We start from the raw sequence: 121,896 nt of genomic DNA, 5'->3' as shown, positions 1-121,896 counted from the left end.
TGGAGCTGCGTGAATGTTATTACAACTTTTCGCCACGATATGACAGTTTAAGTCCGCTTGATACTGTAAGGCGTAAGCCATTGGTTTCCCAAGGAGATTTTATTTGTGTCGCCAGCATAGCCTATTGACAATTTATGTTGTAAATAGGCCTACGTTATAATCCTACCTGTAGCTTATGGAAGCTAACAGCTTTCTATTAGGATCTAGTTTGTTAGTTACCGTTTTGTCATAACTCCCTGATGCATTTTTGCATTTAGAATAGCCAGAGCGTGTATATCTCAATCGGAAAATTAAACAATATCGGGTGCCTATGGACTAGGCTGGGTGAAGCCAGCGTGATCTGCCCGCTATTTATTTTTTGATTTCTTAAAAGATTGAGCTTGGTCTGATGAAAGCCAGACTAGCCATGGACCTCAGTTAAACAATGCAAGGGAACATGAATCAGCCTATATTTGCACGAACAATAACGGACAAAAGCTCTTCAACTTTGGTCCGTTAAAATGTGTATGAACAGTCTAGCGACGCATTTCATCAAGGCCCATTTGGACATGTCAGTTATTTGCACCACTGGTTAGATGTAAAACAGCATTTCGTTTCAGACTAGGCTACTGTTACTTAATTTGTGCATTAACAATAACGTTTCAGACTACTGTTACTTAATTTGTGCATTGACAATAAAGTATTACATGAACTAAAGATGACTAAAATCTTATGTAGAAGAAGAAACATTCACAAAAAATCCATCCATCCAAAAATGACCTTTGTTTTTGATAGCTGTTGAAAACGGCATGGAACTGACAGAGATGTTTTTGTTTATAAATACATTAAAAAAATAAAAATAAATACATAACATTATGCTGATACCTTTTGCTTTTCCCAAATACAATGTAGCCTACAGGTGTAAGTGACCTTTCATCAATCCAGTTGCAATGGATGAACTGTGATGAACTGCCCTACTTGTGATTGTTTAGAGATTTTAAAGGTTTTATAACAATGCTACATCTTCTTTGGCTATTCTACAATCTATTCACCTTTTCAGCACCAGTAGGCTACTTTCTGTGCAGCCGCACACACACACTCAGGCATGCCAAACAAGCATACACAAAAGTTTCAAGAGTGGGGGATGGAGTAAAATATGGAGACAAATTGAAGTGTGATTTATTTTCGCGGAACGGATGTACAGGACTGAGCGGCGGTCATATTTTGTACCGCTATGCGGTACATCTAGTTTTAGCAAATGGGAGTCTGAGCAAGGAACCTGATGGTAGAAACTGAAACTGTTGATGCAGAGGATGAGACCAGTCAGACAAGATGAGTTTGCTTTCTTAAATAGCTGTTTGATGTAGAGATCCTGTTAAGTTTCTTGTCCAAACCCAATAATAAGGAGGACAAGCTTGATGTTTTGGTTCCAGTGCTATATTTTTCAGCGTCATTATTTCATTATTGAAAGAATGCACATCAAATCTGGAGTGAAATTTGTTTAGCTCTTGTGTCAGAACCACATCTGAGGTGAACCCATCTAGTGAGACCCTTTCCTTCACATTGTCAGTCAGGCCGACCATAGACCTAATACTGTCCCATGCTGAACCCATATTATTGTTGCTAAGCTTGTCTTCTAGTTTTCTTTTATAGGATAATTTAGCTCTCCAAATTTCCCGTTTGATTTCCTTATGTACACACATTAACTCAGCAGAATTTCCCTGTTTAAAAGCCTGATTCTTTTTATTTTATTTAAGGTATCTGCACACCCAAGGTTAAAGGCAGAGGCCAAACTGTTTCTGTCTTGTAGGTCCAGGTCACATGAAACGATTTTTGATGGACCCAACAGTCCTGGCAGCATTCAAAGAGGCCTGTGGCCAACAGCCGACAAACTTGGCACCACGAGGTAAAGAAACCTGTTTAACTTCATGAGATTCATTGGACCATGTTTTTTAAATTGTTTCTGTGATATAGATGCAAGTAGTTTTTGAAAACGGCTCAAAATTGTTGTGCAGGACAAACCAGAGAAAATGCAGAGAGTGAGGATGGCACTCTGAATCTACAGGGGATGGATCCTGAGGCCATACCTTACCATGGCCTTAAAAGCATAATTTCCTCACTTGCAAAAGGTAATTTAACTAATTTCCTGATTATGTCATATCTTTTGGCTTACATCCCACACAGCGTTACAATTACAAATAACCCAACATAAATTAAAATTCAAATTAAATTTGTATCCTCATCTGTTACAGGTACAAGGTATTTCTGGAAGGATGAAAACCGCCTGCCCTGGTGGCCAGACAACTTGCCCTTTATCTCACCTAGCCAAAAACGTAAGAGTATTCAATGTTGAAAAAGTTATGTCTTTTAATTGTGTATTTCAGGTATTATCAATAAAATTGCAGTTCTGTTGTTTTGATCGAGTAAAGATAAGTCAAACAACAACACCAAATAACAGTCCTACTGAAATTAATGGAGGGAAAAATCTTCATATATTTTGGCATGTTTTCAAATTTGATTTTAACATATTGCGTTTTATCTTTCCAGATTTGTTTGTTGGGACTGGGAGACAGCGCAAGTTGTCACACCAAGAACTTTTAATAATTATGCGTGCATATCAACAGCATCTCAGCAGTGAACAATAAAAGCCTGTTTGTTCAGTCTATCCTGCTAGCTTCCTGTTTAATAAACATTCCTACAGCAGTACTGAATGTAAGTCAGGTAGTAAATAAGGCAAGATAATGTGGATCTTCTGGAGTTTCTTATGCAGGGGCTGTGGCAACACTCTCATTAAGGTGACCGTGGGTCTGCTTCAGTGATGACAAATCAAAAAGTTGACAACCTGGAAAGTCAGAATCAGAAAGAATCAGAAATAATCAGCTGTAAAATGCGTTTCTCGAATTACATTATGGGCCTATGTACGCCTTATGATGCACCAAAGTCAGTAGGAAGGTGGTTTAGGTGGTCAATTCAGCTGTCCCTTAATAGTATAGCCCAAGATGTGTCAGCTGTACAATGCGTTTCTCGATCTACATTATGGGCCTATGCACGCCTTATGATGCACCAAAGTCAGTAGGAAGGTGGGGCATGTCTTAATGTATATTAATTGACATCTAGAGGCTATAGGCTTTCAGAAAATATATGGTTTAGGTGGTCAATTCAGCTGTCCCTTAATAGTATAGCCCAAGATGTGTCAGCTGTACAATGCGTTTCTCGATCTACATTATGGGCCTATGTACGCATTATGATGCACCAAAGTCAGTAGGAAGGTGGGGCATGTCTTAATGTATACTAATTGACATCTAGAGGCTATAGGCTTTCAGAAAATATATGGTTTAGGTGGTCAATTCAGCTGTCCCTTAATAGTATAGCCCAAGATGTGTCAGCTGTACAATGCGTTTCTCGATCTACATTATGGGCCTATGTACGCCTTATGATGCACCAAAGTCAGTAGGAAGGTGGGGCATGTCTTAATGTATATTAATTGAGATATTAATTGAATCTAGAGGCTATAGGCTTTCAGAAAATATATGAAAGCCATAACCATAAACATAAACAAAGCGACAACCATATCTAGCAAAATCACAGTAAAAGTAATGTAAAAGTGACGTAAAATACCTGTCAACTGTCCTCTGTATCCACCGCTGCAATAGACCATGATGTGAGGATGCACTCCATAACACAGCTGTTAATGGAAGCAAGGACTGAGGTGTCAAGGCCAGCATGCTTCAGCCTCTTCAGGAAGTAGACAAATGAGTAGCCAAACAAGGACAATCAAGGCCTTGCTTGCATGCTGGCTGTCTTGTAGTTTGACACCACTCTCCTTTCTGTGAATTTTCTGCTGGAGTCATATAATGAAATACAACCCATACATCAGGATATCAGGAGCAAGGATCTGTGAAAACATAAGTAGGGGGGGGGGGCATAAAGATATGTCGAGAAAACATTGCAGGACCATCCCTAAACAACACATCAGGACACCTTTCTTTCCTTTTTCATTTGATCACTACTGCAATTCATAGACATATGTTGTATACAGGTGAGACAAGGGTAAAACTGATGTGGGTATTTATTCTATTATAGAATAGGCTACTAAAATATAACTCCACAACTTCAAGTGTCAACACTGTAGTTTTGGAGGAGTATTTGTAGTTCTTATGCAGGAAAATCAGTATCTACTTTGGACATTAAAAGCTGCATGCACTACGTAGTACACACATGCGTACAATGCATTATTTTGGAGATAGAAATGTTGTTGTACTTCTTTGTTTTGCCTATAACAGAATTTTTTGTCACATGAATTACCCAGACCAAAGAAACCAAGCTTATTACGTGAAACTGACCTGCTTATAATTTAATGTCAAACACCATCTCAACTAATTGAAAAGCAGGATTGTATCACCATCGCACACATTTCGATAATTTAACCATAACGTGTCGTGAACAATGATTTATTTGGCTAATTATTACGCATTTGTCCACGTCTTTTACCATTATAAGACATTGAATTGTACTAAGAAATTGCTCATTTCAATTACCCAGAGCCAAAGAAACAAATAGCTTATTACGTGAAACTGACCTCATTGATTGTATCACCATTGCATTCATTTTGATACTTTAACCATAACGTGTCGTTAACAATGATTTATTTAGCTAATTATCACGTATTTGTCCGTCTTTTACCCTTATAAGACATTGACTAAGAAATTGCACTAATTTCGCGTGATTCTAGTTGTTTTACAGCATGAAGGAGTTTTAGTCAGGATAAGTATCCCTATATTTTGTTCGAAACAACAACAAAAAAACAACATTATTATTTACTAAATTTACGTAGTTTAACTTACCTTACCCTTACTCCACACAGCCAGCTACGATGCGTTTCCGCTTTCTTGTGGTGGCGTGTGTCACATGACAGCAACCAGCCTATCACACTGGGGCTCTTCGGCGTTTTTCGAGCGTTTACATACCTCACCATGGGACCTATCTTTCAAAAAAAATTTAACAGCAGTCTATGGTGAAAAATACATTATTTTCTGGTCCCGGTTGACTTGTGCCTTGAATTACCCATATGATTTTTTTTTTCAATTTTAAAGACAATTTTTCATGTAAAGACATTTGCAGTTTGTTTTGTAACTATTGAATTACAACATTGTGAAAGATCGTAATTTCAACGACTACAAACCCATCAGTCGCACTAGCCCATTCACAGCCACACCGGATTGTTCAAGCATATAACGATAACTATAACCATAACGATAAAAGCGTTCACACTGAACAGCGATAAGCAAAGTCTCTCCTTGTGTTAATGAATGTGACGGTTAAAATTTGATGGGTTCTGATTGGCTGTTAGCTTTTTATCGTTCTGAAAATCGCTCTGAAAGTGATCCCCAACTATATTGTTCTTCATGTCGTTATCGTTATAGTTTATGTGTGAATGTCGTCATTCATATTAACGAGAACGATATTTATTTATAGTTATCGTTCTTGGTGTGAATGGGCCTTTACTCGGGCTTCCCTTGCCGATGAAAATACCATGAGTCAGAGGATTAGACACATCAGGTAAGTTGTATTCGTCCATAGAGTGTACATAAACTACTGTTAAGTGACAGAGCTGGTAGCAAGATCCATCAACCATCAAGAACCATCAACTAACATAACAGCTAGTTGTATAGGGAGGGAAAGTAATCTCATCGCCACCTACTGGTTGCGTTCCTAGAGTTTAGCGGAGTAGATGGGATTTTTTTTTTTAGAAAAAATATATCTCGGTGCACATTAGGATCTTAATTGAATGCCATCCATATGTTAGGCACTGGGGTCACGTCTATTGCGTCTAGTGATCATACCTTATTTTTAGGATCAGTTGAATTGTTTTGAGTTTTTGTCTTAACGTGGTGATAACGAACTACAGTTGCATGTGACGTCACAGGTTTGGGCACTTAATCTCTAACTGATCAATACGGCAATTTGCTTAACCGGCTTAACATAGTTTTGTAATAACGGAGCGTGATGTAAACCGCGTGGTGATTACCTTTATGTCTGGATAACTGGTGTTGTGCTTCGACACATGAAGAGCTGGCATTAAGTGTCAATGCTAACCAGGCTAATAAACAAACCATGCTACTGTGAGTAACGTTGAAGGGTAAAGTCACGTGACTTCTTTTGTAGTCTGTTTATGAAACAAAAGGAGCAATTTCGATTTTTTAAAATAAGGCATAATAGGGCCTGACATTTTCACAGTTATAAGATTATTACTCTATACACACTGAAAAATATTTTTGGTGGATAACTTTGCTGATTTGGCTTCACAATATTTTTTTTTAAAAATAGGTCTATGGGACTTATTTTTTACAGTCTATGGACTTAACATTGGAGCTGCTCTTCGATAGGAACGCAACCACTTGGGGCGCTGGTTTTCACTTTCCCGAGAGATGTAGTCCACTGAGCGAATTCACACGAAACCAACATAACTTTTAAAGTCTATCAAACAGTACTTTCTTGACGTGAAAAAATATCTTTTAAATTCACACACATATGTGAAATTCATGGCGCAATTCAAACGGGACCAACAAATAATTGTTATCTCTCCATTGACTCCCGTTCATATTTTTTTTGAAAGATAGGTCCCATAGACCAGAAGTAGAAGGGTGTGACTTCGGCTCTCTATGGTGTCTGGCTGCTCAGCCAAATTGATTAATCCGGGACCAAGGGGCCTTGTTCAGACAGGTAACCAAGGACCCAATGGGATTGAGATCCAGAGTTCCTTTGAGAAGATGAGAGAAGTGTAAAGAAGGACAATCATCAGCCAAATGTGAAATTGTTGAAATGTGAAATGTACCTGCACCCTTTATAAGTTAGAAAACAAAATATAAATATATCTAACCCAAATAAAACCAACAGACACTTAACTAATATCAGTGCCGCACTGAGAATGGACAACCTGACAAACACAGGACGTCCCCTAGACTTTGGGGAAGTTGTATTCGTCCATAGTGGCCTACTTGGTCAGCGCTTCGGACATGTAACCGGAGGGTTGCCGGTTCGAACCCCGACCAGTAGGCACGGCTGAAGTGCCCTTGAGCAAGGCACCTAACCCCTCACTGCTCCCCAAGCGCCGCTGTTGTTGCAGGCAGCTCACTGCGTCGGGATTAGTGTGTGCTTCACCTCACTGTGTGTTCACTGTGTGCTGAGTGTGTTTCACTAATTCACAGATTGGGATAAATGCAGAGACCAAATTTCCCTCACGGGATCAAAAGAGTATATATCCTTATACTTATACTTTAAGTGGACATTCACAACGTCCCCAATGCTCTCTAGCGGACGTCACCAGGACGTTATTTACGTCCGGAGCAAGTTCTCCTATGTCAGGGGTGGCTAACCAGTCCATCATGAAGAGCCAAAAAAAAAATTCCACACAACTCAAAAGAGCCGCACAACAAAAAAAAAATGCCCACACTACAACAGCGACTTAGGCCTACAAAAATAGATTTTCTCTTTTAATTTAAAGTGAGACACTTGGCAGATGCTACAAATTATCGTTTTCAGGAATGAGTAGCAAGCAACAAAGATATCTGACACACATCACAAATTCCCCCTCACTGAATGACTTATTAGCATGATAAATGCTCCAATGTAACAACTGATTGTGGTAGTGGGAGCTGAACTGGAGTGCATCACTTTAATATCTGACAAGAGGACCCTAAACAAACTGATCAACATCTTGGACAATGAATGTCATCCGCTCTACAGCACTATCAAAAACCAAAAGAGCTTGATCAGCTGGAGACTTTGCTCACTGCCATGCACAACTGAAAGGCTGAGGAAGTCATTTGTTCCTAGGACCATGGAACTGTTCAATGCCTCACTAAAGGGAAGAGGAGAGATAGACTTCTCTGCTTAGTCTGTCTGCCTCTCCACCCTCTCCATGTCCATGTTTTTTGAGTACTGACTGCCCACTACTGCTTACTACTGTTTTACTATTGTACACAGCCTAATGTTTTTCACTACTGTTTTACTGCTACACTGTTACCTCAACCTGTTCTTGCACTGAAATAGTTTTTTTATTTTACCTTGTCTACATTACACTTTACTCTCCTATTTGTCTATATTATTTATGCTGGTCTCTAGACCTTACTGTTGCACTGTTGGACTAATGTTGGACTACTTTTTGCACCTTCACCATGACACCCACTCTCTTGAGCACCTTGCCAGGCACACACAACTAAGGACTATGGTTGGACTACTTTTTGCACCTTCACCATGACACTCACTCCCTTTAGCACCAGTTCTGGCCTTGACACTACAAGCGTCTTATGCTTGATCACCCTCAAGCACATTGGACTTTCTTAATTTAACTTATATAGTGCATTTAGTATTGTTAGTTTCTTATCTTATCTTCTACTGTCTTTATTGTACAGTGGAGTTTAGTTATATGTTTATACTATACTAATGTTTACCATTTCTGTTGTAAGTGCATGTTGTGTGTTATGTCTGTATGCTACTGAGACCCTTGAATTTCCCCTTGAGGATCAATAAAGTATCTATCTATCTATCTATCTATCTATCTGATATGCTGCCAATGTGACCGTCAAATGTTCCGTCTACTGTTCAGTACATTTTAAACTAAGGTAAACTATGCAGTATTGGCATATTCCTTACTGTTTTCTCGGTTTTTGCTTCTTTTTCGCTGGCTCTGTCATGACGAATGTCTGAGAAACTCCATCGCTACCTTTTTCTAGCCGGTAAAGCAATTCGTTACACTCCTTATACTTCCTAACACTGAGGCCGTCGGCCCGCCGGCCCACAGTTGCAAGGGTGTTTTTTCCGCTCACAGGCGCTGCAGGGGAAGCGAGACGGCCACCATTTAACCCGAAAAAAGTCATATAACCATTCCAATGACTCTGAAGCTGTTAAATTAAGGTAAATTAAGCTAAAAAACTTGCACATTAAGTTAAAAAAACTGCATAGTGTGCCTTTAAAAGAAAATACACAAAAAGAAAACGAGTCTGATTCTCTGACTGACGTCTGGCCTACCTTTACCTTGTACTTGCAAAGGTCAGTGCCTTTGGGAAATGTTCAGGTTGGAAGCTTTATGCATCAGTTAAGTCTGGCATACTAAGTACCAAACTAACGTGTAGAACACGTTTTTTTAATGGTGTTATTTAGGTTACGTTGACTCCACTGCTTGGTTGAATTTCCCATGTGATATTGACCTAAAGTGTATTGAAACATGATACCGAGTGTGAACGTATGTCTCATAGCCCATCTCGGCTTGTCCCCTGCACTCCAAAATCTGGCGCTAGTTAGCCGATGCTACCAACAGCTTTTTCAATAGTGGTGCTTCGGCATCGGGCTAGCCATGCAAATAAATCACTGTTTTACACCCATTTACGAGGCTCAATGTACAGTATCTCCACACTTCATTGGTAGACTTCCGAGGGCCCTGACATTTAAAACGAGACATTGAGAACTTTGAAAAAGCACTGGTAGTTTACTTACAAGACGATTTATACAGACAGTATCTTCATGAAGTTTAGCGTTTGCAGCCATCTTGAATTTCAGAACATGGCAACAGTGTAGCATATGACGGAGGTGGCTTTTAGCTAGATGGATGACAGCAGGCTAAGTAAAATAGCGATGTTTCAAAGCTAAAGTTCATCAGAATCTTGGGATACGCCCGCTTGACAACGGGAGAGATAGAACTAACGACTGGCCGTAGCAACCATCCATTTAGAACTAGTAACGGCAGTTTGTCCTGCAAGTTGAGGAATTAGTTGATGTGTCGGAAGAAATTAGTTCTACAAACAAGACCGTTTTAGCGATTAAAACGTTTAAATTGTAACAGGAAATGAACACAACGCAAGTGGCAACAGTCTAATAAGCAGGATAATGGACTCCACAGTGGTCTGTTCACAGCAATTAATGCACTTACGAGGTTTCGCGTTGGGGCCGTTTTACAACCTCGACTGTGCATTAACTTCTGTGAACAGACCACCGTGTCATCCATTAGCCCTTACATATTAACTCATTGAGTGCCAAAAACGTAATTCCCATGCGTTGAGTGGCAAAAACGTAATATTACGTTTTTAGCTTCTTTTTTTTTTAATTACGAAACTAGACACTCTAACACACCTTATATGTGATTTTGGGAACTCTGTGATGAATGGAAATGAAATATATGACTATCGAAAACTCATGAAAAAGCACAATCTGGACATTTTATCTGGACATTTTATCATAACTCGCTTTGGGTCGAATCAGTGACGCATGCACGTCAGGTCAAAACCAGGCCATTTCCGTGGGTCTATCACTAGGTGGCAGTCTCGCCAGGTCTCGCTGATCACTATGGCGGATCTGAGGCTAAATAGTAGACCAGTTCACCTAGCCATCCCCATTGAACCCCATTACATTTTGGCGCCACTTTGACATCAAATAACATTACAGCTGAAGTGTTTTAAGCCTTTATATTAACTTTTTTTTATTTTCGGAGTAATACAACATTGTGTGATTGGCGTCATAACCTCGTAACTGACTTACCGGCTGAGTAATAAACTTTTTTCCGAAATCAATGCTATAGTGACGTAATAAGCATACAACCAAAGCGGGTGAAAGCGTCGCACAGGAGCAAAATAACCGTATTCTCTGGATAAGAACGAAAACATCGGAGCACAACATTTCAGCGAAGTTTTGATGGATTGACAGTAGCCTAGGCTATGAATGTGACGAGTGCTGTTTATATTAAATCACATTTATCTACGAACAACTAGGACATTTAGAACAGTAATGTAGACATGGTGGTAACGAAGTGAGTGGCTACATACCCCAGGGTTCTTGCAGGTTTCAGTATGTCAAATTTAAGACCTTTTTAAGACATTTTAAGACCATAAAGATTGAAATTTAAGACCTACACAACGCATTACCAAAAAATATTAAAAAGAAATTCTGAAAAAAATCATTGAAAAGTCGTTGAAAAAGCATTCATTTAATTTACAGATAAAGCAATCAAACTAGTAACCTTCCACACCCAACATCTACAACCCAACTGATTTTTAATTTGCTCACTTGTAGTATACTCAAGGAAAAATATCCGTGTCACGTACCAAATGCCCTAAACCTTAAGCCCAAAATGAAAATAATCTAAAACAAACTAGCCCTCAAATAGAATAGATTTCATCAAGAAAGTCAAAAATGAGACTGGAGTTGAAACTGGGTGTGAAAGTGTGTTTTGGGTGGACACTCTGCACTTGTGTGCGTGTGTTTGTGTGTTTGCATGAGAATGTGTGTGGGTGGGGTATGTGTATGAGCCTTGTCAAGGACGTCGTTAGGCTTACAGTATTTTGGGAGAGCTGAAACCACCCAAAGATGATCAAAAGCCTTCCTAAAAATATATAGTATTAATATGCGTCCAAATTCACTTCCATTATTCTCTGTTGAATTGCTCACAGAGTACTTATCTCCACAAGTCGCACAGACGTCACTTGAAAGAGCGAAACCGGAGCTTTCGAATGATGTTAGCGGCTAGTGCTAATAAACAGTTTGCATTTTGCGGCTATAGCTTATGTTTCTCTGCATGCTCTGGCTTGTGACCCCAGCGCCTTCACACCCAGAGTCCCTAATTGAATATTTTTTATGCAAAGTTTGCAGCGAGCCTCGTACCCGGAGCTGGGTACCACTTGTAACCAACAGCAGACATCGCTGTGATCTAGCCAGTGTTGCCACAGTTACCTTGAAAAAGTAATCTGATTACTCCTTTATAAAGTAACTTAGTTACTTTTAAAGGCACACTATGCAGGTTTTTTAGCTTAATATGCAATTTCTTTAGCTTAATTTACCTTAATTTAACAGCTTCAGAGTCATTGGAATGGTTATATGACTTTTTTCGGGTTGAATGGTGGCCGTCTCGCTTCCCCCTAGCGCCTGTGAGCGAAAAAAAACACATTTGCAAATGTGGGCCGGCGGGCCGACGGTCTCAGTGTCAGAAAGTATAACGAGTGTAACAAATTGCTTTACTGCATTCAAATACACATACACGCCAGGCACCAGCTAGAAAAAGGTAGCGATGGAGTTTCTCAGACATTCGTCATGACAGAGCCAGCGAAAAAGAAGCAAAAACCGAGAAAACAGTTAGGAAATTGCCAATACTGCATAGTTTACCTTTAAAATCAAGTAATCAGTAAAGCAACTGAGTTGGATTACAAGTTACTTTATTAGTTACTTTCAGCAGCTGCCGACAACACCCCCCGCCGCCTCAACATAAAAATGACAACCGGTTTTGCCAATACTTACTTTATTTGAAATGCATTTTAACAGTAATGTCAACAATGTAGGCTATAGCAGACATCCCAACCCAAATAATATCTAGTCAGATAGAAATTGTGATGATAAAATATGTAGATTTTGGTTTGGGCTTTTCATTTTCAAAAAGAGAACAAACGGGAGAGCGTGGTGTTTGCAAAGAAAAGGCTTTTCATGTAGCCTTGGCAACTAGCCATCTAGTATAGGCCTGAATAATAGCAAATTAAATGACACTTGTTAAACTCACCTCAACAAGTCTTTTGCAGCCATGGGCAATGCTACAAACAGTGCAGTGTGCAAGACTATCATTATGTTTTACTCTTATGAGACAAGGGTACACTTTTGTGTAGTCTGATGTGAAATGGGTCTTAAATGTTCCTTTTTGGGGGCCACTGACTGCCATGACGCTCCTGTTCCTAGATACACTGAACTGATTAATTTAGTTTGGGAGAAAAAAGATAAAAGCCCACCTACACTGAAAATTGATTGGTTGATTTAGCAAAACAGGCCAGGGTGCTCTCTGTCTTGGTTGCGCTTTAGGCACACACGCACCACTCCTCTCTCTCTCCCTCTCCGTCGTGTGCGCGCTAAACTCAGATGCACACGCACATTTGAGTTCCCGGTCTGGCTTGCGCACTCTTGTTCGTTCTAGATTCCGGGAGATTTTATCTAATTTGCGGGAGTCAGGAAGCCGCTATCAGGAGACTCCCAGAACTTCGGGAGACTTGGGATGTCTAGCTAGACAGCACTTTGTCACCAGCACAGAGTGTACAACGTACCTTAATGTTATCATGTTTAGCGGACACAAACTCAAAATAATGACTGTATAGCTAAAATGCGCATCTCTCTCCTCCCTCTATTGTTGTTTATGTTTGTGTTGCTGCGTGGTATTACACGTGAGTCATCATGCTGAAAACGTGAGCGTTAATCCCCGAGACAAGAAAAAAGCAAAGAATATACATTTTCCTAAGGTAAATGACAAAGATAGTAGGCCTAACGCACAGTGACTAGGATAATTAACTTTAATCTGATTGCTAGAAATAGTAGCGTGTTAGACTCGTTCAGGAAAAAAGTGGTCAAAATAGAGTAACGCGTTACTGGCATCACTTGATCTACAGTAGCCATGTCTCGTTGAAAGTAGGCCTACACTTTCCCATTTTCCACACGTAGCCGAACTTTAACAAATTCTGAGGAGACGCAGACGTATTTTGCAGGCAGGTATTGCATTTATCACCGGATTTGTAGATTTATCACTGCGTAGGCTACGTACCAACACCAATATCCCCCAGAAAGAACTACAACACACTGAACCAATGTTCTGAGCATTCTGCTGGTTTTGTTACAATGGTAGCAAAGACGCTAGAGCTCTGCTTTGCAAGCTACGACTCAATACCTTTTTGCTACTTTGTAATAACTTTATGCAGCCAGCGTTTCTGGAAATGAACGATGGTAAAATATTTTTTAGACCTGACTAAATTAATTTTAAGACCTCGGAATGAAAATCTGGCCGTTTTTAAGACGTTTTAAGGCCTTAAATTTAAAGTTCTGAATTTTAGGCTTTTTAAGACTTTTTAAGACCCCGCGGGAACCCTGATACCCAATCTCTCAGTGCAGCTATCACAAGAGTTACACGAGTCAGACTACGTGCCTACGTAACTTACATTTACGTTCCCTGAGCCTGTGCAGAAAGCCTCGTCGACCAACAGGAAACGGTTGAAATTTGCTTCACCCGCCTCAATTGACGTCTACGTAATGACTCTGTCCATATCTTTTACTGTCTATGGCAACACTTTATATTTCATGAAAGACGCTTTATCTCCATTTCTAGAAAAAAAAACAGCGATTTTGATGAAAACTAGCCACTGTTTAGCTTGGGATTTCTCATGAACAGAGGCGTGCATAAATACACGGTTTGCACCCACTGAGAGCTTAAAGTCTCACCTTTTAAACGAGTCATTGTATGTGTTCATAGCTATAACACAGAATATGCTGTGGCTGTACAAAAATCATCAACAATGGTCTAGATTGCTGGCACTCTAGGACAAAGCTTCCGAAAACAGCTTGGCATTCAATGAGTTAACCAGAAAGGCTATGCTAGCCTACAAAAATATGAATCCTCCTTTTGAATGTCTGTGTTCCTCTTTCTATTTACGCTTAGCGTCAGGGTTTTCCTAATTGCAACAGTATTATTACACCTGGCTAAAGAAACAAAGTCTGCTTCTTTTTGGGCTAGATTCCTATCCATAACATGACGGTAACATTATTTTAATTTAAACATTGCAGCCTAACTATTGGCAGTACTATCAACTTATGAAAAGCATTTTCATTTACCAGAAATAATAGGCTATTTATAAAAAACACTCTAAATTCAAGGAGAAGTGAGAACATCAGTTGAGCAGCCGCGAGCCGCACGAGAGGAGGCAAAGAGGTTCGCCACCCCTGTCCTATGTGATGTCCAGTGTCGGACCTTTTGGGGACGTTTCCGTGAAGTCCCTCGGTGTCGTCTGCATTGGGTCATTTCAAAAACATCCCAAGGACGTCCTTGTGAGGGCCCGACAATAATGTTATACCGGGGACATCAAGGGGACGTTTGATTGCTAAGTGCACGCAAGGCCGTGGGAAAGCGCTCTGGCTGCAGCCTGCAGGAAGGAGACATCCACATCCATGTGCGACTTCACATCTTACACGTCATTACGTAGCAACATTGAGTTCAGCTCAGGTTCAGCTACACAGCATTCAGACAAAGTACACCATTGGTGACCACTGATGAAAGTAACACGTTTGGCTGTGTATGTAGCTGATGAAGTTTTCAATAACTGAATAAAAAGTTGTCAAATGTTAATGTATAAACGTTCTGTAATTTTCCTCTGGGGATGAATAAAGTATCTACTGTATCTACCTAACGTAGCAATTATGCTAGCTCACCTTTAGCAGGTTAGCAGCTAGCTTCTAACCTTTAGCAGGTTATTTAATGAGCTAACCTCTAGCAGGTTAGCAGCTCATTAGCCTACCTTAGTCTACAGCAACCCAGTTTATGAAGTTGTGTGTATATGGACAAAGTAGGTTCACTGCAGATATGTGAATTATGTAGCACTTACATTTTGAGTTTAACGTTAATGTATACAAACTAGGGAATGGATTTTATCAAATCCATGTTAGCTGATGCGATGCTTGGTGTAGCTTACAATGTGCATTTCTTCCGATAACATTACGTGATGCATGTAACATGCTCTAAATAGGCAGTGGTTTATCTAACCAAGTCATTATCTGTTTTATTTTCAGAACCACACACACGGCCGAATTGGGGCAGAACCGAGGACTTTAGATGTCCCAAAAAATGTCTGCGGGAACCCAATGTCGAGGAGGGGACGTCGTCCGGACTTTATTTTGTTTGCTGGGAATGCACCTAACAAGGCTAACAGTTACCTTACACCACATGTTTGCTACAAATGTTAGCTACCAGCAAAACATTTATAACCCGAATTAAAAGCAAATAGTGTTCAATTCAATAAAACATCAATTAGTCGACAGTAGGGCTGTCAAAATAACTGATTAATTTAGATGAATTAATTTGAGAAAAAAGCCGTTCTAGTCAGTAACCATTAGACTGTAAAATGAAGGAGAGAGAAGAAAATGTGCTGCCTAGATCATTGATTGGAACATTTACTTCTAAAAAAACAGCCTGATTGTGTTGATAAAAATAAAGTGTTGATTAAAATAAAGTCATCTGCAATGTCTGCAGCAAGAAATTTGCATATCACCTGAGTTCGTCAACTCTAAAGTCGCACATCAAATTCAATGCAAAGAAATAGTGTTGACATTGAGGGGAGTGTTAATCTATTTTCATTGTGTCCGCTAGGTTTTATCTGTCGCCTGAAATGCCTTGTATGTGAAAAAAAAAAATTGTGGCCATTATTTGAACAGTGAAAATAACAGACTACTTTAATTGGTCAGTCTGTCAACAGATTATTTAATGCCAGACAAATATTTGGCACCACACTAGATCACTTATAGCAGTGGAGTCCTGGCTAACTAATGTTAACCAGCTATGTTAGCTATTCCCTCAGTGGGTATTTTCTAATTTGTTACAGAAAGATTAAGACATGGTCGATTTCCAATATTATAATAATGTCAGTTTAGATTGTACTATTTAAGTGAAATATACTGCACTGATCATGTTAAGCAGAGACAACGATAAATGTTATGTTTTTGCAAGGCAGAGGAGGAGGGGTCTAATAAAAATTCTGCCCATCAACCGTTCCTCCTGCTTCTCAGTCCACACAGACACATGACTCCATGACCATGTGTCTTGCTGCTGTGACAACGGGCTCTGCTACTACATTAAATGGTAGGTGAACTTTCTGATTAACTTGTTGAAAAATGTAAATTCTGATAACCGAAAATTATGTTCAGTTCGACCAATAGTTAGCTAAATGTTTGTTTACGTGATTAACAACCTGAGAAAACTAAGGTAACATTAGCTTCGTTGTTAGCATGCTAGGAGTCTTCCGGACAGTTAGCTGATGGTAGCTACCTTCCAATGGGTGTGTATGGCAGATTATAACAATGTCACATATGTTTTCGTGTAAATATACTTGTCTTGGTGCTACTTAGTTTAATTCAGACTTTATCATTGAAATTGGTGGTTCTGTCTGTAGACAGTTTTAGCTAACAATAGCAGCACATGTTGGTTAGCTTTTGGCTAATGTTAGCCGATGTCCATTCACTTATTACTTATTTGTTGCATTCATAGGTGATATTCACCTTATTCAGCCCCGCCCATTTTTTTTTTAAATTTCACGTTGTCTTTAAACTTCCAGTCGGCTAGCTACGTCTAGTTAGCTTCATTGGGATAACACGGCAGAAGAGGATAGAGAGGCTAACTTACAGAACAGCCGCTCCAAAGTCAGTTTTTTCCTAACTTCAGATAGGAAAGCTGTATAACAGAAATGTCTTCAGTCACCAAAATCCTAAATAAACGTTCCTAACTTTAGGATGACCCATAATATATGATGCCAGTAATCTCGATAGAGCTCTGCTATCTCAATGTATCGCAATGGATGTTTGGTCAATCGGAAGTTTGGAGACAATGTGGGCAAAGCTAGCGCCCCCATGTTTGTGCGCGGAATAAGGTGAATAGCAAACTTTTATTCCAACTAAGTAAATGAACTAGCCTAGAAATCTAGACGCGCCCCTAGCGGGCTAGTCTAGCAACTCTCCGTTGGCTTGTGAACTCCAGAAATCGAAACTTAATCAGGCCAATGAAATCGTTTATAGAGTCGTTAGGTGGGCTTAACATAATGATTGATGGCAGAGTTGCAACGGTTTGGCTTGAATTCCCTGCTACTTGAAAACAAATAAGATGGATGTTGCTGTTGGCGAACAGTGTGACACGAGTTAAGCTTTTATTAAGTTGGCAAACATTTGAACTAGCCAACTAGCTCCGCTGGTGGGAAACGCATGGGACTCATAGCGCTGCCGCTGTCCTATTGCGTGCGGAGGGAATTTGAAAGACAACTGATTATCCCGCCCCTCGGACTGAGCACTGCGAACGGTTGAGTGCCTAGACCCTACATTTTAATGTGGGTCTGGCTCGTCAGGCTATAAATGAACATGAACTAAAAGTTTGTTTTCTTATGTTTTTATTTATAGGTTCTTCATCTACAGTGGATGTGGAATATTTATAAGTTTAAATCTTGTTTGTTCATGTTTTATCAATAATAAAAGGCATTCCTATACATTGTGATGAATTTCTCTTAAATTTTTAATAAAACAGTTAAATTAATACAGTAGCCTAATCTTAAAATAAAAAAAAAAAACAATAGGCCTATCTACAGAACTTCATATTTTATATTTTAATGAGCTTTTTAACATGCATTTTAACCTAGGCCTATACTAGTTATTTTATACAACTGCAACTTCTGAAACAATAATTTAAGTGAACTAAAGATTTTGAGTAAAGACTACTAATGTAAGCTTAATTTGTCTACAGCATCAACATAAGGTTGTTAGTTGACACAACTAAACCTGTTTAGTTTTATGTTTGTAAAAACTAAAATGGTTTAAGGCAATCGGTTTCCACACAATTTTCTAGTAATGACAACTAGTTCGGGTTTGGAGTGTAACGTCACCAATATTTCCTAGTAGGTAAAACACGGTGTGAAAAACAAAAATACCTGGGATGTTACATTATTTAATTTAAAGACTGCATTATATTCAAAACTCTGCAGCCAGGCTCCTCACCCATACCAGACGATCAGCACACATCACCCCCATTTTCCATCAACTCCATTGGCTACCAGTTCTGTCCCGGATCAAATGCAAAGTACTCACCTTCAAAGCCCTCCACAACCTTGCTCCCCCCTACATCTGCGACCTCCTGACCCCTTGACACTCCTTCCCGCTCACTCAGATCCTCTGACCAAAACCTCTTGGCTATCCCCCGCTCCAGACTGTCCAGGTCCTTCAGCAGGTCCTTCAGTGCCTTGGCCCCAAAACTCTGGAACTCCCTCCCCCAACCTCTTCGTGCCTGTCCTTCTCTTCCTTTCTTCAAAGCACATCTCAAGACCTTTCTGTTTAATGATCACTTCTCCTTCACACCCAATACCTCCATACAGATAACTTGTCTTTGTTGTATTGTTTTGTTTGTTTGTTATTGTGTTTCCCTGCCTTTGTCTCTGTTGTATTGTTTTGTTTGTTTGTTATTGTGTTTCCCTGCCTTCCTACTATGTAAAGCGATCTTGGGTTTGAGAAAGGTGCTATATAAAATAAACGTATTATTATTATTTAAACATTGTGTAGACAAACTTTGAGGAAAATCAGAGTCGTAGCTGCAACCATTTTCCTGGATTTTGTCTGAGTTGACACGGAATGACGGATGTGTTGCAGGCAAAAGCATGATTTAAATGGCATGTAACATAGCTAACGTCAAACCCCGGTCTGGGAACTACACATTCATTTTCTCATATTTGAAACGTGGTTTACAAATGCCCACAGCTATTTATTGGGCCTACGAATGTCTATCAGATGCGTCTGTACGTAGCTCATAACGGCTTCGGTGTGTCGTCATCGTCTTGCTGTCCCGCCTCCGTTCTGTGATTGTTTCCACCTCAATGAAGGAACCAAAGTCCATGGAATCCAGGCTGCCTAGCAGCGTGAATAAAATCGTAACCTGATTCAAAGCGCTAACCTACACACTGGACCTACGTGGTGTACAGACGTGGAAGTAAGACCATACATTCTCAAATTAATTAATCAAAATTAATCAGTTATTTTGACAGCCCTATTTTTTTTTTATTATTATTATTATTCACGGGGAGCATGCTCCTGGTCCCCAATAGCTTAATTGTGGGGGCATTTTTGTGTACAGTATGTGCCCATGGCCCCAGTGGCTCATAATCCACTAAAGCGTTTCAAAATCATTTTGGTAATACACTGACTTAGAATACGGATAATGGCATTTGTGACGACCCTGGTGGGTCTCTTTGGCCCCAGCCACTTCTGTGCCTGTGCTCTGTCTCCCTCTCTCTGTGGCAGGTGACTAGGGCCCAGGTGTGTGAGATCACCCTTGATTTGTGTGTGGATAAGAAGCCTGCTCTCCCCATGCTGAGGGCTCTCTTCTCCCGATGTTGGCTTTTGTTTTCTGTTTCGCTGTACATACCCCCTAGACGCTGACTGGCACTACAGTTTTATTTTACACTCTATTATACTGACTTTCTTACTCTTCGCTACAATATTCTTTAATAAATATACTTTATTTACTTATCATCTGCGTGTGGCCTTCTATGTATCATGCTTGAGCCGGCATGTTACACATTTCTGACTTTGTCGATGTGAGCCCAGAAAGCTTGCTATTGCACCATGTAACATTGTTGTCACAGGTAAAGGTATGACCTTTTTATCAGTTTTAGATGATTAAGGTGACATCGAATGAGAATATTCACTTTATTTACGAACAACAGGCTCTGCAGCAAAAAATGTATCATACTAAACGTTTTGTAAGACTGCAATGCTAGGCTACATGTGCACAACCATAGACTGTATATATAGAACTGGACAGTGTGCCGTCTGTTAAGAGTGATGCGAGCGTTAGTCCAGAGCCCCCTGGTGGCTGGCTGCAGTACAATGTGTAACTCCGCCCATCCCCATGTATTTCAATGGCCAAGTAGCCAACTTTCCGTGTCACTTTTCTCACCTAAAACTATTTTTGTATCAACAACTTTTTATTCGAAAAAATAGTTTTCAAGATGCTTCAATACACACAATTTTTCTTTTCTCGCTGAAATTATTTTTTTTTAATGTTATATTAACAAATCTAAAAAGGGCGTGTTTACACCTATGATTGACAGCTGGCTGGCTGCAGACACGACGCTTTGTCCATTATGTTTTACCCATAGACTGGGTTTTACCGTCTAGGCTGCAGACACTACCACGTCATCGCTCACTTGTTTTAACGACACCTGATTTCGACACATAATCTAACCTAAATAAGTGTTGCTGTTATTATCATTAGGCTATATCTTATTACAGTCTGACTAAATACATATTGATAGTCATACATTGTGTAGTTGTTTGTAAGAGACATCGTTGTTAGTTGTGACAGATTCTTTGTGAAAAAAGATATGTGCTGTTCTTTCGTAGATGCTAAAAGTATAGAAGTATATTAGCTCATAGCATGCTAAATCATGCTAGGACCTAGCATTAGCCAGTTGATAGGTAAAGTAAAAGGGCTCTGATATTGATCCGAAGTGACGTTAGCCATAGTCACCATCATTTACAGTCCTACTTGTTTCAAATGGTTTAACGTAACCAGTGATTGCCGCCATCACCATTGCAACTTAATTTGAATACACTTAAGTCACTGGAGAAGGCGATGTTAAGTTTCATTAACGTTAACTCTTGCTTAGTTTTGCGAATGGCAATAAACGCCACCTAGCCTGCTAGGTCGACAACCTCGGTATGCCCATTTATGAATCAGCCCGACAAATAACGTTACTTGTGTTTTAGTGAACACATATTGGACCATAGCTTAACGTGAGGAGGGATTCAAAGTTACAAATGGCCAATTTGCTTAGTATGTTCAGAACAGCGGTATCTGCAAATGTGTTAAGGTATCGTTGTTACCTGCGATTGCACTGCTGGAGAAGCATTTTGCATTCGTATGATTTGATCAGGTCTTGCCAGTGATGTGTAAATCCTCCCGTAGACGTACATCATTTCAAAATAATATGTCTAAATTGAAAACTGTGACAACTTATTGATAGGCTCTCTCAATATGTCTGTAATCGTATGCCTCTACCACAGGCTTGCTAGTCTTTCACCAGAGAGGGTGCTCCATTATAAATCAGAAATGTAATATTGCAGCCTTCATGTCAGCTGTAAAAATATGAGAACATGGACCTACTACATCAGGATACTCTGTAAACATTTCACACATAATCAGGAAGCTACTTTGCTGTTCAGTGTGTGATGTGTTTAAAGTGGTACTACATTTAAAGAAAAAAATGTATTCTTTGTTTCAAGTGCATAAGAAAATACCACATTATGATGATTGTTTTGTATTTGTTAAGGGTAACCATAACCATATAATACTGGGATCAATCCTAATGCCTAGCCTAATGAAATAAACAATGAAAATGAGGGGAGAAAGCAATAATAAATAATAATGCCCATTCAATCAATAATATAATAACAATAACATGATAAGACTACATTAAGGAGAATATCAATAATAAACAATGTCAAATTAATCAACAGCCTATAATGAAAATAAAACAGTACTACTGCATACAAACCATAATGTATAAGAAGTGCTTAAAAGACCAAAAACTATCACAAGAACGAAGAGCACTGGGCAACTCATTCCACCAACATGGAACCACTGAGGAAAAGTGTCTTGAATTTGACAGAATAAGACTGGTTGACACAACAGACGCTCATCAGAAGATCGCAGTGGGCGGTTGGGGATGTATATCTTGATCATTGAATTAAAATAACAAGGAGCAGATCCTGTTAGTGTCCTATAGGCCAAAGTGAGAGATTTAAATTTAATTCTGGCTACTGTAGGGAGCCAATGGAGAGTAACTAGGAGAGGAGTTACGATGTGTCCTCTTTGGCTGATTGAAGACCAGTCATGTTACAGCATTCTGAATGATATATCACACAAAAGAAATAAAAAAAAACATTCAATATTGATTTAGTATCAACCAATAATTATTCTGATATTAATATTCTTGTAACGTCTACATCTTTGTGTAGGCTACAGTTAAATACTAAGCAATGGCCTCTGACTTAAATACCAAGGCAGTTAAATGACCGTGGTATGGTATAGTCTACGTGATACACAGGACTACACAGTAAACCCATTTAAAAAGCATCATCTCAGTATACCCATTTAAAATAGGCAAGGATACGTATTTAATAACATTTGGGGTTGCTCACAGTATACCCACCACTACAACTAACTAACTAGACTACACCACTGGTTAAATGGCGCATTGCAATTTGCAATTTGTGTGAGTTCAGGGGCATACAGAAAGTTGAAGTTTGGGTGACATCAATAAAGAAAATAGAAACAAAGGGATGTGTACAGCCTCAAGTATGAATGATGTCACATTAACAGAAGGTTCAGAGCAGCGGCAGACCTTTCTTGGTGCCACGCAAGTTATTGAAAGTCATGTGTTTTCAGAACGTAGTGGTGCTGTGCCATGTCCCATGTATAAGGGGCTTCAGGTTGATCCAGTGACGGTGGGTGATGATGTCAGGGAGATGGATGTCAGGGGACTTGGAGAAAGGGAGAGGACATGCAACCTCAGACCACTCCAGCCAAACCACTTCACGTAGACATTCCCTTGCTTGCAGACTAATGTAGACCATGGAGACCACCTTGCCGCCACCTCCAGCACATTCAGCCATCACCCATATCGTACCTGCAAAAAGGAAAGTTACAATAAAGTTAGTCAGACAATTTTACAACATTACAAAGCATCTAATCAGGCACTCAACACCACTAGTAATACCAATTAATTAAATATATGTGTGCAATAAACTTCACAGCCTACCTAATGTTAACTACACATTTAAACTTGCGTCAGCTTGAAAAATAACGTTATCAGTACGACTGATCATGGACGTTAGATGACAAACTAAGGTCTTTCTCAAATGTTCACCGATATCCCTGGGAAGTGACTGGTTCTTGGCGTAGTGTTTAATGCAGGCGTTTCATTTATCGATCATTCACTTATGCGGTCTACAACTACCGATCTATTTTTTACAGTCTATGCTACCGACCTACCAGCACAGAAGTAGCAGGAAGGTGTCTGTCGTTAACGGGACGGGTTGATGAGGTCCATGCTTCACACTACGTTAACTTGCGTTGCTTTATCACATCATATACTGTACTGACTGTCTAGTGTTATTAACCCCCATGTACAGTCAATGGTTACTACATGTTGAGATGGCATACATTAAAATTGAGATATTTGAAAACGGCAACAACTAATAAAACCAAGTATATCATGCATCGACTGTTACGGGAGCTGTGTGCTAATCTTCACTTCAACGACTAACAGCCTCCCGTTAACGGTAACGTTAATGTAGCTGCTAACGTTAGCATCTAATTCGCTGTCCTTATTTCTGTTGTTAGCTCATTAGTATTCACCATACTAAATTGTCACAGTCTATAATCAACATAATAAGCTCTCTTAGACGTATTTAAGAACACCAATAGACAAAAAACACTTTTCAGTTGATACGCAACACTTACCAGACAAGAACAAACCGATTGTTGTTTGTACTGCTTAGCTAACTCACAGCCGCAAAATTCATCCAGCCACCTAGCCTTCTGCGCCGAGTCGACCTGCGTTGTGGAAAGGAGAAGGGGGCGGGTTTCACTTGACAAGGGGCGTGTTTAACTCGCTGAGTGGACGTGCCTGATCGCGACTCCTCTTCACTGCGCATGCTTCAACTTTTGCTGCGCAGCCGCACTTCAAATTGGCTCCAAATTTTCCAAGATGGCGTCGCCTCGGCGGCTTCAATTCCATAGAACACTGTAGAATGCAGCCACACTGTCCAGTTATATATATACAGTCTATGTGCACAACAGCACACCAGTGGCACAGTTTATTATTTGCGATGTTGAGCCAAATGAGTCAGAAAAAGGCACTAATCTTTCCCCTCTTTATTTTCAACTTGTTTCAGAAAAAGGAAACTGAAAGATGTGAAAAAGAAACAATATACAAATTGTGTAAAAATAGATGTTGGAATGCTGTAGCTGGTTGGGGGCTGTAGAGCTGCTTGAGAGTGAATGAGAGCAACAAGGTGATTGAAAAGCACATTTTTCAAAATCATCAGTACCACAGAGAACCAATAAACTTCTGAAGTAAGTCTGAAGTAAAGGCTCATCAGGGTTCTTTGGTCCCCTCACCTGAGTCCTGTGTTGATGAGGGCGTTCATGCTGCGAGAGGGGTGACGTTGAGCACCATGTACCCCAGTGCCAGCTCCATGTCCTCCCTGATGAAGCCGCTGGCCTCTCCAGCTTTCGGCAGCAGTGTTTGGGCTGTGCCCTCGGCCTCCGTGTCCATGCCTCGCCCCAAGTGAGCGTGCAGGTGGGCCAGCGTCACCATGGCAGCACGGGAAACCATCGAGCGCAGGTTCTTCACCTGGGTGTGTTGAGAAAGGTAGAATGACAAAATGTTACAAACTGTGATGCATAGAACACAAAGAATGTTTGTAACGGTGCTCTCATACTGTCTACAAAAGTGAGTCCAGGCCCAACATGATCATACATAGTAGTGGCACCAAGACGAGTAAGCTTATTGAAACTGTGCAGCATAACTAAGTCTTTTGAATACACATTCTCTATCTGGTCTGGAACAGAACAAATGCAACATGAACTCTAGCTTGTTTTCCAGCAGAGAGCCTCTGACCTCGTGGTAGACGGCCAGACACACATCATGCAGCCTGGGCAGCAGCACCTCAGCGTGGTGCTGGGACAGAGACCCGATGGAGATCAGGGCCTCAATCTTCTGCTCCCTGCAGAAACAGCACACACACAACTCAGAGGAGCATATACTTGACTTTCTCCAGCTTAGCTCTAAAGTGTAAAGACCTTGTATAGGGTAGACTGTCTTCTATAAAAGACACTCTTTCAACACAAATATGTCATTGTTTCAGACTGTATCTTAGCTAAAAACCTTTATTTTGTCTCAAGTAAATATGTTAAAGTAGCCTATCATAGCTATATCTTATAATTTGCATAGATTTAATGTGTTAGCCTAGCCTATTTTGGCTATACTCCCACCAGTCATCGTCTCTGAGCAGCCTGAAGGCCTGCAGGAAGGCCTCCTCGGGCCAGGACACGGGGCAGTTTGGCCAGCTCAGGGAGCTCCCTGATCTGCTGGGTGTTGCTTGTTTGCTTCTCCACTATCACTCTCTTCTTCACCTCCTTACACTCCCTCACTTCCTCCTTCCCTGCCAGACACTCCACAGCTCTGGGAGGTCAAAGGTCAAATCTGTTTGTCTCTCTACACTGCCATGGTAAATTATGCTATGGACTGATGTTTGAGTAATGTTAAGTTGTCACGACTGTATGAGATGGTCTGGATGTGCTCCTTGGGCCTGCACTCATGCGTAATTAAGTTTGATTTGTAGATCCTATTCTTGTGTTGCAACCAAAACTATATCATACAATACGATCAGTGTCTGTGAGTAAATGTGTATGTGTAAGAGGGGGTTAGGGATATGTATCTAACTTTACTGACCTCACTGCTCACCTGTCACAGCAGTGGCCACACTAAGTGAAGCTGTCTTCTTGAGGCGTGGCAGTCTACTGACGAACCGTCTCTGATTGGTTGCCTGGTGTTTGGCTGTCTCTGGAGGGACAGGGACAGCAGAGGCAATGGGTGGAGTGGGGGTGTTGAGGAAGGGCAGAGCGTGCAGTGCGGACGGGGTCCTCAGGTCCACAGGGCTGAGGCTGCTCGTAGAACTGCCTACGCGGTCTGAAGCACTGGCATTGCCACTGAGGACACTGTTACAGCGGAGACTGGTGAGTCTGATCTCCTCAGCAACATGCAGGGCCTCCAGAGGTTCTCAGGGATCTGGTAGATGTTTAGGGGTTCCAGCACACACCCCATATCCTGCTCCTGCTTTGACTGCATTGTATGCTTTAGTCAAGTCAAGTCAAGTCAAGTCAAGTTTATTTATATAGCACATTTCATACACAGAGGTCATTCAATGTGCTTTACATAAACAAAACCAAACGATAATAACAAATAAAAGCATAGAAGGGCAATATAGTCAAAGAATAGTTAAAAGATAAAGATCATAATAAAAACAAAACATAAAACACAAGGTAAAATCATTTAAAAATAAAGAATAATTAGTAAGCAAAAACAAAGGCAAAAGTAGTAAAAAAAGTAATAAAAGACAAAGTAGAATAATTATCGAGGCAGATTCAGAATTTGTAACTCGGCACAGTTAGCAGAAAGCGTCTGAGAACAGTTTGGTCTTAAGTCTAGATTTAAAACTGGCTACAGTTGGGGCCTTTTTAATGTCATCCGAAAGTTGGTTCCACAGCTGAGCCGCATAGCAGCTAAAAGCTGCTTCACCATGTTTAGTTCTAACTGTAGGTTTTACTAGCAGGTTTTTCACCTGGGACCTGAGAGGACGAGAAGGTGTGTACTGCTGAAGCATGTCTGACAAGTATTTAGGTCCTGCTCCATTTACTGATTTATAAACAAGCAATAGTGCTTTAAAGTCAATTCTGTGACTTACTGGAAGCCAGTGCAAGGACTTAAGAATTGGAGTAATGTGGTCAGTTCTTTTAGTTTTTGTTAGAGTCCTAGCTGCTGCATTTTGTATCACCTGAAGCTGTTTAATAGTCTTTTTAGGAAGGCCTGTGAACAGTCCATTGCAGTAATCAACCCTGCTGGAGATAAATGCATGAATGAGTTTTTCTAAGTCATGTTTTGACATCAGCCCTCTGAGTTTGACAATATTTTTGAGGTGGTAAAAAGCTGATTTAGTTATCGCTTTCATGTGGCTGTTGAAATTTAGATCACTGTCAATTAATACACCAAGGTTTTTAACAGTATCCTTTGCCTTCAACCCTTTTGTGTCAAGGAGAGTGGCAACCCTAAGTCTTTCCTCATTTTTACCAAATATAATTACTTCAGTTTTTTCTTTGTTCAGCTGAAGAAAATTTTGAGACATCCAGGTGTTGATTTGTTCTATACACTGACACATAGATTCAAGAGGACCATAGTTGTTTGGTGATAGAGCTAAGTAAATTTGTGTGTCATCTGCATAGCTATGATATGAAATCAAATTATTTTGAATGATTTGTCCAAGTGGGAGCATATAGAGGTTGAATAATAGTGGCCCCAAGATCGACCCCTGGGGAACACCACAGGTCAAGGACGTTGGTGTTGAGGTACAGTTTCCGATGGCAACAAAGAAGCTCCTTTCTTGTAGATATGATTTTAGCCAGCTGATAACTATGCCTGTAAATCCAACCCAGTGTTCTAGTCTGTGTAGTAAAATATTGTGATCAACAGTGTCAAATGCTGCACTAAGGTCCAGTAGCACTAGGACTGATGTTTTACCTGAATCTGTGTTGAGGCGTATGTCATTGGAAACTTTAATGAGAGCTGTTTCAGTGCTGTGATTTGCCCGAAAACCAGACTGAAAGTAATCAAAATACCCATTTGATGTTAGGAAGGTGGTTAATTGATTAAAGACTACTTTTTCAATAATTTTGCCAATAAAAGGTAGATTGGATATGGGCCTGTAATTGTTTAGCATGGAGGCATCCAGGTTATTCTTCTTGAGAAGTGGCTTTACAACAGCTGTTTTCAGTGACTTAGGAAAAGTGCCAGACAGCAATGATACATTTACAATTTGAAGGACATCCGCCGCTATGAGGTGAAAAACAGTTTTGAAGAAATTGGTAGGCAGAGTGTCTAAGACACATGTGGAAGGGCTGAGATTCTGTACCGTTTTTTCAAGTGTTTCGTAGTCTATCAAGCTGAACTCTGACATCAAGTTTAGTTTCCCTCTGTTTGTTGCTGGAAGTTCAGGTTGTTGAATTTGTAATTGAGCAGATATGTTGAGTCTGATTTTGTCAATTTTACCTTTAAAAAAAGATGAAAACTCATTGCATTTATTAGTTGAGAGAAGTTCAGGCGCTAATTGTGAGGGGGGATTTGTTAACTTATCAACAGTTGAAAATAGAATACGAGTGTTATTTGAACTTCTATTGATAATGTTAGAAAAGAAAGACTGTCTTGCTTTGCATATTTCAGAGTTATATGTGCGGAGCATCTCTTTATGGATTTCATAGTGGATCTGAAGTTTGTATTTACGCCATTTTCTTTCAGTCTTCCTACACTCTCTTTTTAGAAGTTTAACTGCTGGATTTTGCCTCCATGGTGCTTTCTGTTTGTCCTTAACTTTCTTGAATTGTAATGGAGCAATGTCATCCATAATGTTTGCCATTTTTGCATTAAAGTGATCAAATAAGTCTTCAGAGTCTGACAGTTGACTTGACTTTAGTGAAAGTGAGAGCTCAAAGAGAGCACTTGTCTGATCATTTATGATTCTCCTTTTTACCATCATAGCTGTGTTTTGAGTGTGTGGGGACATAGACACATCAAAGAACACGCAAAAATGATCAGATAAGGCCAGGTCTTTAACAGCTGTAGAGACATCGAGACCCTTTGTGATAACAAGGTCGAGGGTATGGCCGAGAGAGTGTGTTGGCCCCTGTACATGCTGTGTTAGGGAGAAAGTATCGATTAGTGCAATGAATTCCTTGGCATAATTGTTTTCAGGCTTTACCTGGGGTTGACAACCGTTGTCATGGTTTTGGCCACTGTTTATGTTGTCCTGTTGACTGCTGGTTTTCAGGCCAACATCTTGAACAGTTTTAATACAGCACCTGGTCTTGATCTTCTTCGGCTCGTTGTTATGACTTTTGCCCGTTGCCTTGGTGATGACAGGTGGAGTAGGTGCCATGCTGCCATTGGCAACGCCACTCGGGGCTCTATTGTGATGGAGTGGCATCAGTGGGTGAGCGTGATCAAGGCCTGTCAAATTCTTCCTGCTTAGGGAATGCGGAGCACCTCCTTGCGGAATTGCAGAGAGCCGTCTGTCACCTAGCAACAGCTGGACCGGGGCCTGGCCCTGGGCAAGCGCAGGCAAGGAGGGGAATGAGCCAGAAGACTGCTGCTGCTGGGCGTGTGCAGGGGTGATAGGGGGCAACAGCTCATGCTGATCAGACACTACTCCGGCTCTGTGCGGCTGCAGAGAGCCGCAGAGCATTGTGGGATTGTGGTCTGGCAGTGTCACAGGCACAAGATGAGGATGGAGATGTGGGTGAAGCAGCTGATGATGACACTGTAAACAGGGAGGAGGAAACATGTCAAACATGGCCACCACCTGCACCCATCACCACAAATTCCCACAAATACACACACACAGTTCAGTATATGAACCTAACACGAAAGTTACTATAAGTAGCCCATGGTATGATTTCTATAATTGATTAACAGCTAGATTGAGCCAAAGCCGTTTTGGTATTGGCCCCAGGGAATATGGCCTATTAAATTTACATACCGGTAGTAGCTTAGGCTATATTGTACTACTACTAGATTTTATAGGGAACTCACACATGCTGGGAAACAGGTCCTGGAGCCGGTGTACTGCATCCGCTCCAAGTTTTCCCTCAGGAGTTGCTGCATTATGTGTTTCATCTCCTGGTTTTGGGCATGGAGTCGAGTTCCATAAGCCTAGAGGTCACAAACTGCCTTTGTCTATAATTACAAGACATAAACTAACCAATAAACATCAGTAAATGCAACCTTATGTAGTCTTCATCCGTAGATGCCGCATTGAACTCCAAAACGCATGTAAACGGCGCCGCCATATTGCTTTGCTAATGGCAACAATCGAGCGATAAATCAATGGAGGAACAGGTGTCTCTGAGTGGAAATTATCGGAAAACAGACCCTGTGGGGTTCGCTGCGCCTTCTCGATATATGGGGATAGCCTTGTACGTAAAATCGCACGTTTATGTTTTTTTTTTTTTTTTTTGTTAAGACAGTATTAGGCTTGAGAACAAGTTTGGAGTTGGCTAGCAGTGACTAGTGTGTCAAGGCTAATTTCACGTCAGTTAACCATGGTTTCGTTGTAAATTGCAATTAATAATGACAAATTCAGAAACGTAACGCTACGCTACTCACGTAGTCACTTTATTATAATAGTATTGATACAATATTAACCTGTTTAATGTTTGAAGGTAAGTTAGCCTACCTGTTATCTCGTTGCTGCCATATCCATAGCTGCTACCATAACGAGTGAATGAACAAAGCAGCCAGGGCACGATAATTTCAGGCAGTGTCAATTTATTTGCCCAATTGAATTGTTAAACATGTCATTTTCTGGAGTTATGTAAAGACGAAGGTTTCCACTTGTCTAACGATATCTGTATTATCTGTCTAAATGCAGTCATTTGAATATGGGTTGTCAGAAAACCTGCCATAGTGAATTATCGCAGTTAAATTGTGCCAGCTTCTAACGTTCGAAGTGGCAAAATTACGCGCGCGCTAGAATCTTTGATCATAACTGATCTCCCAACAAGTAAGGGATAATGTATAGAACGCCGGTCATTATGGGGAAAATAAGTCCCGACAGCGCCAGCGGAGGGGTCTTGTTTCGCCCTGAAGGGACTTATTTTCCCATAATGACCGGCGTTCTATACATTATCCCGCTTATTATACGGCTACTTGCCAAAACGAAAAAATAAACTCCATCATATGTCTCTTTACACTTATTTGTTACCGTTTCGTCGTGGCTTTTGCTGAGAAACAAATAGTTCGCAACACACGCTGAACTTGAATCAAACATTCTTTAGAACACAGCTGATCAACCGTCTGCTTTCACTTTTGAATGAAATTCCAAGCGCAAGCTCCGTTGCCATTGACAGCGGTCATTCTTGTTTTCAGAGGTCCTTTCCCAAGAAATAATGACCGCTAGAACTTTCGGAAATCCCATTCAAGTCAATGGAGCATTCTACTTGCATTGCACTCTAAAAAATGCTGGGTTGAAAACAACCCTTTTCAACCCAAACTGGGTTGTTTTCAACCCAGCCGCTGAGTAAAATGGGGTCCAACACAGCATTGGGTTATCTTAACCAAGCAAATTGAGTTACTAAATTTAACCCAACAACTGGGTTGAAATTTAACCAATATGTTGGGTTATGTTGACACAACTGTTTAGTTAAAGTTACATAATGTTTGGGTTATGTAAACAAATCCCAAAAACTACTGGTTGATTTTTAAAATACTCTTTGTACAAACTTTTAATAACTCAAAGTTTGTATTTACTTACTTTAAAGTCACACCTTCTGTTAACAGCTTTAGGCCTGATATAAACAGTCTATATTAAATGGCCATCAAAAGCCATGCAATGAAATAAAACAGTTCGACACAATTATTTATTTTATAGTTTATATTATTTATTTGATAGTTTTCTTTATTTTTGAATAGATAGCCTAGTATAAAATGCATGTGATACTTCCATGAAGGCAGGCCGATTACAAAGTCCGTTTTGAGGGTCAGCCCTGTCAATCAAAGAAAAAAAGAGTGCATTTTAATCACTGTTGGCCTACAGAACTTTATATCAAGACTTGCATGAACCATTACCAGTGAATGATATTGACAGACATAAAAATCCACCAGGAGACAAATTATTAGTGCAACACACTCGGAAACCATGACCACCAAATATTATGGAGTTGTTTTAAACATAATACCGATAATAGCCTACAAAACGTGCGTTTATGTCAGATGAGCTTGATAACGCTAACATTACCATTAGCCTAACATTAGGCTGACAAACATAAGTTAAGCAGTGCTAACGTTAGCTAGCTAATGTTAACACATTATTCAGTTAGTGAATCCAAGTTAATGTTACCACCAAGAACCACCCAGTAAGTTACATGGCTATAATTACATTACATTACATTTACATTTATGAGGCTACCCTGAATGATTTAATAAGATGTTGTTTGGCATGATTATTATCGTAAGTTACGTGTTGTGAAGAGACTACTTCGACTGTGTTAGCTAGTTGACAAACGTTAGCCACGAAGCATATTTAATTAGCATAAAGTTTCCAAGTCTGCTAACGTTACCTACCAGCTGCTGGTATGCTAATTGTAGTTCGTTGTAAAAGTTTGTTTTGTTTCTGTTCAGCAGTTCCTACCCAGTTCTACCAGAAAGACTCAGTAGACAGAATAGAATCAGTTAACAATTTAATTAGTAAAGGAACGGCTTGGATGCAAGCATGATCGAGTCCTGAATAGGTAACAGTCTTTGGCGTAGGCCCCGTCTCGGATCCGTCCAGCGATGAGAGGATCTCGTCTCCTGCCGATGGATGAAGGCAGGGGCGGGGAGCCTACCCCCACGACGAGACGGGGACCAACTGGTGGCGGTGGCTGAAGGAAGATGTGGTAGGCAGACCGTGCCCGATGGACGTGGACTGCTGGCAGAGGTGGCTGGAGGGGACGTCAAAGTCAGCGTACTGAGAAGCAGAAGCAGTGTTAGGTGGTACATATTTAAAGAGCCCACTGAATTCCTATAGGCTAGCGCTGATTGAATGAGTGAATGATCAGATTGCAGGGCTTTCCCGAAAGTAGGCAACGCTAAGATTGGCTCCGTGTAAGCATGGGAGGAGTAAGCTACACTACGAGTCTTCCTAGTAGAACTTTCGCTGAAGCTATCATTTCTACCAGAAAGACTCAGTAGACAGAATAGAATCAGTTAACAATTTAATTAGTAAAGGAACGGCTTGGATGCAAGCATGATAGTCCTGAATAGGTAACAGTCTTTGGCGTAGGCCCCGTCTCGGATCCGTCCAGCGATGAGAGGATCTCGTCTCCTGCCGATGGATGAAGGCAGGGGAGCCTACCCCCAAAAGGATGAGTGATGCCCGCCAGGGCGGTGACTCAGTAATCTGGTTCTGAGAGGAGCAGAGACATTAGTATACATACAAGATGAATTAAACAGCATGACTGGGCCGGGGTGAAGACGTTGTGCCAACGTGGGCAACCAGCGTCTAGGGCAACCTAGACGAGCGTCATGAGCCGGGCAACCGGCGTCCAAGGCAACCCCGACAGAATTTTAAAGTAGCTAGGTGTTAACCATAAACCTAGGGTTGTAGTGGGGCCCGCAGCATGCTTTCGCTTTAGTGGGATTTAGAAGCTTGACGAGCTGGGCAACCAGCGTCTAGGGCAACCTAGACCAATGCGGCGGCCGGGCAACCGGTGTCCAGGGCAACCTGGACCATAAGCACTTCACGATCTGGGCGCCCAGTGACTAGCAAGCTAGTACATCGTGACGAGCCAGGCCACCGGCATCCAGAGCAACCTGGACTTTAGTGCTTATGCGAGCTGGGCAACCAGCGTCTAGGGCAACCTAGACCACGAGACGTGCCGGGCTACCGGCGTCCAAGGCAACCTGGACCATTAGCTGGGCAACCAGCGTCTAGGGCAACCTAGACGAGCGTCACGAGCCGGGCAACCGGCGTACGACGCGACCTGAACCATGAGCTGGGCAACCAGCGTCTAGGGCAACCTAGACAGACATGACGGCCGGGCAACCGGCATCCAGGGCCACCTGGACCAAACTGGGCAACCAGCGTCTAGGGCAACCTAGACGAGCGTCATGAGCCGGGCAACCGGCGTCCAAGGCAACCTGGACAGTGAGCTGGTCAACCAGCGTATAGGGCAACCTAGACCGATGTGATGGCCGGGTGACCGGCATCCAGGGCAACCTGGACCAAACTGGGCAACCAGTGTCTAGGGCAACCTAGACGTGCATCACGAGCCGGGCGACCGGCGAGAAGTGACCTGAACCATAAGCGTCGAACGAGCTGGGCAACCAGTGAAAAGGGCAACATGCCCATGGCTGAGACTAAATCACCACAAGCTACCGGCATGCTGGGCCCCAATATGTTTCAGTGATTAGTGCAAGGCGAATGCCAGAATTTAACCACCGCCACCAGGATTTGTGAAGGTAAAAGAGGTACCTGAGTTAACATGGGAGAGCAACTTCTGAGCATCGAAAATGTCAAGAGGAGTTAGTTTGATGCATCCTGATGGATGACGTGGATAGCCCTTTTTGGCTGGCAGTCTTGGCTGCGCCGATGCGGAATGAGTGAGAAGTGAACCTCTTTGAAGAGAGGTTACATTTAAGCAGCACGTTAGCTAGATGGCTGCTGAAAATCAGGTAAAGTGTGAGCCGTAGTTTAAGGTAGTGAACGGGGACCAGGGAAGCAAAACATGGTTAGGGTTAAAAGGTTAAACATGATGTACTCAGGATCAATGCAGGGGAAGAGAGCCTGTGGTTGCAGATGCTTGGGACCAGAGCAATGAGTTAGTTGATATGGGTGCTTGAGTATATTCGCATCGAAGTCATGTGGTTTAATATTTAGGATAGATAAGCATTATGACTAGTTTTGTAGAAGACTAGTGCTTGTGAAGCCAGATGTGTGTTCTGGTTCGATAGCTCACCTGCAGCGGCTAGAGTGAGATGAATGCATTGAGCTGCAGACCCAAGGCCAAGATGGATGCGTGTGAGCTACACCTTAGCACCTGCTCTTGGAAAGCCCCCAAAAATAAGATGAGCAGCATCAGTAATGCGAGGGAAGCATGACCTTGCGACGTAGACAAAGGACTTCAGGACAATTCATGCCTGTATGTGACAGGAGGAAGAAACATATGTAACTGAAATATGACGAGACAACGAACAGATGAGTGCTGGGGTACCACCATGGTGCTTATGCATCTCAGAGTGCAGAGGAGCTCTGAGAATGACTTAACGCGAGCTTGCTATACCAGCTGCACCACTGTGGCAGGATAGTACAGTTTAGAACTGGCTGCTGGAGAGACAATGAGTAAAGGTAGCAATGAGGAGAGAATAAGCAATACATATCGCCCAACTGGATGCAGAAATTATATTAGTCATGCGCCAAGCACTGGCCCCTGAGTGAGTGGAGGGGTGTGCATTCACGTGACATTCCATGTGGCCAGGACATTTTTAATCCAAGCGACTGACAATGTACCCTGGGAATCCAGAGTTCTCACGGAAGCGTTTGCTCAGGGAGAGACTCGAGTCTGGCAAGGAGTATGATGCACGTAACTTTTGCCCCTTGCATCGCGGGGAACCAATATATGTGTAGCTGATATAGCGGGCCAGAGGCGATCTAAACAGATGACAGACGTAGTGTCATCCAATTGCGTCGAAGTCTGGAATCCGGCAGTTAACATTGACCGTATGGCGGTATCCTGAACCATGAGCTGGGCAACCAGCGTCCAGGGCAACCCAGACAGACATGACGGCCGGGCAACCGGCATCCAGGGCCACCTGGACCAAACTGGGCAACCAGCGTCTAGGGCAACCTAGACCAACGTGACGGCAAACAGGTTAAAGCTAAAACAATTCTCCCACAATGCCAGTGCAATTAAAAACAATTTACAAGGTAGAGCACAATAACGAAAAGTGCATCAGTGAGTGCCGGTTTTACACAGTCAAGAGTCAGTTCTAGACAGGTGATAAGTGCTGGGATTAGGAAGGCTAGTTTTAAGATGTGCTACAAGAGGAGATATCCTCGAAAGCGCTGGCCTTCGGGAGATTTGTGAAGACTGAGGGATGACCCCCCTCCAGTATGAACTGGAAACATGATCCACACGATTGCGTGATTCTGTGAACCGGCACTGCCATCCCTGTAAGAAAGTAGATGTTAGTGTGATATGTGGAACTGCTTCTCCATTGACGAACTGCATCCCCTCAACGGAAGAGGGGAGGCATGATGCACCTGCAGGGGTTAGCAATTAAAGATTGAGAGGAGAATGTAAAAGGAACTTGCACGTCCTCCCTGGCGCGATCACTTCGGGTGAGCATATCTGCCAAAAACAAAACAGCCAAGGCAAAATAGGAGAATGGAAATTAGAGCACACATTTGCAGAGGATCCTGCTAAAACGGCAATTCGAGTCAGCAATCAATGTGACTGATGGCATGACTAGATGGGCTGAAATCACGTGGATACGCAGAGACCCGTTGTGTCTAAAGAGAGTGCATGAAGGGCGCGGCGTTGGCCTGAAGGAGACTTGAGTCTGCCAGTGATGATGGACCGCTCCGTTTGACCTGCGAGAAGGAAGGAGTGGTTAGACAGGCGACATGTAGCATCGTCATCGGTAAAACAACCAGCCAACGGTAGTCGTGATCAACGAACTTCCAGCGTAGGCCACCATTTAAACCACAACTAGCAAAATGTAAAATTGCCGACATTATCATGAACAGCCGGTAACCATTAAAACCAATATATGGAGTGCTGAAGCGACCCACTGGTGGGCAGTGAGCAAAGTGAGGCCTGCCATAGAATTCCTAGGAACCCAATACACGATACGGAATCAGAAAAGACATTTTAAACATACAAAAGACGCTAGAAGGATACGTTACATACACAAATGACACAGCTTCTTAATTAAAAGCTCAACCATGTGGGCATGAGCCCACACTGTGGTGTCAGCTCGTGAACACTGACATAATACGGGCATTGAAAAGAAAACACCTATTATTGCCTAGATAATAGCCTGTGTGACATACTGGCAATTGATGACCATGGGCCGGCGTGCCGTCATTTTGGTTCGAGCTTTGGTGTAAGACCCCCCAAAATTGACAACCCAGATAGCCGAGAACGTCGGGGACGTCACGGCATACCTGGGACATGACAGATCAGCGGTAGCTGAGTAGTTTGAGCAACGGCAAGTGCATGCAGAGAATCACCCGAGGAAGGCCGTGTAGACTTCCTACCTGAAGGTATGGGACGCAATCCCAGATGATTAAACGAATGCAACGATGAACTGGCTTCCCGCAGCCATGCACAAGGAGTGATACCTGAACCGAAGGTCCAGCAGACGAGTAGCTTAGCCTAAAGCCTATGCAGCCCAACGAGCAGCGAGGCAAATTAAGAGGCTACACAAAAAGACAACTGGTTTGACGACGCTCAACCAAGGTAGACATCGAGATAACCACAGTGAGTGTACAACATCAATTAAACCGGTCTTAATACAGGGTTGGGTTCAACGGCAGCGTGGTGCAGGCCAGCAATTTACAGCACAAATCGCAAGGATTATAAAATCAGCAGGAATTATGTAAGGAGGCTTAAGTGAAAGTTAAACCGTGTCAGACAAGTCAGTTTGTTTGCTGCCCGCCGAATATCGTTGGCAAGCAGGTTGCATGACAGTGGGTAGAGTGTAGCCCAGCTCGAGGAGCTTGGGAAGAGAGCACGATAACCTTACCAACCAGACGCTGAAGCTTGAGAAATTGTTGTCGAAAACAACATGGGCCTGCAACAGAGTTGCGCGAGGACGGCGACCCGGCAGTAGGCTATCGTGAATTGAAGGCTGCAACAGCGTGAGCGTGACTGGCTCCGATAGGCAGAGATTAGCGATGAAGCAACATGCAGTGGCCCTGACTGAAGGACGCACAGGTCTGAACAGCGCAGCAAACGAGCGCGGTAGGATTGTAACAAGTAACGCCACTGAGGGCAGAAGGGGCGAATGTAAAAATGCAGAGAGCCCAGGTCCACGCGGAAGCCTGAGCTAGGACGTCAAAGTCAGCGTACTGAGAAGCAGAAGCAGTGTTAGGTGGTACATATTTAAAGAGCCCACTGAATTCCTATAGGCTAGCGCTGATTGAATGAGTGAATGATCAGATTGCAGGGCTTTCCCGAAAGTAGGCAACGCTAAGATTGGCTCCGTGTAAGCATGGGAGGAGTAAGCTACACTACGAGTCTTCCTAGTAGAACTTTCGCTGAAGCTATCATTGAATACAGAACTATGTTTTTATGAGTCTGTATTTGTGTAGATTTAACATTAAAAGTAGCTAATATTAGCTGGAATGACACCTGCTAACCTGCTTGAAGCTGAACGAAATGGCAGGCAGAATATTCCTTGATATCACGAAGGGTATGTCTCTGGGTGGACTTTTAAAATCCGTCTGGAAAAAAATAAATAAATAAATAAATAAAAGCAGATACATACCTTCCGAAATCACCTGATTTCCATTGCATGTTGACAGCTGCTGGACTTGACGGTTGAAAGAATATGCCTGCCTCCCTGCCTGACGATTTTTTTTCTCTCAACCTTCAAATAACTATGCAGCTGTGTTGAAGTCACCCTGGTGCTGGGTAGTGTACTCCACGTCAGGTGGGGGACAAGAGGGAGCACAGCCCTAAACTATCAACCCAGCAAGCTGGGTTACAGAAATTACCCAATATGAGTAAAAACAACCAAACAAAATGACCCAACAGCCTCAACCCAGCGTTTGGGTTGAAAAAATAACCCAGCATTTTTTAGAGTGTGTGAAGAGCCGTATAATAATTTGTGATAATAACTAGAACACAGTATATAGTATAACTGTAACTTTTTCAGAAAATGTAATTTAACAGCGAATGGCAATAGCCTATATTTTGAGCCTGTAAAACCTGCATGATCTGAAACATACTGTATGATCTGAAACTGACTACATGCATGGCTTTTAAATAGGGCTGTCAATCGATTAAAAAAATAATCTAATTAATTACATACTCTGTGATTAATTAATCTAAATTAATCGCATATATAATTTTCGCTGTGAAAGTATTTTAAATATGTAAATTCAAATGAATCATTGAATAATCAGCATTAGTGACATTAAAGTTTAAAGATTATTTTATTATTATTTTCACTGTTCAAATAATTGCCATAATAATCTATGATATGACCTAATATGCTGAGGAAATAAATTCAAAAGTGCTTTGGGAAGAAGTTTTTTTTTCACATTCACGGGTTGGCTTCGATGTGAGTGGTTGAAGTAGCACGTCAATAGATGACGGACAAGTGGCTTATTCAATCATATGCAAGCATTTTTTGATTAGGCCCAGCCTTCTGAAGCAACACTTCAATGGATCGGTTCCAGATGGATGAGTGGAGCTAGGCGGAGCGAAATTCATCTGGCTAGGGTCAGGTTAAAAAAACACTCCCCTCAATGGCAACACTTATTTCTTTGCATTGATGTGCAACTATAGAGTTGATGAAATCCGGTGATATGCAAATTCCTTGCTGCAGACATTGCAGAGGACTATTTTCAACACTTTATTTTTTATCAACACCATCAGGCCGTTTTTTAAAAGTAAATGTTCCAATCAATGATCCAGGAAGCACATTTTCTTCTCTCTCCTTCATTTTACAGTCTAATTTTTACTGACTAGAACGGCTCGGGGTCAAAGGTCATACGGAAGTATTGATTAATCTACACTAATTTTTTTAATCAGTTATTTTTTCTCAAATTAATGAATCAAAATGAATCAGTTATTTTGACAGCCCTACTTTTAAATGCATAATGCTCAAGACGTTTGGTCCCCGGGGGCCATTGAACTGAATCTTGTAACTCATATGATAGATAGGCTACACAGAAATTCTTCTCCCACTCCCTTTGCCTTCAAAGTCATCAAAGTTAAACATTTATTTATGTATTATTATTAATATCATCCTCACAAGTGATAGCAAGTTGTGTTAATGTTGAAACTACCACACATGATCATCTTCAAAAACAGTCATGGTAAAACAAAACAAAAAAGTTATAGCCTTGAAGCTAATCTTCTTTCCACTTTTCCAACCTACGGTCAATCCATCGAAAACCTCTGAAATGATTATTAGTGCCGTTTTTCATTAGGCATACTTGCCTCTATGCAATGCTTTACCTCAACATAGCCTACAATGGTATTGTAGGCTACATAGCTTTGTTCATGAGTTTCCGTGCTGGCTGGACTGAGCTTCTTATCCAAACAATAGGTTATCCCCCTACGGTGCGTTAGCTTCACTACAACCGGACATGCTAAACATTCTTCTTACGGGAACCTAACGTTACATAAGAGGTAGTCGAGTCTTGTTTTGCCTTTTATTGTTTATGTAGATAACACAGAAGCTACAATATCGGCACAGGATATATGCTATATTATGAAGTTATGGTTTTAACAAAAAAATCCTAAAATGAATGGGCTTCTATGGGTGTTAGCAGAGAAGTGGTCCCTCCAGCCTCCATTGATTCTTCTACTTCCGGGAATTCGCCTGCCCCCTTGATTCCACCACATAACAACTTCTAAAAATGATGTAATACGTAAGGGATAATGTATAGAATGCCGGTCATTATGGGGAAAATAAGTCCCGACAGGGCGAACCGGACCCCGACGCGCCAGCGGAGGGGTCTTGTTTTGCCCTGAAGGGACTTATTTTCCCCATAATGACCGGCATTCTATACATTATCCCTGAACATACATTATCCCGCTTATTATACGGCTACTTGCCAAAACGAAAAAATAAACTCCACGATATGTCTCCAAACACTTAATTGTTACCGTTTCGTTGTGGCTTTTGCTGAGAAACAAATAGTTCGCAACACACGCTAAACTTGATTCAAACATTCTTTAGAACACAGCTGATCAACCGTCTGCTTTCACTTTTGAATGAAGTTCCAATGCAAGAAGTGACCGGAATACTTGTGGAGTGATATGATCAGCAGCACAAAATCTGTTGCCATTGACAGCGGTAATTATATGTTTGCAGCGGTAATTACATGAATTTATTTTACCATAGAACGTTGGGAAATCCCATTCAAGTCAATAAAGCGTTCTACTAGCATTGTGAAGAGCCGTATAATAAACTTTTATATTAATGGTAAGGTACTTTACAATCCAGGGCTCTACAGTGCGCCCATTTCACTCGCACATGCGAGTAAAAATGATGCCGTGCGAGTGCAAAAAAAATATTTAGGCGCACTGGTGCGAATGACTTCTAACCACGTCAATATTTGTCTACAAAATACACCGTAACATCGAGAAACATTACTGGTGCAAACCATAGAATCACGTCGCGAATGCAGCATAAAAACTACACCTCCCATCAACGTTAGCAGTTTCGCGTTGTGACTCGCTAGTAGTCGCTTCTATCAAATCCAAGAGCGCGCAGAAAAAGCGGAAAGTTAGACTAGCCAGCCAAGAGGCAAAGATTGAAGAAATTAGTTCTTCTATCCACCGAATTCATTGAATATAGGAGGAACAGGATGAGATTCTGAGAATGCAGTGAGAGAAGGAAAGGTAACCTAACATGCCTTTTAGCCCAGTTGACGTAGGCTATTGGCTGCAATATGCAAAATATAGCTGTAGCGAACCGGCATAAAAGTAGCCTCCCGTAATACTCCCATTTTATTCAAAGGTAGAACGCTACTGACATTTGTTTACACCGAATACAAGCTGAAGTGCAAAACGAAAGTAGGCCTAACGTTTGCCTACTGCCCCCATCAATGCAGATATTTCAAATAAAAACTAAAAGTATAAAACATTTTTGTGGAAGAGAAAATGGACTGTTTTAGTAGTAGTATTAGGCAGTATGCAGTCAGATAGGTCACCATGGGCATATTTGGATTAGCTATAGATGGATTCACAAATAAATAAATTAGCCTACATTTGGCAGGATACTTGATATACAGGCTAAATGCAAATATGGCAATGTATTATATTATTTTACATTAACAAAATGTAGGAAAATAGAACAGACTGAAAATAAAGTAGTCACTGATCTTTAAAATCCTTCCTGTAGCCTAAATGTTGTCAGTCATTCTTAATATTCGCATACATTCGAACATTAAGCACCAGTTGACCAAAGCAAATGAGCTCGTTCGCCAGTCTCTGGAGCTGAAGAGAGCCAAGCAGCAGCATGCCTTATCAGAGGCGCAATTCAACAGGCCCTCAATCTCGGTACCAATCTTGCTGCCAGCTGAAGGTGAGCCAGTTGTTCTTGGCTTATAGATTTTGATGTTCCTTTCCTCACAGTTCCAAATCTGATTTTGGTATGTCTTTGTCTTTATAGATGCTGAGCAACAGTCACATCAGTGAAAATGCATCATCAACAAGATTGTATGTCATCCTTAATGAGTCAACAACTGATTCTCTATTGCCATTGCCTACGTGTAAAATCTTGCTCTGTCTATGAGATACCATATTTATCCACAAGGAAATGAAGCAGTGTCAATCTAAGTGCACATTCAGATATAAAGGCTCGTTTTGAAGAGGCTGCATAAAGACATTAGTTTGTGATGGACATTATCTGTGTGTTTGACGATGCGTAAGACTATGTGTAACCCACATGGATAGCCAACTTATCACTACTAAATAGCTTTTAGACGCATGCAGAGACTGATGCGGTTTAGAGGGGGAGAATGTAACCCACATGGATAGCCAACTTGCCTATTGTGATGTACCAATAGTTCTCTGGTGACCCCGAGAGGGCGCACGAGACGGGTTCAAACAATAATAAACAACTGCTAACTGTTACTTCAAATTAAAGACAGACGTCGGAACGGATAGGAGAACGATACGGAAAGATAGAAGAAGAATATTAATCAAAACAAGAATAATATTGACCAAACAGAAATCAAACACATTCTTTTGACCGAAAAGCTTCAATCCTGATAAACCACTTCCTGAACAAAGACCTCGTTGGACCATCGTAACAGATGAAAATGTATTAATCACTTGAATCCTGACTGGTTTTTTGATTACCCCTTCAACCACTCCTTGACCTACGCCTTGGATACCTCGAATTCCCTGCTGTGATACCCTTTCCCTGGACCATTTGTGTCTACGCCTTGGATACCTCGAATTCCCTGCTGTGATACCCTTCCCTGGACCATCCTCATAGCCATTCTTCCTTGCAATATTCCGAGAAATTGAACCCCCGCCTTCATCCACTTTTCACCCAGTGACTGTGGTAGGATCTGGGCAAATACACCCACACCCACGGACTGTGACATTAAGGAATTACATCCACCATTCTTTTTTATTTAATTATTTATTTTGCGTGCACTCTCTTTTATTTTTGGGGTTTCTGTTTATTTTGTTATTTTAAGTTCAGAGATCTCAAGGGAATTATTTATTGAAAAGTTACCTAAGTGCTGGCACTTCTGATAAACTGATATCATAGTTATATGTTAAGAATTATTTTTATTGTACAAGGAAAAGTGATTTGATACCATAAGTATATAAATCAAATAAGTAGCAATAGTAATACATTGAATATAGAGTCAAATAAAATAGTATAACATATAACGATTAAAATAGATCAATAAATAAAGGGTATATCAAATAGGGTTTAAATAGACTATAAATAGATTTTAAATAGAATATCAATAATATATACAGTCAAATGAAATAGTTAATACATATATATATATATATCACAATAGTTTTTTTTTTATATTTCCACTGATACCTTAGAATAGAATAATATATGATTGCATAGAGTGAATTGAATGATATTTGAATGTTAAAATAAATATATTTTGTATTTAAAGAAGAATCTTTGAGAGTGGTGTGTTGTCTTGGGGTGAGTCATTGAACTGTGGTCTAGTAAAAACCTAAACCAGTCTCCTCTTGAACCTAGAGTTTAGAACTAGACTGTTCCCGCACAAGCACAGGCCTTCCCTCGTCGTGCAGGTTACATATGCATGAGGCAAAGCAGCGGAAAGGGAATCCTCTGACAACCAAGTGACCTGCGCTCAATGCCCAATAAATGAATGAAAATGAATCAGCAATGTGACGTGGTAATTTGGGCATATGTCAACTTTTGACTCAGAAATTCTAAAGTGTAGGCTCCTTTGCCAACCTTAAGTGAAGCACGTCAATGATTGGAGTTGCAAAGAGCACTTATGGAATGGACACAATGGCATGATAGAGTAAAGGTTTAAAGGACTAGAATCACACACAGAACATTTAATGGATGCGAGGTTTGAAACTCCCGTTTATTTTTCAGAAAACTAAAAATTCCATCATAATACGAATCAAAAGAAAGGTCCATTCAATCATGGATGATGGCTAATGATAGCTCAGCAAGTTAATCCAAAAAGAAAATATAAATCAACCAAAAACATTTGCAATCAAAAGCTGCCTTGCCTCAAGCCTGCACGTTTATGGCCGCGTATCCCTTTCGCGATATGTACGCCTGATCAATCACTGATGGATTGGCGATAGGGATGAGTGTGCCAAGGCCCAAGACTCTGGGGATGCCAGCAATGGCATGACAGCCCTGGTGCACCTCCTGGACCTCCTGACGTGTTGCCGGCAGCCGGATGTAATCCCCGGCATGGCGCAGAAGGGCGTTGGTGACAGTGTGGACGCACCTCCACACCGAGGTCTTGCTTAGGCGTAGCCCTCTCCCACAACCTTGATGACGCACCCTGTAACAAAAAATCTTAGCGCTGCAAATAGCTGGACTTCAGGGCTTAAAGCAAAATTCTGCCGCGTTAGCCTGGCAAGTGGCGGTCTGAGAAGGTCCATCAGCTCCATAATGAGTGGGGAGGCTACATTTTTTGGGAGGCAACATTTTTTAAATATAGCCACGTCAGGCAAAATATCAAAAGGGCTTAAGTTTTGCCGAATAAAAAAATGTACATGGACTAAACGGCTCTGCGGCCCGAGCAGGTCTGTCATCCTCATCACACACAAAGAGAGATGTTTTTTTTCATAGATCCTTATTGACTGGAAATTGGATTGCATAATCAGCCAAGCATGATTCAAGTCAGGATTGCATGTTAAACAATGACAGATACTACTTTGATCTGTCTCTTTATAGTACTTGTGGGATGCGGTGTGTCACAAATGAGATCAAATTAAAGTGTAATTCTGGAGTAATTTGAACCCAGTGTCTTTTTCACAATGACAAGACAAACACCACCCCAAGAGCTAGATTACGTTGATCAAAGGAGTACCGAGTTTGACTGGCTTTAGCGCTTACAGCCCAAATGGCTAACAGTGCAAGTACTGAGGACCAGTCATAGTATGAATAGGGTCCCTGCACATAAAATGAAGCAACACAACGTACACAATCAAATCAAGTAAATTGTGCTGCTTTAAAACCCATTAAAACACTACAATGTAGTTCCATTTAACTTAATATAACCAGGGATGGATTACTGAACTGAACTAACGGGCCCAGGGGCCCTGAAGCCCAAGTCTCTGTGTGAAGTTCCTATTCTATCCTATTTTTCTCTTTCCACAAAAATTGTCATTTCAGTTTTTTATTATTATTATTATTCAGGGGAGCATGCACCTGGACCCTTTAGCTTAACTGTGGGGGCATTTTTGTGTATGGGCCCAGTGGCTCATAATCCACCACTAAATATAACAGTTTCAAAATCATTTTGGTGTTACACTGACTTAGAATACAGATAATGGCATTTCTGACATTGCCGATGTGTGCCCAGAAAGTTTGCTATTGCACCATGTAACATTGTTGTCGCAGGTAAAGGTATGACCTTTTTATCAGTTTTAGATGATTAAGGTGACATCAAATGAGGATAACCAAGCACTTAATTCACAAACAACTCTTTGACAGGCTCTGCAACAAAAATATGTATCATACTAAAAGTTGAGCCAAATGAGTCAGACAAAGGCACTGATCTTTTGCCCCTTTATTTTCAACTTGTTTCAGAAAAAAGAAACTGAAAGATGTGGGGGGGGGGGGGGAAACAATATACAAATTCTGTAAAAATGGATGTTTGAATGCTGCAGCTGGTTGGGGGCTGTAGAGCTGCTTGAGAGTGAATGAGAGCAAACTGGAATGGGAGAAGGAGCTTGGTCTTGCTGGAATGCTGCTGGTGGGCTTCTGCTGGTCTAGATGATGGAATTTGGATCGGCGACTATGTAGGGATGGTGTATTGCTTAAGACACATTCTCATTTTTTTGATCACAACAAGGTGATTGAAAAGCACATTTTTCAAAATGTTCAGGGTTGTGTAGACCGGTATTAATTATTTCATTCTTCCAGCTTGGATGTTCACTTCAATGGATATTTCTGCAGGGGGGGGACAAAAGGACACAGGACACATTACTAAGACATTTCCCTCTGGATTCTCTGAGGTTAAATGATAATAAGTAGAGATGTTGGCCAATTTTTGACAATGATAGATAAATGCTATGTGTTAATGATGTCCTCCAATGGTTTGCACCCACTTTTTTTGGCATTTGTTGATGATGTCCCTGACGGTGCCTTGATCTCTCTGAGGGGCGAATCTGTCCACCATCTTGATAAGGTCAGGATGGGAAGCCAAAAATGCCAGCGTGTTACGGGCATGGGTCCTGTTTTAGACACAAACAATACATCAACACCGATTTAATTACAATGAGGATATCAACACCAACTCATTAATAATGACAGCATTAAAACAATATTGTGATGTTTTCATATGTTAAATTATCATTCAAAATATGTTTGATGCCACAATGACTTTTCATAGGCAGAACTGCATGTCTGTTTTCATTTCATTACAAGAGGGCATGAGACACACACTCTATTAAAGACTGGAGTAGAATCATTTGACCAACATCACACTTGACATGCTTGGCACATTAGCTGAAAACACTTGACCTATTGCAGAGAACACATCACTTATTGCAGAGAACGTTTAGGGAGAGTCAACCAATCTACTCCAAACTTCTCTGTCATCAAATTTTGAATTACAGGTAAACATAGCCTTAAACCTATCCCAAAACAGCTTTTAGTATTTTGCCCATTTTGATGTGTAAAAGCTATAACTCTTATTGAATGATCATTATTTGCATTATTGAATGCTTGGCTGGAATGATTGTTTTCCACCTTGTTACAGCCATTCCAGCTTTCATTGTAATGTTTTTGTCTTACAGTGTCTTGTCCCTATTCTACGCCCGTTTCTTGAGTTAAGTGATGGGAAGTGGCAGTGTCGACGCATGTCCGCATCAGATGGCATATAGGGCCTAGCCGATGCATGACTGGTTAGCTGTTTGCTTTGTCTTCTTTTTTTATTTATTTGTTTTTTATTTTAGCTTTGATACTCTTTTTGTAAGTATTCAGGTTATGTAATGAACCCCTAGACATGTCAAATGACATGACTTTTGGATACCACATAATAAGTTGATTGTTTGGTTTGGTTAGAAACTAGAAGAAGTAGCACTCCCACCTGACATCCTGTGCACTGTCGAGCGCCAGGCAGCTGATGGAGTGAATGAAGCGGTCAGTCAGGTCCTTTTTCCCTGACAGGACACGGGATGCCCCCATGACCTCTGCCAGTCTCTCCAGGAACTGTGCAGTGGCCTTCCTCACGGCTGCATTACGATGTCTTAAGAAGTAGAAAACCATTGAAACACACCAAGAGAAACACAGAGCCAGAGAATGAGTAAGCTAGAGAACCAGAGGAGACAAAGAACCATATAGACCGTTTCAAGAGAGTTCCATTATCAGCATTATAGTTGTTCCCACAAGGCTTCCGTTTTAACCATATTTAGCCAGATAAATAGAGGAGACAAAGAACCACAGAGCCAGGAGAGACATGTGTGAAACCAGGTGAAACAGAGACCAGTTGTTGAGGACTAGTAGAACTAGTATAGTAGTCCTAGTAGAATTAGTATCAGCAGTACCACAGAGAACCAATAAACTTCAGGAAGTCTGAAGTAAAGGCTCATCAGGGTTCTCTGTCCTCCTCACCTGAGTCCTGTGTTGATGAGGGCGTTCATGCTGCGAGAGGGGGTGACATTGAGCACCATGTACCCCAGTGCCAGCTCCATGTCCTCCCTGATGAAGCCGCTGGCCTCTCCAGCTTTCGGCAGCAGTGTCTGGGCTGTGCCCTCGGCCTCCGTGTCCATGCCTCGCCCTAGGTGAGCGTGCAGGTGGGCCAGCGTAATCATGGCAGCGCGGGAAACCATTGAGCGCAGGTTCTTCACCTGGGTGTGTTGAGAAAGGTAGAATTTTTAAAATGTTACAAGCTGTCTTGAAAATACATAAAACACAGAGAAAGTTTGTTACAACGGTGTTCTCATACTGTCAAAATGTGAGTCCAGGCCCAATACGATCATACATTGTAGTGGCACCAAGACGAGTATATAAGCTTACTGAAACTGTGCTGTATAACTAAGTCATCTGGGCCCGTATTCACAAAGAATTTTAAGGCTAAAAGTAACTCCTAACTGGCGAATTTAGGAGAAACAACTAAAAATAATGGGAATGTCACTTCTGACTTCACTTCCACCTCAATTTCACTAAGAGTAATTCATGAAGCATTTTACAGACATCCCAAGTCTCGCGGAAGTTCAGGGAGTCTCCCGCATATTGATAATGGCTCCCTGATGCCCGCAAATTAGATAAAATCTCCCGGAATCTAGAGCGCGAGCGAGCAAGAGCGCGCACACGAGACCGAAACTTCAAATCATGTGTGCATCTGAGTGTAGCGCGCACACGACGGGGATGGAGAGAGGGAGGTAGTGCGTGTGTGGCTGTTCAAGACAGAGAGCATCCTGATTGGCCTGTTTCAGCTCAGTAGGAACAGGAGCGTCATGGCAGAGTCAGAGTGCCCCCCAAAAAGGAACATGTAACCCTTAAAGGTGTAGGTTTTTGAACATTCTATGTTCGCAACAATTGAAGGTTCTAAAATTCTATGTTGAATTCAATGAACCCAGATATTCTTTAGAACGTTCATTTCTCAACATTCCCATCACACCGGTGTGACGGTACTCCTTTAAGGGTTAAGACCCATTTCACATCAGACTACACGAAAGTGTGCCCTTGTCTCATAAGAGTTCAAAATAACGATAGTCTTGCATGCTGCACTGTTTGTAACAGTGACTTTAGCATTGCCCATGGCGGGTTAAATGATTGCAAAAGACATGTTGAGGTGAGTTTAACAAGTGTCATTTAATGTGCATATTATTCAGGACTAGATGGCTATTTGCCAAAGCTACATAAAGACCAAACTACTAAAATCAGTATCTAAGAAGGCTAAAGTATTTTTTTATATTTATTTACTTATTATTTTTTTTATTATTATTTTATTTAATGTTTTTTTTTTTTTTGTGGGGGGGTGGGGGGGGGGGTACCTCCCTGAAATGGCTTTTTGTAGGTTGGGATGTCTGCATTTTAGCCCTAAAAATAGTACTTAAGTCTGGGACAGCTTAAAAGAAGTCGAGAGGACTCTTAACTCACTAAGACCTATTCATAAACTGATTTTTGTGGCATTTCATGGCCAGATGTTTTGAAATGCGTGTGGCTATGGAGCTTCCAATCGCGAGGGAACAATTGTGCATTGTAGGCATAACTAAGGGATGCAATAAGGCCACCAACAACCAAAACTACTCATTGTCAACATGTAAACTAAATGTAATGTTTCATTGTGAATCAAATTACAATTCTCTCCGCTTTGCAAACGTAGGCATAGGCATATGGTGACAGATTAATTTACAAATGTTGATAAGATACTGCATCAATCCGTATGTCTCATTAGGCTACACATTCTCAGACCTGTCTCCTGTCACTCATCATCATAGGGGAAGTGTTTGGAATCATTCTTGCATTACAATCATCAGCCAATAATGTGGTCACTTCAGTCAAGCTCGTGCATGAGTAGAGACATTAGTGACATTATCCATAGCAACAAAGACTCACTCTTAGTTTAGGAGTTGTCATTTTTCCTTACTAAGAGTAGGTCTGAAAGGCTTTGTGAATAACTTTTAAGAGAAAACTCCTAGCTCATTTTTTTTAGTGTGATTTAGGAATACTCCTAGTGGTAAGATAAAATGCTTTGTGAATACGGGCCCAGAATGCATATTCTCGGGTCTGAAACAGAACAAATGTAACATGAGCTCCAGCTTGTTTTTCAGCAGAGAGCCTCTGACCTCGCGGTAGACGGCCAGACACACATCATGCAGCCTGGGCAGCAGCACCTCAGCGTGGTGCTGGGACAGAGACCTGATGGATATCAGGGCCTCGATCTTCTGCTCCCTGCAGAAATAACAACAGACACACAAATTAGAGGAGCATATACTTGACTTTAGCAGTCTATCTCCAGCTTAGCTCTAAAGTGTAAAGACCTTGCATAGGGTAGGCTGTCTTCAATAAAATACACTCTTTGAACACAAATATGTCAATATGACTGTATCTTATCTTAGCTGAAAAACTATAATTTGTCTCAAGTAAATATGTTAAAGTAGCCTATCATAGCTAATAGCCTATAATTTGTATAGAGTTAATGTGTTAGCCTAGCCTATTTTAGCTATACTCCCACCAGTCATCCTCTCTGAGCAGCCTGAAGGCCTGCAGGATGGCCTCCTCGGGGCAGGACACAGGGGGCAGTTTGGCCAGCTCTGGGAGCTCCCTGATCTGCTGGGTGCTGCTTGTTTGCTTCTCTATCACTCTCTTCTTCTTCACCTCCTTACACTCCTTCACTTCTTCCTTCTCTGCCAGACACTCCACTGACTTTTGCTCTGGGAGGTCAAAGGTCAAATCTGGCAAATGTGTTATTAAGTTTGATTTGTAGATCCTATTCTTGTGTTGCAACCAAAGCTATATCAGACAATACGATCAGTGTGTGTGAGTGAGTGTGCGTGTAAGAGGGGGTTAGGGATATATATCTAACTTTACTGACTTCACTGCTCACCTGTCACAGAAGTGGCCACACTAACTGAAGCTGTCTTCTTGAGGCGGGGCAGTCTACTGACAAACCGTCTCTGATTGGTTGCCTGGTGTTTGGCTGTCTCTGGGGGGGAGGGGACAGCATGGCCAATGGGTGGAGTGGGGGTGTTGAGGAAGGGCAGAGCGCGCAGTGCGGACGGGGTCCTGAGGTCCACAGGGCTGAGGCTGCTCGTAGAACTGCCTGCGCGATCTGAAGCGCTGGCATTGCCACTGAGGACACTGTTACAGCGGAGACTGGTGAGTCTGATCTCCTCAGCAACATGCAGGGCTTCCAGTCGGAGGTTCTCAGGGATCTGGTAGATGTTTAGGGGTTCCAGCACACACCCCATATCCTGCTCCTGCTTTGACTGCATTGTATTTACCTGGGGTTGACAACCGTTGTCATGGTTTCGGCCACTGTTTGTGTTGTCCTGGTGACTGCTGGTTTTCAGGCCAACATCTTGGACAGTTTTGATACAGCGCCTGGCCTTAATCTTCTTCGGCTTGTTGTTCTGACTTTCGCCCGTTGCCTTGGTGATGACAGGTGGAGCAGGTGCCATGCTGCCATTGGCCATGCCACTCGGCGCTCTGTCGTGATGGAGTGGCATCAGTGGGTGAGCCCGATCAAGGCCAGTCAAATTCTTTCTGCTTAGGGGACGCGGAGCACCTTGTGGCAGAATTGCAGAGAGCCGTCTGTCACCTAGCAACAGCTGGACCGGGTCCTGGCCCTGGGCAAGCGCAGGCAAGGAGGGGAATGAGCCACAGGACTGCTGCTGCTGGGCGTGTGCAGGGGTGATGGGGGGCAACAGCTCATGCTGACCAGATGCTACACCGGCTCTGAGCGACTGGAGAGAGCCGCAGAGCATTGTGGGATTGTGGTCTGGCAGCATCACAGGCACAAGATGAGGATGGAGATGTGGGTGAAGCAGCTGATGATGACACTGTAAACAGGGAGGAGGAAACATGTCAAATATGGCCGCCACCTGCACCCAACACCACAAACACATTCCCACACAGTTCTGTATATGAACTTAACATGAAAGTTACTATAAGTAGCCCATGGTATGATTTCTGTAATTGATTAACAGCCAGATTGGGTCAAAGCTGTATTCGTATTGGCCTCAGAGAATTTGGGCTATTTAACGTACATACCTACATACCAGTAGTAGCTTAGGCTATATTGTACTACTATTCGATTTTATAGGGAACTCACACATGCTGGGAAGCAGGTCTGGGAGCCGGTGTACTGCATCCGCTCCAGGTTTTCCCTCAGGAGCTGCTGCATTATGTGTTTCATCTCCTGGTTTTGGGCATGGAGTCTATCCAACTCCTCTTTAAGGCTTTGGGAATCCATTGAACTGAAAATGTCCAATTTACTGACTGGAGCTAGAGATGATATTGAAAATAGAGATGATAATGGGCTAAAGTTAAAATATAATATGGTTTCAAATGAGGAAAATTCCGATTTAAAAATATATTTCAATGTAGTTGAAACGGAAAAACAAGCGTGTATATCTAACTGAGAAATTGAAACAAGTGAAATTTAGGTGGAGGATGACAGCGACGCTATTGTGAACGCACCATTATGACGCATGTTGGGGTTCTGGGACGTCTGTGTAAAGGCCAAAGACTCTAGTACTAGTTACAACCCTAGTTTCAGAGTGTCATCAGAGAGGGTTAAAGCGGAGCTATCAAGGATCTTTGGTGTCACTGAATTTACGAACGCACCCTAGAACAGAAAGGAACTCTGCTCTAGAATCTTTGGTAAAGCCTATAATAAACGAGTTCCATAAATCTAGCCCCTGTCTATTCACCAAATTCAATATTGGTTACCCTACTTTATTTACATCTAGATAAACTAACTAATAAACATCAAACGCTAGGTTAAAGCTAGGTTTTGAGTAAATGCAGCCTTTACGTAAGCTACCTGATCAGGCTTGATAGCAAGCAAATTAGTCAGTATCAATTATTTGATAGTCACAGGCCTACTCAATCTTGAGTGAGTGATGTGCTAAACCGCTAAATTAAGGACTATGATGTGATATTATTTCACTTCAAAATTCAAACACATAGGCCTAAAATCAACCACAGAACAAGAACAGTCATCAACCCTGGGCCTGTAACGCAATCTGCCAAAGTGAAACCAAATTCCTGAATCTGCATTCTGAAGTTTACCCGGATGATCATGGAGAACAATCAACACGTTTACCTTTAAGCTTGTACAATCATTTGCAGTACATCCGGCAGGTGGTTCACTTCGTGCACACGTGTATTTTTAAATCACACAGTGATGATGGTGTGTCAGCTAACCCCTGACAAAAAATAGCTATAGAAATCTTTTAGTATTGTGTATATAATTATTACAAGGATGATCACATCATACTTTCCCAGATATATGGGTAGCCTATATTGTCTTGAAAACTATATAGCCTAGTATAACATGTTTTAATGGGTTATGGTGTTTTTATTTTCATTCGGCTATTGATCATTGATATTACATTGCTGTTTATTATTGCTATTTTCCTTAATGTAGTTTTACTAACATTTTAAAACTGTTCACTCTCTCACGCACACACACTAACTGACGTTAAAAACATTTTTAAATGAACAAAGCGTTTTTAAACTCCATCCTGTGGAAGATAATAAAACATGTGGAAGCGTGTTTTATCCTTGCTCCCCACTAGAGGGCTATATAGGGTAATTTGGTCTATGTTGTGTCCGCTCACATAAAAGTTTAAAACCACCAGCCCGATGTAGGCTACTGCAAATGATTGTACAAGCTTGAAGGTAAACATATTTTGATTGTTCTCCATGATCATCCGGATAAGCTTCAGAATGCAGATTCAGGAATTTGGTTTCACTTTGGCATATTGCGTTACAGGGGTGATGACTGTTCTTGTTCTGTTGATTTTACGTGTTTGTTGGAGTGAAATAATGCTATTTAGCACAATTAATCACTCACTGAACTCAAGGTTATGTAGCTAGGTCTGTGACTATCAATTAATAATCGATACTAACTCATTTGCGTGCTATCAAGCCTGAGAAGGTAGTCTACGAAGGCTACATAAGGTTGTATTACTGATGTTTATTAGTTAGTTATCTATAGATGTAATTATGGACAGAGGCGATTTGTGACCTCTAGGCTTATGGAACTCGTTTGCTGAACCTTCAAGAATGGTCTGTTGAAGACACAGACGTACCAAACTCCAAAATGCGTCATAGTGGTGAGTTCACAATAGCGCAGCTGTCATCCTCCGCCAACATACTACTTTGCGTCACTTGTAGAAACTTCTCAGTTAGATATACACGCTTGTTTTTTCCGTTTCGATTATATTCGAATATATATATATTTTCAATCGTAATTTGATACCATATTATAATTTTAAGTTCAGGACGTTTAATTTCAGCCCATTATCATCACCATTTTGAAATGTAGGTCCAGTCAGAGAATTGGACATTTTCAGTTCAATGGATTCCCAAAGCCTTAAAGAGGAGTTGGATAGACTCCATGTCCAAAACCAGGAGATGAAACACATAATGCAGCAGCTCCTGAGGGAAAACCTGGAGCGGATGCAGTACACCGGCTCCCATACTTGCTTCCCGGCATGTGTGAGTTCCCTATAAAATCTAATAGTAGTACAATATAGCCTAAGCTACTACCGGTATGTAAATTTAATAGCCCATATTCTCTGAGGCCAATACGAATACAGCTTTGGCCCAATCTGGCTGTAAATCAATTATAGAAATCATACCATGGGCTACTTATAGTAACTTTCATGTTCGGTTCATATACAGAACTGTGTGGGAATGTGTTCGTGGTGTTGGGTGCAGGTGGCGGCCATCTTTGACATGTTTCCTCCTCCCTGTTTACAGTGTCATCATCAGCTGTTTCACCCGCATCTCCATCCTCATCTTGTGCCTGTGATGCTGCCAGACCATAATCCCACAATGCTCTGCGGCTCTCTCCAGTCGCTCAGAGCCGGTGTAGCGTCTGGTCAGCATGAGCTGTTGCCCCCTATCACCCCTGCACGTGCCCAGCAGCAGCAGTCCTGTGGCTCATTCCCCTCCTTGCCTGCACTTGCCCAGGGTCAGGACCCGGTCCAGCTGATCCTAGGTGACAGACGGCTCTCTGCAATTCCGCAAGGAGGTGCTCCGCGTCCCCTAGGCAGGAGGAATTTGACTGGCCTTGATCGGGCTCACCCACTGATGCCACTCCATCACAACATAGCACCGGGTGGCATTGCCAATGGCAGCATGGCGCCTGCTCCACCTGTCATCAACAAGGCAACAGGCAAAAGTCAGAACAACAAGCCGAAGAAGATTAAGGCCAGGCGCTGTATCAAAACTGTCCAAGATGTTGGCCTGAAAACCAGCAGTCAACAGGACAACATAAACAGTAACCGAAACCATATCAACGGTTGTCAACCCCCGGTAAAGCATACAATGCAGTCAGAGCAGGAGCAGGATATGGGGTGTGTGCTAGAACCCCTAAACGTTCACCAGATCCCTGAGAACCTCCGACTGGAGGCCCTGTGTGTTGCTGAGGAGATCAGACTCACCAGTCTCCGCTGTAACAGTGTCCTCAGTGGCAATGCCAGCGCTTCTGACCATGCAGGCAGTTCTACGAGCAGCCTCAGCCCTGTGGACCTCAGGACCCCGTCCGCACTGCGCACTCTGCCCTTCCTCAACACCCCCACTCCACCCATTGCCCATGCTGTCCCCTCCCCCCCTGAGACAGCCAAACCCCAGGTAACCAATCAGAGACGGTTCGTCAGTAGACTACCCCGCCTCAAGAAGACAGCTTCACTTAGTGTGGCCACTGCTGTGACAGGTGAGCAGTGAAGTCAGTAAAGTTAGATACATATCCCTAACAATTTTATACACACACTCACACACACACACACTGATCATACTGTCTGATATAGCTGTGGTTGCAACACAAGAATAGGATCTACAAATCAAAACAGATTTGACCTTTGACCTCCCAGAGCAAAGGTCCGTGGAGTGTCTGGCAGAGAAGGAAGAAGTGAAGGAGTGTAAGGAGGTGAAGAAGAAGAGAGTGATAGAGAAGCAAACAAGCAACACCCAGCAGATCAGGGAGCTCCCAGAGCTGGCCAAACTGCCCCCTGTGTCCTGTCCCGAGGAGGCCATCCTGCAGGCCTTCAGGCTGCTCAGAGAGGATGACTGGTGGGAGTATAGCTAAAATAGGCTAGGCTAACACATTAAATCTATACAAATTATAGGCTATTAGCTATGATAGGCTACTTTAACATATTTACTTGAGACAAATTATAGTTTTTCAGCTAAGATAAGATACAGTCATATTGACATATTTGTGTTCAAAGAGTGTCTTTTAATGAAGACAGCCTACCCTATGCAAGGTCTTTACACTTTAGAGCTAAGCTGGAGATAGACTGCTAAAGTCAAGTATATGCTCCTCTGAGTTGTGTGTGTGTTGTTGTTTCTGCAGGGAGCAGAAGATCGAGGCCCTGATCTCCATCAGGTCTCTGTCCCAGCACCACGCTGAGGTGCTGCTGCCCAGGCTGCATGATATGTGTCTGGCCGTCTACCACGAGGTCAGAGGCTCTCTGCTGGAAAACAAGCTGGAGTTCATGTTGCATTTGTTCTGTTTCAGACCCGAGAATATGTATTCAGATGACTTAGTTATACTGCACAGTTTCAATAAGCTTACTCGCCTTGGTGCCACTACAATGTATGCATGTTAGGCCTGGACACAGTTTTATAGACAGTATGAGAACACCGTTGTAACAAACTTTCTTTGTGTTCTATGTATTTTTGAGACAGCTTGTAACATTTTGTCATTCTATCTTTCTCAACACACCCAGGTGAAGAACCTGCGCTCGATGGTTTCCCGCGCTGCCATGATTACGCTGGCCCACCTGCACGCTCACCTGGGGCGAGGCATGGACACAGAGGCTGAGGGCACAGCCCAGACACTGCTGCCGAAAGCTGGAGAGGCCAGCGGCTTCATCAGGGAGGACATGGAGCTGGCACTGGGGTACATGGTGCTCAATGTCACCCCCTCTCGCAGCATGAACGCCCTCATCAACACAGGGCTCAGGTGAGGGGGAGAGAGAACCCTGATGAGCCTTTACTTCAGACTTCCTGAAGTTTATTGGTTCTCTGTGGTACTGCTGATACTAATTCTACTAGTACTACTATACTAGTTCTACTAGTCCTCAACAACTGGTCTCTGTTTCACCTGGTTTCACACCTGTCTCTCCTGGCTCTGTGGTTCTTTGTCTCTAAATATGGTTAAAACGGAAGCCTTGTGGGAGCAACTATGATGCTGATAATGGAACTCTCTTGAAACGGTCTATATGGTTCTTTGTCTCCTCTGGTTCTCTGGCTTACTCATTCTCTGTCTCTGTGTTTCTCTTGGTTTGTCTCAATGGTTCTCTACAGGCACCGTAATGCGGCCGTGAGGAAGACCACTGCACAGTTCCTGGAGAGACTGGCAGAGATCATGGGGGCATCCCGCGTCCTGTCTGGCAAAAAGAACCTGACTGACCGCTTCATCCACTCCATCAGCTGTCTGGCCCTCGACAGTGCACAGGAAGTCAGGTGGGAGTGATACTTCTTGTTTAATAATAACAACTCAGCTAACCAAACCTAATCAATTTATTATGTGGTATCTAAAAGTCATGTCATCTCCTATATCGATACTACATAGGATTATCTGTCAGTGCCGTGGATTTGAAATTGTATGTTTACCACTGTTAAAACACAATGAAGAGTTAATAACATATTCCGAAAACACTGTATGTTTTGCACTGTATACATATTACACAGTGCATTATACAGTATGTTATACAATATGTTGGTCCATGTAGTGACTATAAATTAACTAGTGCAGTGCCCGTACAAAACATGCCAATTCGAAAAACCCGTTGTCCAATGACATGCCTGCAGGTACTTTAAAAATGGGCTGATGCTCTAAGTTTATGTCACCACTGGATCAAAATGATATCACAAACACAGGGAGAGACTGTGGCAATGTTCAAATATCTAGGGGTTCATTACATAACCTGAATACTTACAAAAAGAGTATCGAAGCTGAAATAAAAACAAATAAAAAAAAAAAGAAGACAAATCAAACAGCTAACCAGAGTCATGTAACGGCTGGGCCCTATATGCCATCTGATTGGGACATGCGTCGACACTGCCACTTCCCATCACTTAACTCAAGAAATGGGCGTAGAATAGGGACAAGACACTGTAAGACAAAAACATTACAATGAAAGCAGCAAAGCAATCATTCTTGCCAAGCATTCAATAATGCAAATAATAAGCATTCAATAAGCATTGTTTCAGAGTTATAGCTTTTATACATCAAAATGGGCATAATACTAAAAGCTGTTTTGGCTATGTTAAGCCTGTAATTCAAAATTTGATGATAGAGAAGTTTGGAGTATATTGATTGACTCTCCCTAAACGGTCTCTCTATTTATTTTATATAGCGCCTTTCTCAAACCCAAGGTCGCTTTACATAGTAGGAAGGCAAGGAAACACAATAACAAACAAACAAAGACAAGTTATCTGTATGGCGCTATGTGTTGGGTGTGGAGGAGAAGTGATCATTAAACAGAAAGGTCTTAAGATGTGCTTTGAAGAAAGGAAGAGAAGGACAGGCACGAAGAGGTTGGGGGAGGGAGTTCCAGAGTTTGGGGGCCAAGGCACTGAAGGACCTGCCACCCAGGGTGGAGAGTCTGGAGCGGGGGATAGCCAAGAGGTTTTGGTCAGAGGATCATAGTGAGCGGGAAGGAGTGTAAAGGCTTCTACATACTCGACGCACCCGACCGGTAGCGCGACAACATGACGTCAAAATGACGTAGATCTTGCTGGCGCACCAGGATTTTAGCCAGGTAGCGCAAAGTAGCGCACCACTCATTTTTTGGTACTGGTAGTCAATGGAGTTGATGGAGAATGGGGGTGATGTGTGCTGATCGTCTGGTATGGGTGAAGAATATATTGTAGTCTTTGAAGGGTTTTAGTGGGGAGACCAAGGAAAAGTGAGTTGCAGTAATCTAGACGGGACATAATGAAAGAGTGAACCAAAGTCTGTGCATCACTAGCAGAGAGGAAGGGGCAATGTTACGGAGGTGAAAAAAAGCAGTCTTAGTGAGTGATTTGATATGAGGATCAAAGCTAAGGGTGGAGTCAAGCTGAATGCCAAAGTCTTTAACAACAGGGGTAGAGTGGACAGATGAGCCATCAATGTTGGGAGTGAGGATGAGGATGCTTTTAGGGCCAATAAGCAGAATTTCGGTTTTGTCTGTGTTGAGCTTGGGAAAATTGTTTTAGATCCATCATTTTAAGTCAGAGAGGCAGTCAGTGAGGGAGCGTGGTGGGGGGTCAGAGGGAGAGGGAGTGGTAAGATAGAGTTGGATGTCATCTGCATAGCAGTGGAAGTTGAGACCGTGGCTGCAAATAATCTGGCCAAATGGGAGGATGTATATGAAAAAGAGGAGGGGCCCAAGTACAGAACCCTGGGGGACACCACGAGTGACAGGGGACTGATGTGGACCAAACTGCTTTCTGTTAATGAGGTATGACTGAAACCAATTGAGGGCTGTGCCAGAAACACCAATAGCACAGACGAGAGATTAGAATATTGTGGCTGATGGTATCGATGCCTATGAAAAGTCCTTGTGGTATCAAACATATTTTGAATGTTAATTTAACATATAAAAACATCACAATAATGTTTTAATGCTGTCATTATTAATGAGTTGGTGTTGATGTCCTTATTGTAAATAAATCGGTGTTGATGAATTGTTTGTGTTTAAAACAGAACCCATGCCCGTAACACGCTGGCATTCTTGGCTTGCCATCCTGACCTTATCAAGATGGTGGACAGGTTCGCCCCTCAGAAAGATCAAGGCACCATCAGGGACGTCATCAACAAAGGCCAAAAAAAGTGGGTGCAAACCATTGGAGGACACCATTAACACACATAGCATTTATCTATCATTGTCAAAAATTGGCCAACATCTCTACTTATTAACCTCAGAGAATCCGGAAGGAAATGTCTTAGTAATGTTTCCTTTTGCCCCACCCCCGCAGGAATATTCATTGAAGTGAACATCCAAGCTGGAAGAATGCAATAATGAATACTGGTCTACACACAAACTGTAACAGTCGCTGATCCAAATGAAGAAGGAATTGTGGCATCAACAAAGGATCATCCAGCCCACCAGCAGCATTCCAGCAGACTACAAGGCCAAGCTCCTTCTCCCATTCCAGTCTGCTCTCATTCACTCTCAAGCAGCTCTACAGCCCCCAACCAGCTACAGCATTCAAACATCTATTTTTACATAGGCCTAATTTGTATTTTCTTTTTCACATCATTCTTCAAGTTAAAAATAAAGGGGAACAAAGTGTATTTGTCTGTCTCATTTGGCTCAACATCGTTAATAATAAACTTTGCCACTGTTTTGCACATGTAGCGTGCATACAGTAGCAGTCTTATAAAATATTCTAACTACGCTAGAAACAACATATTGTGAGGAAATTGTGAGAAAATAATTCCGCATCTATAAACCAATAACCGGAAGTGAGGTAAGAGAGGGCAAACAGGTCAAGTTCAATGAATGGTGTAATGAATCCTGACACAGACTCAAAGGAGATTATAAACAACAAGAACACCTTTGATGGGCCACAGCCTTATAATTATATGCCTCCTTGGCGAGATAGGCAAGTGAAATAGGGGCCAGGAAGAGAACAGGGGGAGGAACGATGGGCAGAGGAGAGAGGTAGAGTTGTGATGTCATGAGTAGTGGCTAACGCTGTGATAACAGTGGCTAACGCTGTGTCTGTGTCTATGACATTATTTTGATATCGTTTCACGAAAAATTAGTTTTTGCATGGTGCACAGGCCACGTTTCATGTATCAACCCCTGAAGGTTGTAGAGAATCATATTTGGTTTTTGGTATGAATCTCATCTTATATCAATGTCATGAAGCACCAAACTCCCTAAATGACCTTCATTTATTTTAAATATTGATGCAAAAAAGTAAACTTAAACTGTCGCAAAAATCTGTATTTTAGCTTTGCGAACCACCTAAATCTATGGAATTTATTCTGAGTTACTGAACTTACTTGGATGGATCATGAATCTGGGATAGAAGAAATGTAGTTGACCTCTACTGTTGAATTTTTGTTCAAAACAGCTGTATTGTATTGTTTATCAGACTATATTTGTGTTTAACTTGTGTACTAAAAAAATCAGTGAAGTTCTGCTTTTCCCTAATTTGATGATCTCCCATTTGACTGAACTGGCATGTGCTTGACATGGAAATGTCATGTAAATGAAAGCACCGTGTGCAACATTTTCATTTTTAAATCCACCACAGGAACTTGGAGGAAGGTACATAACAGATAGACTGATAGATATGTTATTGATCCCCAAGGGGAAATTCAAAGTCCCAGTAGCTTAAGACACCACAACATACACTACAACAAAAATAGGATGATAAAATAACAAATCCACTAATAAGGACAGTAAAGGATACTAAATCAAGGATCCACGTGAATATACTAAGGATTTATAAGCATGAGGCTTATCTCATGAGACTGACCCTGTGTTTTTAATATGCAGTGGTAAGGTGCTCTATGAGGTGTGTGTCATGGTGGTAGTGCAAATAAGTCCAACAGTGCAGGGATAAAGTCTAGAGACCAGCAATAAAAAATGGACAATATAAGAGACCAGCATTAAATATGGACAATATAAGAGACAAATGTAAGCATAGTAATAGTTATAGCATTATTATATGGACAATATAACAGAAAAAAATGTAAACATAGTAATATAAGAATTATAGCAGCAGAGTAGACAGTGTAAGCAGTAACACAGTGGGTGAGTGGACAGTCCATACACAACATTAAAGTGTAGAAGAGGGTGGAGAGGCAGATAGACTAAGCAGAGAAGTCGATCTCTTCTCTTCCATTTCGTGAAGCATTGAAGAGTTGTATGTCTTGAATTTCCCCTTGGGGATCAATAAAGTATCTATCTATCTATCTATCTATCTATCTATCTATCTCTCTCTCTCTCTCTCTCTCTCTCTCTCTCTCTCTCTCTCTCTCTCTCCCTGGGGACAAATTACTTCCTCAGTCTGTCAGTTGTGCATGGCAGTGAGCGTAGTCTCCAACTGGTCAAGCTCTTCTGCTTTATGATAGTGCTGTGGAGTGGATGACAGTCATTGTCTGAGATGTTGATTAGTTTGTTCAGGGTCCTTTTGTCTGATATTGAAGTGATGCACTCCAGTTCAGCTGTGTGTATGCGAGGTGGGGGATGAGGAGGAAGAGGAGGAGGGCAAGAAAGAGGATTTTTATTGGATACTGTAGTACAGTAAAACAAAAGAAAAGATGTGAATACATTGAGCCAATCATATGGTGTGTTGTGAAGACATCGTGCCAATAATGTGTTGTGAACTCGCCGCTGGAGCAAGATTGGTGTCGTGAAGCCTTGCGCACGCGCATTTCTGCTGAATAGGATGCCCGATGAGTGCCCAAAAAGCGTTGCCGCCGAGTGGCCGCCGAGTGAAGGGACTTGCCTAAAAGGACTTTGCTTATATCACAACACTTGAGTTTGCTATTTTTCTTTCTTTTTTTCTGTTTTACAGTTTTTTTTCTTGACTTTAAATTTGTTCTCTGACCTGTGAAATATTTCAGTGCTATGGTAACTTACAAGATACCTCAAACAAGGACATTTCCAATTTTGCACATTTTATATAAGAAATAATAATGTCATAATAATTGGCTTCTAACCTTAACTGATTTGATGGTATTACAGTAATGTGACAACCTGATTTTTGATTATTTATTTATTTTTTACTTTTTTTGTATTTACATTGATAGAGGTTGTGCACACACCAGTTTCAGGTGTTATATATTCAACTGTGATGAAACTCACCATAAGTGTGGTAGTGATGGTGTGAAATAATAGTGAAATAACTTAAAAGGTTAAAATGCTAAATAAATAAGTCTAAATACGTCATCCATTTGGATTGTTTGTCTTTGAGTTATTGTCACTGATTCATAGTGGGCAATCTATTACACCAACTGGCTGGGAAGTGCAACAGTTGTGGAGTCGGCATTCATAGCCTGTCTCTGCAAAACAGTACATCTCCAAACTCAAAAACAGTAGACAGTGTCCTGTTCGTTCTTAAACTTTCCATCACACTTGGTGCCTCTGCCTAGCCACTAAATGTGTTAGAATTAGTTCTGTATTTTAAACAATACTTACCCCCTTTGCACGTACACACACACACACGTTTTATGGTGTTTTAAGCCCCCAACATCGTCTTCCAGGCATGTGCTGTATGGAAGGCGCTAGGGTTAGGGTTAGGTACCCACACACACACACACACACACACACACACACACACACAGATTAATAGCTTATTGTTTTGTTTTTTTCTAAACAAAATTGGCATTACCATGTAGGCCTGAGTCTAGTTGTATTGTGTTGGGGTCTAGGCTGGGATGAACTAAAGCAGTAACTTTATTATCCCAAAGGTAAACTTATATTGCAGACAGGTAGGTTACACAAGAGATATAAAAAGTATAAAATATAACAGTACAGTACAGAAGACTGACAAGCAACAGTGGACAACAGCACAGGACAACAGTACAATACAAGATGAGATCACAACACACCAGCCAAGGTATCTACTGAGAGGGCATCCCCATGCACAGTTATGGGGCTCAGATTCACACCCTAATGCAGTGACAGACATCATTGTTGTGTATTATCCCAAAGGTAAACTTATCTTGCAGACAGGTAGGTTACACAAAAGATATAAAACAATATATAAACCACAACAGTACAGTACAGAAGATTGACAAGCAACAGTGGACAACAGGACACGAAAACAGACAGGACAAGATAAGATCACAACACACCAGCCAAGGTATCTACTGAGAGGTCATCCGCATGGGTAATGCAGTTTTGGGGCTCAGATTCACACCATAATGCAGTGATAGACTAGCCTGACGAGCCAGACCCACATTAAAATCTAGGGTCTGGGCACTCACCGTTCGCAGTGCTCAGTCCGAGGGGCGGGATAATCAGTTGTCTTTCAAATTCCCTCTGCACGCAATAGGACAGCGGCAGCGCTATGAGTCCCATGCGTTTCCCACCAGCGGAGCTAGTTGGCTAGTTCAAATGTTTGCCAACTTAATAAAAGCTTAACTCGTGTCACACTGTTCGCCAACAGCAACATTCATCTTATTTGTTTTCAAGTAGCAGGGAATTCAAGCCAAACCGTTGCAACTCTGCCATCAATCATTATGTTAAGCCCACCTAACGACTCTATACACAATTTGATTGGCCTGATTGAGTTTCGATTACGAGACTAGCCCTGGCAGCTAGGGGCGCGTCTAGAGTCCTAGGCTAGTGATAGACATCATTGTTGTGTGTTGAGTTAGGGGTTTTCATAAGCTGAGTCCTGTTGCATGGTGTTGGGGTTCAGGCTCTGATAGATTGAGTCCTGTTGCATGGTGTTGGGATTCAGGCTCTGATAGACTGATTCCGGTTGCATGGTGTTGGGGTTCAGGCTCTGATAGGCTGGGTCCTGTTGCATGATGTTGAGGTTCAGGTTCTGATAGGCTGGGCTTGTCACAATGCTGGGTGGAGTTACATCATCTCTTGCTGTATCGTTCTCATAATCTGCAATGCTCTAAAACACAACCACACAGATCATATATCACTCAGTGTGCAATTGGCCAGGGTTGTGCAAAATTCGAATTGCAATTCTACTTCCTGTTTGCTACCTCAATTGAAATGCAAGTGAAATTCAATAACTGAATTGGAATTTAAGAGCCAGTTTCAATTAAATTTTGGAATTCTGCACCACCCTGCAATTGACAGACTAATTTCTCTTTTTCCTCTCTATCTCTCTCTACTGTATCTATGTCTCTCTCTCTCTCTCTCTTAGTTATAAATGGACCACTTTAAGACAAAACAATTTGGTTCAGCACACAATGTATGATGGACAAGATTGTGATTGGATACCAGAAAAAAAAAAAAAAAAAAACATGTGAAGTTGAAACACTAAGTAGGTACTTGGCTATGTTCCTCATTAAATCATTGAAGTGCATCTAATCACATTAGAGAGATACAGTCTCTTTTCATTCATCTCTTCATATCTGCTCACCCATCTGTTGTCACTTCGGTTCACAGACGCAGCAGGATCTGTTGAAGAGAATCACACTTTTTTATTCATGTTTCCACCTCTGCAAGATATACAAATATGTGACAGGATTTTGAGCCAACCTGGAGTGTTTCTTCGCTTTCTGTAGAGCTTGAAGACTACAGCTCCCAACACCAACACCACCATCACTACCACCACCACCGTGGTCAAATAGATTATTGGGGATCCTGGATAAGTACTGGGGTCTTCATATACTGTATAATCACACATATGGAAACATGGTGTAGCATTTATGGTAAAAAATCAACTGTACCATGAGACCTTGGGGACTCCTGTCAAAGTGCAGGTGGAATCGTTGTCACATATGTGAATATTCTCATTCTATTTGCAGTGGCACTTTCCAACTCATGATTAGGAATCAGGGTGGGCTTCACGGTGGCTATGCCCATGTCATGTCATAGTGAACATAAAGAAATTCAGATATTGTACTACAAAATAGCGGACTTGACTCTCAGAATCATTATAAGTATGACTAATAATGAATTGCATTTTTCTCTTGTCATAACTTCTTGTCTTCATCTGCATGCCGCAGTGTAGATGCTTGTTACACTATTGAATAACTGTGTTAATGTAGTATGTCTTTTTTTGAGCAGATGCTTTTGTCCACAACAATGTACATTACATTTTAACCTAGGACCAAACAAAACACACCAGAGAGATAGCTCACCCCTCCCTTCAGTATTCCCCATGCTGCCCTCACTTCGTTTTTTTCTAGTTTTCGGACACAGGGCTGCCTACAGAGACCGATGTTTTCACGGAATGGGCAGCTAGCGGATCATGATGAGATGATTACTGAATGTGATAAGGAACAATAAGGAAAGTCTCTCCTCGTGTTGATCAATGTGATGGCTAACATTTAATGGAATCTGTTTGGCTGTCAGTTCTTTGTGTCGTGATCATTATAGTTTATGTGTGGATGTTGTCATTCATATTAGCTAGAGCGATATTTTTTTGTCATCATTGTTATTCTTTTTGTTGTTGTTGTGAATGAACCTTTACTTAGGATATCTTAAATTTAGGAGTTTTGGATTAGGCCTTAGGGATATTCCACCATTTGGGGAATTACACTCATTTTCCACCTCCCCTTGAGTTAAACAATTGATTTTTACCTTTCTCCAGTTCATCCAGGAGTTCTCTGAGTTTGGCGATTTTAGCTCCAGCCTAGCATAGTAGATCATTGAATCGGATTAGACCATTAGCATCTCTCCTGCTTAGCCTCGTGAGACCATCCTGATCTCTCGATCTTCATATTTTCACCCGCAGATCAGTCTGGCATCTCTCCGATAGAGAAAATGTGCAGCAGTTCGCAAAACGAACATCCAATCAGCGTTGGTTTTGAGGCGGGTTTAGGTGTGACGCAACAAGAAGCTACTGTTCAATCTAAATAACATGCCGATGTCCACGGATAAGATGAGCATAGCTATCGCTGAAGTTTTATCCAAATATTCAAGTATTCCTGAGGAAGCTAGAAAGCTAGGAGTCTCTGCAATGTAGCTGGGAGGAATGAAGGACACAGACATCCTCCACGGCCAATTCCAGTTAGTGTTTGGTAGCCCTGAATCTTAGTTACTTAACAAGAAGGAATATGCTTTCTTCAGAAGTGTCGCCTACCATGAAAACTTGGTGGGGATTGTCATTGATGAGGTTCATGTCACATACAAATAGTAAATTAACGTTAAAAACGTTAACGTTAGCTACCTAACTTGTATGTTAAAAGATGGCATTAGAGGAACGCTTCGTTGATCTGATTGGTTGATTTGGCCCATCTATCACCAACATAGGTGGTGATTGACAGATGGTTTATCCAATAAGCTAACCAAAATTTTCGCTCCTACCCAAACATTCTCCAACGGAAAGTTCCCAGATGGATATGCAGAGCAAATACGAAGCAATCCATCTGGCGGAGTCAGGTTACTCGCCTGCTAGCATCATGTTTAAAAGTGACTAAGATTTCCAATAATTTTCCTATTTAAAACTTGTCTCCTCTCAAGTTAGAAACTGTAATAGGATCAACAGAAAATGAAACGTGGCGATTTTCTAGGCTGATTTGACATGGAACTATACTATACTCTCATTCCAGCGTAATAATCAAGGAACACCATGGGCGCAGCAACACAATATCATGCAGCACCTGAAAATAGTCCCCGTAGGCTGACTTTCAGCAACAAGGTTGAGCTGCAGTACGAATTGGTTAGTGACTGGATTATTACACCCGAATGAGAGTATAGTTCCATGTCAAATAATTTTCTCCCTCCTCCAATCTAACTCCTTATTTAACTGTGAATTGAAATGTGCATCCATATTGTTTAGGTTTATGTACACTGTTATAATGGACATCTTGCAACTACTTCTTACCAAAATTAAAGGCCTCTATAAAATAAACAAACTACCCATTTGCTGTGCATTGTTCTATGCGACACAGCATATCATCAAGTAATTGTTTAATGCTTTAATTAGTTTAAATAAGCATTATAAAAATAATGATGAACAGAAACAAGTCACAATATTTATAACTTTGCCCTTGTTAATACTTATCATGGCTTCAGACCTTCCCCTACACATGTGTAGATGTGTATTTGTTTTAGAGCTGAAGGTCTAGCATTCTCAAAAAAAAAAGAAGACATTTTTAAAAATATTTAAATATCTTTTTAAATGTCAAAAGATTATGTGTGGGCCAATTTTGAATATTTACATTTTCAAAATATATTGTGAACACACACACACACACACACACACACACACATGTATATATATATATATATATATATATATATATATATATATATATATATATATATATATATATATATATATTTGTGTATGGGTTGTATTTTTATACAGTGAGCTTGGGCACAGTATTTACCCATATTATCTCCACTTGTCTTACTGACAACAGTTTAAGTGTTTTAATCAGAACAAAAGGTAGGCAAAAGGCTACCACTTTAGAAATTAATAACATTGTGATGATTTTGGCTGCATGCAGATTATAAAACTAAACTGAATTAGCCTACAGATTACAGGCCTGTGGAGTGTGTTAGTAAGATGCATGGACATAACTTGCATTCTTTTTAAAGAGTGAACTGAGGAGCAGGGTCGTTACCAGATAATTGTGGTTAGGATCTAAATGTCTCTTCGTATACATCAGGTGTTTTGTGAAATAGAAGCGTTATTTAGGCTAAACAACAGTTTAATTTATTGTGTAGATAAGTGTTGTCCCCTCCGATGGGGTATTTTTGTAACTGGTGTGCATGTGCATTTGAGACAGAGAGAGGAAGAGGAGGTGGAAACCTCACTTTAGCCTACATCACACACAATTCTGCACATGGATATTTTATGAATATAACTCAGAACGTTGCTATCTGACCCACCCTGCAATATAATCTACATGTATACATCCTACCCACAACCCTCTGACCCGCGGGTTACGGGTCAGCCCGTGCATCACTATTAGTCACCTATGTTTTATATAAACGTATCAAAAATGTGGAAAAAATCACAAACCTGGAGATGTTGACTAAATGTGGAAAAAAATAATAAATAAATGTATGAATGTGAGTGGAGGTTGTCCCTGTGGAATGTTGAAATTGTAATTATTGTAAGAGTCAGTTGGTTTACTATGACTGATCCACATAAAAACACAAAAAAATTATGTGAAGTGAAAGCTTAAAGAACTTATTTAAATGTGGTCTTTCGAATATACCTTCATACCTGTAATAATAAGCTGTGTTCTGTTGTATAGGTTGGTGTAGGATAGAGATGACAAAGTGACTTTAAATCCACACCAATAGACTCCAGCATCAGCTTTGACAAGATTATTGATGGTGGCCTTGAAAGTCCTTCCATTTTGCCAATTAGTGACAGAGTACCGAATATCACTCAGGCGGGTGCATGTTGAACGGTTTGCTCCCACACAGAGAAATTTCTCACTGTTAGCATGTTTACTGAAGAAGTCACAGGTGATGTCTGCACTGTCCCCAACAGTATGCTGTAGTTTCTGGTTTTGACCAGTAGAGGGCACTAAGAGTCAAACACAACATAAAACATGAAAGACCACTAGGGGATCAATAGAAAACACTTAATAAGGTGTGTTGAAATATATGCAACAGATTCTAACACACATGGTGATGATAATACACAATAGAATGTGTTCACACCTTCAGATTTGTTTAAGCTCAATTTGTTCAGTACTATTTACATAATCTGTATAAAATAGATAGCCAGCTGTACTGTATGTTGAAACAAGATGTGTTTTAAATTATATGAGCATCCATTAGAATGCATTACACTCTACAGTGGACTCAAATAAGAATGTTCTACCATCACTGAAAAATATAAAGAACACAGGTTCAGGGGCGGACTGGGACCAAAAAACAGCCCTGGCATATTTGGCCCAAGCGGCCCTCAAATCGGTCGGGCACACCTAATTAAATACAAAATCTTTGCATTACCCTTAAATATGCCTATTTTCAGCTGTCATGGAGCACTGAAAGTGATGTAGGCCTCATTGACTATCGCTCTGACTGATCAGAGGTAGCCATGGAGCACATCTCCATATTCAAGTAGGCTATACAAGCAATTATTAAAGAAGAGTTTCTGCTTGGATTCAAAGTATCATTTCAAATGATTTAATAGGCTACATTTAAACTATATGCTCAACTGACAGCAGCACCAAACAGTTAATGAAGCCTATGTGTAAAGAGCTAAATTACCTAGATTGTCGTAGACATTACTTACTGTAGGACAACTGAAACAACACGAAATAAACAGGGCTGTAGCTGGAAATATTTTATTCCTAGGCTATACTACCTACCTACATTGCTGGTACATTTTGGAACAGTATAGCTACATTAACTAATTCTCTTTAATGTCTTCCAGTAGCCTATTGTAGGCTATAGGTTACTGTATATATAGCTTAGTTGGCTTGTGCATGAATATGACTTGATGTTTTGTAGCCTACATTTCCGTCAGTCTACAGTCTTTTAGCCCATCTTTACCATGATAACCTTTCCAAGATAGAACCCTTTTGACCTTCTACTTTGAGAGACCAACCATCACTTATGCCATCGATGTTGAATTTTGGGCGTCTCTGAGCCAAAATGCGAGGGGTGGGGCCTGACGTGAGCTGTTGTTGGATCAGTCGAGTGTCAATATGGAAATGTAACCAATGGGCCGCTGATTGTCCTTCCTTTGGGCCGATCGTTGGCCAAAATGATTAAATTAATATATATATATATATAATTTTATTATATTATTATATTATATTATATATATATATATATATTAAATTATATATATAGCCTATTCTATTGGCCCAAAAGGTGTGTCGACCCACCGGGAAAATGCCCGGTATGCCAGATGGCCAGTCCGCCCATGCACAGGTTGACCACCACTGACCTGCGAGCAATTTTATGTCCAGTGTATGTGTTCCAAACTGTACCGGATCCATAATACATCCTTCAGGATGTGACTTCCAATGGGGTGATATCCTCTCGCAATTTAGTGAATTTATATATGTGATGATGATGGCTCCTCCACGGTATGCATAGATGTCAATATAATTACCAGCTCCCATCTGTCCTGCTAATGACAAGTCATATGAAATATCCCAAAGTTATTCAATTGTCAGTAAATTAAGGGTAGGACATTACAACTTCTTTCTGTCAAGATATACATACTAGCCTGTCCACTCATTCAACTCAACCAATAATTGTTTGTTGCTGTTTACTCATTCACTGCATACAGGAGCCTTTTCTTCTGGGAATTTATTCTTTTTTACTACTGTTTTACTGCTACACTGTTTTTCATGCTATATTAGCACACATGACCAATGGCTTCTGCTACAATACTGAATGGCTGTAACCCTATTACCTCAACCTATTCTTGCACTGACATAGTTTTTTATATTCCTTGTCTACATTATACTTTACTCTCCTATTTGTCCATATTATTTATGCTGGTCTCTAGACATTATTCTTGCACTGTTGCATGTGTTGGACTACTGTTGGACTACTTTTTGCACCTTCACCATGACACTCACTCTCTTGAGCACCTTACCATGCACACAGAACTACAGGACTACTGTTGGACTACTTTTTGCACCTTCACCATGACACTCACTCTCTTGAGCACCTTACCATGCACACAGAACTACAGGACTACTGTTGGACTACTTTTTGCACCTTCACCATGACACTCACTCTCTTGAGCACCTTACCATGCACATAGAACTACAGGTCAGTCCCGGCCCTGTCACTGCAAGCGTCTCATGCTTGATCACCCTCAGGCACACTGTGGATTTTTTAAATTTAATTTATATAGTATATTTAGTATTTAGTTTTGTTAGTTTTTCTTATCTCCTACTGTCTCTATTGTACAGTCGAGTTTGGTTATATGTTTATACTTATATTTACCATTTCTGCTGTAAGTGCAGGTTGTGTGTGATGTCTGCTACTGAGACCTTGAATTTCCCCTTGGGGATCAATAAAGTATCTATCTATCTATGTATCTAAGTGCTTAAATTAGTGTGGTACTTAGAGGAGCAGAGTTTGACAATCACCTTGCAAAATCACACATTCTACATAACACCCGTCTATTTCCACATATGATGACATTATTGTCTATAGCAACATCTTCATGAAAACAGCCGTCAAGCTTAAAATATGTGTGAAATGTACTTTATAAACTCTGCCTTGCCCATCTATTGCATGCACAGTTCATAATACGTACAACACCAAATGGCTAAACGTAGGCCTATGAAGCTGACATGTTAGCATGTGAGCACATTAACAGGACATGTTGATTATAATAGTGAAACTAAACTAATAAGAGGTATGTGAGTAACCATAGCAACAATACCTAAGAGTAGGAAGATGAGGAGAAAAGAAACCATCTTCATCCTAACAGGTTTTCTTATGTCGTCCACTATGCAAGAATCACTGGTCCGCTGGGCAGAGAGAACTCAGAGACTGTCAAACACATGACTGCAGCTAAAGACACAGGATTGGTCAGTCTCTGGCTTTGTGGTTTTGTCATTTCCTCTGCGACACGCCACTCCAGACACTAGGACATGTGAAGTGGGCTGAGGGTGATGAGGATTAATATTAGGATTATACAACAGTAAAATGCTGACACCCTTTATGTGTTCTTTTTTTGTACACATTAACAGTATATGTAACAGTATATTACTGTATATTTACGTTGAAACTACTTTCTACTTGAAACTAATTACTTTCCTGTGGTTCTCTCTTTGCTCTGCATGTTGTCATAGTAACATTCTATAAGGGAAAAAAAACACAGAAGCTGCAGAGCTGAAAGCTGATGACCCCAGATGACTGTCCAAGTTCAGTCCAACTGTCTGCACACATAGGGAGCTTTTGCAGGGACGTATAGCATTGAAATTGCTTGAAATAAATTATGAAATAGAATTGTGCTACTAAAATACATGATATTTTCCTTTTAACTTAAAGTGCCTATGCCACATCAACAGTTATGATCTATTTGGAACCGTTTCAGAGGCTTGGTTTCTGACGTGTTGTTGTTAAAAAAAATAAACAAACCTCACCACCCCACAGGTTCCCTTTTCTCTCACATCACTGATCAAGGGATAAACAGCGAGTGCTAGACAGAGTGGGCGAAACAGGGAGCAAATAGCGGGCTGAGCTGATGAACCCAGATGCAACAGAAGTGACGCGGGCTGAGGGTGATGAGCGGCTCACAGGGGCGCAACTACCCATTTGCTGAGGGGTATGCAATAACAACATTGGTGCCCCCCCCAAACAAAAACTAGGCTGCTGTTTTAGTTATGATTGTGATTAATCTTACATTTATATGATAGATGATAACAAAAATATAACATAAACAACTAAAGATAAAAAAAGGCCAATAATGTACCCTATTAGTGTGTATTTTGATGAAGTTTTGATAATTGGTGCATTGTCACTTTAAGGGGTGCTGAGTCTCTAGATGGTTATCATAACGTCCTTTTGCCAGCTCTTGCTCACAAAGGATAAGGCTGATCCAACTCTAGCCTTGTTTGTTTGCGCCACATTGACAACACAATATTAAGTTAATACAAGCAGCTTTCATTGTTAGGATGGAAACATGTAATGAGTTGTTGCTGGCTTGACATTTCTATTTGCAATTAAAAGTGCATTATGAGCCCGGTAGCCACTTAGCTATCTGAATGGAATAGGCTACGTTTCAATCGGCATCTATATGCTTCATGGAAATGCTTAGCTTAAGGAAAACTAATTATTGAAGACTCACCAACTCAATTATTCAGAAGCAAAGAAATCTTTATATTCTTGGCCATGTTACAAGCCAGTGAGTACAGGCAATGTTAAAGAGCCCTCTCACCAACCTGAGCTTATACAGTAAATGGTGAGCCAGTGTGAACTTGATAACTCTGTCACCTACTGTAGCCTCATCTTTCTTTATTTAGTCATTTCCTTTTCCTTTCCTTAAATCTGACTAAACCTATCGCTGCGCGGCGGTCATAATAAGGACTCTTAAGCATTCTAAGTCATAATAAGGACATTTCTATAATAAGGACCCCAAACCTTTCAACGGTAGTGTAGGTGACACATTAAAGAAGGGATGTTGGCTCATGCAGAATCCTATTAACACACACACACACACACACACACACACACACACACACACACACAAACACACACACACACACACACACAAACACTTACACACACACAGTACACACACACACACACACACACACACACACACACACACACACAAACACACACACACACACACAAACACTTACACACATACAGTACACACACACACACACACTTACACACTCAGCCACATCCTCTGTACGTGTGACATCATCACAGTTCTAGAGAAATGAAGAGGCAAGTGTGGTCAGGGGTGGATGGAGTAAACGAATAGCAAGATGGTATCAACAGGCTGCAAACAGCAGTTTGCCCACTGCGTCGTAGACACTGGACTCTAAAACATTCTTTTCAGTGAGGGTTTGTCCCATATGTCATTTTGAACATGAGTTATTTATTATGACCGCCGTGCAGCGAAGCGGCGGTCATATAGGTTTAGTCAGATTATTATTATTTTTTTTTTTTTTCGCATGGCCAAAGGATTCCCGTGACACTGAAAGACCGGGGTACACAAAACTTGGTGGGCATGTAACCCCACATGGATAGCATGGAACCATCTTTTTTTGTTTTGATCTGTAGCCCCCCCGCTGGACTGGACCCCCGAAAGGAGGGTAGGGCAGACACAGTTTTCTGTGAATATCTCGAGAACCGTAGGGTTTAGGAGGACCACATTTTTTTTGTATGTAGATCTTAAGGGGCCATGTCAGCCCATTCCATAACCATTCCAAACTCATTTCATGTATAGCACCACCTAGTTAAAAACAAAAAAGTAAAAATGAGGTGTTGTAATCGCAGGTATCTGTGACCTAACATGGTCAAAACTGCACGAAATTGGAAGTGTAGGATCATTATGACACCCTCTGAATGCACGCCAAGTTTCGTGGGTATTCCGTTCATGGGGGACCATGCAATAAATTAATTTATGTTACTGTGCACCAACTGGCCTGTAGGTGGCCGGACACAGTTTTCTGTGAATATCTCGAGAACCGTAGGGCGGAGGAGGACCACCTTTGTTTTGTATGTTGGTCTTAAGGGGCCATGTCAACCCATCCCATTACCACTTGTGTTGTGTTTATAGTTCCGCAAAAAGAGTGCTGTGCAGTGGATTGTGCCTACAGTTGTGCAAAGCGTGTGTTACAAAATTGCAAACTGAGTGCAAAGCAGTGTTTGTGCTTTTAGTTTCGCAAACTCAGTGAGTGGTTTTGCTATAAGTATTTTAGAAATTGTGCTATAAGGATCACGGTTGTGTTTAAGCATTCAGAAAAAAACTGTAATTGGGGAAAGGTTCCAGTGAGGGCTGGCATAGAAGCAAAGAGGGGGAGTGAGGGCGTATTTGTGCGTGCGTTTTAATGTACAGAATCACATATACAGTAACCTGACTCTCGCCAGATGAATTTTGTTCCGCTTAGCTCCGCCTAGCTTCACTCACATCCATCTGGGACCTCTTCCGTTGAGAGTGATTTCTGCACCAGATTTTATGGTAGAGCCAATCAGGACGCAGGACGGGGAGTTTCGTAGATGTGACGTAGCGTAGAAGCGACTGTGAGACTGTTCTGTATACTTTTGCAAGAGAACTACAATGTTTTGCTGATTGGGTGAGAGGTTTTGCCATTTGTGTGTAGAGTTTTGCAAAAAAAAGCCATAGTTACAAAAAATGTGCTTAAGCAATCAGAAAAAACTGTAATGTACAGAAGCACATATACAGTCCATCTGATCAATAAGTATGTGCCTGGACTCAATTTTATATACTGATCATTTTCTCAACTATTCATTTCTAATGGCCGGTCATTTTTGACCAGGAATACACATGGGTGTTCTAAAGTTAACACTCAAATTGTTATAAAAAGTAACAAAATTTGTTTTGTGTATTCAGATGCCCTGTGTTAACAAAGTCAAGGAACCTCATGGTTGTCAGAATATGCTAACACCATTTTTGAGAGAAAATATGACCTAATACAACAGGAGGGTTCATCATTGATCACCCTCTACCCTTGAACCAGTTATTCCCTGGAGTCAATCTCTTATGAAAACATCACTTTTTAGTACTTTATCAGCACAATATAAGAAATATCAGAAATTACAAGAAATATCTTATATTTCAATATAAGAAATGTGTTAAGAAGTGAAACACAATGTATTTAAGGGACTTTAAAAACAGGACAATATAGCAAAATGACCAAAGTTGTATGACATTGTATTAGGACTTCTTCGGTAATAAGAGTTACTTTGGGTCCAGGAGAGATGGTACAAGATGTTATCTAAACCGATAGATTGCCTACTCATAATGAACAGGCAGAATATAGTCTAAGCCAGTGTGTTAGAAACAGATATCTATTGTAATTTAGTCTTCGTCATATGTCTGCATAAGCAGAATTAACAAACATTGCCACATCACGAATGTTTCCCATAAATTGGTCCTATATTATTTAGACCTATGTGGTATGCATGCGTGTGTTTCGTGTTTGTGAATTGTGTTTCGCAGTGTCCATAAAGCTCCCGATTGGAAAGTACACATTCGCAAAAAACACATTGTAACACGTAAAAGCAGAGACAGAGGCTCATGTCTTGGTCTGTGGTAGGCTACTTCTTTGTCGACGTATTGCGCGGTTTTACTATCATTATGTGCATGTTTTCCTCACACAACTCAGACTGACTGCAACCTCTCCACCTAGAGGTCCGACGATCTCAGTTCGTTGCAAAAGTGATAAAGGGCGACCACAGGCCCCCATATATTCTTTTTTTAACGTGAAGGCTGTGCTCTTCACAACAGACATCGTCTTGTTGGTAAATATCGTGTCGTTACTCATATTTCTAACAAAGAAGTGTGTGAAGAAAACACAAGTGATCTCTTCGCCACAGAAAGGCCGGGACAGCTCTCACTCTGCTGAGACTAAATGGTTCTCATGTTCATTTTATTAAGTCCTGCCCACCGGCTTTGGCAGTCATTAACTCTCTCAGATCTCCCGAGTAGTCTGTGCGTGAAAACTAAACGATACAATGGCAGAAACTGCTCCAGCTCCCGCTGCGGCCCCAGCAAAGCCCCCTAAGAAGAAGGCGCCCCGACCCAAGAAAACTGGCCCAAGTGTGGGCGAGCTCGTCGTCAAGGCCATCTCTGCTTCAAAAGAGAAGAAAGGAGTCTCTCTGGCTGCGCTGAAGAAAGCACTGGCGGCAGGTGGGTACGATGTGGAGAAGAACAACGCTCGTGTCAAACTGGCCATCAAGAGTTTGGTCACCAAGGGAACTCTAGTCCAGACTAAAGGGACCGGCGCGTCCGGCTCGTTCAAGCTGGACAAGAAACAGGCAGTGGAAAAGAAGCCGGTAAAGAAGGCAGCTCCTAAAGCAAAGAAGCCTGCAGCGAAGAAACCGGCCGCGGCAAAGAAGCCCAAGAAGGCAGCAGCCAAGAAGCCTACGGCCGCCAAAAAGTCTCCGAAGAAAGCAGCCAAGAAGCCCGCCACACCGAAAAAGGCAACGAAGAGCCCGAAGAAAGCCAAGAAGCCCGCTGCCCCCAAGAAGGCAGCAAAGAGCCCCAAGAAAGCAAAGGCAGCGAAACCCAAGGTGGCTAAGCCTAAAGCTGCCAAACCCAAAAAGGCTGCACCCAAGAAGAAGTAAATGTTAGCGCATTATGTCTTTTTCACCATGTACAAAAATGCTCTTTTAAGAGCCACCCAAACAATCTGAATGCTTTTATTCCGTCAGTGCCTGCTGGTAGGCAGAACGAATTTTGTTTCCGAATACACCATCATACTCAGCTCCTTCTGCTTTGTTCACTATAGCAATTATATACAAGTACTAGTTAGCTCAACTTAACCCCAGCCTTGGTGGCTCATCTAACCCCACACCCACCATTTTGATAGAAAATGCTTCTCACAATAAACCAAGGTAACATTCGTGATTTTGTGTAGCCCTCACATCAGAGACTACGAGGGGACCCATTGAGGTGTAATGCATCCGAATGTTCTATTCATGTTTTCTCTAAATAACCCCAACTCTGGACATGAATGGAATCCACTTGGAGAGCAAAAATCATATTTCACGTTTTTTTTTACCACATTTGCCATGTGCTGTACCTTTCCACGGATTGTAAGGAATGATTCCCTCTTCCGTAAAATGGTGTCATATGATACAATGTGTTTACGGTTTCCTAGAAAAAGGAGTGGCTCATCTATGCCTAATGGGTTGTGTATGCAATTTTAAAATACATATTAGGTGATTTATTACGGTAACACAACATGACTTATATCTAATGCAACAGGTGCATCCGAACATGAAACAAAGTATCCAAAAACTTGCAATACAACAATTTCAGCTTGTTACATTGTAGTAGCCAGTACCACTGGCAAATGTGTATCCCAGGCCGCCTCGTTGGTTTACTGGGTATTAAGTTGAACCTCTGAAAACTTGGCTGTAACTTTACCTGGGATTATTACTTCTCTACTATGCCATGCGTTAACTTTTTTGTGATTGAGCTGCTGGGCTAAAATGAAGGTGGAAGTGTTATGCGCGCCAAATAGATTTCAAAATGATGTCACGCAACGAACTACACGTTGATTGGCTCTCAGCATTTTGTTCTCATCCACTGAGGCACGGAGTAGCACCGCGCTGGTGTGGCATAATAAGACATGCCTTTCCGCCGCTTAGCATTTGAGTATTCAGACGAACTCTCAAAACTTGCTGAAAAATGAGCGGTAGAGGCAAAACCGGCGGGTTAGTCCGTGTTTAGACCTAACTAGTTTAAAAAAAAATTGCTTTACAATGGACACACCACGCACAGATAGGCGAGTTTTTTGGTGTCGTTTGGTCTTTAAAGGTGGAGGTGAAGCACCAAATAGAGAGTATGTTGGGGATAATCTTCTCTTTGCTTCTCAATGGATGGCAACTTCAGATGTAGTATCCTTCATAGCTCTTCCAAATCGCAAAGAATACGAGCTAGTTTTTGTGAATGATTTGGCATTTAAACGTTTCAATGATTTCTACGAAGTAAATTCAAAACGAGATATCTGGCAAGATTGGGAATTAATAACATCACATAATGTCAACGAAAAAGTAATCGTAGTAAAATTTTGGACTGGGAGAATCTTCGACGCTGATGTAGAAGTTTTCTTACATCGATATTGTTCTTCGGTTACTTTATTCGAAAAACCTGTTGATAAATATGGAATCTGGTACGGAGTACAAAGGTACAAAGTGCAACTAAAAAAGACGCAGTTTGGAGTGCAATCCGAGCTACCTACATCGATCTCATTAGGTCCACACCATGGACGAATCTTTTATAATGGTCAAGTCGAAAGGTGTTTCACCTGTAACTCCACTGAACATCAGTATAAGGAATGTCCAACAGTGAAATGCTGGAGATGCGGTCAGTGCGGGCATAAAGCTAACAGTTGCGTCAGTGAAAGTACTTGCACTTTGTGCGGCGAGAAAAACCACACGTACTTCAAGTGCCCTAAATCATATGTTAATCTTTTTAAAAAGCCTAAGCCAAACCCGGCGCCTTTTCCACCACAACCAAACCCGGCGCATAGTCCACCGCAAACAACTGAGACTGGTGAACCTAATGAAAAACAACTAGAAAACCAAACTAATGAGAACCAGGGTGTACAGGCATTACAGGAAGAAAAATTTGAAAGTGCTAGTGAGTCGAGTTTTGGGGCTGATAATGTCGCCGAGGAATCTGATGAATCTGAGAGTGAAAGTGAATCTACAGAAGAATCTGAAGATGAACCTGAGGAGGACGAATCTGAGGAAGAATCGGAGAGTAGTGATCTTATTGACCTAGAGACTTCTTTGGCGAAGGACAATCAGGTGAACGAAGTTCAACAGGGACAGGTAAAAGTAGAGAACGCACCTACAAAAAGCTCACAAGAAAAAGTATATGATGCGGAGTTCCCTCCTTTACAAATAAGCCCACCAAGTAACTCCAGAATCTCTGATAAAGTAAAGAAGAGACAATTATCCCTAACACCACCACAAAGTAAAAAAAAGAAAGATCAACCTAGTCCGGATGATAGGCCAAAGTCTAACTAATTATTATTATTTATTTTTTTTGTTTGCTTGTTTTTTCCTTCTCAATGTTTTTATTATCTTACAATGTACGTGGAGTTAAGTCATTGGAAAACATGAAAAAGAAGATGCAATTACTCAAGCAACAAAACATTGACATTTCCTGTTTACAAGAATTACGAATAACTAATGATAAAGACATTCAGGATATGCAAAATCAATGGTCACATGGACATTGCATCATTTCATATGGCGAAGACAAAGCGGACGGTGTAGGAATTCTTTTAAAATCAAAGAGTTTTGCTGTTTTAAAAGTGAGACAAATCATTCCAGGAAGACTTATCTTAGTAGATTTGTTTTTTAAAGGGAAAAAAATTCGAGTGATTAATATATACTCTCCACCCGACAGGCATAAAAAAATTTCGATCTTTAGAAAATTGCAAACACTTTGTATGGTGGGCTACAATGTTTTCGTGTGTGGTGATTTTAATACAGTAACAGAAGAAAATGACAGAGTAGCTATAAAACCTTTTAAGTTAACAAGAGAAGGGAAAATCCTCCGAGATATATGTAAAAACATGAACCTGAAAGACTGTTATCGTGTAATTTTTCCTACACAGGTAGGTTACACGAGAATAGATTCGAATACTAAAACTCGGATCGACCGAATTTATGTGTCGAGCCAAGTTTTTGTTAAGTCTTATGAGACAAAATACATCGTAGATTCGGATCATTTAGCTGTAATCACCCAATGTGAAATTGAGAAACGAAACTCTCAGAGATTATGGAGGTTAAATACTCGATACTTAAAGGAATATTCAGTCGTCGATGCTCTTCAGAAGGAATTTCAAAACCTGGAAAACTTACGTCCTCTCTGGAAATCAGAATGTAGTTTTTGGGAATCAGTCAAAACTCGTCTACGGATTTTTTTTCGTTCCAAGTGTAAAGCTTTAAACCAAGAAAAAGAAAGTCAATATCGAGACCTAACAAGAAAATATATTGAACTAAAACTAGCCAAGGATAATGAACATGAACTGGAAAAACTAAAGAAGAAATTGGATGTATTCAATGAAGAATCAAAAACGAACTTGAAACTTTATAGTGGCCACGTTTATGAATCTACCCCAACCATTCATTCCTTATTGGATAGTTTTAAAAAGAGAAAAGAAGAAACCTGGATTGAAAAAAATCAAAACTGCAAATGGTTATGTCCATCTAATTGACGAAATCATATCTGAAACAAAGGCCCAGCTAGAAGACATGTACAGCTCAATCACCATCAACAGAGATGAAATTAATCATTTTTTAGGAAGTAGAACCATCAAGAATAACCATCTGCAGGAGCAAATTGCAAACCCGATATCTTCTGGTGAGGTAGAAAATGCAATCAACTGCCTGAATAAAGGTAAGACTCCTGGACCGGATGGGTTTCCGGTAGAATTTTACCAAATGTCTAATTCCACACTGGCAGAAATCCTCAAGAAAGTCTTCAACGAAGGTATCGAATCAGGACATTTTCACCAATCTTTCTATCATGGCACTATGTCCCTCCTGTATAAGAAAGGGGACAAGTCTGATATTAACAATTATAGGCATTTAACAATTATGAATGTTGACTACAAGATTTTTGCGAAAATATTAATGAAAAGGCTTGAACCCTTATTACAAGAAATTGAAAAAGAACAAACATGTGCAATTAAGGGCCGAAATATATGGGATAATCTAAGCACCCTGAGAGAACTTTGCGATGGGAGATCAATCATAGGTTTTTATATTGTGGGTTTAGACCAAAAAAAGGCTTTTGACTTTATATCAAGAGAATACGTGTGGAAAGTGTTAGAATGGTTTGGTCTTCCTGACAGTTTTATTAGTCTTATTAAACTTCTGTACAATACATCAATAGTACAAGCTAAAGTGAATGGTGAATTAACAGACCCCTTTCTAGTTAATAGAGGAGTGAAACGAGGATGCCCACCGGTTTTGCCTCTGCCGCTCATTTTTCAGTAGGTGTTGAGAGTTCGTCTGAATACTCAAATGCAAAGTTGTGGCAAGGCAAGTCTATTTATCCCACAGCGCCACGGTGCTACTCCGTGCCTCACTGGATGAGAACACAAAGGTGAGAGCCAATCAACGTGTAGTTCATTGCATGACGTCATTTTGAAATCTATTTGGCGCGTATAACACTTCCACCTTCCTTTTATACCGTTAGTTTAATCATAAAAAAGAAAACGTATAGCAAATTCGAGAAGTAGTTTCCAGATGTTCAACGTATAATACCCAGTAAACTAGCGAGACGTCCTGAGATATTTTGGCACATTTGGTACTTGTAGTACTTTGTTTCATGTTTGGATGCATCTGTTGCATTAGATAGAAGTTATGACGTGTTACCGTAATAAATTGTAATAAATAAAATTGTATACACGACCCAACAGGCATAGGAGTAAGATGAAACACCCCTAGGAAACCAACACGTTTTATCATGTGACAGCAATTTATAATTTTTATAATCTGTGGAAAGGTACAGCACATGGCAAATGTGATAAAATATATATATATAAACACACATATATGTGTGAAGATATGATTTTTTGCTCTCCAATTGGATTCCATTCATGTCCAGAGGTGATTTAGAGAAACGTGAATAGAACAACATGCAGATGCATTACACCCTTAAGCTAGGATGTGAGGCCTACACAGAATCATGAATGTTACCCTTGGTTTGTTGTGAGAAGCATGTTCTTTCAAGGTGGTGGTTGTGGAGTTAGACCTGAGACTTTCTAATGTGGAGACACAGCACTCAACAAATACTCCATAGAAATGCATGGGGCTAGTTTGTCACGCCAATATGGCTGTTGTCTACACATATCCCACCCCTTCCTCGGCAAAACGTCGACATGTGAATACATTGAGCCAATCATGTGGTGTGATGTGAATACATTGAGCCAATCATGTGTTGTGATCTCGCCGCTGGAGCAAGATTGGTGTCGTGAAGCCTTGCGCACGCGCATTTTTGCCGAAATGGATGCCCAACGAGTGCCCAAAAAGCGTTGTCAAATGGCCACCGAGTGGAGGGACTTGCCTAAAAGGACTTTGGTTAGACAAAGTCCAAAATCAACAGACTGGAATGGAATTGATATGACAATAGTAAAAAAAGTTATTATTAATATAGCAGATCCCTTAGCACATATCTGTAACCTTTCACTTAAAACGGGCTCCTTCCCAACCAAAATGAAAACTGCTAAGGTAATTCCGATCTTCAAAGAAGGTGAAAAAAATCTCTACAATAACTACAGACCAGTTTCCCTGCTCTACCAGTTTTCAAAAATTTTGAGGGAACCTCAAACAGTTGTTGGAGGTTGTCTCTACTGAGTTAACCAAGTTGAAATTGTGGTTTGATATAAATAGATTATCACTCAATGTAAAGAAAACCAAATTTATGGTTTTTGGCAAATGTAACACAATGTGATTATAATTTAAGAGGGAGATTGAAACTGAGGCAACCAACGGTACACTCTACACTCAAAAGCATGTGTCTGTGGGGTGAAGTTGTGGAACAACTTACCAGATAGGATCAAAGATTGCAAACATATTGCACAGTTTAAAAAGCATCTTAAATTATACACAATAGCAAAATATGAGATGTGTGAAAATATTCAGTGATGGAAATGACAAGTAGTTTAATATCTTAAATTGTGCTCGTTGGGGGCTGTGTATGTATATGTGTATGTATAATATGCATGCAGGCATGCATGCATGGCCTTTAATGAGTACAATTATATATTGTGTGTGTGTGTGTGTGTGTGTATGTATGGGTGTATGTATATATGATGAACATAGGAGTGATTTTAATCTTCAACGTAATATATATTATTTGTGAATATAAATAAACATAGGAGGTATGATTGTTAAATGTGCAAGTATAAGATAAAGGTTTGCAAATATATATATATATATATGTAAATACTAAACGTTGATGATAAAAGATTAATTTAACTGAAAGATGGTGGTAGAGACCTACAGGCTTTTGCTTCCCTCTACTCCTTTTTTTTGAACAAAATGTGACGTTTCATTTTTATTTTGTTGTCTATGTCTATGTTGATTCTTAAATATTTTAATTGTTAATGTCTACATGTTCAAGAAAATAAATGTTCCAAACCAAAACCAAACCAAATCCTTTTAGGCAAGTCCCTCCACTCGGTGGCCATAGTGCAACGCTTTTTGGGCACTCATCTGGCATCCTATTCAGCAGAAATGTGCGTGCGCAAGGCTTCACGACACCAATCTTGCTGCAGTTGCAAGTTCACAACACATGATTGGGAAGATGTCTTCACAACACACCATATTGACTCAATGTATTCACATCACACCACATGATTGGCTCAATGTATTCACATGGACGTTTTGCCAAAGTCCCTTTAGGCAAGTCCCTCCACTCGGCGGCCATTTGACAACGCTTTTTGGGCACTCGTCCTATAGCGCGGGAATGATGCCAAAAACCTCCCTTCCTACCAACCGGTGGATCCATCAAACGTCATGTCAAACGCCTACACGCACGTTCATTGCTTTATCATGCAACAACAAATGTGTAGCTACCTCTCTATGCGGAGGTTTTGGAGGTTTTTCGGAGGTTTTGTTTTTGGTGCATTTTGTCTGTTTGTCTAAAATCTAAGACAGTAGAAAATTATGCTTAGACTTGTCTTTAAACATAATTTTCTACCGTCTTAGATTTTAGTTTCACATTGCAAGTAACGCTTAACATGACCAATAGGGCTACAAATTGTGGTTAACTGGTGTCTGTAGCATATTGCGAGTAGTTGTGACCCAAGCCTAAAGCCAAATTGAAATAAATGCGAATTTATGATAAGCCTGTCAGTTCGACTGGCGACCCACAGTTGGATAAGCAGGTTCCCCCGAGCAGTCTGCATTGCTACACTGAGGGCTTCTCTGTCTGCTGATGTTTTGCTCAAAGGTCCAGGCGGTCCACATATAGCCTTCATGCCATTTCAGCTGAAAACACTTTTCATTTGTTAGCCTACTTAATAAATGTATCTTTATTAGTGTCAACATTACAGTATTTAGGCTATGTTAATCTCAAGCCACTCTTGCAGTACAGCACAGCAAAATCTGTTCAAATTGCAGTCCGAGGGATATTGTCCAAAGAACGTTGTTAAACTTAGCCTATAGGCTTGGATACATAATCACATATTTGGAGATGATTTGAAGTGGGCTCATATGCTTCCATAACGTATTGATGTAAGAAAGAGAACATGTGGTAAGGCCAGCCTATGGCATTTCTCATATCTCGCAGATAATTGGTAGTCCTGTTTTGCAGATGGTTATTACGCATAATAGTTTAAGCAACAATAGCAATAGCTTGTCACTAATAACGACACAAATAGACTAATGAAGTTTCAACAGTGTACAGTTTTCCTACATATACGTATTCATGTTCCAACACAAGCCTACATGTATCCATCATGTTCCAACAGAATAAGTACATGTTGCACCAATTCTGGGCACATGTTGGATACGTGTAGGTTCATGTAGGTATATGTAGGCTGCTTATAAAAAGGCAATTATTCTGATACATGTAAGTAAGGCGGGTGGTATGACGTTCGGTTGGTCGATCGGTTGGTTGATCAGATGGACGGTCGGAAGGTTTTAGGCACGATTCCCGCACCATACTCGCCGGGCATCCATTTCGATAGAAATGCGCGTGCGCAAGGCTTCACGACACCAATCTTGCTCCAGCGGCGAGATCACAATATATGATTGGCACGATGTCTTCACATCATACCACATGATTGGCTCAACGTATACACATGTCGACGTTTTGCCGAGGAAGGGGTGGGTGGGATATGTGTAGACAACGGCCATATTGGCGTGACAAACTAGCCCCATGCATTTCTATGGAGTATTTTTTGAGTGCTGTGTCTCCACATTAGAAAGTCTCTGGTTTTGCCGAGAAAGGGGTGGGATATGTGTAGACAACGGCCATATTGGCGTGACAAACTAGCCCCATGCATTTCTATGGAGTATTTTTTGAGTGCTGTGTCTCCACATTAGAAAGTCTCTGGTTTCGTTGAGAGGTGGTAGTGGTGTTTGGCACTATGACCCTCTCTCGCCTGCAAATTAAATCGGTGCAAAACTGGCCGCCACTTACACACTGACAGTGTAAGTGTGGCCTTACTTGCATTCTCACTCAATTTTACTGACTTGCACTAGAAGAAATTGCAATAAAGATTTTTTTTTAATCTTGGTGATAAGTTTATTCACCAGTGTTTTGTTTGCTTTATACCTAAAGCTTTTTTCTTTAAAATCTACCTTCTCAGATCCAGTTATGTCAAAGCACTCGGTTTCGGCTGGCCAGATCGGAACAGCCCTGAATGGGAAGATGCCAGAACTAAGACTGGCAATGTCCAGGAAAAAATGTTAATTAAATATGAGTGTGTTTTCCCAAATGGTGGCGAGTTTTGAAATGTTTCAATGTTTTTTTTTTTCTTAAAAAAAAAATAATGCAGTAAAGTTTGTATTTGAAAAGACGTGGAATTGTGTGTTCTATAGAATGCGTACAAGTATACTGTATATGCAGGCTGTATAAGAAACATAGTTGTGCCACTAATATAAGTGAATGTATCATCATATTAGTGTCATCATATTAGACACATTTGTATCCCTAATGTAAGTGAAAGTGTATACTATGGAAATAAGTACATATATGCATGTATACACATGCGTCTTACGTATTTCACATTTATGTGCATATATGGGAAAATATAGGGCACTTACATGAAAACGGATATTTTTACTATATGTGTATGTGTTTTAAACACATACACATATAGCAAAAATGCCCGTTTTCATGTATATATATATATACATATATATATATATATATATTACTTCATGTAATATATATATGAATTTTGCATATATTGTCATATAGGCAGCAGGCATACTGTACATGGGCACAATATATGTAATTTACATATATTACATTTCTGTATTAATATTCCAACTCTCCACAAAAAAGCAGGCGTATAGAGAGCCGAAGTCACACTCCTTCCGTTAGCCACCATGGGAGGTATGTAAACACTCGAAAAACGCCGAAGAGCCCCGTATAAGAGCCCCGGTGTGATAGGCTGGTTGCGGTCATGTGACACACGCAACCAACCACGTCAGCAACGCCAGTAACGTCAACGCTGGCGTCTGGAGCATGTGTACGTAGAGAGACGAAGTGACACGAACGAACGCCGAAACGCTCAACTAAGAGAGGTTTTGTAATTATAAAAGTAGTATAAAAGTATAATTTTACGCAGGAAAACGGCTGGAAGTAAGTTGATACGTTTTTTTTCCATTTGGTTGCATTTTATGTTTTTTGTTTTGGGTGTTTTTTTATAGTTTCATCAGCCAGGGTTCTTATAATATAGGCCAGGGCCCTTATTGCGCTCGGGGCTCTTACTTTGGGGGACTTTTGCCAGTGACTGCATACACATCTTTGCAATTGCAAAATTTATTCACCTAATATATTAATGTTTTTGTGTTTTTGTTGTTCTTGTTCTTTTGTTGTTTTATAGCTCCATCAGCCATGGCTCTTATAATATAGGCCAGGGCTCTTATTGCACTTGGGGCTCTTACATTTAAGTGATTGCATATGTGTTTTTGTTTTTATAGATTCATCAGCCAGGGATCTTATAATATAGGTTAGGGCTCTTATTAGTTAACACTCTTTTGTAGGTTATGAAGACCTTTGTAATCACACTTGCAGTGTAGCCTGAGTTATTAATGAGAGATTTTATTTGTGCATATTATTACATTTCTAAGGGCTCTATTCTGGGAATTTAGCCAGTGACTGTAGGCTATACAAATCTTTACAATTGCAATTGCAAAGTGCATTCACTTTATATATATATATATATATATATATATATATTATATATCTAATATATATAATGGTCAGACCTTATATGACACAGGATTCCACACAACTTATTGTACTGGTGTAATTCACTGTTAATTGACCTACCTGTTTGTGCTCCTATAGGGGCCAGAATACAATTTAAATGTCAAATTCAGTGGTTCCTCGTTTGTGTCTAAAGATCTGTTATAAAGATCTAGATCTGGTGTCTAAAGATCTGGTTTAAAGATCGGTTCAGCATACTCTTAAGCATACACTTAATTAATGAAAGGGTTGTTTTTGTCTCTAAATCATAACCATAACTATAATGAATATGATTTTTGTGTGGCTTTTTTTCTGTTCCGCTTCATCTTTAAATAATTTATATTCAGCTCTATCTTTGCAACTATGATGCAATTAATAAAACAGTAAAGAGTAAACAGTAAAGTCTGAGAGCAGCAAGAGAAAAGGACCTGCGTTGAAGAAACCAGTCACTGAAGGAGGACAGCCCACTAGGCGGAGCCCAAGAGAGAGCAGCTTCAAGTATGTTGGAGTACATATAGGCTATTTGAGGACTTGACCTGGGTTAATCACATCCAAGCTCAAGTAAACAATGTATCACTTAAGACTTAGGAGGGAGGGGGGCGGGGTGGGGTTGTGGTGCAGCATCCATGGCTGTATAGCGTCCATACCAGCTCTTGGGGGGGGTGTTATTGGGCAAGGTAGATGATATGTGCCTGACGACCCTTACGTACTGAGTGTGGTTTGTCCTGAATCCAGTTGCATATGCTGGAGCTGTTGCAGGTGCTGAGTCCAACTTCATGTAATTTGCTACGGAGTTTGTTCGGCAAGATTGTATTTAAAGCTGAGCTAAAATCAGCAAAAAAGAAGCCTTGCATGTGTGTTCCTGTGCTCTAGATGTTCTAGCAGAGGGTGTAACACAGTCTATGCCATCCTCTGTCAACCTGTTATTTCTGTAAGCAAAACTGGTATTGGTCTAGTGAAGGTGGTATGGCAGATTTTATCTGTGTGATGACCAGTCTCTTAAAGCATTTCGCTGCGATGGGGGTGAGTGCCACAGGCCTGTAATCGTTCAGGCCTGTGACACTTCATTGCTTGGGAAGAGGAACTATTGTCACTGATTTGAGGAATGCAGGGACCCATGAAGTTGCCAGAGACAGGTTGAAGAAGAAGACTGGTACAGAGTCTGACATCATGGGTGCTCAGGACCGGGCTGGTGTCATTAGAGAGGAGAGGAGGCAACAGAGAGTCTTTGTTATCCCTGGCAAATTAGACATAAAATATGTTTAGCCAGAGACTTTCTAATGAGACACAGCACTCAAATCTCCCATAGAAATGAATGGGGTTTCCACAGCTAAAAGTTGACATGTGAATACATCACGCCAATCATGTGGTGTGTTGTGAATACATTGTGCCAATCAGGTGTTGTGAGTAGTTTTTGGAGTAGTTTTTGGCTCAGAGCTCAGGGGACAATGGCCTCAGTGAGGTGTCTAAGAGGACATCCTTGAACTTTCAGTTCAAAAACTGTATTCGTTCAAAATCACTTGTGCATTGTGTTCTGAATCATCCAGTCTTACATATGCCTTGCATTACCATTTTAAAGGCAGTCACCCAACCAACACTGCCTATGTTGCATTGCATTACTCATTATCATATTTAATTTCTTCAGGGTTAAACCATCAATGTGTTTGTGTAGATCTCTTGTTGAATACATTCTTAACCTTGTGATAATTTTTCATACCACTTAGGTAAATGATGTGGCAGCTGTCCAGGACACCTTTCCCCTGGACAGTCTGTCATCTTATATTTTTCAATTACGACAACATAATGCTGTAAGCGTGTGCAATGCCACAGCCACCGTCTTTGCATTGCCTGACTTCAATGGTGAACATATGAAGCTTGCCGTATGTCTATATATAATCTTCATTCTTAATTTTACCTTCATATCTTTCTTTTTATATATATAAATATACTGTATACTGAGACATCAACATATATTTTGCTATTTCAGGACAGCAAATATGTTATTGTCCAAAGAAGTGGACAAAATTTTGACTGACAGAGCTGCATGGCTATTTAGCTGCTCCTGCTCTGAAAGAGCACAGGCGTTAATTGCTTCTTTAGCAATGAACATTTGTTCTGAAGAAGCACGTAAGATCAATTAGATGTTAAATATAAAGAATAAAATACAGTCATTTCTTTAACTATAGTATTTATTATGACCGCCGCGCAGCGAAGCGGCGGTCATATAGGTTTAGTCAGATTTTTTTTATTTTTTTATTTTTCGCATGCCCAAATTTCCGTCAATGATTCCCGGGACACTGAAAGACCGGGGTACACGAAACTTGGTGGGCATGTAACCCCACATGGATAGCATGGAACCATTGTTTTTCGTTTTGATCTGTAGCCCCCCCGCTGGACTGGACCCCCCGAAAGGAGGGTAGGGCAGACACAGTTTTCTGAGAATATCTCGAAAACCGTAGGGTTTAGGAGGACCATTTTTTTTTTGTATGTTGATCTCAAGGGGCCATGTCAACCCATTCCATAACCACTCATTTCATGTATAGCGCCACCTAGTTAAACACAACAAAGTAAAAATGAGGTGTTGTAATTGAAGGTATCTGTGACCTAACATAGTCAAAACTGCACGAAATTGGAAGTGTAGGATCATTATGACACCCTCTGTATGCACACCAAGTTTTGTGGAATTCCGTTCATGGGGGGCCACACAATAAATTAATTTATGTTACTATACACCAACTGGCCTGTAGGTGGCCGGAGACAGTTTTCTGTGAATATCTCGAGAACCGTAGGGCCTAGGAGGTCCACCTTTTTTATGTATGTTGGTCTTAAGGGGGCATGTCAACCCATCCCATTACCACTTATTTCATGTATAGCGCCACCTAGTTAAAAATTAAAAAGCAAAAAATGAGGTGTTTTCATCACAATATCTCTGGCTGACAAGGTCAAAACTGCACGAAATTAAAAGTGTAGGATCATTATGACACCCTCCGAATGCATGCCAAGTTTTGTGTACTTTCGTTCATGGGGGGCCTTACAATAAAATAATTTATGTGTACATTTAGTGACGTACACCAACAAGGATTCCCTGGACACTGAAAGACCGGGGAACACAAAACTTGGTGGGCATGTACCCCCACATGGATAGCATGGAACCGTCATTCTTCGTTTTGATCTGTAGCCCCCCCCCCCCCCCCCCGCTGGACTGGACCCCCCGAAAGGAGGGTAGGGCAGACACAGTTCTCTGTGAATATCTTGAAAACTGTAGGGCCTAAGATGACCAATTTTTTCCGTATGTGTGCCTCCAGGGGTCATGTTAACCCATTCCATGTGCACACATGTGCATAAACAGATACACACGCACACACATACATTTACAGTAATCATACGTATGACACATACTCACACAGTAGACATATGTACGCATGCATGCACATGCACAAACACACATACGCAGGCAAACACACAAGCACGCACATATACACACACACACACAACCACACACATAAACATAAATTTGTACACGCACACATGCACACAATTCAAGAATTTTTCCCGTCATCTACTCCCTGAATTTTTGGTCATTGATACCCGGGACACCGAACGAACCACCGGGGTACATGAAATTTGGTGGGTATGTAGCCCCACTAGCCTTTTACGGAAAAATTTCATTTCGTCCCCGGGGACCACCACCACCCCACCCCCCCCTCGTGCTGGGCCCCCTAAACCGCAAAAAAAAAAAAACAGTTTTTCCTAAATAACTACCTGAACCGTGGCACTGAGGATGAAGAATCTTTTATGGTATGTTGGTCTCAAGGGCCCACATCAACCTGGCTCATAATCACTCATTTGTGATTTGCACCCCCACCCCCCGGTAAAAAATGAAAATGCAATATTATTCTGCTTTAATCGCCCCTATCTTCAGTTAAGATGTTCAGAACTGCACCAAATTTTATGTGTATGATTGACCTGGCATTCTCTGGGGGTATGCCAAGTTTCGTAGAATTTCATCCATGGGGGGGTCTAAAAAAATTAGGTTATGTGTACATTTAGTGACTGTACACTCATTGGCCTGTAAATGGCAGTGCACACATATACACATGCACACACACAGGCACCCACATACTATCGGTATTAGAACGGCCGATACATAATTACAAATTCAGTAGGATTAAAAGAAACCCAAAATAAATATTCATCATAATCATCATGGCTGCATTTTCAGTATTGGCGAGAAGTAGTCGTTTGTCCACTAGATGGCGCATCGTTGCAGTGAGACGTAATTTTGTTGGAAGTTAAAAGTGGGTTGGAAAAAACAATGGACGCTTCCTACAAGGACTTTACCGCAGCGAACATCTAATAAGTATAGGACGATGTTCACATGAAGTGTAATTCCCATTTCTTCTTGAAGCCGAAATAAATCTGAGGATGTTTATCGGACATGCTTGGTTTTTACTGCAGGTACGTTAATCTTGTAATATCAATAAGGACCTAGGTAATGTTACCATTAGCGTTGGTTGAGTGATGGAGGCATTTGATTGATTGCATTTGTAGAAAACTATAAATGCGGTTATACCAAGCAAATGTATAGCAGCACTGTTTGTATCTTTCGACTGTCATTTATTGCACGTGCTACAAAATCATTCTGTGCAATGGAAAATTTACCAACGTTACACCGGTCTGATACAGTTTTGCCTATACATGCGTGAGACTGAGACGCCTGTTTATTTTGTTTTAAGTGCGTGCAGGGTGTGAGAGGGGAATCGATGTGCTTTGATTACAGCTTGGTAGTTGTAGTCTGTGAAATTAAAAAGCACGTGTGTGTGAAGTATCCAAACAATGACACCTTCATTTCATTATGGCTGCTTTAGCAAAACACCTTAAGCTACTGTGTAGTGGGTCCCATTTAGAAGTGGCTACTTCATTCGCGCTTTCCTTGACTCATGGAGCTGCGTGAATGTTATTACAACTTTTCGCCACGATATGACAGTTTAAGTCCGCTTGATACTGTAAGGCGTAAGCCATTGGTTTCCCAAGGAGATTTTATTTGTGTCGCCAGCATAGCCTATTGACAATTTATGTTGTAAATAGGCCTACCTTATAATCCTACCTGTAGCTTATGGAAGCTAACAGCTTTCTATTAGGATCTAGTTTGTTAGTTACCGTTTTGTCATAACCCCCTGATGCATTTTTGCATTTAGAATAGCCAGAGCGTGTATATCTCAATCGGAAAATTAAACAATATCGGGTGCCTATGGACTAGGCTGGGTGAACCCAGTGTGATCTGCCCGCTATTTATTTTTCGATTTCTTAAAAGATTGAGCTTGGTCTGATGAAAGCCAGACTAGCCATGGACCTCAGTTAAACAATGCAAGGGAACATGAATCAGCCTATATTTGCACGAACAATAACGGACAAAAGCTCTTCAACTCTGGTCCGTTAAAATGTGTATGAACAGTCTAGCGACGCATTTCATCAAGGCCCATTTGGACATGTCAGTTATTTGCACCACTGGTTAGATGTAAAACAGCATTTCGTTTCAGACTAGGCTACTGTTACTTAATTTGTGCATTAACAATAACGTTTCAGACTACTGTTACTTAATTTGTGCATTGACAATAAAGTATTACATGAACTAAAGATGACTAAAATCTTATGTAGAAGAATAAACATTCACAAAAAATCCATCCATCCAAAAATGACCTTTGTTTTTGATAGCTGTTGAAAACGGCATGGAACTGACAGAGATGTTTTTGTTTATAAATACATAAAAAAAATAAAAATAAATAAATAACATTATGCTGATACCTTTTGCTTTTCCCAAATACAATGTAGCCTACAGGTGTAAGTGACCTTTCATCAATCCAGTTGCAATGGATGAACTGTGATGAACTGCCCTACTTGTGATTGTTTAGAGATTTTAAAGGTTTTATAACAATGCTACATCTTCTTTGGCTATTCTACAATCTATTCACCTTTTCAGCACCAGTAGGCTACTTTCTGTGCAGCCGCACACACACACTCAGGCATGCCAAACAAGCATACACAAAAGTTTCAAGAGTGGGGGATGGAGTAAAATATGGAGACAAATTGAAGTGTGATTTATTTTCGCGGAACGGATGTACAGGACTGAGCGGCGGTCATATTTTGTACCGCTATGCGGTACATCTAGTTTTAGCAAATGGGAGTCTGAGCAAGGAACCTGATGGTAGAAACTGAAACTGTTGATGCAGAGGATGAGACCAGTCAGACAAGATGAGTTTGCTTTCTTAAATAGCTGTTTGTTGTAGAGATCCTGTTAAGTTTCTTGTCCAAACCCAATAATAAGGAGGACAAGCTTGATGTTTTGGTTCCAGTGCTATATTTTTCAGCGTCATTATTTCATTATTGAAAGAATGCACATCAAATCTGGAGTAAAATTTGTTTAGCTCTTGTGTCAGAACCACATCTGAGGTGAACCCATCTAGTGAGACCCTTTCCTTCACATTGTCAGTCAGGCCGACCATAGACCTAATACTGTCCCATGCTGAACCCATATTATTGTTGCTAAGCTTGTCTTCTAGTTTTCTTTTATAGGATAATTTAGCTCTCCAAATTTCCCGTTTGATTTCCTTATGTACACACATTAACTCAGCAGAATTTCCCTGTTTAAAAGCCTGATTCTTTTTATTTTATTTAAGGTATCTGCACACCCAAGGTTAAAGGCAGAGGCCAAACTGTTTCTGTCTTGTAGGTCCAGGTCACATGAAACGATTTTTGATGGACCCAACAGTCCTGGCAGCATTCAAAGAGGCCTGTGGCCAACAGCCGACAAACTTGGCACCACGAGGTAAAGAAACCTGTTTGACTTCATGAGATTCATTGGACCATGTTTTTTAAATTGTTTCTGTGATATAGATGCAAGTAGTTTTGAAAACGGCTCAAAATTGTTGTGCAGGACAAACCAGAGAAAATGCAGAGAGTGAGGATGGCACTCTGAATCTACAGGGGATGGATCCTGAGGCCATACCTTACCATGGCCTTAAAAGCATAATTTCCTCACTTGCAAAAGGTAATTTAACTAATTTCCTGATTATGTCATATCTTTTGGCTTACATCCCACACAGCGTTACAATTACAAATAACCCAACATAAATTAAAATTCAAATTAAATTTGTATCCTCATCTGTTACAGGTACAAGGTATTTCTGGAAGGATGAAAACCGCCTGCCCTGGTGGCCAGACAACTTGCCCTTTATCTCACCTAGCCAAAAACGTAAGAGTATTCAATGTTGAAAAAGTTATGTCTTTTAATTGTGTATTTCAGGTATTATCAATAAAATTGCAGTTCTGTTGTTTTGATCGAGTAAAGATAAGTCAAACAACAACACCAAATAACAGTCCTACCGAAATTAATGGAGGGAAAAATCTTCATATATTTTGGCATGTTTTCAAATTTGATTTTAAAATATTGCGTTTTATCTTTCCAGATTTGTTTGTTGGGACTGGGAGACAGCGCAAGTTGTCACACCAAGAACTTTTAATAATTATGCGTGCATATCAACAGCATCTCAGCAGTGAACAATAAAAGCCTGTTTGTTCAGTCTATCCTGCTAGCTTCCTGTTTAATAAACATTCCTACAGCAGTACTGAATGTAAGTCAGGTAGTAAATAAGGCAAGATAATGTGGATCTTCTGGAGTTTCTTATGCAGGGGCTGTGGCAACACTCTCATTAAGGTGACCGTGGGTCTGCTTCAGTGATGACAAATCAAAAAGTTGACAACCTGGAAAGTCAGAATCAGAAAGAATCAGAAATAATCAGCTGTAAAATGCGTTTCTCGAATTACATTATGGGCCTATGTACGCCTTATGATGCACCAAAGTCAGTAGGAAGGTGGTTTAGGTGGTCAATTCAGCTGTCCCTTAATAGTATAGCCCAAGATGTGTCAGCTGTACAATGCGTTTCTCGATCTACATTATGGGCCTATGCACGCCTTATGATGCACCAAAGTCAGTAGGAAGGTGGGGCATGTCTTAATGTATATTAATTGACATCTAGAGGCTATAGGCTTTCAGAAAATATATGGTTTAGGTGGTCAATTCAGCTGTCCCTTAATAGTATAGCCCAAGATGTGTCAGCTGTACAATGCGTTTCTCGATCTACATTATGGGCCTATGTACGCATTATGATGCACCAAAGTCAGTAGGAAGGTGGGGCATGTCTTAATGTATACTAATTGACATCTAGAGGCTATAGGCTTTCAGAAAATATATGGTTTAGGTGGTCAATTCAGCTGTCCCTTAATAGTATAGCCCAAGATGTGTCAGCTGTACAATGCGTTTCTCGATCTACATTATGGGCCTATGTACGCCTTATGATGCACCAAAGTCAGTAGGAAGGTGGGGCATGTCTTAATGTATATTAATTGAGATATTAATTGAATCTAGAGGCTATAGGCTTTCAGAAAATATATGAAAGCCATAACCATAAACATAAACAAAGCGACAACCATATCTAGCAAAATCACAGTAAAAGTAATGTAAAAGTGACGTAAAATACCTGTCAACTGTCCTCTGTATCCACCGCTGCAATAGACCATGATGTGAGGATGCACTCCATAACACAGCTGTTAATGGAAGCAAGGACTGAGGTGTCAAGGCCAGCATGCTTCAGCCTCTTCAGGAAGTAGACAAATGAGTAGCCAAACAAGGACAATCAAGGCCTTGCTTGCATGCTGGCTGTCTTGTAGTTTGACACCACTCTCCTTTCTGTGAATTTTCTGCTGGAGTCATATAATGAAATACAACCCATACATCAGGATATCAGGAGCAAGGATCTGTGAAAACATAAGTAGGGGGGGGGGGCATAAAGATATGTCGAGAAAACATTGCAGGACCATCCCTAAACAACACATCAGGACACCTTTCTTTCCTTTTTCATTTGATCACTACTGCAATTCATAGACATATGTTGTATACAGGTGAGACAAGGGTAAAACTGATGTGGGTATTTATTCTATTATAGAATAGGCTACTAAAATATAACTCCACAACTTCAAGTGTCAACACTGTAGTTTTGGAGGAGTATTTGTAGTTCTTATGCAGGAAAATCAGTATCTACTTTGGACATTAAAAGCTGCATGCACTACGTAGTACACACATGCGTACAATGCATTATTTTGGAGATAGAAATGTTGTTGTACTTCTTTGTTTTGCCTATAACAGAATTTTTTGTCACATGAATTACCCAGACCAAAGAAACCAAGCTTATTACGTGAAACTGACCTGCTTATAATTTAATGTCAAACACCATCTCAACTAATTGAAAAGCAGGATTGTATCACCATCGCACACATTTCGATAATTTAACCATAACGTGTCGTGAACAATGATTTATTTGGCTAATTATTACGCATTTGTCCACGTCTTTTACCATTATAAGACATTGAATTGTACTAAGAAATTGCTCATTTCAATTACCCAGAGCCAAAGAAACAAATAGCTTATTACGTGAAACTGACCTCATTGATTGTATCACCATTGCATTCATTTTGATACTTTAACCATAACGTGTCGTTAACAATGATTTATTTAGCTAATTATCACGTATTTGTCCGTCTTTTACCCTTATAAGACATTGACTAAGAAATTGCACTAATTTCGCGTGATTCTAGTTGTTTTACAGCATGAAGGAGTTTTAGTCAGGATAAGTATCCCTATATTTTGTTCGAAACAACAACAAAAAAACAACATTATTATTTACTAAATTTACGTAGTTTAACTTACCTTACCCTTACTCCACACAGCCAGCTACGATGCGTTTCCGCTTTCTTGTGGTGGCGTGTGTCACATGACAGCAACCAGCCTATCACACTGGGGCTCTTCGGCGTTTTTCGAGCGTTTACATACCTCACCATGGGACCTATCTTTCAAAAAAAATTTAACAGCAGTCTATGGTGAAAAATACATTATTTTCTGGTCCCGGTTGACTTGTGCCTTGAATTACCCATATGATTTTTTTTTTCAATTTTAAAGACAATTTTTCATGTAAAGACATTTGCAGTTTGTTTTGTAACTATTGAATTACAACATTGTGAAAGATCGTAATTTCAACGACTACAAACCCATCAGTCGCACTAGCCCATTCACAGCCACACCGGATTGTTCAAGCATATAACGATAACTATAACCATAACGATAAAAGCGTTCACACTGAACAGCGATAAGCAAAGTCTCTCCTTGTGTTAATGAATGTGACGGTTAAAATTTGATGGGTTCTGATTGGCTGTTAGCTTTTTATCGTTCTGAAAATCGCTCTGAAAGTGATCCCCAACTATATTGTTCTTCATGTCGTTATCGTTATAGTTTATGTGTGAATGTCGTCATTCATATTAACGAGAACGATATTTATTTATAGTTATCGTTCTTGGTGTGAATGGGCCTTTACTCGGGCTTCCCTTGCCGATGAAAATACCATGAGTCAGAGGATTAGACACATCAGGTAAGTTGTATTCGTCCATAGAGTGTACATAAACTACTGTTAAGTGACAGAGCTGGTAGCAAGATCCATCAACCATCAAGAACCATCAACTAACATAACAGCTAGTTGTATAGGGAGGGAAAGTAATCTCATCGCCACCTACTGGTTGCGTTCCTAGAGTTTAGCGGAGTAGATGGGATTTTTTTTTTTAGAAAAAATATATCTCGGTGCACATTAGGATCTTAATTGAATGCCATCCATATGTTAGGCACTGGGGTCACGTCTATTGCGTCTAGTGATCATACCTTATTTTTAGGATCAGTTGAATTGTTTTGAGTTTTTGTCTTAACGTGGTGATAACGAACTACAGTTGCATGTGACGTCACAGGTTTGGGCACTTAATCTCTAACTGATCAATACGGCAATTTGCTTAACCGGCTTAACATAGTTTTGTAATAACGGAGCGTGATGTAAACCGCGTGGTGATTACCTTTATGTCTGGATAACTGGTGTTGTGCTTCGACACATGAAGAGCTGGCATTAAGTGTCAATGCTAACCAGGCTAATAAACAAACCATGCTACTGTGAGTAACGTTGAAGGGTAAAGTCACGTGACTTCTTTTGTAGTCTGTTTATGAAACAAAAGGAGCAATTTCGATTTTTTAAAATAAGGCATAATAGGGCCTGACATTTTCACAGTTATAAGATTATTACTCTATACACACTGAAAAATATTTTTGGTGGATAACTTTGCTGATTTGGCTTCACAATATTTTTTTTTAAAAATAGGTCTATGGGACTTATTTTTTACAGTCTATGGACTTAACATTGGAGCTGCTCTTCGATAGGAACGCAACCACTTGGGGCGCTGGTTTTCACTTTCCCGAGAGATGTAGTCCACTGAGCGAATTCACACGAAACCAACATAACTTTTAAAGTCTATCAAACAGTACTTTCTTGACGTGAAAAAATATCTTTTAAATTCACACACATATGTGAAATTCATGGCGCAATTCAAACGGGACCAACAAATAATTGTTATCTCTCCATTGACTCCCGTTCATATTTTTTTTGAAAGATAGGTCCCATAGACCAGAAGTAGAAGGGTGTGACTTCGGCTCTCTATGGTGTCTGGCTGCTCAGCCAAATTGATTAATCCGGGACCAAGGGGCCTTGTTCAGACAGGTAACCAAGGACCCAATGGGATTGAGATCCAGAGTTCCTTTGAGAAGATGAGAGAAGTGTAAAGAAGGACAATCATCAGCCAAATGTGAAATTGTTGAAATGTGAAATGTACCTGCACCCTTTATAAGTTAGAAAACAAAATATAAATATATCTAACCCAAATAAAACCAACAGACACTTAACTAATATCAGTGCCGCACTGAGAATGGACAACCTGACAAACACAGGACGTCCCCTAGACTTTGGGGAAGTTGTATTCGTCCATAGTGGCCTACTTGGTCAGCGCTTCGGACATGTAACCGGAGGGTTGCCGGTTCGAACCCCGACCAGTAGGCACGGCTGAAGTGCCCTTGAGCAAGGCACCTAACCCCTCACTGCTCCCCAAGCGCCGCTGTTGTTGCAGGCAGCTCACTGCGTCGGGATTAGTGTGTGCTTCACCTCACTGTGTGTTCACTGTGTGCTGAGTGTGTTTCACTAATTCACAGATTGGGATAAATGCAGAGACCAAATTTCCCTCACGGGATCAAAAGAGTATATATCCTTATACTTATACTTTAAGTGGACATTCACAACGTCCCCAATGCTCTCTAGCGGACGTCACCAGGACGTTATTTACGTCCGGAGCAAGTTCTCCTATGTCAGGGGTGGCTAACCAGTCCATCATGAAGAGCCAAAAAAAAAATTCCACACAACTCAAAAGAGCCGCACAACAAAAAAAAAATGCCCACACTACAACAGCGACTTAGGCCTACAAAAATAGATTTTCTCTTTTAATTTAAAGTGAGACACTTGGCAGATGCTACAAATTATCGTTTTCAGGAATGAGTAGCAAGCAACAAAGATATCTGACACACATCACAAATTCCCCCTCACTGAATGACTTATTAGCATGATAAATGCTCCAATGTAACAACTGATTGTGGTAGTGGGAGCTGAACTGGAGTGCATCACTTTAATATCTGACAAGAGGACCCTAAACAAACTGATCAACATCTTGGACAATGAATGTCATCCGCTCTACAGCACTATCAAAAACCAAAAGAGCTTGATCAGCTGGAGACTTTGCTCACTGCCATGCACAACTGAAAGGCTGAGGAAGTCATTTGTTCCTAGGACCATGGAACTGTTCAATGCCTCACTAAAGGGAAGAGGAGAGATAGACTTCTCTGCTTAGTCTGTCTGCCTCTCCACCCTCTCCATGTCCATGTTTTTTGAGTACTGACTGCCCACTACTGCTTACTACTGTTTTACTATTGTACACAGCCTAATGTTTTTCACTACTGTTTTACTGCTACACTGTTACCTCAACCTGTTCTTGCACTGAAATAGTTTTTTTATTTTACCTTGTCTACATTACACTTTACTCTCCTATTTGTCTATATTATTTATGCTGGTCTCTAGACCTTACTGTTGCACTGTTGGACTAATGTTGGACTACTTTTTGCACCTTCACCATGACACCCACTCTCTTGAGCACCTTGCCAGGCACACACAACTAAGGACTATGGTTGGACTACTTTTTGCACCTTCACCATGACACTCACTCCCTTTAGCACCAGTTCTGGCCTTGACACTACAAGCGTCTTATGCTTGATCACCCTCAAGCACATTGGACTTTCTTAATTTAACTTATATAGTGCATTTAGTATTGTTAGTTTCTTATCTTATCTTCTACTGTCTTTATTGTACAGTGGAGTTTAGTTATATGTTTATACTATACTAATGTTTACCATTTCTGTTGTAAGTGCATGTTGTGTGTTATGTCTGTATGCTACTGAGACCCTTGAATTTCCCCTTGAGGATCAATAAAGTATCTATCTATCTATCTATCTATCTATCTGATATGCTGCCAATGTGACCGTCAAATGTTCCGTCTACTGTTCAGTACATTTTAAACTAAGGTAAACTATGCAGTATTGGCATATTCCTTACTGTTTTCTCGGTTTTTGCTTCTTTTTCGCTGGCTCTGTCATGACGAATGTCTGAGAAACTCCATCGCTACCTTTTTCTAGCCGGTAAAGCAATTCGTTACACTCCTTATACTTCCTAACACTGAGGCCGTCGGCCCGCCGGCCCACAGTTGCAAGGGTGTTTTTTCCGCTCACAGGCGCTGCAGGGGAAGCGAGACGGCCACCATTTAACCCGAAAAAAGTCATATAACCATTCCAATGACTCTGAAGCTGTTAAATTAAGGTAAATTAAGCTAAAAAACTTGCACATTAAGTTAAAAAAACTGCATAGTGTGCCTTTAAAAGAAAATACACAAAAAGAAAACGAGTCTGATTCTCTGACTGACGTCTGGCCTACCTTTACCTTGTACTTGCAAAGGTCAGTGCCTTTGGGAAATGTTCAGGTTGGAAGCTTTATGCATCAGTTAAGTCTGGCATACTAAGTACCAAACTAACGTGTAGAACACGTTTTTTTAATGGTGTTATTTAGGTTACGTTGACTCCACTGCTTGGTTGAATTTCCCATGTGATATTGACCTAAAGTGTATTGAAACATGATACCGAGTGTGAACGTATGTCTCATAGCCCATCTCGGCTTGTCCCCTGCACTCCAAAATCTGGCGCTAGTTAGCCGATGCTACCAACAGCTTTTTCAATAGTGGTGCTTCGGCATCGGGCTAGCCATGCAAATAAATCACTGTTTTACACCCATTTACGAGGCTCAATGTACAGTATCTCCACACTTCATTGGTAGACTTCCGAGGGCCCTGACATTTAAAACGAGACATTGAGAACTTTGAAAAAGCACTGGTAGTTTACTTACAAGACGATTTATACAGACAGTATCTTCATGAAGTTTAGCGTTTGCAGCCATCTTGAATTTCAGAACATGGCAACAGTGTAGCATATGACGGAGGTGGCTTTTAGCTAGATGGATGACAGCAGGCTAAGTAAAATAGCGATGTTTCAAAGCTAAAGTTCATCAGAATCTTGGGATACGCCCGCTTGACAACGGGAGAGATAGAACTAACGACTGGCCGTAGCAACCATCCATTTAGAACTAGTAACGGCAGTTTGTCCTGCAAGTTGAGGAATTAGTTGATGTGTCGGAAGAAATTAGTTCTACAAACAAGACCGTTTTAGCGATTAAAACGTTTAAATTGTAACAGGAAATGAACACAACGCAAGTGGCAACAGTCTAATAAGCAGGATAATGGACTCCACAGTGGTCTGTTCACAGCAATTAATGCACTTACGAGGTTTCGCGTTGGGGCCGTTTTACAACCTCGACTGTGCATTAACTTCTGTGAACAGACCACCGTGTCATCCATTAGCCCTTACATATTAACTCATTGAGTGCCAAAAACGTAATTCCCATGCGTTGAGTGGCAAAAACGTAATATTACGTTTTTAGCTTCTTTTTTTTTTAATTACGAAACTAGACACTCTAACACACCTTATATGTGATTTTGGGAACTCTGTGATGAATGGAAATGAAATATATGACTATCGAAAACTCATGAAAAAGCACAATCTGGACATTTTATCTGGACATTTTATCATAACTCGCTTTGGGTCGAATCAGTGACGCATGCACGTCAGGTCAAAACCAGGCCATTTCCGTGGGTCTATCACTAGGTGGCAGTCTCGCCAGGTCTCGCTGATCACTATGGCGGATCTGAGGCTAAATAGTAGACCAGTTCACCTAGCCATCCCCATTGAACCCCATTACATTTTGGCGCCACTTTGACATCAAATAACATTACAGCTGAAGTGTTTTAAGCCTTTATATTAACTTTTTTTTATTTTCGGAGTAATACAACATTGTGTGATTGGCGTCATAACCTCGTAACTGACTTACCGGCTGAGTAATAAACTTTTTTCCGAAATCAATGCTATAGTGACGTAATAAGCATACAACCAAAGCGGGTGAAAGCGTCGCACAGGAGCAAAATAACCGTATTCTCTGGATAAGAACGAAAACATCGGAGCACAACATTTCAGCGAAGTTTTGATGGATTGACAGTAGCCTAGGCTATGAATGTGACGAGTGCTGTTTATATTAAATCACATTTATCTACGAACAACTAGGACATTTAGAACAGTAATGTAGACATGGTGGTAACGAAGTGAGTGGCTACATACCCCAGGGTTCTTGCAGGTTTCAGTATGTCAAATTTAAGACCTTTTTAAGACATTTTAAGACCATAAAGATTGAAATTTAAGACCTACACAACGCATTACCAAAAAATATTAAAAAGAAATTCTGAAAAAAATCATTGAAAAGTCGTTGAAAAAGCATTCATTTAATTTACAGATAAAGCAATCAAACTAGTAACCTTCCACACCCAACATCTACAACCCAACTGATTTTTAATTTGCTCACTTGTAGTATACTCAAGGAAAAATATCCGTGTCACGTACCAAATGCCCTAAACCTTAAGCCCAAAATGAAAATAATCTAAAACAAACTAGCCCTCAAATAGAATAGATTTCATCAAGAAAGTCAAAAATGAGACTGGAGTTGAAACTGGGTGTGAAAGTGTGTTTTGGGTGGACACTCTGCACTTGTGTGCGTGTGTTTGTGTGTTTGCATGAGAATGTGTGTGGGTGGGGTATGTGTATGAGCCTTGTCAAGGACGTCGTTAGGCTTACAGTATTTTGGGAGAGCTGAAACCACCCAAAGATGATCAAAAGCCTTCCTAAAAATATATAGTATTAATATGCGTCCAAATTCACTTCCATTATTCTCTGTTGAATTGCTCACAGAGTACTTATCTCCACAAGTCGCACAGACGTCACTTGAAAGAGCGAAACCGGAGCTTTCGAATGATGTTAGCGGCTAGTGCTAATAAACAGTTTGCATTTTGCGGCTATAGCTTATGTTTCTCTGCATGCTCTGGCTTGTGACCCCAGCGCCTTCACACCCAGAGTCCCTAATTGAATATTTTTTATGCAAAGTTTGCAGCGAGCCTCGTACCCGGAGCTGGGTACCACTTGTAACCAACAGCAGACATCGCTGTGATCTAGCCAGTGTTGCCACAGTTACCTTGAAAAAGTAATCTGATTACTCCTTTATAAAGTAACTTAGTTACTTTTAAAGGCACACTATGCAGGTTTTTTAGCTTAATATGCAATTTCTTTAGCTTAATTTACCTTAATTTAACAGCTTCAGAGTCATTGGAATGGTTATATGACTTTTTTCGGGTTGAATGGTGGCCGTCTCGCTTCCCCCTAGCGCCTGTGAGCGAAAAAAAACACATTTGCAGCCATGGGCAATGCTACAAACAGTGCAGTGTGCAAGACTATCATTATGTTTTACTCTTATGAGACAAGGGTACACTTTTGTGTAGTCTGATGTGAAATGGGTCTTAAATGTTCCTTTTTGGGGGCCACTGACTGCCATGACGCTCCTGTTCCTAGATACACTGAACTGATTAATTTAGTTTGGGAGAAAAAAGATAAAAGCCCACCTACACTGAAAATTGATTGGTTGATTTAGCAAAACAGGCCAGGGTGCTCTCTGTCTTGGTTGCGCTTTAGGCACACACGCACCACTCCTCTCTCTCTCCCTCTCCGTCGTGTGCGCGCTAAACTCAGATGCACACGCACATTTGAATTCCCGGTCTGGCTTGCGCACTCTTGTTCGTTCTAGATTCCGGGAGATTTTATCTAATTTGCGGGAGTCAGGAAGCCGCTATCAGGAGACTCCCAGAACTTCGGGAGACTTGGGATGTCTAGCTAGACAGCACTTTGTCACCAGCACAGAGTGTACAACGTACCTTAATGTTATCATGTTAAGCGGACACAAACTCAAAATAATGACTGTATAGCTAAAATGCGCATCTCTCTCCTCCCTCTATTGTTGTTTATGTTTGTGTTGCTGCGTGGTATTACACGTGAGTCATCATGCTGAAAACGTGAGCGTTAATCCCCGAGACAAGAAAAAAGCAAAGAATATACATTTTCCTAAGGTAAATGACAAAGATAGTAGGCCTAACGCACAGTGACTAGGATAATTAACTTTAATCTGATTGCTAGAAATAGTAGCGTGTTAGACTCGTTCAGGAAAAAAGTGGTCAAAATAGAGTAACGCGTTACTGGCATCACTTGATCTACAGTAGCCATGTCTCGTTGAAAGTAGGCCTACACTTTCCCATTTTCCACACGTAGCCGAACTTTAACAAATTCTGAGGAGACGCAGACGTATTTTGCAGGCAGGTATTGCATTTATCACCGGATTTGTAGATTTATCACTGCGTAGGCTACGTACCAACACCAATATCCCCCAGAAAGAACTACAACACACTGAACCAATGTTCTGAGCATTCTGCTGGTTTTGTTACAATGGTAGCAAAGACGCTAGAGCTCTGCTTTGCAAGCTACGACTCAATACCTTTTTGCTACTTTGTAATAACTTTATGCAGCCAGCGTTTCTGGAAATGAACGATGGTAAAATATTTTTTAGACCTGACTAAATTAATTTTAAGACCTCGGAATGAAAATCTGGCCGTTTTTAAGACGTTTTAAGGCTTTAAATTTAAAGTTCTGAATTTTAGGCTTTTTAAGACTTTTTAAGACCCCGCGGGAACCCTGATACCCAATCTCTCAGTGCAGCTATCACAAGAGTTACACGAGTCAGACTACGTGCCTACGTAACTTACATTTACGTTCCCTGAGCCTGTGCAGAAAGCCTCGTCGACCAACAGGAAACGGTTGAAATTTGCTTCACCCGCCTCAATTGACGTCTACGTAATGACTCTGTCCATATCTTTTACTGTCTATGGCAACACTTTATATTTCATGAAAGACGCTTTATCTCCATTTCTAGAAAAAAAAACAGCGATTTTGATGAAAACTAGCCACTGTTTAGCTTGGGATTTCTCATGAACAGAGGCGTGCATAAATACACGGTTTGCACCCACTGAGAGCTTAAAGTCTCACCTTTTAAACGAGTCATTGTATGTGTTCATAGCTATAACACAGAATATGCTGTGGCTGTACAAAAATCATCAACAATGGTCTAGATTGCTGGCACTCTAGGACAAAGCTTCCGAAAACAGCTTGGCATTCAATGAGTTAACCAGAAAGGCTATGCTAGCCTACAAAAATATGAATCCTCCTTTTGAATGTCTGTGTTCCTCTTTCTATTTACGCTTAGCGTCAGGGTTTTCCTAATTGCAACAGTATTATTACACCTGGCTAAAGAAACAAAGTCTGCTTCTTTTTGGGCTAGATTCCTATCCATAACATGACGGTAACATTATTTTAATTTAAACATTGCAGCCTAACTATTGGCAGTACTATCAACTTATGAAAAGCATTTTCATTTACCAGAAATAATAGGCTATTTATAAAAAACACTCTAAATTCAAGGAGAAGTGAGAACATCAGTTGAGCAGCCGCGAGCCGCACGAGAGGAGGCAAAGAGGTTCGCCACCCCTGTCCTATGTGATGTCCAGTGTCGGACCTTTTGGGGACGTTTCCGTGAAGTCCCTCGGTGTCGTCTGCATTGGGTCATTTCAAAAACATCCCAAGGACGTCCTTGTGAGGGCCCGACAATAATGTTATACCGGGGACATCAAGGGGACGTTTGATTGCTAAGTGCACGCAAGGCCGTGGGAAAGCGCTCTGGCTGCAGCCTGCAGGAAGGAGACATCCACATCCATGTGCGACTTCACATCTTACACGTCATTACGTAGCAACATTGAGTTCAGCTCAGGTTCAGCTACACAGCATTCAGACAAAGTACACCATTGGTGACCACTGATGAAAGTAACACGTTTGGCTGTGTATGTAGCTGATGAAGTTTTCAATAACTGAATAAAAAGTTGTCAAATGTTAATGTATAAACGTTCTGTAATTTTCCTCTGGGGATGAATAAAGTATCTACTGTATCTACCTAACGTAGCAATTATGCTAGCTCACCTTTAGCAGGTTAGCAGCTAGCTTCTAACCTTTAGCAGGTTATTTAATGAGCTAACCTCTAGCAGGTTAGCAGCTCATTAGCCTACCTTAGTCTACAGCAACCCAGTTTATGAAGTTGTGTGTATATGGACAAAGTAGGTTCACTGCAGATATGTGAATTATGTAGCACTTACATTCTGAGTTTAACGTTAATGTATACAAACTAGGGAATGGATTTTATCAAATCCATGTTAGCTGATGCGATGCTTGGTGTAGCTTACAATGTGCATTTCTTCCGATAACATTACGTGATGCATGTAACATGCTCTAAATAGGCAGTGGTTTATCTAACCAAGTCATTATCTGTTTTATTTTCAGAACCACACACACGGCCGAATTGGGGCAGAACCGAGGACTTTAGATGTCCCAAAAAATGTCTGCGGGAACCCAATGTCGAGGAGGGGACGTCGTCCGGACTTTATTTTGTTTGCTGGGAATGCACCTAACAAGGCTAACAGTTACCTTACACCACATGTTTGCTACAAATGTTAGCTACCAGCAAAACATTTATAACCCGAATTAAAAGCAAATAGTGTTCAATTCAATAAAACATCAATTAGTCGACAGTAGGGCTGTCAAAATAACTGATTAATTTAGATGAATTAATTTGAGAAAAAAGCCGTTCTAGTCAGAAACCATTAGACTGTAAAATGAAGGAGAGAGAAGAAAATGTGCTGCCTAGATCATTGATTGGAACATTTACTTCTAAAAAAACAGCCTGATTGTGTTGATAAAAATAAAGTGTTGATTAAAATAAAGTCATCTGCAATGTCTGCAGCAAGAAATTTGCATATCACCTGAGTTCGTCAACTCTAAAGTCGCACATCAAATTCAATGCAAAGAAATAGTGTTGACATTGAGGGGAGTGTTAATCTATTTTCATTGTGTCCGCTAGGTTTTATCTGTCGCCTGAAATGCCTTGTATGTGAAAAAAAAAAATTGTGGCCATTATTTGAACAGTGAAAATAACAGACTACTTTAATTGGTCAGTCTGTCAACAGATTATTTAATGCCAGACAAATATTTGGCACCACACTAGATCACTTATAGCAGTGGAGTCCTGGCTAACTAATGTTAACCAGCTATGTTAGCTATTCCCTCAGTGGGTATTTTCTAATTTGTTACAGAAAGATTAAGACGTGGTCGATTTCCAATATTATAATAATGTCAGTTTAGATTGTACTATTTAAGTGAAATATACTGCACTGATCATGTTAAGCAGAGACAACGATAAATGTTATGTTTTTGCAAGGCAGAGGAGGAGGGGTCTAATAAAAATTCTGCCCATCAACCGTTCCTCCTGCTTCTCAGTCCACACAGACACATGACTCCATGACCATGTGTCTTGCTGCTGTGACAACGGGCTCTGCTACTACATTAAATGGTAGGTGAACTTTCTGATTAACTTGTTGAAAAATGTAAATTCTGATAACCGAAAATTATGTTCAGTTCGACCAATAGTTAGCTAAATGTTTGTTTACGTGATTAACAACCTGAGAAAACTAAGGTAACATTAGCTTCGTTGTTAGCATGCTAGGAGTCTTCCGGACAGTTAGCTGATGGTAGCTACCTTCCAATGGGTGTGTATGGCAGATTATAACAATGTCACATATGTTTTCGTGTAAATATACTTGTCTTGGTGCTACTTAGTTTAATTCAGACTTTATCATTGAAATTGGTGGTTCTGTCTGTAGACAGTTTTAGCTAACAATAGCAGCACATGTTGGTTAGCCTTTGGCTAATGTTAGCCGATGTCCATTCACTTATTACTTATTTGTTGCATTCATAGGTGATATTCACCTTATTCAGCCCCGCCCATTTTTTTTTAAAATTTCACGTTGTCTTTAAACTTCCAGTCGGCTAGCTACGTCTAGTTAGCTTCATTGGGATAACACGGCAGAAGAGGATAGAGAGGCTAACTTACAGAACAGCCGCTCCAAAGTCAGTTTTTTCCTAACTTCAGATAGGAAAGCTGTATAACAGAAATGTCTTCAGTCACCAAAATCCTAAATAAACGTTCCTAACTTTAGGATGACCCATAATATATGATGCCAGTAATCTCGATAGAGCTCTGCTATCTCAATGTATCGCAATGGATGTTTGGTCAATCGGAAGTTTGGAGACAATGTGGGCAAAGCTAGCGCCCCCATGTTTGTGCGCGGAATAAGGTGAATAGCAAACTTTTATTCCAACTAAGTAAATGAACTAGCCTAGAAATCTAGACGCGCCCCTAGCGGGCTAGTCCAGCAACTCTCCGTTGGCTTGTGAGCTCCAGAAATCGAAACTTAATCAGGCCAATGAAATCGTTTATAGAGTCGTTAGGTGGGCTTAACATAATGATTGATGGCAGAGTTGCAACGGTTTGGCTTGAATTCCCTGCTACTTGAAAACAAATAAGATGGATGTTGCTGTTGGCGAACAGTGTGACACGAGTTAAGCTTTTATTAACCCTTTAGGCGCCAGGTTTAAAAAAAAACATCATTCGATTTTTACATCAAAATTTCAAAAGGCCATGGCTTGAAAGTGGTCAGAGATAAAGTCCTACTGTAAATGTGAAAATCATTGAGTATGAACAAAAGTTTATGAAGGGGGTAAATTTACACATCTAATTTGCATATTATGACGTCACTGAATGACAACCACCTCGAATTATGCACATTTCAGTAAATACTGGATGTTGAACATATATTTGAGCAGTTTTGCTTACTTTTTTGTCATTTCACCCACATAACACCTGAACAGGAAAGCAGTCACATGTAAACCAACAATAGTAAACTATTACTATTACCACAAACCTTATTCTACTATACAATAAAGTAGCCTGGTCAAATCAGTTCCTATCGCGGGTGACTTTGTAGTTCTTCAGAGCCCTATTTTTACTACCCCTGCTGTCTTTACTACGTCCATTACGGACACTATCATCACCTTTACCACTGGCACCTTCAGCTACGTTGGGCAGAGGGTCGACATAAGCGTGGTATGCTTAGTGAACACTGTCGGAAAGACGCAAATGACGCACCTCCATTCACAGACGCAGCGTGACTAGACGATCGCTCATATTCTCCAAAAGGCAGATATTCTCCTTCAGAATCAGACTAGGTAAATAAACAGACCCAAGACTTCATCACATGTTAACTTTTTATTCAACATTTGGTGTATTTCTGCTTCAATTTGTGCAAAACTATGGCCTGCATTGCTTCCGTGTTATGGAGGAAATGCACGTCTTCTTATGTGTTTCTCGTGTGTAATCGCGTGTAATACCACGTCCATTACGGACACTATCATCACTATTACCACTGGCACCTACAGCTATGTTGGGCAGAGGGTCGAAATAAGCATTGTATGCTTAGTGAACACTGTCGGAAAGACGCAAATGACGCACCTCCATTCACAGACGCTCCGTGACTATCACTGCCAATAGACGATCGATCATATCCGCCAAAATGCAGATTTTATCCTTTAGAATCAGAATAGATGAATAAAAGACCCGAGACTTCATCACACGTGAATTTTTTTTTCAACATTTGGTGTATTTCTGCTTCAATTTGTGCAAAACTATGGCCCGCATCGCTTCCGCGTTATGGAGGAAATGCACGTCTTCTTCGTGTATTTCTCGCGTGTTTTTCACATGCTTCCTGAAAACTTTGAAAAAAAAGGTTGAGCTTGAATCGAAGCTCTGGGTGTCTGCCATCTAGTGGTCAAGAGTACAAATGAGATTTTACACTATACTCGCGTCTATCGTCTGTTTTAATCAGTGACGTTGTTTGTCGCAATTTTGCGACTTTGGCGGGTAAAGGGTTAAGTTGGCAAACATTTGAACTAGCCAACTAGCTCCGCTGGTGGGAAACGCATGGGACTCATAGCGCTGCCGCTGTCCTATTGCGTGCGGAGGGAATTTGAAAGACAACTGATTATCCCGCCCCTCGGACTGAGCACTGCGAACGGTTGAGTGCCTAGACCCTACATTTTAATGTGGGTCTGGCTCGTCAGGCTATAAATGAACATGAACTAAAAGTTTGTTTTCTTATGTTTTTATTTATAGGTTCTTCATCTACAGTGGATGTGGAATATTTATAAGTTTAAATCTTGTTTGTTCATGTTTTATCAATAATAAAAGGCATTCCTATACATTGTGATGAATTTCTCTTAAATGTTTAATAAAACAGTTAAATTAATACAGTAGCCTAATCTTAAAATAAAAAAAAAAAACAATAGGCCTATCTACAGAACTTCATATTTTATATTTTAATGAGCTTTTTAACATGCATTTTAACCTAGGCCTATACTAGTTATTTTATACAACTGCAACTTCTGAAACAATAATTTAAGTGAACTAAAGATTTTGAGTAAAGACTACTAATGTAAGCTTAATTTGTCTACAGCATCAACATAAGGTTGTTAGTTGACACAACTAAACCTGTTTAGTTTTATGTTTGTAAAAACTAAAATGGTTTAAGGCAATCGGTTTCCACACAATTTTCTAGTAATGACAACTAGTTCGGGTTTGGAGTGTAACGTCACCAATATTTCCTAGTAGGTAAAACACGGTGTGAAAAACAAAAATACCTGGGATGTTACATTATTTAATTTAAAGACTGCATTATATTCAAAACTCTGCAGCCAGGCTCCTCACCCATACCAGACGATCAGCACACATCACCCCCATTTTCCATCAACTCCATTGGCTACCAGTTCTGTCCCGGATCAAATGCAAAGTACTCACCTTCAAAGCCCTCCACAACCTTGCTCCCCCCTACATCTGCGACCTCCTGACCCCTTGACACTCCTTCCCGCTCACTCAGATCCTCTGACCAAAACCTCTTGGCTATCCCCCGCTCCAGACTGTCCAGGTCCTTCAGCAGGTCCTTCAGTGCCTTGGCCCCAAAACTCTGGAACTCCCTCCCCCAACCTCTTCGTGCCTGTCCTTCTCTTTCTTTCTTCAAAGCACATCTCAAGACCTTTCTGTTTAATGATCACTTCTCCTTCACACCCAATACCTCCATACAGATAACTTGTCTTTGTTGTATTGTTTTGTTTGTTTGTTATTGTGTTTCCCTGCCTTTGTCTCTGTTGTATTGTTTTGTTTGTTTGTTATTGTGTTTCCCTGCCTTCCTACTATGTAAAGCGATCTTGGGTTTGAGAAAGGTGCTATATAAAATAAACGTATTATTATTATTTAAACATTGTGTAGACAAACTTTGAGGAAAATCAGAGTCGTAGCTGCAACCATTTTCCTGGATTTTGTCTGATTTGACACGGAATGACGGATGTGTTGCAGGCAAAAGCATGATTTAAATGGCATGTAACATAGCTAACGTCAAACCCCGGTCTGGGAACTACACATTCATTTTCTCATATTTGAAACGTGGTTTACAAATGCCCACAGCTATTTATTGGGCCTACGAATGTCTATCAGATGCGTCTGTACGTAGCTCATAACGGCTTCGGTGTGTCGTCATCGTCTTGCTGTCCCGCCTCCGTTCTGTGATTGTTTCCACCTCAATGAAGGAACCAAAGTCCATGGAATCCAGGCTGCCTAGCAGCGTGAATAAAATCGTAACCTGATTCAAAGCGCTAACCTACACACTGGACCTACGTGGTGTACAGACGTGGAAGTAAGACCATACATTCTCAAATTAATTAATCAAAATTAATCAGTTATTTTGACAGCCCTATTTTTTTTTTATTATTATTATTATTCACGGGGAGCATGCTCCTGGTCCCCAATAGCTTAATTGTGGGGGCATTTTTGTGTACAGTATGTGCCCATGGCCCCAGTGGCTCATAATCCACTAAAGCGTTTCAAAATCATTTTGGTAATACACTGACTTAGAATACGGATAATGGCATTTGTGACGACCCTGGTGGGTCTCTTTGGCCCCAGCCACTTCTGTGCCTGTGCTCTGTCTCCCTCTCTCTGTGGCAGGTGACTAGGACCCAGGTGTGTGAGATCACCCTTGATTTGTGTGTGGATAAGAAGCCTGCTCTCCCCATGCTGAGGGCTCTCTTCTCCCGATGTTGGCTTTTGTTTTCTGTTTCGCTGTACATACCCCCTAGACGCTGACTGGCACTACAGTTTTATTTTACACTCTATTATACTGACTTTCTTACTCTTCGCTACAATATTCTTTAATAAATATACTTTATTTACTTATCATCTGCGTGTGGCCTTCTATGTATCATGCTTGAGCCGGCATGTTACACATTTCTGACTTTGTCGATGTGAGCCCAGAAAGCTTGCTATTGCACCATGTAACATTGTTGTCACAGGTAAAGGTATGACCTTTTTATCAGTTTTAGATGATTAAGGTGACATCGAATGAGAATATTCACTTTATTTACGAACAGGCTCTGCAGCAAAAAATGTATCATACTAAACGTTTTGTAAGACTGCAATGCTAGGCTACATGTGCACAACCATAGACTGTATATATAGAACTGGACAGTGTGCCGTCTGTTAAGAGTGATGCGAGCGTTAGTCCAGAGCCCCCTGGTGGCTGGCTGCAGTACAATGTGTAACTCCGCCCATCCCCATGTATTTCAATGGCCAAGTAGCCAACTTTCCGTGTCACTTTTCTCACCTAAAACTATTTTTGTATCAACAACTTTTAATTCGAAAAAATTGTTTTCAAGATGCTTCAATACACACAATTTTTCTTTTCTCGCTGAAATTATTATTTTTTTTATGTTATATTAACAAATCTAAAAAGGGCGTGTTTACACCTATGATTGACAGCTGGCTGGCTGCAGACACGACGCTTTGTCCATTATGTTTTACCCATAGACTGGGTTTTACCGTCTAGGCTGCAGACACTACCACGTCATCGCTCACTTGTTTTAACGACACCTGATTTCGACACATAATCTAACCTAAATAAGTGTTGCTGTTATTATCATTAGGCTATATCTTATTACAGTCTGACTAAATACATATTGATAGTCATACATTGTGTAGTTGTTTGTAAGAGACATCGTTGTTAGTTGTGACAGATTATTTGTGAAAAAAGATATGTGCTGTTCTTTCGTAGATGCTAAAAGTATAGAAGTATATTAGCTCATAGCATGCTAAATCATGCTAGGACCTAGCATTAGCCAGTTGATAGGTAAAGTAAAAGGGCTCTGATATTGATCCGAAGTGACGTTAGCCATAGTCACCATCATTTACAGTCCTACTTGTTTCAAATGGTTTAACGTAACCAGTGATTGCCGCCATCACCATTGCAACTTAATTTGAATACACTTAAGTCACTGGAGAAGGCGATGTTAAGTTTCATTAACGTTAACTCTTGCTTAGTTTTGCGAATGACAATAAACGCCACCTAGCCTGCTAGGTCGACAACCTCGGTATGCCCATTTATGAATCAGCCCGACAAATAACGTTACTTGTGTTTTAGTGAACACATATTGGACCATAGCTTAACGTGAGGAGGGATTCAAAGTTACAAATGGCCAATTTGCTTAGTATGTTCAGAACAGCGGTATCTGCAAATGCGTTAAGGTATCGTTGTTACCTGCGATTGCACTGCTGGAGAAGCATTTTGCATTCGTATGATTTGATCAGGTCTTGCCAGTGATGTGTAAATCCTCCCGTAGACGTACATCATTTCAAAATAATATGTCTAAATTGAAAACTGTGACAACTTATTGATAGGCTCTCTCAATATGTCTGTAATCGTATGCCTCTACCACAGGCTTGCTAGTCTTTCACCAGAGAGGGTGCTCCATTATAAATCAGAAATGTAATATTGCAGCCTTCATGTCAGCTGTAAAAATATGAGAACATGGACCTACTACATCAGGATACTCTGTAAACATTTCACACATAATCAGGAAGCTACTTTGCTGTTCAGTGTGTGATGTGTTTAAAGTGGTACTACATTTAAAGAAAAAAATGTATTCTTTGTTTCAAGTGCATAAGAAAATACCACATTATGATGATTGTTTTGTATTTGTTAAGGGTAACCATAACCATATAATACTGGGATCAATCCTAATGCCTAGCCTAATGAAATAAACAATGAAAATGAGGGGAGAAAGCAATAATAAATAATAATGCCCATTCAATCAATAATATAATAACAATAACATGATAAGACTACATTAAGGAGAATATCAATAATAAACAATGTCAAATTAATCAACAGCCTATAATGAAAATAAAACAGTACTACTGCATACAAACCATAATGTATAAGAAGTGCTTAAAAGACCAAAAACTATCACAAGAACGAAGAGCACTGGGCAACTCATTCCACCAACATGGAACCACTGAGGAAAAGTGTCTTGAATTTGACAGAATAAGACTGGTTGACACAACAGACGCTCATCAGAAGATCGCAGTGGGCGGTTGGGGATGTATATCTTGATCATTGAATTAAAATAACAAGGAGCAGATCCTGTTAGTGTCCTATAGGCCAAAGTGAGAGATTTAAATTTAATTCTGGCTACTGTAGGGAGCCAATGGAGAGTAACTAGGAGAGGAGTTACGATGTGTCCTCTTTGGCTGATTGAAGACCAGTCATGTTACAGCATTCTGAATGATATATCACACAAAAGAAATAAAAAAAAACATTCAATATTGATTTAGTATCAACCAATAATTATTCTGATATTAATATTCTTGTAACGTCTACATCTTTGTGTAGGCTACAGTTAAATACTAAGCAATGGCCTCTGACTTAAATACCAAGGCAGTTAAATGACCGTGGTATGGTATAGTCTACGTGATACACAGGACTACACAGTAAACCCATTTAAAAAGCATCATCTCAGTATACCCATTTAAAATAGGCAAGGATACGTATTTAATAACATTTGGGGTTGCTCACAGTATACCCACCACTACAACTAACTAACTAGACTACACCACTGGTTAAATGGCACATTGCAATTTGCAATTTGTGTGAGTTCAGGGGCATACAGAAAGTTGAAGTTTGGGTGACATCAATAAAGAAAATAGAAACAAAGGGATGTGTACAGCCTCAAGTATGAATGATGTCACATTAACAGAAGGTTCAGAGCAGCGGCAGACCTTTCTTGGTGCCACGCAAGTTATTGAAAGTCATGTGTTTTCAGAACGTAGTGGTGCTGTGCCATGTCCCATGTATAAGGGGCTTCAGGTTGATCCAGTGACGGTGGGTGATGATGTCAGGGAGATGGATGTCAGGGGACTTGGAGAAAGGGAGAGGACATGCAACCTCAGACCACTCCAGCCAAACCACTTCACGTAGACATTCCCTTGCTTGCAGACTAATGTAGACCATGGAGACCACCTTGCCGCCACCTCCAGCACATTCAGCCATCACCCATATCGTACCTGCAAAAAGGAAAGTTACAATAAAGTTAGTCAGACAATTTTACAACATTACAAAGCATCTAATCAGGCACTCAACACCACTAGTAATACCAATTAATTAAATATATGTGTGCAATAAACTTCACAGCCTACCTAATGTTAACTACACATTTAAACTTGCGTCAGCTTGAAAAATAACGTTATCAGTATGACTGATCATGGACGTTAGATGACAAACTAAGGTCTTTCTCAAATGTTCACCGATATCCCTGGGAAGTGACTGGTTCTTGGCGTAGTGTTTAATGCAGGCGTTTCATTTATCGATCATTCACTTATGCGGTCTACAACTACCGATCTATTTTTTACAGTCTATGCTACCGACCTACCAGCACAGAAGTAGCAGGAAGGTGTCTGTCGTTAACGGGACGGGTTGATGAGGTCCATGCTTCACACTACGTTAACTTGCGTTGCTTTATCACATCATATACTGTACTGACTGTCTAGTGTTATTAACCCCCATGTACAGTCAATGGTTACTACATGTTGAGATGGCATACATTAAAATTGAGATATTTGAAAACGGCAACAACTAATAAAACCAAGTATATCATGCATCGACTGTTACGGGAGCTGTGTGCTAATCTTCACTTCAACGACTAACAGCCTCCCGTTAACGGTAACGTTAATGTAGCTGCTAACGTTAGCATCTAATTCGCTGTCCGTATTTCTGTTGTTAGCTCATTAGTATTCACCATACTAAATTGTCACAGTCTATAATCAACATAATAAGCTCTCTTAGACGTATTTAAGAACACCAATAGACAAAAAACACTTTTCAGTTGATACGCAACACTTACCAGACAAGAACAAACCGATTGTTGTTTGTACTGCTTAGCTAACTCACAGCCGCAAAATTCATCCAGCCACCTAGCCTTCTGCGCCGAGTCGACCTGCGTTGTGGAAAGGAGAAGGGGGCGGGTTTCACTTGACAAGGGGCGTGTTTAACTCGCTGAGTGGCAACTGAGTGGGCGTGCCTGATCGCGACTCCTCTTCACTGCGCATGCTTCAACTTTTGCTGCGCAGCCGCACTTCAAATTGGCTCCAAATTTTCCAAGATGGCGTCGCCTCGGCGGCTTCAATTCCATAGAACACTGTAGAATGCAGCCACACTGTCCAGTTATATATATACAGTCTATGTGCACAACAGCACACCAGTGGCACAGTTTATTATTAGCGATGTTGAGCCAAATGAGTCAGAAAAAGGCACTAATCTTTCCCCTCTTTATTTTCAACTTGTTTCAGAAAAAGGAACAATATACAAATTGTGTAAAAATAGATGTTGGAATGCTGTAGCTGGTTGGGGGCTGTAGAGCTGCTTGAGAGTGAATGAGAGCAACAAGGTGATTGAAAAGCACATTTTTCAAAATCATTAGTACCACAGAGAACCAATAAACTTCTGAAGTAAGTCTGAAGTAAAGGCTCATCAGGGTTCTTTGGTCCCCTCACCTGAGTCCTGTGTTGATGAGGGCGTTCATGCTGCGAGAGGGGTGACGTTGAGCACCATGTACCCCAGTGCCAGCTCCATGTCCTCCCTGATGAAGCCGCTGGCCTCTCCAGCTTTCGGCAGCAGTGTTTGGGCTGTGCCCTCGGCCTCCGTGTCCATGCCTCGCCCCAAGTGAGCGTGCAGGTGGGCCAGCGTCACCATGGCAGCACGGGAAACCATCGAGCGCAGGTTCTTCACCTGGGTGTGTTGAGAAAGGTAGAATGACAAAATGTTACAAACTGTGATGCATAGAACACAAAGAATGTTTGTAACGGTGCTCTCATACTGTCTACAAAAGTGAGTCCAGGCCCAACATGATCATACATAGTAGTGGCACCAAGACGAGTAAGCTTATTGAAACTGTGCAGCATAACTAAGTCTTTTGAATACACATTCTCTATCTGGTCTGGAACAGAACAAATGCAACATGAACTCTAGCTTGTTTTCCAGCAGAGAGCCTCTGACCTCGTGGTAGACGGCCAGACACACATCATGCAGCCTGGGCAGCAGCACCTCAGCGTGGTGCTGGGACAGAGACCTGATGGAGATCAGGGCCTCAATCTTCTGCTCCCTGCAGAAACAGCACACACACAACTCAGAGGAGCATATACTTGACTTTCTCCAGCTTAGCTCTAAAGTGTAAAGACCTTGTATAGGGTAGACTGTCTTCTATAAAAGACACTCTTTTAACACAAATATGTCATTGTTTCAGACTGTATCTTAGCTAAAAACCTTTATTTTGTCTCAAGTAAATATGTTAAAGTAGCCTATCATAGCTATATCTTATAATTTGCATAGATTTAATGTGTTAGCCTAGCCTATTTTGGCTATACTCCCACCAGTCATCGTCTCTGAGCAGCCTGAAGGCCTGCAGGAAGGCCTCCTCGGGGCAGGACACAGGGGGCAGTTTGGCCAGCTCAGGGAGCTCCCTGATCTGCTGGGTGTTGCTTGTTTGCTTCTCCACTATCACTCTCTTCTTCACCTCCTTACACTCCCTCACTTCCTCCTTCCCTGCCAGACACTCCACAGCTCTGGGAGGTCAAAGGTCAAATCTGTTTGTCTCTCTACACTGCCATGGTAAATTATGCTATGGACTGATGTTTGAGTAATGTTAAGTTGTCACGACTGTATGAGATGGTCTGGATGTGCTCCTTGGGCCTGCACTCATGCGTAATTAAGTTTGATTTGTAGATCCTATTCTTGTGTTGCAACCAAAACTATATCATACAATACGATCAGTGTGTGTGAGTAAATGTGTATGTGTAAGAGGGGGTTAGGGATATGTATCTAACTTTACTGACTTCACTGCTCACCTGTCACAGCAGTGGCCACACTAAGTGAAGCTGTCTTCTTGAGGCGTGGCAGTCTACTGACGAACCGTCTCTGATTGGTTGCCTGGTGTTTGGCTGTCTCTGGAGGGACAGGGACAGCAGAGGCAATGGGTGGAGTGGGGGTGTTGAGGAAGGGCAGAGTGCGCAGTGCGGACGGGGTCCTGAGGTCCACAGGGCTGAGGCTGCTCGTAGAACTGCCTGCGCGGTCTGAAGCGCTGGCATTGCCACTGAGGACACTGTTACAGAGGAGACTGGTGAGTCTGATCTCCTCAGCAACATGCAGGGCCTCCAGTCGGAGGTTCTCAGGGATCTGGTAGATGTTTAGGGGTTCCAGCACACACCCCATATCCTGCTCCTGCTTTGACTGCATTGTATGCTTTACCTGGGGTTGACAACCGTTGTCATGGTTTTGGCCACTGTTTATGTTGTCCTGTTGACTGCTGGTTTTCAGGCCAACATCTTGAACAGTTTTAATACAGCGCCTGGTCTTGATCTTCTTCGGCTCGTTGTTATGACTTTTGCCCGTTGCCTTGGTGATGACAGGTGGAGTAGGTGCCATGCTGCCATTGGCAACGCCACCCGGGGCTCTATTGTGATGGAGTGGCATCAGTGGGTGAGCGTGATCAAGGCCTGTCAAATTCTTCCTGCTTAGGGAATGCGGAGCACCTCCTTGCGGAATTGCAGAGAGCCGTCTGTCACCTAGCAACAGCTGGACCGGGGCCTGGCCCTGGGCAAGCGCAGGCAAGGAGGGGAATGAGCCAGAAGACTGCTGCTGCTGGGCGTGTGCAGGGGTGATAGGGGGCAACAGCTCATGCTGATCAGACGCTACTCCGGCTCTGTGCGGCTGCAGAGAGCCGCAGAGCATTGTGGGATTGTGGTCTGGCAGTGTCACAGGCACAAGATGAGGATGGAGATGTGGGTGAAGCAGCTGATGATGACACTGTAAACAGGGAGGAGGAAACATGTCAAACATGGCCACCACCTGCACCCATCACCACAAATTCCCACAAATACACACACACAGTTCAGTATATGAACCTAACACAAAAGTTACTATAAGTAGCCCATGGTATGATTTCTATAACTGATTAACAGCTAGATTGAGCCAAAGCCGTTTTGGTATTGGCCCCAGGGAATATGGGCTATTAAATTTACATACCGGTAGTAGCTTAGGCTATATTGTACTACTACTAGATTTTATAGGGAACTCACACATGCTGGGAAGCAGGTCCTGGAGCCGGTGTACTGCATCCGCTCAAGTTTTCCCTCAGGAATTGCTGCATTATGTGTTTCATCTCCTGGTTTTGGGCATGGAGTCGAGTTCCATAAGCCTAGAGGTCACAAACTGCCTTTGTCTATAATTACAAGACATAAACTAACCAATAAACATCAGTAAATGCAACCTTATGTAGTCTTCATCCGTAGATGCCGCATTGAACTCCAAAACGCATGTAAACGGCGCCGCCATATTGCTTTGCTAATGGCAACAATCGAGCGATAAATCAATGGAGGAACAGGTGTCTCTGAGTGGAAATTATCGGAAAACAGACCCTGTGGGGTTCGCTGCGCCTTCTCGATATATGGGGATAGCCTTGTACGTGTAAAATCGCACGTTTATGTTTTTTTTGTTGTTGTTGTTAAGACAGTATTAGGCTTGAGAACAAGTTTGGAGTTGGCTAGCAGTGACTAGTGTGTCAAGGCTAATTTCACGTCAGTTAACCATGGTTTCGTTGTAAATTGCAGGCAAATTAATAATGACGAAATTCAGAAACGTAACGCTACGCTACTCACGTAGTCACTTTATTATAATAGTATTGATACTATATTAACCTGTTTAATGTTTGAAGGTAAGTTAGCCTACCTGTTATCTCGTTGCTGCCATATCCATAGCTGCTACCATAACGAGTGAATGAACAAAGCAGCCAGGGCACGATAATTTCAGGCAGTGTCAATTTATTTGCCCAATTGAATTGTTAAACATGTCATTTTCTGGAGTTATGTAAAGACGAAGGTTTCCACTTGTCTAACGATATCTGTATTATCTGTCTAAATGTCTGTCTTTTCCAAACTGGGTTGTTTTCAACCCAGCCGCTGAGTAAAATGGGGTCCAACACAGCATTGGGTTATCTTAACCAAGCACATTGAGTTACTAAATTTAACCCAACAACTGGGTTGAAATTTAACCAATATGTTGGGTTATGTTGACACAACTGTTTAGTTAAAGTTACATAATGTTTGGGTTATGTAAACAAATCCCCAAAAACTACTGGTTGATTTTTAAAATACTCTGTACAAACTTTTAATAACTCAAAGTTTGTATTTACTTACTTTAAAGTCACACCTTCTGTTAACAGCTTTAGGCCTGATATAAACAGTCTATATTAAATGGCCATCAAAAGCCATGCAATGAAATAAAACAGTTCGACACAATTATTTATTTTATAGTTTATATTATTTATTTGATAGTTTTCTTTATTTTTGAATAGATAGCCTAGTATAAAATGCATGTGATACTT

At 41.0% G+C, this 121,896-nt stretch overlaps 5 protein-coding genes and 2 long non-coding RNA genes across 9 annotated transcripts; 3 read left to right on the top strand and 4 right to left on the bottom strand.

Annotated features, from left to right (window-relative positions):
- Window positions 1–1,795: 1,795 nt before the first annotated feature.
- Window positions 1,796–2,276, top strand: LOC121718426. Its single transcript, XR_006033946.1, has 3 exons — window positions 1,796–1,885; window positions 1,995–2,108; window positions 2,232–2,276. It is a non-coding gene; the product is annotated as an uncharacterized LOC121718426 (long non-coding RNA).
- A 52-nt stretch (window positions 2,277–2,328) lies between these two features.
- On the bottom strand, window positions 2,329–25,585 carry LOC121718410. The gene is made up of 5 exons (XR_006033926.1): window positions 25,571–25,585; window positions 25,197–25,302; window positions 24,695–24,929; window positions 3,598–3,874; window positions 2,329–2,821 (listed from the first exon to the last, which is right to left on the bottom strand). It is a non-coding gene; the product is annotated as an uncharacterized LOC121718410 (long non-coding RNA).
- Window positions 25,586–25,619: 34 nt separating this feature from the next.
- LOC121718329 lies at window positions 25,620–30,552 on the bottom strand. 3 transcript variants are annotated; one of them, XM_042103349.1, is made up of 4 exons: window positions 29,937–30,552; window positions 29,107–29,664; window positions 26,031–26,420; window positions 25,620–25,760 (listed from the first exon to the last, which is right to left on the bottom strand). In XM_042103349.1, the coding sequence occupies exons 1-3, from the start codon at window positions 30,018–30,020 to the stop codon at window positions 26,259–26,261; spliced, it is 804 nt and encodes a 267-aa protein (XP_041959283.1). In that variant the 5' UTR covers window positions 30,021–30,552; the 3' UTR covers window positions 25,620–25,760; window positions 26,031–26,258. The 3 variants fall into 3 exon arrangements, 2 of the variants coding, with proteins under 2 accessions (XP_041959283.1, XP_041959282.1); XR_006033908.1 differs by having other exon boundaries at window positions 25,721–25,760; window positions 26,043–26,414; XM_042103348.1 differs by having other exon boundaries at window positions 25,721–25,760; window positions 26,043–26,420.
- Window positions 30,553–45,890: 15,338 nt separating this feature from the next.
- Window positions 45,891–52,804, bottom strand: LOC121718277. Its single transcript, XM_042103221.1, has 8 exons — window positions 52,054–52,804; window positions 50,827–51,781; window positions 50,455–50,653; window positions 50,066–50,171; window positions 47,886–48,121; window positions 47,362–47,520; window positions 46,379–46,504; window positions 45,891–46,220 (listed from the first exon to the last, which is right to left on the bottom strand). The coding sequence occupies exons 1-8, from the start codon at window positions 52,192–52,194 to the stop codon at window positions 46,208–46,210; spliced, it is 1,935 nt and encodes a 644-aa protein (XP_041959155.1). The 5' UTR covers window positions 52,195–52,804; the 3' UTR covers window positions 45,891–46,207.
- A 1,332-nt stretch (window positions 52,805–54,136) lies between these two features.
- Window positions 54,137–60,221, top strand: LOC121718274. The gene is made up of 8 exons (XM_042103218.1): window positions 54,137–54,449; window positions 54,714–55,671; window positions 55,829–56,027; window positions 56,311–56,416; window positions 56,687–56,922; window positions 57,267–57,425; window positions 59,656–59,781; window positions 59,928–60,221. Exons 1-8 carry the CDS (start codon window positions 54,309–54,311, stop codon window positions 59,938–59,940), a joined length of 1,938 nt encoding a protein of 645 aa, XP_041959152.1. The 5' UTR covers window positions 54,137–54,308; the 3' UTR covers window positions 59,941–60,221.
- A 4,068-nt stretch (window positions 60,222–64,289) lies between these two features.
- On the bottom strand, window positions 64,290–70,524 carry LOC121717975 (CMRF35-like molecule 1). The gene is made up of 5 exons (XM_042102699.1): window positions 70,473–70,524; window positions 68,787–69,095; window positions 65,141–65,272; window positions 65,022–65,059; window positions 64,290–64,544 (listed from the first exon to the last, which is right to left on the bottom strand). The coding sequence occupies exons 1-5, from the start codon at window positions 70,522–70,524 to the stop codon at window positions 64,290–64,292; spliced, it is 786 nt and encodes a 261-aa protein (XP_041958633.1).
- A 6,184-nt stretch (window positions 70,525–76,708) lies between these two features.
- On the top strand, window positions 76,709–77,320 carry LOC121718348 (histone H1-like). Its single transcript, XM_042103370.1, has one exon. The coding sequence runs from the start codon at window positions 76,709–76,711 to the stop codon at window positions 77,318–77,320; it is 612 nt and encodes a 203-aa protein (XP_041959304.1).
- Window positions 77,321–121,896: the final 44,576 nt, after the last annotated feature.

This window comes from Alosa sapidissima, chromosome 9, assembly GCF_018492685.1.
Source record: "Alosa sapidissima isolate fAloSap1 chromosome 9, fAloSap1.pri, whole genome shotgun sequence".
NCBI classification, from domain to species: Eukaryota; Metazoa; Chordata; class Actinopteri; order Clupeiformes; family Clupeidae; genus Alosa; species Alosa sapidissima.
Note: the sequence above shows the minus strand (reverse complement) of the source record. Positions and strands in the feature narration are given on the sequence as shown.

Excerpts from the sequence above, each read along its gene's own strand:
- LOC121717975 (XM_042102699.1), bottom strand. The coding sequence starts at position 70,524 with ATGGATCCGGTACAGTTTGGAACACATACACTGGACATAAAATTGCTC. Across the intron at positions 69,096-70,472 it reads GGACATAAAATTGCTCGCAG|TGCCCTCTACTGGTCAAAAC; the intron begins GTCAGTGGTGGT and ends TTTGACTCTTAG. Across the intron at positions 65,060-65,140 it reads AAAGCGAAGAAACACTCCAG|ATCCTGCTGCGTCTGTGAAC; the intron begins GTTGGCTCAAAA and ends TCTCTTCAACAG.
- LOC121718348 (XM_042103370.1), top strand. The coding sequence starts at position 76,709 with ATGGCAGAAACTGCTCCAGCTCCCGCTGCGGCCCCAGCAAAGCCCCCT.
- LOC121718329 (XM_042103349.1), bottom strand. The coding sequence starts at position 30,020 with ATGAAACACATAATGCAGCAACTCCTGAGGGAAAACTTGGAGCGGATG. Across the intron at positions 29,665-29,936 it reads GGACCTGTTTCCCAGCATGT|TGTCATCATCAGCTGCTTCA; the intron begins GTGAGTTCCCTA and ends CCCTGTTTACAG. Across the intron at positions 26,421-29,106 it reads ACAACGGTTGTCAACCCCAG|TCAAAGCAGGAGCAGGATAT; the intron begins GTAAAGCCTGAA and ends CATACAATGCAG.
- LOC121718274 (XM_042103218.1), top strand. The coding sequence starts at position 54,309 with ATGGATTCCCAAAGCCTTAAAGAGGAGTTGGATAGACTCCATGTCCAA. Across the intron at positions 54,450-54,713 it reads ATACTTGCTTCCCGGCATGT|TGTCATCATCAGCTGTTTCA; the intron begins GTGAGTTCCCTA and ends CCCTGTTTACAG. Across the intron at positions 57,426-59,655 it reads GACAGTGCACAGGAAGTCAG|AACCCATGCCCGTAACACGC; the intron begins GTGGGAGTGATA and ends TGTTTAAAACAG.
- LOC121718277 (XM_042103221.1), bottom strand. The coding sequence starts at position 52,194 with ATGGATTCCCAAAGCCTTAAAGAGGAGTTGGATAGACTCCATGCCCAA. Across the intron at positions 51,782-52,053 it reads AGACCTGCTTCCCAGCATGT|TGTCATCATCAGCTGCTTCA; the intron begins GTGAGTTCCCTA and ends CCCTGTTTACAG. Across the intron at positions 50,172-50,454 it reads CTGCTCAGAGAGGATGACTG|GGAGCAGAAGATCGAGGCCC; the intron begins GTGGGAGTATAG and ends TTATTTCTGCAG.